The sequence below is a fragment of the Hydractinia symbiolongicarpus genome, chromosome 1 (genome assembly GCF_029227915.1).
Source record: "Hydractinia symbiolongicarpus strain clone_291-10 chromosome 1, HSymV2.1, whole genome shotgun sequence".
NCBI lineage: Eukaryota > Metazoa > Cnidaria > Hydrozoa > Anthoathecata > Hydractiniidae > Hydractinia > Hydractinia symbiolongicarpus.
In genome coordinates this window covers 32,305,482-32,445,707 of record NC_079875.1, presented here as the reverse complement: position 1 = coordinate 32,445,707, position 140,226 = coordinate 32,305,482, and the positions used below count along the sequence as shown (strand labels likewise).

The window sequence follows — 140,226 nt, the reverse complement described above, 5'->3', positions numbered from 1 at the left end:
AATTTATTCCTAAGCTGTAAAAAAATGCATAAATTATCTTTGTATCGAAATTTTGTGAACGCAAACACTTTTCCTACTCTTGTCTCCTTTTATGTTACGGTTCATTCACAAAACTTTAGTGTCTGCTGTCGGGGCTACTATGGTTAGTTGTGATCATTATAAACCAAAATTTGCAAGATTATTACTTCACTGGTTGCTACCGGCCTGATCAGAATATGCTTCATAAAAATACCAGGCTGGGATTTCAAGTTGAAAACAGTACATCAATTGTATCGAACAATAGAGAAATAGTTGACGCGTTCTAATTCGACACTCCTTTATTCCATAAGCTCTCGTTTTCAATCAAATTAAAAGTCACTGTCAAATTTCCTTAAGAAACTCTCACAAACGAAGCTCCATTGTTCGACATTCTCTTATTCGATAAGCTCTCGTTTTTGATACAAATTTAAGGTCCCGAGAAGGAGTTATTCGATTTCTACAATGCAAAAAGGTTTTTATACGGTTTTGAATTTCGAACGAATTTCAGGCTTCGAATTTTCGTACATTTGATTTCTAAAAGTTTTCAAAACAAACGGGCGAGGCGATGCAAACAGTTGATAAAAAATGGCGACTGCATCGGTGAAATAAACGTTGAAAACAAAAGCCTCGTTTATTATTTGCATTTTGCTCTCTCATTCGACATTTACCCCTTACTACACGAAGTAGAGAGACTTCCCACTACTCGATAGGCTCTCTAATTCGATTAACTCCCCTTGAATATCGAATTAGAGAGCGTTAACTGCAAGAGCAATGACAAGCCTGGTTAGAATTTTAATATTCATATAAAAAACTTGTACAGGCACAAAAGTAAACAAAAGTGGGCATGTTCATAACGATTGAATTTTATTAATTATTTTTTTGATCCGTCTTCGATGGCCTGGGGACGTGGTTGCCTAGTTTACAAAAAAAACGGCCTCTAAACTACTAAATCATTTTTGTTTTCACAATACGCAGCCCAACAACAAATATTTTTCACCAATAATTCCACAAACACAGCTTCAACAAATGTTCTTGTCGCATCAAAGAAAAAAATTCTCTTTGCATTGCGTTTCGGCCCACACTACAGAAAATCAACATGGTGCAAAAAACCAATAATTTTAAAATTTCTTTGTATCGGGTAATTGAAATTATTCGGCAGCAGTTCTTGTCTTTGCGTTAGCTGCTTTCCTATCTTATGGGTTTAAGGTTACTGTAAAGGAAAAAACTCACTTGATGAGTAGTCTAAGAAAAACCCTTATAATTTATCAATACTTTTATATTTATTTATTTTTTTTTTTTTTTTTTTGTTTCTGAATGTTTGATGAAAGACTTTTTTGATGGTGTTATTTTCGTGAGATGTTAATTTTCCAAAAAGAAAATATAATGAATTAAACACACACCTTTTTTTGAAATTATTTGTAATTATATATAATCATTCAAAAAATGCATATTATTTTCTTTCTATCGACATAATTCTCTAATCAGTAATTTATACAAAAAAATCCGGGAACCTTTTATGCATAATTTATTCAGCTTTCCAGTACCGAAAATTTCAATGAGCCAATAGAAAGCTTTCGGAAAAAGAGACCACAAACGTAAAGGCAGGTATGCAAAAATTTACCAAAATTTACCAATTTACTAAAAAAAAAATTGGTTTCCTTTACAGTAACCTTAAATTTACAAAGATTTTTGAGGGATTTGTCAAATAAGTTTTCTTCAAGTAGCATTGTGTTATTATAACGTATGTGAGGGGGGAGGGGCTGGCGGTGGGGGCGTTGTATGCCAAAAACAAAGGGGAATGATGATGCAATCTCCCCTACTAACTCGAGAGTATTTAAATTCTCTTTTGGATTTATATGAATTCATTCAAGTTATAACTGATATACATAAAATTGATTTTCATAAGGGTGTTGTGATGTAGCGTGCTCTGGTGAAAGCGTTTTCTGACCATAATTTTTCATGGCTTTGGTTGTCAGCGTTTTTCTTTGTACAATAAAAATATCCCGATTCGTAGTAAGGATTTACCCCACAAACAAAAATCAAGAAGAAATTCAGACATACTAAACAGTAAACAATATAGTATAAAATCCGCAATCGGTAAATAAATTACACATATTTTTAAATTACAAATATTTGCAAATATCCCAAAAAAAAATTCTGAAGCGTGTATACATTGTAAAATTTATTTATGCGCCTGCGCATGTGTAGCAAATTCGATATTGCCGTTATGGAGAAGTAATTGATTGGACGGTTGATTCACTTCATACAGTCCAATATTTTGTTGACTCTGTAATTTAATATACAATTTCGTTCTTGTTTCAATTACAACAAATTTAAATCTGAACCCTTCGTTAAAGTCCATTCTCGTTCGCTTGTCTTAACTCGCAACTCATTCTGGGTAATCTTCACCACGCTGTTACTAGGTATCTCAAGTGTAATGTCATAGAAAGTCAACTTTTTATATCCTCTGCGGGGGACCGATTTTGCAAGATTTCGAGGAGACGTCGGGATGTCATAAAAATTGGAATCCAGCATTTCTGTTGATTCTGCAATTTTTAGAAAAGGGGAAGAATATCGACGAAGATTTTCGTTTCCGAGTATCTCTTTTTTTTTCGTTACAATGTCTGTTCCGGAAAAACGTCGCTCTTCTCCTCTGCTCTTGAGCATCGCCTTATTAACTACAAGTTCATCCATACGCTCGTATAAATTCCCGTTTTCAGACCACGAAGAAGAGTCATCTGCGTCTGTTATTAACGAGTGAATCCTTTCTAAACGAGGCTCCCTCTCCATATTTTCGTCCTCATTAGATGATTTTGAAGCATTTGTGATGGATGATATTCCGGAATCACGATTTTTATTTCCAACACTGTGAAAATCTCTCCAGCACGAACTTTCGGATGTCCGATGCATGTTTAATCTAAAAGGTAGCGATTAAATTCCCGCCAAAAATTTTTTTTTCTGTCTGTCACGCAAAATGGCAGCTTAGCTGCGCAGGTAGCGAGACGCACGCAATGCGGTACAAAAAAGGACGGGCGAACCCGTGGGTTTTTCCACGGGCTAACGACTAGTCATTTATTAATTATTACTAAATTCTTGCGAAAATAAATGATGATGACATGGACAAACTGTGAAACCTCTCACCATGGACACTTTTCTCTGAAACAGACAAAATAACTGTCAAACTCTCATAACTAAACCTCCATGCAGCGGACACAGCGGATATTGTCTTGTCTTTTTATATTTTTAACTTAGGTTCTTGAAACAAAATAAGCTAATTTTTTAAAAAAAACCTTCATGTACTGGACACTTCTTTTTAGAGAACATTTTTGTTAGGTGTCCGCCATGAGAGGTGTACAACTCGGGTAAAAATAGAAAACGCAAATATCATTTTAGCTGTTATATTTTCGAACCCAAAAAAGGATAAAAGTATGTTCAATGTGCGGAATGTAAACAAGTAAACATGTTTTGTGAAAATGTTTACTCTCTTTGTGTAACATCATGTTCACATCAGAGGTTGTGATGACGTAATTGTCTCGCTTACCTTTCACATGACGAACAACTCCGTGTCTCATCATCGTCCAAAACGTCCAACAGTGAGGCGTAGATCTAAAAATAAAAATTGAAGAGAAAGAGAAAATAATTTTTTTGTATCGATTACCTCAACTTTGATATTACATTTACCGGTTCCTCCTCGTTTTGTTCTGTTTCTGTGATCGGAAGTATCATTCCAAACTCACTATCCAGTTGTAGTAAATGAATTAGCGAATCATACCAAAGTTTTTTTTGTGTCTCAGAATACGCACATAAATAATACTGTCTTGTTTTAGTATAGATAGCCAACACATGTGGGTATTGAGCAGGAAAAAATGGATGTTCCCGCATGTATACCGCATCATCCTTCGAGATTGCAATTGTTCCTAACAAAACAAAAATGATTACTCAGGCTGTCACCATTTCAGACAGAAAAGTACGACGCCAGAACTGAAAGGAAAAGATGTATAACTTTTTAGCTATATAACGAAAACAATGCACCAAAGCCAACTGTCGAATTAATACTAGCGAGTTAATATTGGTAAGTTAACACTTAAAAATTAGCGTAAGGTTGTTGCAAAGACAAGAAAAAAGAACTTAAAGAACTCACGCAGAGGTTTCTTCCCTTTGTCGCGGTCAGTTTTGTGCTCCCAGTACACCAAAAATAATTCTCCGCGTATATTCTGCTGACTCTTTTTGACTAAGTTATTCAACTTGTCATGGGTCAAACGCACTAACGCAAAAAAGCGCCTGTGCCACGACTTGAGTTGATCGAACTTTTCTGGAGGCGGCGATTTGACGAAGAAGTCTTCGAGTATGACACAACTGATATCATCCAACCTCATGTTGCACTGGCGTGCGTTCGACTGTGTTGTTTGTGGATGTCCACGCGTATTTATTCATGTCAGCAATAACATGATTTAACAACACTGTCATCTGATTGTGTGTCCTTCTTTCAGAATTAAAACATCTGCCACGAAGAGCTATAAATAATCTTGAACCATTACGTAAGAAAAGAAATTGGTTTCGAATACCAAATAGCCTTAGGTAAAAAAAAACTGCTTACAATAGTAAATAATCGAAGCAGGTCATAAGCAACCATATCAAAATCCATACCCTTCGTTTTACGGAACACGTGGTTGATTTGTTAGCGGTGGTGATTAACCGACGGAGAACTTACTTAAATGCGTCCCAGTTTGAGTTTTTTTTTTCTCTCTCAGCATGTTTTTATAAAAAACGGGTTGGTGATGTCAAAAATGTGTTAGAACATATTTCTGACATTGTATTAATATTGACAAAATGAAAAAATTGAAAAATTAAACAAAAAATGTTGTAACAATAATGCATATTTGACACCATAAAAAAACGCTCTCCACATGAGAGGCGATAATGCAATCAATCATTCCGCGTTTTGTTGGATCAAATATCAAGATCACGCCAACAAAAATTAACGCAAATTTATTGAAACAACAAGTATGGTGTTTTCAAATGTTTTTTTTACATCGAAATAAATAACCAATGAAACAGAACTCTCGTGTTTCATTTTTTTCCTGTTAATTTTGCGAAATGACTCACAAATCGAGAAGTGAACGCTAAACATCAATGTAACGTTTATAATTTTACTCTGCCTAAACATCGAAACATTAAAAATTAGTATCGTCAAGCCCTAAAATCAAAAGTAGACTGACTTTCGCAACCCTGAACCGCGTGGGAGGCAAATCAGTTAAAAATACTCTCTATTATCCAAAACATGTCGCGCTGTGCGAAATAATGTCAAAAGGCTAAAAACTGCGAGTTTTCACAGTACAGATAAATAATGCAGGGAGTATATAAATAAATAGATATTAATTGGATTGATATCTGAATATTTTCATAAATATTTTAGTGCCATCTTCTCACCAGCGCGTATTCAATAAATAGGGCGTTGGCAGCAGATAGATCGCGAAATATTTTGAATTTGTATTAGTATCAACTATTAAATGCAAGGCGAGTTATTTAAATATCTGCCATGTTAGAATTAAATTTGACACAGTGAAAGTTTTTTGCGTTCAAAACTTTCATTGAATCCGGTACAACAAAGACATCTTAGGTCGCTATTTCATTTCAGTGTATATTGTGTTGAAACGTCCTCTGTCATTAAATATGTAAACAACGTTAACGTTAAATACATCCAGTGATTCGATGATAAAATAAATTTCAAGATGGCAGAACTTCTTTTAACTGTTTTTTTATAAAATATTTGTGCCGCTTCGAAGAAACATGCTCCTTCCAACTCGCCTCTCCCATTATCGTCCTTCCGCCACACGTCTCACAAATGAACTTCCTTTTCGCATTCAGGTTAACACTTCGTTTTTCTACTGGCGCTACAGGGATTTCAGAGTTTGCAAGAAATGCACGAGTAATATCGACAGCTTTTTGCAGAACGTCAGCCTTCCACGTGTCCAGGTTCGTGGCGTCCAACTCGTATATGTCAGGAGTGGTTTCGCCATGTCGAGATAAGAAACGGTTTTGTATCCAAGTTCTTTGTTTTTTAGAATATTTTATAGTGACACGCTTGAGCGCACTTAAACCTTCTCTTAAATGTGCTTCTTCCTTTTCTTTATCGTCGCATGTAAAATAATCATGAAATTCTTTAAATCCTATAGCTTGAAACAACCCTTCTTGATATAACGTGCTATCTGTACCTAGCGTCTTTTTGGATTTTCTGTAGTTCTCGTAAAATTTTGTAACTTCTTCATCGAGTCCTTTAGACAGCATGCTATCAACTCGCTCTGATATTCTCTTATCCAGCTCGCCTTGGTCACAAGTTAGCCAAAAGATGAGAGCTTTGGAAAAGCGGAGCGGACCACCTGAAATTCAAGAGCGTAATAAATATTTCGAAACTGTGATTGGGCCGTACTATGTATACGTCTTACCTAACGGACTTGCACCAGGTTGCTGTCTCTGTTCTTTCAACAACTCGGAATGTTTTTTTCCAGTAGTACGAAACACTTGCAAACTTCTTGCTATTTTTCGCGTGTCATTTGGATGCAGCTCCGCAGCCCGTTCGGGATCGACAGAGATGAGTTGTTCAAACGTATCGCCGTCTATTTTTGCTCGTTTATTCGATCCTAACTCTTTTCGAGTCTGAAGCACTATGAAAAAAAATCGAAATAATATTCTAGTGTAGTGAGGCATTAAATTAAATAAACACAGAATTTAGTGCAGCGCTAACATGACTGCACTGCACTTGCAACTTTGAGGCTAAATAACATGTAAACGGGTGGTAACGCCAATTAACAATGGGACCAACCAATCCGTCTCTGATTCGACGGGTTAATAACGTCATGGAAATCCTTCAAACCTTAATATCTCCTTCATGGTATACATCGGAAAGAAAATAAATTATTTTGATCAGCGTTTCGGAACAAGTTAACAAATTTCTGATTTTTTTGTATATACACTTTGATGACATCATCAAAATGTATCTCCGTATAATTTTACCTCCCCTAATAATGCGGATTTTTCCAACTGGTCCACTGACCTGATTAGTTAATTATTTCTTCTCACACCACAGCGTCTTAAAAAAGCCTCGTAAAACAACAGTTCTTTTTTATTAAAAGACATATCTAAAACATATCTTGCACAAGTAAGGTACATTTGAAAGAAAAAAACAAAATGTTCTTAGCTCGTTCCTTTTGTGTACCCACTTACTCCCGTATCTGGGATATGGTTTGTTCTTTTACTTACTATCAGGCGAGCTGGTATCATCCATTAAGAAATTCCACAATAAAGCTTCTATGTAATAATTGGTCCCACCCACAACCACAGGAAGTTTGTGAGCACAAAACAACTGCTGGATAATATCAAGTGCAGCGCAACGAAACTCACTGACAGAGTATTCTGCAGGTGGTGTTATAACGTCAAGAAGGTGGTGTGTCACTTCAGCCCGCTCTTCTACGCTTACTTTGTTAGTGATAATCTCCAATCCCTTGTAAACTTGCATCGAGTCTGCACTAATTATCTCACCATTTAACCTCTTGGCAAGTTCAATACCAAGCTTCGATTTTCCAGTGGCAGTACTACCAAGGATAAATATGATAGGTGAAGCGAACATATTTCTCATTGTCTGCACACTCATGTTGACTTTGCTTTTTTACAGGTGTCACGTGACGCATCGATGTTTATGCACTAACATAATAAAATAAAATAAGTAACGAATATATATTGCAGAAATGTTGTCCCCTACTTCAACTTGAATATATATTGCAGAAATGTTGTCCCTACTTCAACTTGAATATATATTGCAGAAATGTTGTCTCTACTTCAACTTGAATATATATTGCAGAAATGTTGTCCCCTACTTCAACTTAAATATATATTGCAGAAATGTTGTCCCTACTTCAACTTGAATATGTACTGCAGAAATGTTGTCCCTACTTCAACTTGAATATGTACTGCAGAAATGTTGTCCCTACTTCAACTTAAATATATATTGCAGAAATGTTGTCCCTACTTCAACTTGAATATATATTGCAGAAATGTTGTCCCTACTTCAACTTGAATATATATTGCAGAAATGTTGTCCCTACTTCAACTTGAATATATATTGCAGAAATGTTGTCTCTACTTCAAATTGAATATATATTGCAGAAATGTTGTCCCTACTTCAACTTGAATATGTACTGCAGAAATGTTGTCCCTACTTCAACTTGAATATATATTGCAGAAATGTTGTCCCTACTTCAACTTGAATATATATTGCAGAAATGTTGTCCCTACTTTAACTTGAATATATATTGCAGAAATGTTGTGTCTACTTCAACTTGAATATGTACTGCAGAAATGTTGTCCCTACTTCAACTTGAATATATATTGCAGAAATGTTGTCCTCTACTTCAACTTGAATATATATTGCAGAAATGTTGTCCCCTACTTCAACTTGAATATGTACTGCAGAAATGTTGTCCCTACTTCAACTTGAATATATATTGCAGAAATGTTGTCCCTACTTCAACTTGAATATATATTGCAGAAATGTTGTCTCTACTTCAACTTAAATATATATTGCAGAAATGTTGTCTCTACTTCAACTTGAATATATATTGCAGAAATGTTGTCCTCTACTTCAACTTGAATATATATTGCAGAAATGTTGTCCTCTACTTCAACTTGAATATATATTGCAGAAATGTTGTCCCTACTTCAACTTGAATATATATTGCAGAAATGTTGTCCCTACTTCAACTTGAATATATATTGCAGAAATGTTGTCCCTACTTCAACTTGAATATATATTGCAGAAATGTTGTCCTCTACTTCAACTTGAATATGTACTGCAGAAATGTTGTCCCTACTTCAACTTGAATATATATTGCAGAAATGTTGTCCCTACTTCAACTTGAATATATATTGTAGAAATGTTGTCCCTACTTCAACTTGAATATATATTGCAGAAATGTTGTCTCTACTTCAACTTGAATATATACTGCAGAAATGTTGTCCCTACTTCAACTTGAATATATATTGCAGAAATGTTGTCCCTACTTCAACTTGAATATATATTGCAGAAATGTTGTCCCTACTTCAACTTGAATATATATTGCAGAAATGTTGTCCCTACTTCAACTTGAATATATATTGCAGAAATGTTGTCCCTACTTCAACTTGAATATATATTGCAGAAATGTTGTCCCTACTTCAACTTGAATATATATTGCAGAAATGTTGTCCCCTACTTCAACTTAAATATATATTGCAGAAATGTTGTCCCTACTTCAACTTGAATATATATTGCAGAAATGTTGTCCCCTACTTCAACTTAAATATATATTGCAGAAATGTTGTCCCTACTTCAACTTGAATATATATTGCAGAAATGTTGTCCCTACTTCAACTTGAATATATATTGCAGAAATGTTGTCCCTACTTCAACTTGAATATATATTGCAGAAATGTTGTCCCTACTTCAACTTGAATATATATTGCAGAAATGTTGTCCCTACTTCAACTTGAATATATATTGCAGAAATGTTGTCCCTACTTCAACTTGAATATGTACTGCAGAAATGTTGTCCCTACTTCAACTTGAATATATATTGCAGAAATGTTGTCCCTACTTCAACTTGAATATATATTGCAGAAATGTTGTCCTCTACTTCAACTTGAATATATATTGCAGAAATGTTGTCCCCTACTTCAACTTGAATATGTACTGCAGAAATGTTGTCCCTACTTCAACTTGAATATATATTGCAGAAATGTTGTCCCTACTTCAACTTGAATATATATTGCAGAAATGTTGTCCTCTACTTCAACTTGAATATATATTGCAGAAATGTTGTCCCTACTTCAACTTGAATATATATTGCAGAAATGTTGTCTCTACTTCAACTTGAATATATATTGCAGAAATGTTGTCCCTACTTCAACTTGAATATATATTGCAGAAATGTTGTCCCTACTTCAACTTGAATATATATTGCAGAAATGTTGTCCCTACTTCAACTTGAATATATATTGCAGAAATGTTGTCCCTACTTCAACTTGAATATATATTGCAGAAATGTTGTCTCTACTTCAACTTGAATATATATTGCAGAAATGTTGTCCCCTACTTCACTTTAAATATATATTGCAGAAATGTTGTCCCTACTTCAACTTGAATATATATTGCAGAAATGTTGTCCCCTACTTCAACTTGAATATATATTGCAGAAATGTTGTCCCTACTTCAACTTGAATATATATTGCAGAAATGTTGTCTCTACTTCAACTTGAATATATATTGCAGAAATGTTGTCTCTACTTCAACTTGAATATATATTGCAGAAATGTTGTCCCTACTTCAACTTGAATATATATTGCAGAAATGTTGTCCCTACTTCAACTTGAATATATATTGCAGAAATGTTGTCCCTACTTCAACTTGAATATATATTGCAGAAATGTTGTCTCTACTTCAACTTGAATATATATTGCAGAAATGTTGTCCCCTACTTCAACTTAAATATATATTGCAGAAATGTTGTCCCTACTTCAACTTGAATATATATTGCAGAAATGTTGTCCCTACTTCAACTTGAATATATATTGCAGAAATGTTGTCTCTACTTCAACTTGAATATATATTGCAGAAATGTTGTCCCTACTTCAACTTGAATATATATTGCAGAAATGTTGTCTCTACTTCAACTTGAATATATTTAAGACAAATGAAGCTCAGCAAGAAAGGCATCCTCATAAAAAAGGGCTCACCTGAGTATACCAATCGATACAATATATGACGAGAATAAAAACTGGAAGTAGAGGACCAAACACAATAACAGAAACCCACAAAGGAACTGGTAATAAGTCTTGGATTTTTTGTACTATGCTATCTTTCATGACACTAAAATATATTAAAGGATATCAGTTTCACATCCTTAACACTGCTTTCCAGCCAACATAATTCCAATTGTAAAGATCTCAGGTTGGGATTTCAAGTTAAAAACAATAGGTCAATTGTTCATAAAAATGGATAAAAAAAGACACATGCATCAACATTTAAGCATATATACATTTACAACAAATAAACTTTAGCCTAGAATCCAACAGCTTAGATAGATCATGTCACAAAGCATAGGCTATACAAAACAAGTGTCTTAATAAATATGACTGATCTCCACACAGTTGCACTCTGAAAGCATTCACTACTGTGGCACGAGACCCACAACCCACCACAGAAAGTCATGGACGCAGCAAATACTAGATGGCAATTTTCACATCCAGACCAGAAACTTACTCTTGAACAGATACATTAAGGATGGAAACCAGAGGATAAGGACAACAATTTTTTGATAACCTCTGCTCCAATGCACGTGGAAACAAATAAAAGAATATTACAAGCCTATGGAAAAAATAGCTCTCAAGAATTTTCAATACAGATGACTGACTCTTTATGACATTTTGCAATGAAATTTAAAGAAAGACTGTCAGTTCACAACACAGCTGAAGATACAGCCATCAGTGACCAAATAATTATTGGGAGAAACCATTGTAGGAAACATGGACAATACATTTAACTACCAGCACAAGGAGAACTTCAAGGGAACCCAGGGTATAAAATGATGTTGGACTTATATTATAGAACTTAAAAAGTTAGCTCAAAAGTCTTCTTAAATTTTTTAAAAAGTTCTTTTCATTCTCAACATATTCACATTTAAAGAAACTCAGATTTAATTATGCTGCATGAATTATGATGTCATATTTCAGTAATAGCAAATTTGGACATTTTCTTTCATCAGTAAATTCAGACCTGTTAAGCGGTGTGATTTCAAACTTTATCAATGCATAGATATTATGACGGTTAATTGATGAACATAAATTTTTTTTGCCAAAATGACACTCGTTTAATTTTTTGCTGACAAACTCGTAATTTGAGATCTGCATGTTGGCTTGCAATCAAATTTTGTGAGTAAACATATATGCTCAAGTCATTTTACACATATTTCCTCAGTGTGAAGGATATAACACCTCTGAAAAGGATCTTTCCAGAAAAGAGGGATGTTCCAAATATTTTCATGGAATATAAATATGTCATTCGAAAGGGAATTTTTTTTGCTATATATAAGTCATGAATTTTTGGTAAAAATCTTGTTTTCTTTTTCTTTAAAATACGCAGCATTTTAAAATAAATTATTAAAAATACACACTAACTGTAAATCATACACACAACAGCATGATACTTAAAAATAATAAATAATTAGGAGAAAGTAAATAATTAGGAGAAAGAAGTTTCTCTACAGAATTATTAACTTAGAAATAAAGTTGCTTTTATGTTTGAAAATGCGCTTATATAAAAAACTTCTTAGATCGTTTTTATAATTACTAAAATTTTATATAATTATAATTTTTTTAAAACTTTTCTAAAACTAAAAAAGTTTTCAATGAAAAAGTATTTTAAGTGGTTTTATATTTTTAATTGAAGGTAATTTTATTCACAACATTGTTGCATACAGCTGACCGATCTTATTAGCTCAAAACATTTTATCACACACACTTTCATTGTCGTAAAATATTTTTCTTTATTATTTGGGCTGTCGTAGATATTATACGTTACCCGAGAATGATGATGATGCAGGGTGGCCACAGAATTTGGTAAAAGAAATTCCATGACTTTTCCATGACTTTTCCCTGACTTTTCCATGACCAAAACCGTTAAGAAAAATTAAACCCCTAAATTAATCAATTATCAAACAAACCATAAATTTCATTATTTAGAGAACAACTTTGCTGAAAGTACTTTTTTCTACATGATGAAAAACAACAAACTACGAACTAACTAAAAATTCCATGTTCTCAGATTCCTCAGCTTTGTAGCAGAGTTTTTTAATATCCCTGTTCAGTGCATTGATGGATGAGATTAATCTTTTCTTATAGTTTTTAACATTGTTGATTTCGTCTGTTATTGATTTTCTTTTGTTTGATTTCTTGTCTTCGTTGACTTTTCTTTTTTGGTCTTCCAGATGTGTTCAGTATCTTTGTCTGGCAGCTTTACTACTTGAACAACAGACCATTACTCAATTGATACTCATGCAAATCCACACTGGATGATTGTAGGTGGTCATATACAACTCTTTGGCTAACAATAGATTTCTCTTGAAGATTCTCAATCAACAGTTCTTTATTGATACTAAATCCCCGTTCAACAGCAGATTGACTGTGTGATAATGTGAAGATCACTTTACAGGTAGCCCATAACGCTTTTTGATCTTTGAAATACGGCCTTAGGAATTCATCCACTCTTGATTTGCTGAAATCAAATTGCACAAACTCTTCCTTAGTAGGTGCGTCGAGCGATGATAAGAATTTCTCAAGCTCTTCTTTTGCCGTATCTGCCACAGAAGGCAACACATGATCAACCTGATGAAGCTTTTCAACCAAAGATATAAACTGACTTGTAGCTTTCTGTTGGTTCTGTACCATATTGACTGGTGATAATGAGGAGAAGCATCGAACGATAAGATACTTCAAGGGACTTCTCTCTTGTAGCTTCAATATCAGATTAGTTAGAAAAGCCACACAATCTTTTCGGAACTGATGTTTTGCCCCATCTGTTATCTCTCTTGACCGCAAGATAGCCTTTACAGCTGTGCCTGTGTTCACCATGTCAACTAGCAATCGATTCTGGACCTCCTCAACATCAATGTTAATAAGTTTACGAGGAGTATTCGCTTCAGTCATAACCTCCTTACGAATAAAAAGGTTCATGATTTCTCTAGTCATTCCCTCAAGCACATCACTCAAGAAAGGAACCATTGAATTATCTAATTGGAAAGCAACCAAGTAACATTTCAGGGTCGTTGCAACATTCTTGAGGTAAGGTAAACTTTGGGACCATAAGTTTGTCCTTATAAGCAGCCAATAAAACATCATATGATTTGCACTTTGGCCGTTTGCTTTTGCTGAGACTCCCCCAATAAGACATAACTTTGACAACATTGTCCCACAATTCAATTGCTCTTGCTGCTACGTCCTTGTCCTCAATCCATCTTGTGGCGCAAAATCTGTGAATTAAATCAAATATTACCAAATTGTTGTTGTTGTTGTTGTTGTTGAGATTAAAAGTTCGCGCACCTTCCAGTTTGTCTTGGGACCATCCATAGATAGCTGAATCATGTTTTTAAAGCATAACTCCGCCAACGAGTCCTTCAATTCAGTGACAAGATTTTTTGCGTTTGGTCGTTTTATAAATCTTGAATCTAGATACCTTGTACTGACTACATTCTCAGATTCGTTCCAAAAACGTATTTGAATGTCCATTTGGTCATCTTGGACTACACGATTTAAATATTCATCAAAAGACACAACAAAATGAGATGATGCTTTTATTGAGTTCAAAAGTTCTTGCTTGAAATAAGGAGCTAAGCCAAAGTTAATGAGATATGTGCACTTCGTTTTACCAAGTTTAAAATCTTTGGCAATGTCACTGTCGTTGAACATTACTTGGGACTTGACAACGTTCAAAGCCCAGAGGATCTCGGAGCAAAGCACGTTGCTTGATACAATGAAAGACTTGATCGTTTCCCTTGGCTCAGCTTCTTTAGGAGCTTCAAGGTAATGGCAAGGTGATCTTTACTTTCTAAGAACAAATATATTCCTGTCCCATGCTACAAGCTAGAACTATGCTAGGACTCCCTTCCTTAGAAGAAACATTGATTGAAAACGATTTTACCACACAGATTACATCAATATAAGTTATCATTGCTTGTAAACTAAGCAGTCACATGACATAATGTATAATAAAACAAATTTATAATATAATAAAACCAAAGACAACTATGTTATATTGCAACAAAGCTTGACAATGAAACTGTTCAAAAAAATGACTTTTCCATGATTTCCAGAAATTCCATGACTTGTGGCCACCCTGTGATGATGATGATAAACGGGAATCATGACACCTAACATTATGGACAGGCACAATCAACGATACTGTCATGTTCACAAATTTTTTAGCATCAACATTGCGATCTAATCTGAATTACATTAATTACATTACATGGTGATCTTATGACAATACTACCCTGAGTTGTGAATTAAATAAAAAAAACATAAGCAGTTAGGAAAATAGATCAAGAAACAAATATAAACTTATTTACAATAAAAGAATGTTGTTTGTTTAAAAAATCTCTCTAATGACAGAAACAGAAACAGAAAATACAATCTGTAAGCAATGTGATTATATAGTGGATCATAACCGTAACAGCATCTGTTGTGATGTGTGCAACACTTGGTTACATTTACGGTGCTCTAAAATTTCATTAACTACTTTGTGCAAGTGAGGCTCTGCCATACACACTGATTGACAATAAAACTCAAATCATTCAGAATGGGTTATTTATTAGAAAATGCGAAAATATGAGAAGAAATTTACTAAAATTAAAACCTTTGAATGAAATTGACCTAGGCCAAAACAAAAGTCAGGCTAATGTTCACTCTCCAAAATCAGAAGCGTTAAAAATAGAATATTCTTTTTGATAGTATTGAAACTTCATGGACGCAAATTAATTGTGGTTACTATGATTCTGATGAGTTCACAAAGCTTGGTAAACATGTATCAAAAAATAACTACTCAATCCTATACTCCAACATATCCTCCCTTACTTGTAATTTAGAAAACCTTAATACTCTTCTCAATCTAGTAATTTGATGCTATTTCACGTACAGAAACTTGGGACCAGAAATCTTGCAACAACAACTTCTCCCCGGATGGTTATCATAATTTCTTTAACCAAACAGGTAGTACAATGAAAAGTGGCAGTGGGCTTTTTGTATCAAACCACCTCTCTGTTATACCCAGAAAAGATCTTGCCTCCCATTCTTATAACAAATGAGTTTGAATGTAAGTGGGTTGAAGTAATTCACAAAACAAAACCAAATAGTGTTATTGCTTCGATCTATCAACATCTTAGCAAGAATGATACTGCTTTCTTAACTTATCTCGAAAACACCCTTAGTAAACTTAGAAAAAAAAATTCTATTTCTCACTGGAGATTTCAATTACAACCTCTTTAAATTTCAATAAAGACCTTGAAACTTCTACCTTTTTAAATAATTTGTTAAGTCATAACCCTTAGCCACATGTTAATAATACTAAACCATCATTGTTTAACATTATATACATTGATGGAATTCAGTTTTCCTCTGTGAGTGGAAATTTTACATGCAAAATCTCTGACCACCTACCTAATCTTTTAATTATGGAAGGAAAATACAAAACTAAAACTAAATCTACTAGAGCGTCAGGATATGCACAAATATATAATGCATATCCTGACGCTCAGGATATGCATTATAGGCGTCTTTGTGCCCTGAGCGTCAGGTGCATGAGACGGATGAGATACACTGAGTGTCAGACGCATTGACATGTCCTGAGTGTCAGGCACATGTTAGTTATGGTGTTTTACTCCACACCCTGAGCGTCAGGTGAATGAGAGATGTCGCGAGCGTCAGGGTCTTCATCATGCCCTGAGCGTCAAGCGCATGTCTCTTATTCACATGATGACTACACTAGAGATGCCCTGAGCCTCAGGTGCATCGACATGTCCTGAGCGTCAGGCACATGCTAGTTACTGGTGCTCTTATTCTACAATGTTTCTACAATGACTTGTATCAACACATTACTTGCCTAAACAGCTGACGAAGGAGGCCCAACACACCCATCAATTAAATTAAAGACTACCTATAGACTCTTTGTTTCTACCTCTGGACTAAAATTCGTTTGGTTGTGTTGTGCTGTGTCCCCCCGTAACAGTTGTGATGCAGTTGTCTTTGTTGCAATGGAGACATCCATGATATTTTGATTTCGATTCGATTCCATTGCACAACGGTGATAAATCGAATTGGTATCTCACATCCACCATTCATAGGCGTGTTGATGACATAAAACAAAGAAAAAATAGGTGAAGAAAATCAATATATAAGGGTGGGAGGGTGGGTAACTGTAAGCTGTATGGTACATCTGAAGAACTTGTGCAGTGTGGGCGTTGGGTTCTTATATGCAACCATTAATAATCAAGACCTGGGTGGAGGGTCTTTTTAAGAGACAAAAGAGGAGTCCTCCACCATACCTTAGTTTAAAGGAGAATTGTGGAAGTCCCATGAAATGCCACATAGTAATGGTGTCACTTTAAAAAAAAACACTCAGTCCGGTCTGTGAACGGTTGGCGCTAGGAATGACATCCAGCTGTAAAACAATGCCAGAACTCTTTATTAATGGCCGTAAGAACAGTTGATCAGACAAACTGCGTAAACGGGGCTGGAACTCTAAGGAGTGAAGGTGTCACTCAGGGTAGGACAGATGTCAGGGCTGAGCATCGTCAGACTGTTACCTAGCTATCACATCACAAGGTATAGATAACACTAGGTTGAGGATGGCTAGTGTAAATGTTGGTACTCTGAGAGGTACTGTGGACTCAGTGAGGAAGATAAAGATCAGTCACATTAAAGTTTGGAGACACTGAACTTGTCATGGTGACTTTAATGGTATTGTTGGGAAGTCATCTCAAGGTTATAGAGGTGTGCATGGAGACTATGGATTTGGGAGCAGAAATAAGGATTGCTTGAGTTTGGAATAGCAACGGACATGGTGGTTTGCAACACATCATTCAGTAAGAGACAGAGTAGGCTGATAACATATGAGTCAGGTGGCTGTAAGACACAGATAGATTACTGCCTTGTTAAAAAGTCAGACAAGAAAGTGGTGAAGGACGTGAAAGTTATATCGGGGAAAGTGTGTTTCCCAGCATAGGTTGCTGGTTTGTGATATTATCTTGAAGAGTGTTAAAGAAGCCAAGGGAAAGTACAGGCCCCATCGTAAAGTCTGGAAGCTGGAGGAAGAGATTGTAGCAAGAAATTTATTGCAAAAGTTCAGCAGTTAGCCCACAATGGTCAGTGTGATAGTGACAATGTTGAAAGTACTTAGAGTACTTTGAAGAATTGTCTTCTAGAAGCTTCTGATGATACCTGTGGGTGGACGAAAGGACCAGCTAGACATAGACAGACCTGGTGGTGGAATAATGAGGTTGACCAGTGTATAAAGGAAAAGAGGAAACTTTGGAAAGAGTGGAAGTCAGGTGGTAGTAAAAATATTTACTTAGAAGCTAAGCATTGTGCTCGTACGGCAGTGTATAAGGCAAAATCAGAAGCAGAGAGAAACAGATTTGCAGAATATATTAAGAAGGGAAGACTAGCGCAATGAGGTATTCAAGATAGCAAAGCAAATGAAGAAGACTAATCAAGATGTTGTAGGTGAGAAGTGTATCTATATAATAATACGGAGCTTCTGTCTGTGAATTTTGCGAAGTGGATAAAATTTCTTTGATAAAGTCTATAAAACATCGGCTATAAATTTGTTCTGTAAATTAGCAAACTTTGACGTTAAAGCAATATTGACGTCAAAGGAAAGTATATTAAGATTAGTGAAGCCAATGCATTGCACTTTTAAAATTAAGGCTTAATAACTTGGAAACGGGTGGAAATAACTGACGTCATCTCCTGCGTGGGTAACTAGGGACTACCTGGGACCAAGTTGGGTAAGTTTTCCAAACCTGGGTCACCAAATCCGTTTCGGAATGGATGGGTAAATGACGTCATAAAAAAACCTTTAAACCCTAATATCTCTGCATCCGTTTGTCTTAAGTACACGATCCTATACATTTTCTTGATCAGCGTTTTAAGATCTATACGATGAAGGCAATAGGTACACAAATTTCTTGAAAATAAATTTTTGGGTTTGACAGGCCACTGCTGACGTCAAAAAAATTTTTAACACCTTACAGTACAGTCCAGATGTAAGCGTACGCGTACGCTCAAGTTTCACACCTTTTTCTTGGAGGCGGTAGTTGTTTGTCTTTTGTTCTTATTAATTATCTTGCGAGTCTTGTAAGTCATTAACTTGCGCGTAATAAACAAAAGATTATTGAAGAAAAAATAGCTTATTATAACTGCGCGTAACTATTGTTAAATAGTGTTAACATAATTATTCCCAATAGCATATTGCATATGTTATCAACTCTATCAATGTGACACGAAGAGCCATTGTTTAATAATTTTATTAAAGAAAAGTTTTGCGTGGAAACTAAATAAACTAGCGAGAAGGCATTGTTGGTTGCGCAGGTTAAATAAAGCTTTTAAGCGATAGAAATTATTATATTGTAACAAAGATTGAAACTTTAATTTTGATAGCAAAGCTTTTTTAGAACGCATTTTAAAAGTTTAAAAACGAAAAACGGCGATAGAAATGTTTCTTAGATCACATTTTAAAAGTTTAAAAACGAAAAACGGCGATATAAATGTTTTTTTAGATCGCATTTTAAAAGTTTAAAAACGAAAAACGGCGATAGAAATGTTTTTTTAGATCGCATTTTAAAAGTTTAAAAACAGATAGCGGCGTTAGAAATGTTTTTTTAGATCGCATTTTAAAGTTTAAAAACGAAAACTGACGATAGAAATGTTTTTTTAGATTGCATTTTAAAAGTTTAAAAACGAAGAGCAGCGATAGAAATGATTTTTTAGAAAGTTAAAGAACGAAGAACGGCAATAGGAAAGCTTCGTTAGATAGTTTTTAAGTATTTAAAATGTTATCAACTCTATCAATGTGACATGGCGAGCCATTGTTTGATAGTTTTATAAAATAAAAGATTTGCGCGAAAACTAAATAGACAGCGAGACAATGTCTTTAACAATAAAATGTAGCGTGATACTATAAAACGTCATAAGTTATATTTTTAGATTTTTTCTTTCTTCGGTATTAAAATTAAATTTGTTTTCAAAATCTTATCGCGAAGGGAAAAGTCCCGAACGTAGGGTTTTTCCGTTTGCGTTGCTAAACGTTGCTTTTTATAAAAAAACTTTTAAAAGTTTTGCATGTTAAAAAATATGTTTTGACGATCAAGAAATATTACTAAAAGTTTTAAAAGTAGCATTAGTTTTTTTTAAATATTTAGATCATTGGATTTGTTGTTTTTTAAAAGAGCTTGTGTTTTTTAAATAAATCGAGATTAAAATCGCGTTACTATAATTAGTTTCGTTGTTAAAAAAAATAAAAATTCAATGGCCTTCGCGTTTAATTTATTCTCGCGCAGAGTATTGTTTTTAAACAATGTTTCTTGCTATGCTTTTGTTTTTAACACAAAGCAATTATTTTCGCGCAATTTGAAAGGAACTCGCTATCCTATTGTTTTTTTAATGAAAGCAATTATTTTTGCAAGTTGAGCGTACGCGTACGCCTACATCTGGACTGTACTGTATATCTCCTTAGGCTTTTGTCGAATACATATGATCCTATACATTATTGTGATCAGCGTTTTAACCTTTACACGTTATAGGCAACAAATAAACTAAACTTGGCCAATTTTTTTTGTACCTGCACTGTTGACGTCAGCAAAAAATCTAAAACAACCTATTTTTCCATTGTCCTTCTGCCTGAGTGGATTTTTCCACGGGCTTTATCGACTAGTACGTAATAATGAAGGTGTTTTGGCTAGCACAGAGGAGGGGAAAAGGGTAGCTTGGAAGAATTATTATCAGAAGTTGCTTAACACTAAGTTTGATTGGGATGAGGATAATTTGTCTGATGATGATGTTGTAGAAGGGCCAGCTATGCAGATCAAGACAGAATGGGTAGTGGAGGCTATTAGGAAATTGAAGATTGGCAAGGCTGCAGGAGTATCAGGTATTGTTGCAGAGATGGTAAAAGCATCTGGATATGGCTTGCTAATCAAATTATAAAGGATGGTGCTATTCCGAGTGAGTGGCAGTCGAGTGTAATAGTGAATTGTTTCAAGGGCAAGGGTGATGCATTAGAAAGAGGTAACTATAGAGGTTTGAAGTTGGTAATGAAAGTTATTGAAAGAGTGATTGATAAGTTACTTAGAGAAAGAATTAATATATAGATAAGATGAAATTTGGTTTCGTTCCAGGGCGTGGCACTACAGATGCAATATTTTTACTCAGACAGCTTCAGGAAAAGTACTTAGGAAAGAGAAACAATCTATATTTTGCCTTTGTATAGAGAAAGCTTTTGAAAGAGTGCCACCTAAAGTTATTTGGTGGGCTGTGAGAAAATTAGGTGTGGATGAGTGGCTAGTTACGGTGGTACAGTGTATGTACATCAATGCTAGAAGTCGTGTCAGAATTAACGATTCACTTAGTGATGAATTTAATGTAAATGTTGGTGTACATCAGGGTTCTGTACTTAGTCCTTTGTTGTTTGTTCTAGTCTTAGAAGCGCTGTCGATGGAGTTCAGAACAGGTTGTCCATGGGAGTTATTGTATGCAGATGATTTGGTTCTCATACCAGAGTCGATGGAAAAATTAGTTAAAAAGTTTGAGAAGTGGAAGAAAGGACTAGAAGGAGTTGGTAGTAACTCAATTTTTTGTCAGACCTGCAAGCATTGGGTACATAAGAAGTGCAGTAGTATTGGTGGAAAGTTAAGAGCTGACATTCAGTTTGTATGTAAGCGTTGCAAAGGTGAGATTATAGAGAATGAAGTACTTCCAGCTTCAATGATGTACAACAGTGGCTCATTAGAGATAGTTGAGAAATTCTGTTACTTAGGTGATATGTTGGGCAGTGAAGGGGGTGTTGGAAGAAGTGTTACTTGCAGGATAGGTTCTGCTTGGAAAAAGCTTGGTGAGTTACTTCCTTTGTTGACTAGCAGAGTCTTGTCAATTGAGTTTAAAAGTAGGTTGTATGAGGCCTGTGTAAGAAGTGTTACTTGGCAGGAGGTTATAAGGACAGACTTGATACAGAGGAAGTTGAGAATAGATCTAACACAGTCTAGATCAGATTGGAAGAGGGTCATTAATATACCCCAACCAACCCACGCTAGCATGGAAAACAGACGTTAACCCGAGAAAGAATGAATGAATGAAAATGGGTAGGGTCCAGTTCCTTTACAAGCAAGGGAGACTAATATCCCTGGCAACCTTGAAGATTAGGTCTATAGGTAGAAACCTCCCCCGCTGTGCCAGGCTCTACATGACATCCTCAATGAATAAGGTAAACCTAATGTATACTAACCACAATACTAAAGAACCGTACTTCTGTCACCACAATTGATATGGGCAAAACTTGCAGCTTAGCTCCATTTAAATTTGAAATAATCTATGAACACCAGTTTGGTTTCCAATCTGGAAAATCTGCTGATCTGGCTATTCTGACATATATGCTAAAACTAAAAAAAGCCTTTGAAAAAAGAAAAATATCTGGTAGTGTCAAAAATTTTGCAGAGGCTTTTGACACAGTTAATCATGAAATTCTTTTACATAAACTAGAATACTATGGAATCAGAGGCATTACCAAAAATGGATTGCCTTTTACTTGTCAAATATACAGCAAAAGGTTAAAATTGGTGATTCATTTAGTATGTGGTGTTCCACAGGATAGCATATTAGGACCAATTTTGTTTTTGCTATAGATTAATGATAAAAATCCCTCCCTTATTCTTGACTTTCATCTCTTTGCAGATGACACCAGGCATTGTGGCGCCATAGTTTTGCAGGAGACTGGGGTTCGATTCAACATGGAAAAGTGAATGTTACCATAGACCAAAGCAATGTGACAAAAATTCAGGAGATGGCACAATGTGTGGGCCGTTGGATGCTGTTGGAGTTGTCTAGTAGAGAGCAGACCCTAATTGGGTCTGCGTAGCTCAAAATGAAAATTCTCTAGTACTCCCTACAGTATCTAAGCCATGGCCCCTGGAAATAATAGACAGGGTATATCCCTCCATATTTGTGAGACTAGCCAATGGATAATACACCATTCTCCGATTTCAGCTTGTTCTGTAAAATACATATGTGCCTCGGCACTAATCTACATTTTCGTATGTAAACAAAGCGTGTTCAACAGTCGACGTACAGTCTTCGAATATAAAACATGGCTAGACGTTGTGCTTTTTCTGTATGTGGGAATGAAGATTATGCACTAGAAAGATGGAGGAGCTCACACACATGTTCCACAACTCGTGTTTTAGGAATGTGTTCGTGTGAACCACCGTTCTGGTGAGAAATATAACGCTAACTTGCTGCCTTTTTTACAGAAGTTTGAACAGTTTGATGGCGAATAGCTGTACTGTTTTATTACGTTTTTTAAGATTATTCACCTTTCCAACAGTAAAAAAAACACTTTTAAGGCTTTTAGCTGGCATAAAATAGAGCAAGTATGTAAATATATAGGTAGCGTAAAACTGGCATAAAACTAGCTATACAAAGCTAGCATAAAATTAACTACTTAGCTGTGATAAAACTACCAATTTTGCTGACATAAACTTGAGAACGAAGGAAGATTTTTAACATTTTTTATCCTCTATAACATACAAAATAACATTTTCAATTCAGGAATCCTTTTAAGCCCGGCTCTATTTAAGTACCAAGCTAGCCTAGTTTATTGCTATACTTTTGAGGTTTCTGTTCAGTTTGGAATAAGAGCTTTTTAATCCTACTGTCATGAAAACTTGTTGTACGAAATAAAATGAAATATATGAAAATATATATATGGATGTGCGACATTGTTTACCTGTACTAAGCGCTCACCGTGGATTACAATTCATATTTTAAGTTTTTCCGCAAACATTTTGAGAAAATTTGCTATGATGGACACGACATGTAAACTGTATTTTTGCAGGAAAGTTATTTTTGGAAAAATATATTAACCTAAAACTCCCTAATGCTGTGTGTGTGCTTCACCCGATTTATGATATACTGCATGCTTCTACTAAAGCGCTCCACATGAATGATGGCACAGTTTCCTATTAATCGCTCCACCAGATGTTTAATATTGGGTAATACAGTTCCTTATCCAAACTTTTCAACACCAGGTCCCCCCATCTATTTAGTAGAAAAAATTGAATTTTATTATCCACAAGAAGAATTAAATGGCTATATGTGCTGTAAATCCATAAGCATATGCACCAGTAAAGTTTTTCATATATATGCCCTGTTGGTCTAATGGCTAAGACACTCATGAAAATGAGAGATCCAGGTTCAAATCCTGGACAGGGCAACAATAACCACTTTCATTTACATATCACAAAAATGTCATGTTTAGAAAAGGCAATTATACATGTTTGTCCTGCCAAGGAATCTTTTCAAAATAAGGAACACTAAATATTTTTGCTTGAAAACCTAGGGGGGCAGTCCCACACTCTGCAATCCTTTCTATATTGTTGTATTGTACATTATTATACGTAATTTTTGAGTTGTAGGGGGAGAGTTTCTGTTGAGGTTCCTGCCCCTGCCTACCCTTCCTATGCCTTTTATCGTGCCTGCCTACTACTATGCCCTTGCCTGTGCCTCCCATGCCTTGCCTACCCCTGCCTTGCTGATTCCCATTCCTGTCTCATTGCCGTGCTTAATGCCTTTGCCTTTGCAACCTCTCCGCAACCCTTTCTATATTGATATTAAGAAGCGTAGTAAAACTATTTTTACAAAAATGACGCTGAGAAATTGATGGCATTTAGCACATCAACTTGACTTGTTAAACACATATTGCATCTTTTCATATAAATAAAGTTAATATGTTACTAAAAAACTATTTTAAAATAATTTAAAGGTCTATTTAATTAATTGTTTACCATAAGAAATAGTAACGCTTACTGTGTTCGATCACGTTAAGGGTTTGTTTACATACGAAATCCGCCATTATTAGATTACGTCATTTTAAAATTATGATCGCGCTGAAATCGGAGAATGGTGTATATGCACATCTATCTACCTTAGTATACTCTTTCTTATTCCGAATGCTTCAAACTAGCTTCTATGGTTATTTTCTACCACTCTGGGATATGGTATAGATAGCTACAGAAACAGTTTCCGTATATAAAGAAACTCTCTCTCAAAAAACATTATAGCTTTGTTTTTTTGTAAAACATAAATTGTTTCCTGCTTTGCAAGCTGGTTATTCAGAAATTATTTCTTATTTTTACACAAAAAAGTTTCTGAATATTGAAACTGTTACTCAACAAGGAAACTGTTTCCAAATCTGTACCTTATCCCAACTGTCAAAGGTGCAAGAAAATGAATTCTGGTGCTCAATGCAACCAATACAGATAATAGGGGAAATACCAGTCTCTCCAGCCCACTCTTACGCTCAAAGTTTGTGCTTTATTTCCGAATAACAGCGATTAAGCAACGAAAAGAACAGTTGTTAAGAAAAGCACTTTTCCCATGTTATTTCTCTGACACGCGCTGTTGGAATCCGCCATGTTTGACTTAACTTTCATTCTGCAAATTCTCTTATTTATTTTTAAGAATGAGTGATTGAAGCAGTTGTTGTTTTTTCCCGCTCGTGTGAAAACTACATAATCCCTAAAAATCATTTGTAACATGTTTTTGAGATAAATTGTGTCAACAATAAAAAATTGACACAAAGCCACATTGTATTGAAAAATAACATGGTAATTTGATTTCAATTGTTCCTTTAATACAAATATAGAATGTCGGTTTAAAACAATAGAACCACTATTCAAGTGGATGAAACCTATGGCATCTCGTGTATACTTAAAACAACTCATTTTAGCTCATTCAATGAGCTTCATTAATCAAATTATACATGAAAGTAACAAGTGCGCCTTTTTTTGACTGTGTGGGAAAAGTTGTCGGATGTAAAAAAGAATACTTACCTAGTTACACAGAACACTCCAGCGCAGTTAGCGTATTATCGAATGTACAGAGTTTAACAAGAAGTCGTCTCATAAAAGCGTTATTGACCTGGTTTTTAAAAAGCATATATTTAAAATCTCTCATGTAGTGTTAAAGAATTGAGACAATTTTACGAGTGACAGTCACTAAAAGAGTGACACTGTAGCCAGAACGTATTGGTACCAGAGAACCACAGAATGAATCTCATCCCAGTTTTCAGTATTTTCGCTCAATTTTGTTTATTGCACATAGAAATCATATCGACAGGGAAGGGATACGTAATTCACCATAAGAAAAATCATAAAAACTTTGTAAAAAATGTTTTTCTAAACACATGGGCTGTTGTTGTACATGGCGATGAAAAGATGGCGCAAAGAGTTGCCACAGAGAATGGTTTTGTTAATAAAGGGAGAGTACGTTTTTTCATTTTCTTATCGTACCCAACACGAAAAAGAAGTCCTGGGAACGAGGTGGTGGGGTTTTTCTCCACCACGATACTTCCGTTATACAACATTAGCCTTTCGTACAGGGGGATTTTTACGAAGCGAATTAAACGGCGAATTCGACGGCGAATTGTATCTGAGCATGCGCAGTTTTGTTTGTTATGATTTTGCATCGAAATATTCGCTTCGCTGAAAAGTAGAAACAGCTCCTACTTTTTCGCGACTAAAGGTTTCGCTGTTAGTTTTATACCAATCAGAACGCAGTTAATCAATGTAAACAATGAATTTGGTGTCTATTTTATTTTGTCGTGAAAATTAAAAAGCAAATTCAATTGGCGTGTTTTTTATCAGCTAGAGATTTCCATTTAATCACGGCGGCAGTTTATTTGTGCTTTTAACAAATGACTAATATTGACTAGGTTCTGATGACCTGCTGCGCATGCACTGCTATAAATAGAATCGTTCTTTTTGAATCACGCCAATTCTGACTTTCTTGTTTACAAGCACGTTTTTATTTCCTCACATGGCGAGCAGATGCGTATAATCAATTCCAAAAATGTCTTTGTTTTTCGCTACTTTAGCAGGGATCGTTTAAAAGCTAGTTTTAATTTCAATGATTACGCTGACTAGTGTTTTTTCACGAGCCGAGCAAGCTTAAAATGAGTCACGAAATTTGTTAATATTTAACCAGATTCTTCAATTCTTCCAGTTTTGTCAGATCAACGCTAAAACCAACCTCATCATTAGGATGTCAAAATAACCGAAAAGGCGGAAAGTCTTACAAGGTTGGCTAAAAATACACAAATATCACAATGAAAGTGTGGTTATTGTATTTCAGGTATTTTCCCTGAAAAAATATGTCAACCCCGAGGTCCCTGGTTTACGAGGTCTACTTGCCAGCATTTTAGGTCTTATTCTTGATATAATTTGTAATATATGATTTCTTATCTAGTTATTCGGAAATGTTTATGAATTTGTGCATCGTGGAATTCCAAGAAGAAGAAAGCGTGCTGCCTTTACGAAAACGATGCATCTCAACACGGACATACGGGTAAATAATTTAACGTTTTCACTAACTTCAACCATTCTGTAAAATATTAACAAACGAACGGATCGAAAACGAAAGCATTTCCAAGAAAAAGTTGCCTTTGTCAGTCTTCGGAACTAAAGGAAGTTTGAGGTATGTAACAGGGATTTGACAATGTGTGTATTTTTTTGAATTATATCTCAGGTCTTAAAGATAAAATGATAAAAAAGGTAAAACGATACGGTCTTATTTCTTGAAAGTACAAGAGGCCATAGCTAGCTAGATAGCTATATAACTAGACAATCTCTCCAGATAGATAGATAGCTAGATAGATGTGCATATTTTACATGGCTAGCCTCACAAATATCGAGGGATATACCCTGTCTATTATTTCCAGGAGGGGCCATGGCGTAGATGGAGAGTATTTAATGCTCATTTTGAGCTACGCAGACCCAGGGCCCGCGTTCTACTAGACAACTCCCCCGGCAACATACAACGGCCCACACAGTGTGCCTTCTCCCCAATTTCCCTCACATGACTTGAGTTAACCCGGGGCTATGGTAACATTCACTTTCCTATGTTGAATCGGCGTCAAGAGGAATCGAACCCCGGTCTCCCACAGAGTACAAGAGCTATAACCACTAATCTATGGTCACTAATCATATCTTCTAAATCACATCCACAAGGTGGCAGTGTTGGGTCAGTTCGGAAGTGCCAGAGCTTTAAACATACACTTCACATTAATTTAACATGATTGCTTTCATTTTTCCAGAATTTTTTATTTGGTCGTATCATTCATACAATCTTTCCATGTTTGAAGGTGACATTGATTTTTTTAACTTTGCCATGAAAAATGAAAATGATGAGACAAAAAAATAGATCCATACAAAGTACTACTTCACTAACAATATTTACACAACAATTATGCACAATGGTTCCCGTGCCCATATCATCATCATCATTCTCGGCTTAACGTCCGTTTTCCATGCTAGCATGGGTTGGACGGGGTATATTAATGAAATTAAAGCACTTAATAGCGACATAGCGATTTCGCAGAATGTTACTTCCCTTCTCTGCAAAAGAGTAAGGGAACTTGAAAAAAGATGCGGTATGTCAGAACAGTATTCCAGGCGTGAATGTTTGGAGTTAGTGGGTATTCCGGAATCTGTTTCCCATGATTTACTTGAAGATAAAGTTTTAGATATTTTCAGTTCAATTAATGTAAATATTCAAAGTGTGAACGTAGAAGCCTGTCACCGCATCAAACTAGGTTGTACGATTGTTAAATTGTCTAGGCGTAAGGATGTGCAATCCATACTTTCTAATAAAAAAAAACTTAAAGATATTGATTCAACAAAGTTTGGTTTTGATGGCGGTACCAAATTATATATAAATGAAAGTTTGTGTGGGATGTACCGTGGTCTCTGGTCGAGATGTAAAAAACTTTACAATAACGGTGATATCTCTGGCTTTTGGACTTCAAATGGAACAGTGAAGGTTAAAATTAATGAAGATGGCATCGTAAATTCAATTTTACATGATACTGATTTACAAGAATTGTTTCCAAATATTAATATTAGTGAACTTCTTGATTGATTTTTTTTTCATGTTTTATTTGTTGAGTTTCGCGCCATTTTTGTTCTCTGTTCTTTGTTTGGATAAAAAGGCGTATTTTTATTATTATTTTTTTTTCCCGCCGCCTTTTCCATATATATTTATAGTATTCTAGTATATTGTGCCTACCGAGATCATACTTTATCTTATGATCGGTGTACCGTAAATTTAGTTGTTATTATGAATCCTAAACATGGCTGTCTTTTATCGGACGTTCCAGCATATATATTTTCCAATCTAATTTGGTTTGTTTCTTATAGCCTAACATTTGTTTCATCCGATAGATAATTCTGATATCTATAGCACATTGTTGCTGTCTCATGTGGTGTATATATCGATTGAACTGAATTCCCAAGAGGGGGCGGGTTCTCTCGCCTCCCTGTTGGGTATTATACATCCCAACATCATTTCCTGTTATTAACTTTTAAACTGTTGTTTTATTTATTTATTTTAGCAACTGGCTAGTTCTGCTTTTAGTGTTTTTGAGTTTTACTGACTCTGCCTTTCCTCCTCTCGTTTGTTGTTTAGGGAAGGGGAAAGCCTATAGAGTCTGGTAAATAAACTTTTGTATATACTATAGTTTTTTGTTTTATGTCATTTTTGTTTTCTCTCTATATTTATGATAAATTATCCGTGTGGAATATGTGGGAAGTCTGTAAACTGTAATCAAAAGGCAATTCAGTGTGATATTTGTGATTTCTGGATTCATATTAAATGTAATGGTCTCAACGTCAAGGATTATGAATCTCTTCAAAATTCTACCCAGAAATGGTTTTGCTGTAAATGTAATAATGAAATTCTCCCCTTTGGGATAAAAGCTCCCCCTCTAGTCTACGACAAGTCACTTTCTTCCCTTGAAATCAAAACATTTCTTACAAAGCTTAATACTCTTAAAATCAATGACATCCCTGAAATCATGTGTGGTGTCAACTGCAAATATTATGATCCAAATGAATTCACTAACCTTCAAGTTACTTCTCATAAATTCTCCCTTTTTCATATGAATATTGCATCTCTGTCAAAACATCTTGATGAATTGAAGGTTCTATTACAACAACTTGGGCATGACTTCAGTATTATTGGTATCACTGAAACTAAATTCCAGATTAATGTCCCTCCTATTAATTGTGATCTACCTGGTTACTCCTTCACACACACGCCTACTGAAGGTGAAAAAGGTGGTGCTCTGTTGTATGTTTCTAATCACTTGCAATTTATTGAACGTCTTGATCTTGATACACTTGCATACAAAAGCAGTGAACTTGAATCTAAATTCATTGAAATTATACAGGCTAAAGATAAAAACATGATTGTAGGATGCATTTATAGACACCCCTCAATGTCTGTTGATGAGTTCAACAACCAATTTTTAATGCCCCTTCTTGAGAAAGCGTCTTCTGAAAATAAGCCAATCTTTCTCCTTGGTGATTTTAATATTGACCTTCTAATGTCCGAATCGGTTAAAGAAGTTTCTGATTATATTAATATTACCTCCCAGTTTAATTTAATGCCTCATATAATTTTGCCCACAAGAGTCACTGAATCTACCAGCACAATTATAGATAATATTTATTTTAACTCTGCCAAGTGGGATACTTTGTCTGGTAATATTATTAATTCAATATCTGATTTCCCCCAGTTCTTGGTGTTAAGAGATTTGTCTGCTGTCAATCCGGCTTATGTATCTAATGATATTTATGCTCGTAACTGGAAAAAATTCAGTCATGATGCCTTTCGCACTGAACTACAATATACGGATTGGGATGCTATACTTCAACTAAGCACAGATGATCCCAATGTATCGTTTAATAATTTTTACAACAGTTTCAACAGTCTTTTGGATAAATACGCTCCATTAAAAACGACTTGTAATAAAAAAAGTAGAAAAAAATCCAATCCTTGGATTACAAATGGTATCCTTACCTCTATTACTAAAAGAGACCTTCTTCATAAACGTTTTTTAAGAGAAAAAGATCCATATTTTAAGTCTCTCTTGTTAGAGCGTTTCAAAAAGTACCGCAATAAAATTGTAACTCTGTGTAGATTGAGCAAGAGTAATTTTTTCAATAAATATTTTAGTGATAACCAAAAAAATATTGGCAACATTTGGAAAGGTGTTAAAAATATAATTTCTGTTCGTTCTTCTGCTTCTGCTTCTCCAACCTGTATGAACATTGATAACTTACTTGTCACTGATCCAGTGACAATTGCTAGCTCTTTTAATAATTATTTTTCATCAATTGCTGACAATATAAGAATGGGCATCCCATTCACATCAAAACATTTCTCTTCCTTGTTAAAAGATTCTGTTCCTAATTCAATGTTTCTTTCACCAACTGATGATATTGAAGTTCTCCATTGTATTTCTTCCTTGGACCTTGGTAAATCTTCTGGGCCATTTAGCATTCCTGCCCAAATTTTTTCTACTGTTAAAACTGAATTATCCGTTCCACTCTCTAAACTTATAAATTTGTCTTTTACTTCAGGCATTTTTCCTTCTAATTTAAAAACTGCCAGGGTTATCCCTATTCATAAAAAAGGATCCAAATTGGAACTTACAAATTATCGACCTATATCCTTACTTTCAAACATTGATAAGATATTTGAAAAACTTATATACAAACGGGTGTATGGGTTTCTTGAAGCTAACAATGTCCTGTATAAGCAACAATTTGGTTTCAGAAAAAATTACTCAACCTGTCAATCACTAATGAATATCTCTCAAAAAATTATGGATGCTCTTGATAAAGGAAATTATGCATGTGGAGTGTTTATTGATCTCCAGAAGGCTTTTGATACTGTTGACCATGAAATTCTGCTTACAAAGCTTCATCATTATGGAATTCGAGGTAATGCTCTCTCTTTATTTAGGTCCTACTTAATAGGTCGTCAACAATTTGTGTCTTTAAATGGAGCTAGATCAGCAAATAATCTTACCAGACATGGTGTCCCTCAAGGCTCTGTTTTAGGACCACTTTTATTTTTAATTTATATAAACGACTTGAATTGTGCAATTAACTATTCTATGGTACACCACTTTGCTGATGATACAAACCTCCTGCATTTCAGTGACTCTTTGAAACAACTGGCCAAACAAATGAATTTAGACCTCAAGCTTCTATGCCATTGGCTGAATGCTAATAAGATTTCTCTTAATGCTAGCAAGACAGAATACGTTATATTTAAACATGCACATAAACCTCTTAATTATGATTTTAGGCTTCTCATCAATGGTAAAAGGCTTATGCCTAGTGATTCTATTAAATATCTTGGTGTTCTATTAGATTCTGATTTAAGCTGGAAGACTCAGATCAATAATACTGTTGCCAAGCTCAAGAGGGCTAATGGAGCTTTAGCTAAACTTCGTCATTTTGTGCCTCAAAATGTCCTTATCCTAGTCTACTATGCCATTTTTCATTCCCACCTGCAATATTGTAATCAAATTTGGGGTCAACCAAATAGTCTTGATGTTAATCGTATTGCTGTTTTACAAAATTTTGCTATCAGACTAATGACTTTTGAATCTCGAAGAGCATCCTCTAGTATCATCTATGGCAACCTGGAAATCCTCAAATTCAATGATATTGTCCAGTGTCAGAACATTCTGTTCTTGCATAAGCTCTTTCATGATAAAATGCCTGCTACTATCCAGAATACTTTTGCGGTTGACTTCAACCATGCCCAGAGCACTCGTGCAGAAAAGGCTGGCTTGATCAATCTTCCTACTGTCAATACCGTTTGTTTTAGTAAAAATTCTATTAGATTTAACACCATTAAATCCTGGAATAAGATACAGACATCAATGACTAAAAAATTTGTTTCCATAGATTACTTTGGTCTAAAAAGTGATCTAAAGAAGTATTTTATTGCCTCTTATTAATTTGTAACAAATTTTCCCTTTGTTCTCACACGGTTAATTTATCTGGTGATTATATATGTTCGTGCCGTCTTGTGTGTCCTGTGACGTCTATTGTACTCGTCCAAGGGTGGCCTTATCCTCGTCTTAGCTTCTGCTATTAGGTAAGGTCTCCCTTCAAAAATAGTTTGTTTGTTTTTTCTCTTCATATTAAAATTTATTTAATTATTTGAACTGTACAGCTATTTTTGATTAATAAAATTATCTTATCTTATCTTATCTTACCCAATTATCCTCCTCCATTCTTTCCAAGTGCCCCAGCCAATTCAATCTTCTTATCTGGATAACATCTTTAATTCTACGGAGACTTAGCCTGCTTCTTAGCTCATCTGAACTCTTTCTGTCTCTCAGACTGGCATTACACATCCACCTAACCATTCTCATATCATTCCTTTCTAAACGGTCAAGATCTTCCTGCTTCACTGCCAATGTCTCACTACCGTACAACATAACACTTCTTACACAGGCCTCATACAACCTACCTTTTACCTCAATTGACAGGACTCTGCTAGTCAATAAAGGAAGTAACTCTCTAAACTTTTTCCAAGCAGAACCTATCCTGCAAGTAACACTTCTTCCAACACCCCCTTCACTGCCCAACATATCACCTAAGTAACAGAAGTTCTTAACTATCTCTAACGAGCCACTGTTGTACATCATTAAAGCTAGAAATACTTCATTCTCTATAATCTCACCTTTGCAACGCTTGCATACAAACTGTATGCCAGCTCTTAACCTTCCACTAATACTACTGCACTTCTTATGTACCCAATGCTTGCAAGTCTGACAAAAAATTGAGTTACTACCAACCCCTTTCCTGCAAACTCCACAAGGCCACTTTCCAACTACAAGGTCACACTTGGCTGCAATGCTACTTATCATGACTTTAGACTTTGCCGTGTTTACCTTCAGCCCTTTCTCTTCTAGTCCTTTCTTCCACTTCTCAAACTTTTAAACTAATTCTTCCATCGACTCTGCTATGAGAACCAAATCATCTGCATACAATAACTCCCATGGACAACCTGTTCTGAACTCCATCGACAGCGCTTCTAAGACTAGAATAAACAACAAAGGACTAAGTACAGAACCCTGATGTACACCAACATTCACATTAAATTCATCACTAAGTGAATCGTTAATCCTGACACGACTTCTAGCATTGCTGTACATTGACTGAACCATCGTAACTAGCCACTCATCCACACCTAATTTTCTCATAGCCCACCAAATAACTTTACGTGGCACTCTATCAAAAGCTTTCTCTAAATCTACAAAGGCAAAATGGAGATTCTTTCTCTTTCCTAAATACTTTTCCTGAAGCTGTCTGAGTAAAAATATTGCATCTGTAGTGCCACGCCCTGGAACCAAACCAAATTGCATCTTATATCAATTCTTTCTCTAAGTAACTTATCAATCACTCTTTCAATAACTTTCATTACTTGATCAACCAACTTCAAACCTCTATAGTTACCCCTTTCTAATGCATCACCCTTGCCCTTGAAACAATTCACTATTACACTCGACTGCCACTCACTCGGAATAGCACCATCCTTTATAATCTGGTTAGCAAGACTTGTAATAAGCTCAACTCCAATATATCCAGATGCTTTTACCATCTCTGCAACAATACCTGATACTCCTGCAGCCTTGCCAATCTTCAATTTCCTAATAGCCTCCACTACCCATTCTGTCTTGATCTGCATAGCTGGCCCTTCTACGACATCATCATCAGACAAATTATCCTCGTCCCAATCAAACTCAGTGTTAAGCAACCTCTGATAATGATTCTTCCAAGCTACCCTTTTCTCCTCCTCTGTGCTAGCCAAAACACCTTCATCATTACGTATACACTTCTCACCTACAATATCTTGATTAGTCTTCTTCATTTGCTTTGCTATCTTGAATACCTCATTGCGCTGGTCTTCCCTTCTTAACACATCTGCAAATCTGTTTCTCTCTGCTTCTGATTTTGCCTTATACACTGCTGTACGAGGGCGACGCTTAGCTTCTAAGTAAATATTTTTACTACCACCTGACTTCCACTCTTTCCAAAGTTTCCTCTTTTCCTTTATACACTGGTCAACCTCATTATTCCACCACCAGGTCTGTCTATGTCTAGCTGGTCCTTTCGTTCACCCACAGGTATCATCAGAAGCTTCTAGAAGACAATTCTTCAAAGTAGTCCAAGTACTTTCAACATTGTCACTATCACATTGACTATTGTAGGCTAACTGCTGAACTTTTGCACTAAATTGTCTTGCTACAATCTCTTCCTTCAGCTTCCAGACTTTTCGACGGGGCCTGTACTTTCCCATAATTGGCTATATATAGGCAGTGTCAATATTGTCAACTACAAATATATATCGATAGTTTAAATAGATACCTTATTACACGAAAATAACTAGTCAACTAATTAACGTGGATTAAAAAATTTTGCATTAATTAAAACCATGTTAATTTCATTGATTTTTCCTCCATGGTTCGCTTTACAAAAAACATCTGTTAATGCTCCTTATTTTTTTTAAAAAATGAAGGAGATCTATGAACATTTTAAATCTGAAAAGGAGAAGCATCATCAAGGCGGGATGGAAGGCATCACAGGCACTTTAAAGAAGGCTTGCCAAAGAAGCCAAAATTTGATTACTTATAATCAATTGCTGTTGTTGTTGAATTTTTTTACGTTATATAATGCCGTTTAAATATTTGTTTTTTTTTTTAAATGTGCTTTAATTACCACACACTTAATACCGGAATTTATAACTTTATAAATTCACGTTAATTTCATGTGTCATAATTAATTAAGTTGACTACTTATTTTCGTGTAATAAGGTATACTACAAATATTTCATAGTTAAATTTAACGGCAATTATGAGGGCAATTACTTTAGGTGGGGAGTCTAGCTGTAAAATTTAATGCAAATATGCTACAAAAAAATTATTTCAATACTATATATAAATTGAATTTTTTCCTTTTAAGGTATTTTGGGCAACGCAACAAGAGGCAAAAACACGCAAGAAAAGAAGTATCTACTTCAACGATGAAAGATGGAAAAATCAGTGGTACTTAGTAAGTTCAAAATTCCATTCAAATAAGTTTCAGTGATAGACTAACAAGCTTTAAGCACACATAACCAGAAAAAAAATACAGGAGATTGTTTAGATGATCAAATTATAAAAATTAAACTTCAGCAGATGGAGATGAGTTGCATGAATGAATATTGCAATTGGCGTTCAAACTGGAATTTCTGCCATTTCAAGATTTTATTTGCAAATGCTTCATTTTAGACTTGTTATTGGTTTATGTATACAAATATAACTGGAAAGTCTTTCTAATCAGCTGATGCAACTGCAGAGGATAAACAAAATTGATTTAAAGTTAAACTAATAAAAGCGTCATTAATTTTTACATCACATTTAAGCATATTTTACAGACCAAATGAAATCTAAGATCTAGAACGTGTTTTGAATATAAATGCTGTTTGTCATGATTTTTATTTTACTGGAAAATTTATTTAAAAAGCCCTGAGGAGAAGAATACCTTTTAATGAAGTTCCTCTTTTTAAATTTTTCAAAAATTGAATTCTTACATTTGTTTGAATTCTTTTTAGCACCGTACAGAAGTTGGCTACAAGGAACATGACATGAATGTTCTGCCTGTCTGGGAAAAAGGTTTGACGGGGAAAGGAATTGTGATATCAGTATTGGATGATGGTATGTGAACTTGTTTAGAATTTACAAACACCTGATAAATTGTGTTGTCTTTACCGTAATCTCCCATTACAGGGTAAAACCTTCCAATGTATATAAACATTACTATCAACAGACACCTTGAATTGAGGTCAGGCCTTTTAAATATATGCCTTCACAAGAAGAGCTATGGACATTCTGTATGCACTTAGCCCTTAATGGACGACATCACGATTTTCCCTCAACTTTTTACATGGTTTTGCAGGACAAAAATACGAGTTAAAACAATGGAAAGTAACATATATATAGGATTGATGTAGTAATCAATACTTATTATTTACAATTAATTACAATTAGGAGCCTAATCTTCCTTCCCCTGTTCAACAAGCTGATCTACCCTCAAACTTGTCATTAGCAAAAATGTAGCAAATTGCTACTGATGGTCTAGGTAACACTTGTGGTAAGTTTCATATGAAATGAAAAACAACTTTAGCGGAGATGGTGTAGTGGTAGCGCATCTGACTTGTAATCATAAGGTTTCAGGTTCGAGTACCCACTCCGACGCACTTTAAATGCAGTGTTGTCAGCCCATTTAGTGCCATTTAATGACTGCTAAACGGCTTGTGTGGTAATTTAACATAGTTGCAGTTGGAGGGGAGAAAGAGCCAACCGTTAGGATGAAATCCCCAAGGACGTTAACACTTCCCGTTACTTACTTACTTACTTACTTACTTTAGCAATTACAGAGGCCACTTACAAAACAGTTATGCTAATAAGTTGGATTTATAGTTTATACCTCAGTCCATATGACCAGCCTCTTGTTTGTGCTATATATATTATAGAGTTAAGACGTGTTTATATTCATTGTAGATTCATTCGTCTATATTATATCTTTTACAGTAACTTGAATAATATGTGATTATCGTATTTCCTCTTTTAAGCACCCTGATGTTATTAAATTTTTATGTATCCAGTTGCGATGTTTATTGGAGGAAATATAAAACCGTGTGGTTGAAAGCCACTATACACAACTTAGAAAGTACCATTGATGTTTTTACAGGTTTGGAAAACACACATGATGAAATCAAAAGTAATTATGTGAGTTGCTTTTATATGTACAATCGTTAAGAAAATAAAAAATAATCCTTCGCTTCACTTGCGTATTCTATTGTTTTCTGCACACCATTTTTTAAAATAATTTTCATGTTCCAGGATAAGAAAGCTAGCTTTGATTACGTCAGTAATGACACAGATCCGTTACCAAAAGAAACATGGCGCAATGAAAACAAGTAATTGTTTTTACATTTCTTTTTGCTCTTCGTTCTGGCGGAAATAAAGTATTACTTTTTTCATAAAACTTTTTAGCCACGGAACACGTTGCGCCGCTGTTGTTGCTGCTGCAGCAAACAATTCGAAATGTATCGTTGGTGTAGCGTTTGGTGCTAGCATAGGAGGTCATCTTGCTCGTTTGAAAATGTTTCTTTTTTGAGCTGATCTTTGTTTAACAGGTTTTTTGTTGTTGTAACCTTTTGTATTCATTCAGGTATTCGCATGTTGGATGGTGAAGTCACTGATATCGTCGAAGCCCGTTCTCTACGTCACGCAAGAGATCATGTTGACATATATAGTTCATCTTGGGGACCGGACGACCAAGGTGCTACAGTTGAAGGTCCGGGACCCCTGGCTAAACAGGCGTTAAAGGAGGGTGCACAATGGGTAAGTATATGCTTGCATTAATAGAGGGAGGAGGGTATTATTTTGCATATGAATGTTTGTTCTCAGGGCCGACATGGAAAAGGCAGCATCTTTGTGTGGGCATCGGGTAATGGTGGCGCCGATGGTGACAACTGTAACTGTGATGGCTATACAAACAGTATCTACACAATATCTGTTAGTGCTACCACTTCAAACGGGACGCAGCCATGGTATTCAGAATCTTGCGCCTCCACGTTAGTCTCTGCATACAGTGGCGGAATTTCAAAATCAGACGGAAAAATTGTAAGTCTTTGTCTACACTGCCGTTCTTAGTATTTATATTTATATTGTGTTTGTTAGCAAACATGGCATAGTTTTCAAGGAGTGCGGCGGTTTTGTAAATTTAGTTCTTAATGTTTGATGTTGCCTAGGTGACAGCAGATTTGCGTAACGGATGCACGGATGAACACACAGGAACCTCTGTGTCTCCACCATTGATTGCAGGTTTTGTTGCACTGGCATTAGAAGCAAAGTAAGCAGGTGTTTTTTTGTTTATTAATTTACAGTGTGCACATACGTTTAAAGTTTACTGTTTAGCCCTAACCTGTCTTGGCGGGACGTGCAACATCTGCTCGTTGAAACATCCAGCTTAGACAAACTTAAAGGAAAGGACTTCCGCCTAAATGGTGCGAAAAAACGCTATAGCCATCATTTTGGATTCGGCGTAGTAAATGGAGCGAAGCTGATAGATTTGGCCGAAAAATGGCCAACTATAACTGAGCAAAAACAATGTCGCTGCAGGGAAAAAATACCTGCTTTTCCGTAAGTAAATGAATTAGTAATTCGAAGGGATTCAGTTAGACCACCATTTCCTCGGTTTAAAATACTTTGTTCTTATCTCAGAAATAATCGTTTCAACCAAAGTAGTCCACTCATTGCGAGAATCAACACCACAGCGTGCACAAGAGCTGATCAAAATGTGAAATATGCGGAACATGTGCAGTTGATAACAACCTTTAATCACAGTCGGAGAGGTGCTACCGAAATTCTGATTGTCTCTCCTATGCGCACCCGAAGTTGGGTGTTACAAGACCGAGAAAAAGATATCAACGCTGGTTGGTTTAACAGCTGGCCATTTTTGTCCACACATTTCTGGGGCGAAGATCCAAGAGGAATATGGGAAATTATGTTTTTTAGTAAAGGTATTATGTCGCGATTTTATTTTTAAGCAAATTGCTTATACTTCTGCAGTTGATTTCATTATTGTGCTATTATTTAGATCGTGACGAAGATGGCCAAGGCTTTCTAACTGAGCCCATCACTCTTATTATTCATGGTACGGAACACAAACCTGGTCAACACAAGAATGGTGACCCGACTACACCGCCTTACAAATGCCACGTTGAATGTAAAATGGGTTGTTCCGGTCCTGGAAATGATCAGTGTGCAAAATGTCAGCGTTATACTTATTTTGACGTCAAAACAAAGGTATGTCAATTTTATCCCGACATATAAAAAGACGTCGTACTTTGCTGTGCGTGAAAATAAACTCGTTGTTTTTTAGAAAAAACTCTGTTTGGCTTCTTGTCCAAAAACCAAATTTGCTGACAACAACACAATGGTGTGTCTAGAGTGTCACAGTTCGTGCAGAACGTGTTCCAGACACAACATATCGCACTGTACGTCATGCGCCGTGTCTCATACACTCAACAATGGACACTGTGTGCGCACGTGTCCAACAAGTAAGTGTACTTTTGTAGTAAACACTTTTTTCTGTAAATTGTGTAGTAAACGCGTTTTTCAATGAATGAAATGGTGAATCTAAACTATCGTTATTTTAACCTGTCAGGGATGTTCAAGTCGTTGGATGGAAAAGGATCGTTTGTTTGCAGTTACTGCAGTGAGGGGTGTGCGGCTTGTTATGGTACAAGTGGTAACTGCACCGCATGCGATTACAGCTCTACTTTGAACCGTGGATCGTGTTATGAGAAATGTGCAAGCAATGAATGGTTGGATGGCGACTTGTGTCGAGCTTGTCATCCGTCGTGTAGATCGTGTAATGGTGAGGGGGAGAATAAGTGTACGTCTTGTCCGAAGAAACAACTGAATGATGTCGAAGACAGGTATGTACTTTATCATTCCAAACTCTTTTCAGCACAAATCTTCGTCGACCCTAAGTATTTTTGGGGGTTAGTTTTCATCAGTCAACATGTTAAAACTTAGGGCCAACAACAATTTCGGCTGACAAATAATTTGGCCTGTTTTCAAACTTCAGTGGACAGTTTAGATCTTATTCCTTGCTTCTACTCAAAAATGAATTTTATAAAATTAACAACAAAATTTACGATATTCGCGAAAATTAACTCTCGCAAATATTTATTCCCTTATGTTCTATAGCGTCACTATGGCGTCGACTTTTATGGCGTCGATTTATATGGCGTCTCCATGGCCTCGACTTTTATGACGCTCATATGACGTCGAATTTTATGACATCCCATGGTGTCAACTTTTATGCGTCCCTATGGCGTTGACTTTATGACGTCCCTATAAACTAAACTTTTATGACGTCCCCGTGGCGTCAACGTTTATGACGTCCCATGGCGTCAACTTTTATGAGGTCCCTATGGCGTCACCATGACGTCCCTATAACCTAAACTTTTATAACGTCCCCATTGCGTCAGCCTTTATGACGACCCTATGGCGTCAACTTTTTCGGCGTCCCTATTACCTCGACTTTTATGACGTCCCTATAGCGTCGACTTTCATGGCGTCGACTTTCTGACGTCCCTATAGCGTCGACCTTTTTAATTATATATACCGGAGCAAATCATTCGTAGTGCAAATTATTTATCTCCTTAATTTTTCGTTGTACCAAATTTATGTAGCGTTATTTCTGTCACTTTATTCTTCCGCCTAATTTCTCATAGAACTTCATACTTCTATTTTGTTTTTTAGATATCTTTATAAAGGGACTCGCTGTCTGAAAGAGTGTCCACTTGGTACGTACTACGAGAACACCATCAAACAAAATTGTATGAACTGTTCTCAGAACTGCTTGCGCTGTTCAAACGATGGACGACAGTGTGACGTGTGTGATGTCAAATTTTATCGCGTGTCTTCTGGCGATGGAAAATGTGTTGAGCGATGTCCAATAGGTAAAAACAGTCAGCACGTCAGTTGTGCTACTTCTGTGTAGAAATAACAACCCTAGTTAATCTACGGTGACTTTGTTAAGAAAAAATCGCAACTTAGCAATTTTTTTGACTCAATCTATATAAAAGTGCAGAACTTTTATATAACCTTACCTACTGCACGGTGTTAATATAATCGAGTCAGACATTCTGTTAGTTTGTTTTTAAGGCTACTACACAAACAAGATTAAGCGTACTTGTGAAGCATGTGGTTTGGAGTGTGCAAATTGCGTCCCTGGCAATCCTTTGGCTTGTACCTCCTGTTTGAAAGGCTTTTATTTGAAAGACAGCGAGTGCGTGTCTGCATCTGAATGCAATACTTATTACTACGTCAACAAGACAAGTGGAAAGTGCTCACCCTGTCCACCCAAATGTTTGATTTGTAAAACTGCTGACGTCTGCAAATCCTGCTTCGTCAACTACTTCCTGACTGTAAACAAAAAATGTGTTTCGGTATGTCCGGACGGTACATTTGCACCGGACAGCAGTGACAGGTAACTTTTGATGTGCGTCTACAGTTTAAGACGTTGTTTGTTTTGTCCACGGTCACACTGACGAACCCTGCTATCGTTTTAGATGCGAGTTTTGTCACAGTGAATGCGCAAGTTGTGATGGACCATATGTTCACGACTGTACCGCGTGTCATAAGGGAATGTATCTACACAATGGTAAATGTGTGAAAGATGTCCCTATGGGTTATTATGTGGATAAAACCTTGACATGCAAACGATGCCATCACACATGTGCGGCGTGTGTTGGACCCGGACCAAAAGATTGTCGGACTTGTAAAGGTAAAATTAATAACGCATAACTAACATAATTAATGACTTACACCAAATAAGTTTTTGGTCTTATGTTACGGAGGATAGGATTCTGTTTGTACCACGTGCGTTTGTTTTTTTAGACGGATTAGACAAACGAACAAGCGGAGTGTGCGTCAATCCTTGTCCTGATCAGTATCTTTCTGAAAACAGCTGCAAGAATTGTCATCCGAGCTGTAAGTCATGCGTTGGACCCACTGCTCGAGAATGTTTGGAATGTCACAACAATGAATCACTAAACGTTGACACACGCACGTGCAACAAAGCGTGTCATCGCAAGTTTTACGCCGACGACAAAACATTTATTTGTCAGTCATGTCACAAATCATGCGCCACGTGCTCTGGTCCTGCTCATAACCAGTGCCTCACTTGTCCAGACAAATTGCATTTCCACAATAACACCTGTCTTTCGCAGTGTCCAGCCGGTTGGTACAAAACTTTCGACAGAAAGTGTGCTCCGTGCAGTACACGGTGTAAAACGTGTCTGTACGGCTATGATTTGTGCACGCATTGTAAAGCGGAGTTTGTGTGGCGTGATTTCAAGTGCTACACCGAGTGCGCTGCTCGCATGTTTCGTCATTCAAGCAACCGCTGTTATTCTTGTGATGACAGCTGCTTAACGTGTGTGGGAACCGCTCCAAATGAGTGCACGTCGTGTGAGGCAGGCATGACACTGCACAATGGAATGTGCGTGCGTGGATGTTTACCTGGTTTTTATATGAGTAATAAGAATTGTTACCCGTGCGAAGAGAATTGCTTAAGCTGTACAGGTAAAAAAAAAGTATTTCGAACTTATCTGTCATTTGACCACTTCTTCAAAATGAAGCAGGATTGGTGGATTTTAAGTTAGTTGATTACAAAAAAAATCTAAATAAATATTTTGGGCAGGAATCGTTTGTTTCTTAGTAGTGAATTTTTACATAGGCGAAATTCCAAAAGTAGAAATTAATACGTCGCATTGTAATAGAATGTTTGCCTAAATATACCCGGTATCTTTTTGAGGTTAGTGATTAAAATATGGTGACTACAAAATTAAATCAGAGAATTAACAACTTTCTGCCACATAATGTTCTCACTGTATTTAATAAAATAATAATGTATTTATTTTTTACGGTAGAAGATATTTATTTTTAGAAGGAGCCAGCAGAACGCCAGCCTGTACAGTTTGTGCGAACTATACTGTGTTACTACCAAATGGGGTCTGTGCAGAAACTTGCCCCGTCTCGACTTACCAATCACCTCTAGATAATCGATGTATTCCTTGTCAAGGGATAGGCTGCAAGCGTTGTTCTCACTCTTCCACCTGCTCTGCTTGTCTACCCTTTTATGAATTATCAAATGGCGTATGCAAGTCTACATGCGGGTTGGACATGTACCCAGATTTAAATACCAAACAGTGTCGAGAATGTCATCCGTTTTGTTTATCGTGTGATGGACCAACTAAGGCCGATTGTAAACGGTGTAGTAAAAAGGCTGTGATGGTGATTACAAAGAAAAATAAAAAACAATGTCTTCCCTCGTGCCCGCTTGGTTTTTATTCGCTCAATCAATTATGCGTACCCTGTAAGAAGTCGTGCAAGTCATGCGTGAACAAAGAGATGTGTACTTCATGTAAAAACAACACAGTGTTATACGAGAAGCGATGTCTCACTGCCTGTCCCAATGGATGGTTCCAAGGAAGCCGTCAAAACTGTGTAAAATGTTCCGACAAATACGAAAACTGTGCAGAGTGCAACGCTACACTTTGTACGGAGTGTATACCAAGTGCGTATCGTCTTCATGAGACATGCGTCACGCATTGCAACGCTTCTTATTTTCGAACGCGTAGAAAATGTCTCCCGTGTACCACAGCTTTCAGGCATTGTGCGAGTTGCAATGAAAGCGCGTGTGTCACATGTCAGGATGGATTTCACTACATCAACAACTCGTGCGCGCCAGCGTGTGGTGATTGCGCATTTAACGCGTCTTGTGTACCATGTAGAAAAAAATCCCTAAAGGTGGAGGGACCGACAGTTACCACCGTCACAGTTTTGCAGGAGATAACTCACGTAGGGAACCACAATGCTTCTAATATATCGGTGAGAGTAGTTCAGAGGTCGCGAAGAAGCATTGATGAGGATTCTGAAGTATATCCTTCATCTGCGAAATTTTTCAAATTATCGCTGGCTGTTGTAGCGATTGGTTTGGTTAGCTTAGTCGGTATTCTGTTTTGGAGAAGTAATATGTACCAAGGGAGAAGATTCTTTACAAAGTCTATCGACTCTCCCCCATTAACGTGGAAAAAGCCGGAAAAGAAATCGCTGCGGGCAAATTTTGCACTGATCAAGTAACGATTTGAGAAGATCTCCGAACTTAGAAAACTAAAAAGTAAAAGTCGACATTTTTTGTGACATCGCAATTTTAAGTTTTATGACGTATCGAAAGAATAACCTTGAAAACTATAGGATATTTTATTTTCTATATCGAATATTTTTGTAAAGCGTTTATAGGCAACTTTTTTGAAGAGGTTGTACACAATTTTTTCGTTGCTGCGCTTCTTCGCACGTTAAATAACTGATTAGGCAGGAGAAATAACGAACTTTTAGCCTGGAAAAGATTTGATGGCGGTCAAAAAATAAACTTGCGCGCAGCAAATTCGAACAAAAGTAAAGTTGCGCACAGCGAATTCGAACAAACAAAACGAAAAAACCGTTAGCTATTTCTCGCGTCCTTATTCGCCTGTTAGCATAAAAGAATTGAATTACTCTGCAGAGGGTATTAAACAGACAAACGATGTAAATTTAAAAAGGTTTTATTTTTAACTACGGTATTTTATACATCATATTATATTCGACACCTACGAAATATTTTGTCTTGTTGTGTCTCGTTTACACCAGATATTGTTCTTCGTTAAAGTGTTCGACAAGCTCGTGTATGAAAATCACTAAAATGTCGAGTGCTGTTAATTTTTTTCAATTGATACATTTATCATTTGCTAATTCGATTTTTTTGGTTGAATAGCCGCCAAAATATCTTCAGGTATCTCTTCTGTAGAAAAGAAAAAACAAGTTGTCAATACCAGGGAAATCCTCGCAAAATCTCTTCAATCTACAGCATACCCCTTAACCCTTTGACGATTGTAAACAGCAGGAGGCTCCGCCCCTACAACCCCATGTCGGGTCTATTCTCACAAATTTTGAAGTGAAGTATAATTTTTTGTTTTTTTTTTCTGTTTGTGTTTACACTTTTCAAGAGTGACGAAGATATTTTCTGTTTCCAATATTCGCAATAGCAAACAGACTTTCTTTTTCATACTCTTCGATTTTGTGTTACGAATGCACAAATTTTTGGCCGAAACAGCAAATATTTTCAGTTTACACAATCAACTATGAAATTGTGACACAAAGCCCCCTTCCTAATCCGAATATAATCTTTGATACTTAATTGTGTATTTCCAATAAAAAAGCGATTTTGATAATTAACTCTGACTGTAGGTTTATTCTGCAAACTTTACAAAAATCACTACATGCAAGTAACTTACCGTTACATGTGACCTTAACATCTGACCATATCATTCCTGATTGGCTGAAAGAATACGGCCCGAGTTGACCACCCTTGATATCGTTGTGTATGATGTATCCTGTATCTAGCAAAATGGCGCTACGTCGATAAACTTTTAATCTAGAAAAAAGTTGAGGAAATGGTACAATAAAACAACCCCAAAACTTCTTTTTCACTTTCAAATATCCGCGCAAGTCACATATCAGAAAGAAAGCCCTGGGAACGAAGTCGTATAACCGTAGTAACCACATGTCCCTCACGTTCTAACGTCATGAATCTCTAGCGTATCAGCAATCAGTTCAAAATACCTTATAAGTCCCATGCTAGGTCGATGCATTAAAAACCATTTATACGGCACTTTGTCCTCCCAACCTCGCTCCGCTTTATCCCGCCATAGTTGTGTCACCTGAGATAACAATTAAATAATTGAAGCACATGAGCGTGCAAATAAATAAGTACATAAATAAATTCATAAAAATAAGCAAACCAATAGATATACTTGATTAGTGACGTTTCCAGAATGCCAAATAGCAGCACGTAAGTCAAAACTCTGCCCAGTTGACGAATGAATGTACTAGAGAACAAAGAACGTTTTTTTAAGGGATTGAAAAACAATTTTTTAAATGTTACATGGCCGAAGATAGTCGTACCTTTAATTCGATACCAGCTTTCGCCGTGGAGAGGTATGATGGCTTGCTGCGCCAATAGCTTTGCGTTTTTTGTTTCCAAGACAGCAAGTAAAACTTTCGAACATTTTGAAAACCAAAAGCAAATCCAATGAAATCATCATCATTTCTCGTGTTCACAAAAACGCTTCCAGTAAAATCGAATCCATTGAAACTGTTCTTACCTACACACAATCATATGTTTAATAAAAAATCATCAAACAAAATAATAAAAATAGGAAAACAACGTACTTAGAATTAAAGATGGCGCCGAATTTCTCTCTTGTACTATCTCCCTACCCTGAAAAAACGATAATTGTAACCGCTAAAAAACTTTTTTTAAAAAAATAAATTAGAAAAAACTTGCGAGTTTTTACCTGATCATGTAAGGCCCACTTCGGATGTTTTTGAGCTTGTCGATCCATTGTCCCCAGTAACACAACGTCATGACGTGTGAAATCTGTTGTGGAAACATACTTGTTTTGAGGACAAGTGTCGTCATATAATTTACCGTCACCGTCTTCATCCCCTTGACAGACGTCTCCAACACCATCACCGTCAAAATCACTCTGTGCTGGGTTGGCAACTAGATGGCAGTTATCAACATTGTCTGCAACACCGTCTCCATCGTCGTCATCATCGCAAGCGTCACCTGAATTCATCCAATCATTTTTATAATAACAAAATCGCTGGAGTACATATGGTGGTGCCTGCTCTATTCCAATTAGTTGATAGAATTGATGGAACAAGTTGTGTTAAGTACTAAACCGTCTTTTAGCGTACAATTCCACTACTTATTATTTTCAAAATGTTAACCGGCCTCTGTCGATAATGAGTGTGGTATCAACCTTTTTGAATCGAGTTATATTTCTGATTTGTAAACCCTACCTTTTCCATCAGAATCTGTATCTAATTGGTCAGCGTTTGCTTCATGTGGACAGTTGTCAAATTTGTCAATGTGTCCATCCTTGTCACTGTGTCAGCAAAAACAAATAATTACATGGATGCAAAGCTACCAACACACAAAGACACGTGCACTTACTTGTCAATATCATTGTCACATTTGTCACCATATCTGTCGCCATCAATGTTTTTCTGTGAAGAAAAAACTTATTAGCTGCAATACCATTAATGTCATACCGTGTTTCTAAGACAACATTCGTGTTGATGCATGGAATATGAGCTTGCAAATACCACGTCGGCTTACCTGCTTAGGATTATATGTATCTGGACAATTGTCGCACACATCCCCCGCGCCATCTTTGTCTCGATCCATCTGGTCTGCATTTTTAACAGTTTTGCAGTTGTCAATAAAATTTAGCTCACCTGAAAGAAGAAGTAACATAGAAAACATGGCACTGATTCGCTTTCAAAACATTTCATATTGACAAACTGACCGTCTCCGTCCATGTCTCTGTCGCATACATCTCCCTTCCCATCTTGATCGTGGTCCTCTTGATCAGGATTAAAGACAAACATGCAGTTGTCACACTCGTCGCCATGCTCATCACTGTCACTGTTCGTTTGTCCTTTGTTTGCTACGTATGGACAGTTATCCTATAACACGTCAATTTGTTGTCAACAAGGCCAGTACTGGCAACTTAATATCCTACTTATTTCAGAGTATCTTTTTTTGCGTACGTAGTTTCTGCGCAATGCTCGGTGTTTAGATGAAAGATAATTTGATAAATTTTTTGTGAACGAAAATATTACTAATGTTTAAACCTGTACGCAGCTGTAAAAAAATTAGATGCGAGCTAAAATATCACGAAGATCATTCTTACCATTGCGTTATGAATACCGTCGCCGTCAATATCGACATCACAAGCGTCGCCTTCACCATCGCCATCAACGTCTTCCTGTCCACTATTTGGTACAGAGGGGCAATTATCCTAAAATACCGTATTTGGAATCACATATCAGTTCATCCTTGGCTCTCCGCCACAGAGAATTTATCTTACTTTTTTACAATGCGCATCATCACAATTTAAGTCGACGTCAGGATATCCGTCACCGTCTTGATCGTTGCCACATACATAGCCATCACCTGCTGTTGCCGCACGACACTATGGAAGAGACTTAGACATAAAATTCCACTATTTTTTCTCTTCCTGTCACTAGGTGTATTCAACTTACAGTACAGCGAGCACCATGCACTGAACGTTCGCATGTTGCATAAACAGAGCAAACATCTTTTCCTGTACACATTTCAATAGGTAAGCATTTTCCTTGTCGATTTTTTTTGAACCCCGGGTTGCAATTACCGCATTTAAAACCGCCCTAAATGAAAACAAATTCATTTAACAACATCATCATAACATCATAAAATGTTTGCAGAAGATACCACTTACGGGTGTGTTGGTACACTTGGAATGTTTATCACAAGAATGAAGATTCTCTTTGCATTCATCTATGTCTCTACATTCCTGAACAGAAATATATATGTGTAACAGATTCAATCAATCTTTGAAAGTTATCAGCTTGATGGGTTATTTTTGGTTAAAGCACACTACAGCACACTCTTTTAGGGACTGACTACGCGGATGAGTATAAACACATTTAAGCAGAAAGATTCTTTAACACGGTATGAAAAAGTTTTTGTCTGAAGATGTTGTGTACCTGTTTTTTGAGACGAGCAAACTCTCGACCAATTCCGATCACTTCCTCTCCGCGGTAGCCTTTTGGACATGCGTGGCACATATATCCGGGAAATTTATTCTCGCATCTTGATACGGACGAACAGGGTAGCTCATCACACTAAAAATTGAGAAATTCTATAATATTTATATTCATTTTTTCTTTTTGGTAATGTCGTTACATCTACCATATCAAACTCATTTCCGTGAAGAGGATGCATTGGACAAATTAATGATTGTACGGATTGTAAACGACAAAATATTTACTTCGTTAATATCTTTACAATTGACACCGTCCCCTTCTAAACCCACAGGACATTTACCACATGTAAATGTCTCGCCTGTTGACACGCAAGTTACAAACGGATAACATGGCGACGAAGAGCATGCGTTTGAAATGTTCTGATTGCTCGATGTTTGGAATACATCTAAATAGTTACAAATACAGCTGCTTAAGAGAAATTTCAAAAAAAATATTTTTCGTTTCTTTTTTTTTTGTAAATTTCAAAGTTTGGTGAGTCCTTTAACAATTTTGTTGTCTGAATCGAGATCTTAAAAAAAAATATATTTTAAGATTTTCAGCCAGCTTGGTACAGCTGAGACGTTTGAGGTTGTCTCCTGTAGGACATGAGTGTGTGGATGTTCTTATCATTTGCTTAAGGAGATATAATAAATTTGATCTGAATCGATTCAAAGAGTTTTTGGTTATTGTTACGCAAAAACATGACCAAAAAAAGGAAACGCATATCAGAAAAAATATTACTACCACAAAAAAACAAGAACTCGCAAATAGTCTAGCCTTTTCTCTTTTTTTTGATATTTATTCCACCAGCAATGTTATAGTTTTATCACAAGAATAGCTCCCTTGGATAACTTCTCTATATACGAGAAGTTTATCCCCTCCATGTACGAGGAAATATATGTATCCACTTTTAGAATCGTCTGGTATGCGACAAAAATATCCACCTCTTTATACCAACAAAACTTTTAAAACAACAAGTCGTTAGTAAAAATAAAATGTAGAACATACTGTCTCGCCTGCCTCCCAACAGTACTAATTCTTTCAAACTTTTCATTTCAAATACCTAAATTAACAGGTCAGAATTTAAACACAAATAAAGAACGGTAGGAGGAGATGAAGATTAATATTTTTTCCAACCTGATTGTCTTGGCGTGCCCGGACGTCTTTTAAGAGCGACACAATCTCTTGTAATTTCGACGATGACGGCACGTTGTTGCCATGGTTTTCCAAATGACGAAAGATGGATGAAATTTCATTTGCTGACAGAGATGACAAAATTGAGCGTGTGGTTGCTGCTAAAGAAAAAAAATCTTAATCACGTGATAGAAGAGAAAAACATCCAGTGAAACAACAAAATGTCGTACTTGCACCGGCAACCGACTTGAAGGGCAAATTCTTGAAAGGATTCTCCGCAGGCGGTGCATAGGATGGTTCGGTTGGAGGTTTGCATTTATTCTGTTGCAAATACGTTGATATATTTCTTTGAAATATTAAACGAAAGTTGGTTAAACTGCCCTGAGAATTAAAATACGACATTGTGACCAAGTGTAACAAGGTACTGGGTGCAAGCTTGCGTGTAATAAGCAGATACAGAATGCAAGTGTAATTTACAAAACAGAAAATATAAAATACAGAATTCAATCACACCATAACGTAATACCTTAAACCTGGAGAAAATTTTTCCAGCTATTTCTCGCTGTCCTAGACGTAGTTCTAAACCATCTTTTGGTCCATTTTTAATCAACACTCGAGCTTTCTTCTTATCGACCAATTTGCAGTTGACGTACAAGCTTACTAAACTCTTTTTCTTCTGTTTGTGAAAATGCAGAGTAGCAGTGTGCCATTCAACATCATCGTACTTAGCTGAAAATTAAAAAATACTTCGATAAACTGGATACGATGTACACCGCTGTTGAAACATTTCTCTTACTTGTATCTTGCAGCGTAACATATTCAACTCCAGTCTTTCCGTAGAATTGCAAACCATATTTTCCAGTTTTTCCCGACCTCATCCACAGTCCAAATAATGGTGTCGCTAAAAAAATAACGATCATGACGACTAGTCGTTAACCCGAAAAGGGGGAGTGTACTGGTTGGCCATCATTAATACTTCATGTGTCAGTGTTTCGTGTAGCGGTTCGGCTACTATTTGGTATTTGGAATGGCTATTGCTATATAGACTAGTCGGTGTATAAATCCACAAGTTCGCCCGCCCTTTTTATTCCGCCCAGCTTGGCTCGATTGCAATCAATATATTTTAAGGAACAAACTTTCGCGATTAAGTCATTTTTCGCGAGGCCTAACTCTCGCGATCTAGACCATAAACAGCGTAAATTTCATTTCGTGAAACATTCTTTATTCAAAGTAGACGTTTACTACGGATTCGCCTGTCAGCGAATTATTCACTCCGCAAGGAACGAAAGCACAAAATACGGCTATTATAGAGATTACTCGCTAACCCGTTGAAAAATTAAAGTATCACACTTTGGAGGAGCGGGAGAAGTGGTGGTCGTGCCGGAATGAAGCTGTTCTGTGCCATTTTAGATTATAAATCAAATATAGACCGATTGTTTAGAATTTTGTTGTTCTTATTAAAAAAAACCCTAAATAATTGTTGAAATCCGTGTTCTGATAATTGTGTTTCCGATAAAAATGTGGTACCTGTGCGCTTCTGTTCTAACCAGAGAATAGACCCTTTATGGTATGGTTCGGGTCTTACTTTGAACGTGATAATAAACGAATGGTGTTGTGTGAGAAGTTCGACCACTTCTTTTAGAACCTCATTAACAGCAGTTATACCGTTGGACGTTCGACCAAAATAGTAACCATTTCCCACTTTGCAGCTTGTCGTAGCTTGCACACCATTTTGACCATCTTTTAAGTTAAAAGAATCAAGAATGTCCACCTCTAAAATATGGCGAAGAAATTATTTTTAACTTATATACAATTAACATGCCGGCCTTAGGAACTTAATGTTGAGTTTCAAATTATCACGAAAAATTAAAAATTCAGTCGCACAAATTTGTACGCCATGAATTAACCTTGTTTACCTGTTATTTATCAATACAATAAAAGCGCTTTCAGCTGTTGAGAGGATTAATTTCTAGGGAGATATAATCACCAGTTTAATATAAGTCACGTGACCGATGAGTTCCTCATTAAGCATGTGAAGATATTAACATCGAACACAAAGCTGACATGCGCAGTATGATAGACAAAACGGGAGATAAAAATTTCAGAAAAAATTGATGTTATAGACGTGTTCCCTCCCTATTAATAAGATGGCAGATTTATCGGTTTTTTATCTTAATAACAAGTCTTTTAATTGGTAGATTAACAGAAACTATGGAAACTTTCCCTAGCAACGCCTTCATAGTTATGAATGAATAACAAAAATTTTAAATCGCCAGCATCATATTTATTCTCAAGCGAATCACGCAGTCGAACATTAATGCGAAGGAGCAGCCCAAACCTCCAAAGGTTAAAACCCCTGGGGTCAAGGTTGGTGGCATAACCTGATAAACTCCCATACGGAGGACTTCATTGTGACGGTGGAGAGGTCATAAATTATGGAATGATCATTTTAATTGTGGGAATTGTACGATTGACATTGAAGGGTGACAAAAACTTAGTAAAAGTGAAGTGGATAGATAAATAAAAAATATATCGCTTGTCAATCAAAATAAACAAACATACCCAAAGTGTTGACGGTTGACAAAAACAACAATAAGCCGATGCTGAGCATGTTATGACTGTAAAGCTAAAAGAATGAAATTTGAGTGGGTCATTCGAATCTCGTATTTACGACGAACATCCCATCATCCCGTGTAAAACATAACACAATCTTCTATTAAAAAACAAACCTACAATCTCTTATATTTGTCCAAACTCACACTCTTTCTCCAACTTCAGAATGATGATGAAAAAAAACTGGCCGCAATTATATGTTGTACAATAATGTAATCTTTGCAATGACAATAGGCTCAATTTAAACGCACTGTTATGGAATGATCGTTTTATCATCACAGATAAATACAAGCGAGCTTCGAATTTCTGAGTAGCATTTCATGCACGAAAGACAAATATATTTTGAAATTATTCTACAACAGTAAGCTGATTTTAAACACAAAAATAAACTCGGACATTTTTTCAAAAATCGTCGATGTGTAAATAGATTCTTATATTGCGCTTAACAAAATAATAGTTTGAAATAATAAACTAAATACCTGCTGTTATAAACGATATATTGCGAGTCAATCTTTTCACTTTCTTGAATAAGCTTCTAAAGATGGAAAAACTTCAAAACACTTTATGCTCATCAATCACTCACCGATCTCCTACGCAGATAATAAAAAATGTGTCGTGTGGTCATTGCTGATATAACTTTGTATTAGCGTTGTGAGCGCTTTGGACACGAGTTATTCTTTTTTTTCCCAAGCACCATCCACAATACTTATGATAATCCAAGTGAGAAATAAACCTTCCACGGCAACACGCAAAGTGTTTATGAGTCACAGTCCAAAAATTGATTCATTTTTTCCGCGGACTAAACACGTTTTTGAATTTTCACTACAGGAAGATATTCTTTTATATAGCACCATCTGAAAATGTACCTAACTGGGGCTACGCCAATACGTTCCATTTAGCCGATTTGCGAAATTTCAAAATCTTCACTAAGCGTTCTGATAGACGTGCGCTGTATGCGAGGGCGATAATAACGCAGCAGTATTTAACCCAGTTGTTGTGTCTTTAAAGTTTCTTGGCTTCAACGTGAAAATATTTACCAGTTTCTCAACTTACGCAAAACTGTTGTTTTAAAGAAACAGCTTAAAAAAAATTAGACAAAAGATGAAAAAGATAATATAAAGGTAGTATATTTTTAAGTCTTACATTCAATATTTTAACTTTACGTATTTATTGGGGACGACACGGGGTTCAAACTGTTAATAGAAAATAATATTGAAGAAAGGGACGACAAAATCATGAGTTAAAGAACGACTAATACTGTGCTCCGTCTTTTCGTCTTTCCAAATGAAAAGTTGATTTACACGTTCGCTTAAAATCTCTAGCCTGGTGTATATTTTATAAACGTTACAAAATTTAAGTAAACTTTTGGGTGCACACCCTACGGTCAAACTTCACTTGAAAGACCTGCTATAAGATTGTTTTGCAAGACACTCTGTGGTTAAACTTCACTTGAAATACCACTTATTGATAAACAACTTCCGAAAAATTGAGGCTTGGCACGCATGTCATATTTATTTCCATAATAATCGAGCAAACTTGCTTCAAAAATCAGTCCAGGCGAAGTTCCACTTTACAGCACGTATGATTTTTGTTTAACTTTCGACGTGTTTGGTGGCTAGCTGATCGTGTTCAACGAATGGTTCTTTTTCGCTCGCATCTAATGCCTGTTGTGGATTCAAATGGCGGTACAGGCTGTTGGTACTGTATAATTTGTCCATAAAAGACGGAGAACCGGCAGCCGAGGAGTCGGTATACACATCCAGCCCATTCATAAGCTCGTTCATATGAAATTCTCGCTTCTCTTTTAAATGCTCCAACATTATTTTTCCAGACACTTTTTGCTTTTCATTTTGCAGACGTTGCAATTTTTGTTCTAAAATAAAAATATTGAAAATAGCTGTATTTAGACTATGAAGGGTTTCCAGGCTAGTTTTTTCACAAGCTATACGAGACTTGACAAGCTTTTATTAAGAAGCGGTAAGTCTTTCGTAGAATAGTTTGGCTATTGTTAAACCACGAGTGAATAAACAGTATCTTATTGCGAGCAAATCGGCTCGCTGTACTGCCTTGAAATTCGGGACGTTTTCGCAAAAATACGCTTATTTAAGCAATCATTAAATACATGAATTGGAAAAAATTGTCACAATATATACGTATTGTTCGTTTGATCTCTAATGCCGAAAAGTATAAGAATTAAAAGTTTTAGTTCAGCAATTATGAAATAAAGATATAAAATGAAGTCAGCTTTCACTTAGCTCGGTTTATATTCCACAAAATACATATCGCAAAAAAAAAAAGGATATCATAAAAAGGAGAGAATAACAGTGTGCGGACTATAAAACTCATTAGCGCACAAATGACAAGCGCTGGTAAAAATACAGGTTTTTTGCGTATCAGGAACAGATGAAAAAAATTAAAATCAATTAAAAATTAAAAAAAAATTGCGAGTTATAATCTTACGAAAAATTTGCCAACGAAAATTGCATTATTACGATTAGTTTATTTGAGTACAGCACACTTACAAAATGCTGAGAGATGCCACTTCATACAGTCATATTTTTTTTCAAAGGGCGATAGCTTATTTTGAACTATATTCACGTTGGACAATATTATTGAATGAATGATATCTTTAAGATACTTCAAATGACCAAGGATTTCTAATGACAGTCTTTGTCTTTTGATACGGAAATTCTATCTCGGTATGGGAACAAGTTTTTAAACTATCGTTTTAAAAATCTTCGCATCAGGAGACAATCTCTAAATTCAGCAAAATAGTCCGTATTCTGTTGGAGTCTCAGTGCTAGCTATAATATGGACAAAGTTTTTGAATAATGTAAATGACTGAATCATCGCCCCTGTCAAATAAGTTCCCCAGGGTAGGAGTAATTTTTTAAAATAAGCACCCCTTGAGCTTATTTTGTCCCTTAGTTTTACCAATTATCAAAGCAACTTTTTTGTTTGCAAATCGGTCTTATCATAGACTCCTCCTCAAATATCGTTCAAATTATGTGTATTCACTTGAGAAAAATTTAATAAGCGCTCGAATGGTGGAAATTTTAAGTAAATAATCATTTTTATGTTCTGTTTTATGGTATATAAATGTATATTAATCCTTCAAATACGATATTTCTTCAAGTGTGATGTGAGTATAAACAGCAAGAAGATATATATATATATAAACAAAAGAACATAACAATCTGAGATCAAGTTTAAAAAACAGATTAACAGTGGAAGGATTAAAACCTGCTTATAAAAGGGAATATGATTTAATATATTTACATTTAATATACATTTATTTCTTGAAATGGACAACAGATGAATAGCCAAATTTCTTCTCTTGTTTGTCAGAATAATGCGCACTCATATATAGAACTTAATGAACACTAACAAATTATCCTTATATATGTAGTCTGTAGTTCATACTAGACAAAATAAAAAAATTCATAAGCAAAGAAATATGACAAGGCGTAATTCAGAAAAAAATAAGGTCTGAACGAGGATATTTTTATTTTTTATTTAAAGAGATTTTTCCAAGAATAATCTGTAAATAACATTGATTTAAGACTGGAATTGTTTAAGTAACTTTGTGCTTAGTGCTAAGTATTTAGGAGGCTAAATATCGTGACACAACAGCTGCAAAAATTGTTTTATAAACGGTCTCTGCATGGTAAAATGGTGCCTTGAGGTGTGAGAGTGGTAGAAACTAATTTCTGTACAAAATAACCCACTGCTATTTTTTATTAGAATATCAAAATGTATAATTATTCCTTATTTCTCTATTGTTTTTACCTGAAATTCAAGCCTTATATTTTTATAAAGTATATTCGTATAAAAGAAAAAGTGTGCACCATATTGAACGTCTCAGAAAATTACAGAAACAATTGCAAAGCTTAAATTATTAAATGAGTTCTTTCTTTTTTTATAAAAAACATGTGAAAGACAACACAGATATTTTTATAGTATCAAACCTTGTATTTAATTACATTTCATGTCAAAAAAAATTGTTACATGCTGTAAAATAAACAAGAAATGCTAACTAACCATTTTTCGCGTCCAAAAATTATAATGCATTCATTCTTAATTAGTTGCATAAGTTGTTACACTGGCTGATATCTGGAAACAACCCAAAGCATTAGAAGTCCGATTTTATGTACGCTTTAATTCACAATTCAAACTCAAATAAAATAAATATTATTATATCTATTCGCTGCTTAGATAATGAAGTTTAGATAATTAATCCATTTTTTGACATCACGAATGATAATTTTTAGTACGTACCAAGCTTTTTTGTGTATTCTTTTTCATCTAAGGAAAGATTTCTTTCAGTCATGTTTGCAACAAAATTATCGCTAAATCCACATGTTTTCTGACCCACAACTTGCTCACATTTAGCTGACCAAGCATCACATTGCATATTTAACTATAAAATAAATTGATTGACAGACTTAAGGTCAACCCTTTCTTAAACGTTGAACACTTTTGCAATTGGGATGGAAAAATCAATCAAACTTTCATCTTATGGGACTTGTGGGTGACAATTTAATTTTCTAATACAAGAGGTTCACTACAGTATATACCAACCTTTAAAACCTGTGAGTTATGACCTGTGTTATTGTGTTTTATATATTCAACTTAAGATTTACCATGACACTGTACTAGCATGATGGTGACTTAAAAATACGAGGGAACAAAAAAAATAAAAATAATAATAAATATTTATTTATTTATTTATTTATTTATCAATATTTATACAGGATAAAACATTTCAGATAAAATAACTGCTTTACAAATGTGTCCTGTTTAAAAAAATATTAAAAATAGCTAAAAATTAGTTAATATTTGTCCGTTTTGTCGGTTGCCGATCGGTCATAACATCACTCCCAATCATTCCCCAAGGCTCTGTTTTAGGACCACTTTTATTTTTAATTTATATAAACGACTTGAATTGTGGAATTAACTATTCTATGGTACATTACTTTGCTGATGATACAAACCTCTGGCATTTCAGTGACTCTTTGAAACAACTGGCCAAACAAATGAATTTAGACCTCAAGCTTCTCTGCCATTAGCTGAATGCTAATAAGATTTCTCTTTATGCTAGCAAGACGGAGTACATTATATTTAAACCTCTTAATTATGATTTTAGGCTTCTCATCAATGGTAATTATATATGTTCGTGCCGTCTATTCAAAAATAGTTTTTTTTTTTTTTTTCTCTCTTTATATTACCAATTTATTTAATTATTTGAACTGAACAGCTATTTTTGATTAATAAAATAATCCTATCTTATCCTATCCAACTCAGGGTGGCCGTCAAGAATGAATCCAGCAAGGCTCCGCGACAGACGTCTGTCACGGTTGCTACGTCGCGCAGGTAAGAGTGGCTCTTGTTTGTTTTGCCCTGCTTATTGGAGCTGGGTTTACGCTTAATGGAGCTAGGTTTACCTCTGCTGGAGCCGGGTGTATGACTGCTCTGTTTTGTTTGTCTTGCTGCTGTTTCTAGTACCAAGTATCGTCTAAATGAACCTGTTTGTTGTCGACATGATAAGGCTAACGTCATCCTTGTGTCGACGCACGGTGGAATTGCTGTCCTGACTCTGCAGAATTAAACCCGATTTCCCGTCATGCTTACCACGTTATAGCTGGATCTTTCGTATAGAGGCTTGTATTTCGACTGTTGTTTTTGTTTAGCAGCAAATACTTTATCGCCTGGTAGTGCTTGGTATGGACGACGTTTGACGCGGCTGTTTTGACGCTCACCTCGCTCACGCCTCTGCTTTTTGTCTTGCAGTCGAGCCTCCTTACCTTGGTTATCGGGGTATATGTTTCTTGAGAATTCTCAATGATATCCATGACGAACCAGGATATTTCCTGGTGCTAAACCGGTCGTGGGTGCGGTGTTAAGCAGACAAGAGTTCATTCAACGACTGGTCACTGTTCTGCTTCGTCTCGAATGCTACTTTCATGGATTTTCCAATGGGTCGCATGAATGTTTCTGTAGGAGTTTGTGGCTGGTATGGAAATATTTCTGTGTATGAAATACCGTTTATGTCAAGTAGGTATCAAACTCGTGGCTGTTAAATGGAGAACCGCTGTCATTTCGGTAAGTTTCAGGGTACCCGTAGTTCATGTATATGTCATTTACTGCTGACAGTACCGGCTTATCTCACGTTGATGGCACTATTTTCTCTGCAGGGAATATGGAAAAGTTATCTTGAACAACGAGAATATGTTTCTTATCAGGCATTGGATAAAAAAAATCGATGTTGACGTCTTCTCATGTGGTTTCGCTTGTTTCCAATGCAATTTTCTTTCGTTGTTTTCTTTGTGAAGAGTTGGCATCCTTGACATGTGTTGATTTTCTGAGTTACCAATTCATTTAGTTCTGGAAACCAGTAATGTGTTGTCAGTGTCCTCTTCAGTCTACTAGCTTCGGGGTGTCCACCTAGGCGCGCTTAATCGATAGCAACTTTCCAACACGACTTTGGTGGAATAATTCGTTCTTCAGGAGCAAACCTTCATCTGATTCCGTTAGATAGTCCAAGATTTTCTTTGTCTTCTTTTGGAATCTTTCCACGTTTAAGGTGCTTGCTTAGACGTGCAAGCACTTCGTCAGCTTTCGATTTTTCTATGATCTTTTTCATTGAAATTGTTTCTAAGCATGGAGAGAATTGCAATAGCCGCACGGCTTTCTCTAATTTGTTAGTTTCGTTGGAAAGGGATAGCTAGGCGTGATATGAAATCAGCGAGGTCCACGTTGCTAGCACGCCGTTAAACTTCGTAATCAATGTCCTGATGACGTAATTTAATACGATCAGTTCGAGCAGATTCTTTTCTTGTGCTGCCAAAGATACTCACCAACGGCTTGTGGCCAGTTAGTACGATAGCTATAGGCCCTCCAACGAGATAAGTTTGAAATCTCCTAAGGTCAAAATCCACTGAAAGTGCTTCGAGATCGATCTGGGCACATCTGCACTCGATTGGTGTTGTTGCTCTGCTGCCAAATGCTATTGGTTTTGCATCTTCTGGGTCCCTGTGCCAGCATTGCTGAAATACCACTCAAATGGGCATCAGTGAATAAAAATGTGTTATGATTCGGATAAAAAAAGGAAGCAATGCGTCCTTACTGAGCGAGTGTTTCTACTCTTCGAACTCATGCTGGCATTGTTTTGAATTCAGCCTCCTTTTTGGTTAACTGAAGCAAAGTAGGTACGAATTCTGCATTAGATGGCATCATGCATAGAAAAGATTTCAGGTCAACAACCTTCGTTGGATCTGGACGTATACCATCTTCTGTCACAATCATTACCCAAAATGGTACCTCTTTCTTGGCAAACAAGCACTTGTCTGGGTTGAGAGTCATGCCCAATTCTGATTACATGTTTCTCAGATATATCTGCAGATAGTGGATGCTTTGTTCCCATCACTAGACGTTTGAAGCGACAGTTAAATGTCTGTCATCGGGTGCAATCAACCTTTAAGACATATTTGCACCCTGATAGTTGTGCCTTAACGGAATAGGCATATTGGTGTCTTTTATAGCCTTATTCGGTTCGCGCATGTTAACAGTCACCCTTATTCCGCTGTCATCTTTTGGGGCTAGGTCAACGTTAGTGCTGGGCCACCGTGTTCTTCTATGATGTCGGCTTCCTCCATCTTCTTTATCATCGCATCGAATCTTCCACGCAAGTAAAACGGTATAGGGCGAGGGTTAGCTTATAACAGACTTTTTGTCCACCACTAGGAATTTGTAACTTTGGTTTTTCGCCACTCTTCTTTTGCAGCCTCAACCGTTCTCAAGAAAAGAATCTGAAAGACACAGAACGATAAATGTAAATCTCCACAAATTCTGCACACGTTAGCTAAAAATTAAATAAACCTATGATGATCTTGTTCTGCCCAATTTTGGACAAACAACGATCTTAAGACCCGCCGGCAATTCATAAGATTGGGCGGGAAGCTAAGTTATGCCATCGTCCGACGCCTTTTCAGCTTTGTTTGTGAACAGGAAGGGGTGCGAGAGTCTGTTTATTAACACATCATATTTGAGGTTTATAAGCGAAAAGCGAACTTGCCAGTGATGTCTAAAGATTGGGCCGATTCTTTGTTGACCAATATCGCACACTATCTCGAGCACTAAAATGATGTCGAATAAATGCTTTCAAGTATTTCCAATGCCAAAAAAATGCCCTGTTCTAAAATGAAAGGTCTAGATAGCGATTCTATTTTGATTTTCTATCGTTGAACAAAAATCAGAGAAAACGGAATTAAAAGGTGGCACAATGTAACCAAAGTTGGTTGAATTATGAATATAAGCCCTTTGTTAAATACGGTGCTAGTTTTAAGTAATGCCTTGATTAAATTAAGTAAATTAAGTAAAAAAATTTTTGAAAAACATACAAATTTTAAACATATTAATAGTAAAAGAGTTTCATCACAACTGAGCAAGTCCAGACGTGAGGATATTAAAATTTTTGCTGCGGGCTCTTTGTGCAGGGAATACAAAAACGGCGTGTTAACACTTACGAACCACGATTTATATTATAACATTCATAAGAATATAGCACAATTCACTTGCAGTGCAAGCGACTTTTAAAGTCATCATCAGGTAAAAATCTAAAATAATAATAAAAATCAGTTAATACAGATTAAAACAAAAGTGTCTACAACATACGTTCACTAAACTTCAAAATATATTGAAATTATATAACAATTTTATCAAAAGAGTGTGACTTTTAATCTTGTCTTTTGGATGCTCCCTTATGCAGGTAGTGAGATGCCGACTTGATTGATTACATCGTGGACAACAAATTTCATAGACCACATCACTTTTAAAAGGGATATCAACTGGTTGTTTTAGGGAAAGTAGAACAGTTTTCAACTTTGATATGGAGCTTTCAACTTTTTTAGTGTTTTCTCATATCTATCCGTATGCTTACCGCGGTACTGGATAAATATCATCATCTTTGCTTCCTCTGACTTTTCTGTTTTGTTTTCAGGAGCTTTTGGTTGCACTTAAATTTTTTTTCTAGCGTTTGTTTAAACTATCCGCAATGCTTTTCGTAGAACAGTTTGTTTTGCATTCATCTACAAATAGAAAGCCATTCAGCTGCTTAGTTTGCAATATTAAATAGGCAGATGCTGGCTTACTAGAACTAAAGCATACAAATGTGGTGGTTGCCTACTAAAAGGTTTTAGCTTATTGTATAACTTCTATAACTTCAGTACTGATTTTATTATTATATATACTATTATACGTCGGGGGCCTGTGGAAAAATCTACAGGTTCGTTTTTATACCGCATTGCGTGCTTCTTACTACTACCGGTACCACTTATCTATAATTAAAGTTAAGAAAACGAATTGGTGTTCTTAATATAATTGTCAGCACGAAACAGTAAGACTGCTAGTGTCTGTCGTTTCACTACGATAGACACCGACTTGAATATAACTTCATTTTGTAGGTTGAATATCGCACTGTGTGCTTTAGATTTAAACTAATTGGATTAGCGCGTACGACTGGTAAGCTTCTAGCCTTATCCCAAGGGCGTTTTATCAAATTCTGTAGGTTAAATACCATTTCGAAAGAATGCCGAAACGTAATGGAAAAAATAATTCCAAACCCAGAAAAAAATTCAGTGAAAAAGTTATCAGTTCAGCATCGTCCGCTGGCGAGTCAAAGGAGGGACATGATAAAGGACGGAAAAAACCTTGCGGGATCAGTAAAAAACTTTGTTGGATCGGTTTGAACAACAAAGAGGAAATAAATCTTGCTAAACGTGTAATTTAGGATTTAGCCTGACTCGTTCCAAAATTAAAGATATTGTGCAAGTATTCATTATTCTACTCGAAAAGAGGGTTAGGAAATAAATGGACACTTTTGAAGTTCTTGGCTTTGCTGTGTTGACAAACTTTTGGAAAAACTTTTGTTTTTTTCTTGGCATGTAATGTAGTTGTATCGTAATTTTGGGTATTGTTATTCAATGGTCCCTACCATTAAATATTCTTGATGTTTGGACTTAAAAGCACCATCATAGTAGCTTTGGTCAGATAGTTTTGGTCAAGTAGCTTTGGTCGAGTAGCTTTGATTAAGTAGCTTTGGTCGAGTAGCTTTGGTCGAGTAGCTTTGATCAAGTAGCTTTGATTAAGTAGCTTTGATTAAGTAGCTTTGGTGGAGTAGCTTTGGACGAGTAGCTTTGGTCAAGTGGATTCAGGTAGTGTGCTATAGTACTGGTATGCAGTATGTCGCATGTTAAATAACTATCCTGCAAATTTTGCTGAATAATAAAATAAAAATACAGGAAGATAGCCTGCTGTTGCCCTATCCTGCTAAAACAATAACTCAGCAATTTTATTTGTAGAATAAGTTTTCATGGCAGTAGTAACAGGATTTAGCATAGAAATTATTAACTAAGTACTTTGGTGTAGCTAAACTGCATTTGACAACATGTAGTTCGAAGCCAGATATAAATAAACAGCTAGCTGGATAAGCCCAAGCATAAAAAAAAAAATTTTTGTCAGGATAAGAGCTCTTATACCTAAATATATGAAAACTTTCAAAAGATAATTAGGCTAGCTAGCTAGTTTGGCAGAGCTGGACTTCGTCATGCTCCCTCAAAATCCCATTTTGCATCATATATGAAATAAATCAATTAATTAGCCAGCTCGCATAGAAGCTAGGACTTGAACGCTCTCAAATAATTTGGCAAAAATATACTTTTTAATGAAATTGGTCCCATTATAAAAAACCCATCCTCGTCCCCAAGGTTTGTAGGCTAACTTGGCGGCTGAACAATTAAACGGTTAATTTCGCCGCCTGCTTTCGATGTGAAAAACCCTGGGGACGGGGTTGATCAAAATACAATTTGTAGGAACAATGGCGTCAGTAATTTTCATAATTAATATAATTACTATTGAAAGATGCGGAATAAGTAAGAATAACCTTGTGTGGCAGTCCATCATTTCATGATACTGTGAAAAGTCTATTAAGTCACTCCAAATTTTTCTTTACTTGGACTGCCGGTAAGATTTATTAGCTTCTTTATATTTTGTCTGTTTGCCTTTCTGTCAGGGAACCACGAAGTTAAATATATAAAGGACGGGCGACCCCGTATATTTTGCACGTTTAGTTTATCTTATATATTAATTCCCTTGCGTGAGTGAAATTGTGAGTCCACAACACACAAATCACGGGTCACTTATTTACTAAAAAAATAAGTAAGCCGCCAAATAAGAAAACAGGGGTCCATTTTTCTTTTATGCTACAGCGCCGTTCTCGGTTGTTACAGTTGAAATAATTTTATTATAAACCCGTAAGCAAAAACAGCCATTGAATAAATAATCGTATTCCACCCGTATTATTCAATGCTTGTGACGTAACAATAGTTTTGACAAAACATTCGTAAACGCATGTTTTGATTTTATCCTTTCCGCCTCATTAATTTTTATCGTAATTAACTGTGATTGGTTGTTTCTTAGTGGTCCGTTTTCTGATTGGTCGATTTCCAAACACGTGAAATGGCGGGAACGTTTTTGTCGAGAAAATTCTTTTTACAAAAACATCAAAACAAAGAAATCGAAACAAAAATGAATCGCTTCGGGGACATAACGAAAACAAAACAAACACAAAACAAAATAAGTAATATTAATTATAACAATCTCTTTTGGGTATATAATAAAACATATATACAATAGGTAAACATAGGTTATTGGATTTATTAACCCTCGGTGATATTATATTCAACTCCGCCGCGCGTCGTTGAATATAAATCACCTCGGGTTAATAAATCTCAATAACCTATGTTTACCTATTGTATATCTACTTATAATTTTACCCCTGGTTTACCATGTGCGCGCCGTATCTCATGGAAACAAGTTGTTTATCAACTGAAAAAAGAAAACCGAAGCGAAGAAGGTTGTCTGCTTTTTAAGTTAATCCTGAAAAAAGTTACTTCAAACAAAGCATGCCAATGTTTACTCATCATGAGGTTAGCTTATATGTTTTTCTATATTTTACATTTTTGTGTTGTGGTGGGACCGAGGTTGTATCGCATGCAAGTATGGCTGTAATTCGAATTTAAAATGTAAAAAACAAACTGTTGTTGTCGAACGAAGTTAATAATGTTGTTGTCATAAATATTTTTTAAAACGAAGAAAAACGTACGATGATAACACATTACAAAAAGAATTGATTGGAAATGCATCAGACAATTGTAGCTATACATTTTCAATTCGTTCTCTTTGGGATGAAGCGAAATTTAGTAATCGAAATGAATTTGGGTGTATAACGATTTTTTAGCCGTTTCTTTTGGAGCTAAAATTTCCTTAAATATTAAGTTTGTTGTTGTGTCTTGAGCCGGAAATATTTTCTTTAATCACTAATTTTGTAAGAATAAATTCTGAAAAATGGGTCAGAAGTTTAGAATATCCTAAGAATACGTCCAAGCTTAATAGTTTGTTTTAAATATGAACATTTGTATGACGCACAAAATTTATTAGAAGTTTACTTTTTTTATTGTATATCAAACGAACTAAACATTTTTGTGTCCAAGCAATGGGTCGTTACATGTAGTAGAATTGCCATTAGCTAGCTATAGTAACTTATAGCATGCTTTATTTTATTAAGGCATTGTATGTTTTCAGGCCATAATAACATATTAAGAATAATGAGGATAGTATTTGTTAAAATAGCTCAGAACATCGAATTTCGAAGCCGAAACTAAAACACAATAGTCTATAAAAACTATTCTTATAATTTACATTAACCGTAAAAAGTAATTTTTCCGTTGTTGCTGTTTCTAACACTACAGGTTGTGAAATTCAGTGTTGATGTCGTTATAAAAAATCTAAACCTAAAACCTAAAGTTAAATCAATGTTTACATCTGTTACGTTACGATAGTTTGAAATTTATTAGTTTTAAAAAAATAATTGAACTGAAAAACCGACTGTAGTTTAAAGGTGAAGTCACGAAAACGATTGTTAGATTTCTGATTCGAGGGAAAGGAGATTTTAACCTTGAAATTAAAGGAGCCAAATGAAGAATTTAATTGGCAGATCCAGATGACACATCGTAGAGATTATTCAATGATCTCTACGATGAAGAACAAGTGTAATTTTTGTGTAGTTTGATGCTGTATGTAGTTTGATGCATTCTGTTCTTAAAGGACCGGATACACTTGTATAACATCACTGAAGTATACCTTATATTATCAATATAATTTCTTAAAATATGTTTAAAATTTGGTTGTTCCGGTATCGAATGCCTTTTGTTTGTGTGACAATAGATCTATTATCTGCTAGAGTTGTTGTGGCAACGATGTTATGAAATTAAATGAAAAGCCCTTGCAGGCTAAAAGATTTCAGATTCTTGTTCGTCGTGTATAATTTTGTTCCCTATACCTTTAAAGGTCGCCAGTAACCTGTTTTGTACAGAACTTCTACAGTTGAGCGTCCATGATTAGATATATATAGGCGTTTAAGGATCCTGCGGTTTCTGCTGTCTTTTCAGATACTTCTCCTACACACGAAGATGAGAAGATCGCTCTTGTGATTGCTATGACAACAGGTTATTTCATATGGTATTTGTTTAGATAAAGAATGACGTCAATTAAATGTCAATCAAACCAGAATAACAATAGAGAACAATGCATTCCTTACATACCAAATATCCTTAGCAACGGCTACTTTCGTTTTGACTTTTTCTTATGTAAACAACTTTCTGGTATGTAAAATCCTATTGTTATAAGCGTTTGATTGACAGATGGTTTTACAAGAGTCTTGTAACAAAAACTGCTTGCGTGTTGTTATTTATGTTTTATTATCATTGATGGTATTACCACGTACGCTAGAGGTCATTATAGACAGGGTTGAATCCTATCACTGTAATGGGGGGAGTTTGGGGGTGGGGGGCCCAGGGGGACACGGCGGGGATTGGTGGATTGGGGACAGAAACTCTTCTATCGTTGATTTACCGGGCATGATCTATGATTTGACGTAAAATGGTAAAGTGCTAAGGGATTTTATGGACTCTTCTATCGTTGATTTAACGGATATGATCTATGATTTGACGTAAAATGGTAAAGTGCTAAGGGATTTTGTCCTAACATCCGCATTTTCCTATCTCTACACCTTCGTGCCTAGTGCTATTTACAAATTTGCGTTGAAAAATAATAAATACTCAACTGCATAACCTGGACTGTAATAAATCTAACTGACTTACATTTTTGCTTTATGCTTTGAGAATAAAAGCCACTAAATCACCTGGCATTGTAGGGAAAACAAAAAGACCGTTTGTCAGTGGTAGAAAACAACAGAGTAAAAACACACCAAAATCCCTCGATGCAATAATGGACTTCGAATTGGAGGATATGAATATAACGGACTTCCCGTTTCAAAATGAAGTACTATAGATGCCTCCTCTAAACACACCATCTACATCATCTAAAACAACAACCTCAACAACAATGGCAACCAAAAAATAGAACCTGTTAACCCGCCATTGATAAATAATATTGGACCTGGCAACAACCTTGGCAATTCGACAACAAAACCTAAAGGTGGAAATGAGATTGAACGTTCCATTTCAATGTCGATTTCAAAGGTTTCATCAACAACCAACCTTAAAGCACAAAAAAAGTACAATAAATCCACAAACAAATACCATCATTGACATAAACTGTTTTTTTATAAGCGTAACTTTCTTTATATAAGAGCAACTTTCTTCCCCCATTACCAACTCTATTATAACAGGAAAACTTGATATACACCGTTATAAAACACAACATCACAATACATTTAATGCAAAGATACTGGGAACTAACTTGTTCCGTCATTTTAAGAGGAAGTGTAACGAACAAAGGTACCGTTAATTCTGAAACACAAAATAAAACAACGTCGTGACATGAGCTACAATATACCAACTCTCTCAAAAAGAAGAGAAATCCATATCACCATAGCAACTCATTGTACTCATGATATGAAAAAAATATTTACAATTGGTCGAATCGAACGACATTTAATAACGTTCTGTTACCACAGCCATCCAACAACATAGAGAGATAGAGCCCAAATCAACTTCTAAACGACACTTGACACCTAAACTGTTTTTCAAACCAACTAAAACTCATATTACCATAGCAACATTATGCACCACCATTGTGCCTTAAAATATCAAACAAAAAATATACTGTAGAACGGCCTGTTGACACAAATTTTCAACAAAACGTAACGCATGGACACCTTTAGCCGTGCCAACCCTGAAATTAGCCGTACTAAAATCCTAAATTGTGTTTTACTTATAAAAGAGACCTGAGTACAAAGTTGCAACCGGTCTCTTAAATTAATCATAACCCATATCGCTATGGCAACAACTAATACTCACATTGCGCTTTTTTGAAAAAGACGAACAACAGTCGACAACGACCCGTTTAAACGGCCCTTCAACTATATATGGCTGCACATGTCTTAAAATCGACCTCTTTTCACTCGAGTAGCTGTCGTAGCAAGACATACATACGCAAGATATACATACGCATCATGAATCAAAGCGATCCTTTGAATTTGTTTCAGTTGCACGACAATGAGAACGGTAAGTTAAAAAAAGAAAATTGTTCTTACTAACTGATGAGAATACTAAACAAAGGTATGGCCCACTATCACGAGGAGTTATTGATTAGTCCGTGCTAGGACGGGGCCGAAAACTCCAATGACGGTAGAAATCAACTGATGATCTCATTATTCAGTTAGTTTTATAAAAAGAACGAAACACAAATTGCCAATATCAACACTTATATATTGGTAGATAACCAGAGCAAACTACAACAACATGTTCGCTCAAACAAACTTAAACTAAACCAATTTGATTGTTCAATGTACGATGGGGAAAGCAAGAGGGAATAACACACTGATTTTCACACATAACACACTGATTTTCACACACACAACAAAACTGATTATCCCTTTTTTTTTAAAAAGAACGAAACACAAATTGCCAATATCAACACTTATATATTGGTAGATAACCAGAGCAAACTACAACAACGTGTTCGCTCGAACAAACTGAAACTAAACCAATTTGATCGTTCAATGTACGATGGGGAAAGCGAGAGGGAATAACACACTGATTTTCACACAAAGGGAAAACACGAGGCCAAAATTTCACGCAGATACAATTTACTATATACAGGTTAGAGCAGGATCGTATCATAATCGTCTATTGCGATGAATGAACATAAACAACACTGTAAACAACATAACGAGTTATCATAATGGCAACCTGCCTACAAGGCTGGCGTTACTGATATAAAAGTCATAATGGCTCTAGGGTGGTTAAAAAGTGACAGTTTCTGGGCTCCTAACATGATATAATATATAAAATGAAACAAACCGACCTGGCTACATGCAATATCTGTCCTGAAGAAATATCCGAAGGTTTCTCCTGATACCAAAGGTACATGATCCAAAATTTGCTAGAGTCATTGGATGCGCTGCCATTATAGTAATTGAAGCCAAAAGTTGGAGCTGATGATATTAGTAGGTTGCAGTGATAGATGCTATTAGCAAAATATGATGATGCCAAACCAAACTATTAGCAAAATGTGATGATGGAAACTAGTTGACTTTAGCTGCTCCCATTTTATTCTTCGCTCCGGATTATCACGTGACATGCGTAAAAACATTACGTAATTTTTGCTACCATTTTGAATTAGGGGAAAACATTCTGACTTGCACGCCAGCGAAAGGGGAGATGCCTAAGAGTTGCTGTGTTGTTTCTTGTACCAATAATGTCAACAGTCGTCCTGACTTGCAATTTTACATTCTTCCAGCTAAAAAGGCACAGAGGAAGTTGTGGCTGACAGCAATAAATCGTGTTCGAACTGATGAGCTGGGAAATCCAATCAAAGGAACTTTATGGTCACCAAAATCAAAACACCACTATGTATGCTCTGAACATTTCATTTCGGGTAAGTATAACATGTTTATACAGTACATACACAAATGTAAATGTATATAAATGAATTAAGTGTTGTTACTCTTCCTCTTTTTAGGAAAGAGAGAGTTAGCTTCAAGCCATCCTGACTATGTACCATCTGTTTTCAAAGTTTTGAGTTGTGGAAAAAAAGTTGCATCACCACATCGATCAATGAGCAGATTTAATAGAAGACTTAAAAGACTACATAAGCGTCCAGGTAGGATTCACTTGACACTTCGAATGTCTTTTCAATGTTGACAAAAGTATAAGAAACCTATTATGTTTTTTTCATAGTCATTCGAAAAAAGCTAGTCACAGACCTTGAAACAGAAAAAGCCAAGACAGAAAATATATCAACAACAAATGAAAATATTGAAAATCTTGATGATATTGAAGATCTTAATTCACCTTTGGAACTGGAAAATATGCAATCACCAGAAAGTGAGAGTACTATTTCGCTGGCCTCCCCAATTTCTGTGTCAGAGAGGGAGGAATTATATAGAGAAATGGATAATCTTCGCGCTGAGAATAGAAAACTGATAGCAAATCTTCCCGTTGATTTGAGTGTTGCTTCAATTCGAAGAAACCCGGGCAAGTGTTTGATGTTAACCGGGTTGCGTTTCGAAGTATTTGAAACATTACTCACATATTTAAGTACCGAAAGTGAAAGAAAACCCACAAGATTGAAAGCTGAAGACCAGATCCTATTAACAATTATCAAATTGAAACACAATATGAGTTTTGATATGCTATGCTACATTGTTAATATTAGTCATTCCACCGCTGTTGAATATTTTTGAACATGGGTAGATGTTATGTACAAGAAGCTCAGAGGAATGATAAGAATGTCAGACAGAGATAATATATTCAAAACAATCCCCAGTGTTTTCAAAGTAAAATTTCCAAGATTGACCTCTATAATTGATTGTTTCGAAATATTCGTCGAATCTCCAGCATCACTGTTAGCAAGAGCTCAACTGTACAGTCAGTACAAAAAACATTGTACTATCAAGGTGCTCATATCATGTACACCACTTGGTGCAATTAATTTTATTTCAAAATGTTATGGTGGGCGTGCATCAGACGTTCAAATCACACGAGAATCCGGCTTCCACTTGAGTAAATACCATATGCCTTCAGATCAGATCCTTGCAGACAGAGGTTTTACCTTGAGAGATGAATTTGCTGCCGGCAGTTCTTCTGAACTTATTGTACCATCTTCACAAAGGGAAAAAAGCAATTGGCAGCTAAGCTCGAGAAAAATAGCTTCAGTAAGAATACATATTGAACGTGTTATCGGTTTGATGCGAAATCGTTACCTTATTTTGAAAGGGACATTACCACTGAGAATTATAAAAAATATAAAGGATGAGGCGCATTCATCAACACTGGCTAATTGTGATAAAATTGTGACAGTTTGTGCTGCACTCACTAACTTGGGTGAAAGTATAGTATATAAATAAGATCGAGATTGTATATATCTATATTGCTGAAATACTTTTTGTATATCACATACATACATCATAAATCTTCATCATATTTGCATTATGTCTTTTTTTCTCTTTTTCAATTTTCTACAGTCTATACAATACCATATTTTCCGAGTAGGCAATTTTTTCAATTTTAAACATGTGGGATGGAACCATTCATCACAGCTTGGGTGCAACTTGTTTTACGGAATTCAAGAATTCACACAAGCCAACATGTGTACTTGTAGTATCAACTTCTTTTTTTGGCTTAGTAAGTTTCGCCTTGGCATCATCACTATACAAATTTATCTCAGCAACTGGAGAACCAACAATATTTCGTGTAAACACCTGGTTCCATTGACAAGGTACCTCAGTTGGAGTACTAGACGTCAATCCAATTCGAACTGCAGCCTCTAGTTGATATAGCATGGCAGCAACGTGTGAACAAGTTTCACCAAGTCTATAAATAAATTATAATTTATGATATTTAGATGCTCTCAAAAGGTCATGAAACAACCATCTTTTAAATTCAAACTTACCCTGCCATGCAGTCACAATGACCAGCCAAAACATTTCCACGAGGGGCAACAGCAATCCATGGTTTATGAGGAACTTCGGTGGTCCTATATGATGGTCTGACATCACACTTCATAATGACTGCTCCAGTAGCTTTCACATGTTTGATTGTTTGAACCCAGCCATCATGGAAAAATTTGTAAGCCTCTAAAGCTTTGTAGTTTTCCATTGCTTCGGGTGTGAAAATTCCTACAAATGGAAAGTTTCTTGTTTATAGAGTAGATAAAACTTCAAAAAGAAAAGAAATGTCATATGATTACAGTGATTCAAGATGAGTTAAATAATCTAGAACAATATGGACGTCGGAACATGGTGGATATAAGGGGCATCCCAAGATCAATATCAGAGAACACCGACAAAATTGTTCTCAACGTAGCTAACTTAATGCAAGCTAACATCAGCACCAATGATATAGAAGTCTCGCACCGTACTTCAACATCTAACGATGCAGCCATTATTGTGAAGTTTTTCGCACGAAAAAAAGAGAGGAATTTATATCGAAACGAAAAACACTTATTGACAAAACGACACGAGATATTGGATATATCGACGAAAAAAAGATTTATATAAACGAAAGCCTCACTCAGCCTAATGCAATGTTACTCAAGGACGCACGTGATAACCTGATGCCAAAAGACAACAAGTTAGTAAGCTATATATGGACTAAAAATGGGAAAATATTTGTAAGAAAGGACAATGACTCCAACACCGTGCAGATAAAGAATAAAGATACCATTTTAAAACTAAAACAGCAATATGGAAATGGACAATAACAGGTATATAATATATGTAACCATTTACAGTACAATCCCTACTGCTCTCTCTTGGACTTTCTTTTTGTTTAACTTTATTGTTGATGTAGTTCTTTTCACAACCAAACTATGATGTCAGCAAAAATTGAAAATCTTGTTTGTCATGTCTGTGATCAGCTAGTTCTGTCTGACTCTATTTTTTGTGATAGTTGTAAAACCTGGCTTCATATAAACTGTCTGAAACTCTCTAAGTTAGCATTTAAAAAATTATCTAAAAGTAACGATCCTTGGTTCTGTGAAATCTGTGTGACTAACACCCTTCCTTTTATAAAGTTAACCACAGCATCTATTAAATCCATGACATTCAACTCATGTCTAAAACTTCCATCAATGTTACCAGATGTTAACTGTAATCAATGTAATAAGATAATAAAATTTATTGAAAATAATAGTATCTACTGTAGAGCAGGTAAACATCATCTTCATTTGCAATGTGCGTTTTTGAATAAAAATAAAATTAAGCAATTAAATCTAAGTTTATGGAATTGCATGTAATGTAACCCATTTCCATATCATACACTTGATAATGAAGACTTTAACTTACAAAGCAGGTTTAACTCTACCGTAGATGATATAAACATCAATAAATATATAATTAAAATTAATAATGATTCCTTTCAATTTCTTAAAGAACTGCCTAAGCTAGATTTTCCTGTAGAAGATTACTCACATGATAAACAAACTAATGGTTCTATTGACAATTCCTGTATTATTGACTTTGGATACTACAACCTACATATATACTTGTGGCCAATCTCAAAATTCAGGTTGTGGTATGTATGTTAAAAAAGATATTAACTACATTAAAAGAGAGGATCTTTCCATCAATTGTAATGAAAATGGCTGTGAATTTGAAACACTTTTTATTGAAATTTATAACAAAAATTTTAAAAATATGATAATAGGTGTTGTTTATAGACATCCAAAAAGCAATCTTGCACTGTTTTTGGAGAAGATGGAATCCATACTGGCTATATACATGTGATAAAGAAAAAAAGGAGTTTGTAATTATGGGGGATTTTAATATCAATTTTTTGTCAGCCAAAAATGATACATTTCTCAATATTCTTTTAACTCGGTTTTATCAACCGCACATTATACAACCTACTAAATTTTCTGAGAATGATGGTCACTCACTAATAGATATTATTTTTTTCAATAGGCTCGAATATGTTTGCACAAGTGGTAACTTGCTTTCTCACATTTCTGATCATTTACCTAATTTTTTAATAATCTGCAAAAAACAGGACAGGAAAAGCAAAAATAAGGTTTACAAAAGAGACTACAAAAATTTTGATCAGAAAGCTTTTCTGGCAGATCTTACAAATTGTAATATGGTTGACTCCCTAGAAGGTACCACAGACATAAATTCTATGTATGATTTTTTTCATGACAAAATAGGTCTTCTTATCGATAAACATGCTCCATTGAAATCAATCTCTAACAAAAAAATGAAGCAAAGAAGAAAGCCATAGATTAATGATTTTATTCTAAAACTTATTGGGAAAAAACACACCCTATATAGCCATTTTATCCAAACCGGTGACAGGGAAATTCTTAAGCAATTCAGGTCCATTAGAAATGACATTAACCACAAAATACGAAAAGCAAAATACCAATACTACAAAGATTATTTTACTTCATGTAAGAATAACATAAGAAAGTTCTGGAAGGGAGTCAACCAAATTATTAATTGCAAACAGGTAAAAGATGAATCACCAAATCTTATCATCTCCAATGGGAAAACATATAATAATCCAACCGATATCGCAGAACAGCTAAATTCATACTTTGTAAATGTTGCTCCATCTCTCATTAAAAAACTTCCAAAACAAACTACAAAGAGAGATTTTACTTCTTACCTTGAAAATCAAATTGGCACAAGCTTCTATATAGCACCAGTTACCAAATGTGAAGTGGAGGATCTACTAGGGTCATTTAATGGGAAAAAAGCATCTGACATTTACAACTTTCCTATCAATGTCATTAAAGACATTAAAACTATCATTAGTGAACCACTAAGTATAATAATTAATAAGTCCTTTTCAACAGGAATCTTTCCAGATAAACTAAAACTTGCAAAAATAACACCCTTGTATAAAGGTAACTCACGCTTTGAAGCAAGAAATTATAGACCCATTTCTGTTCTACCAATTTTTGATAAATTAATTAAAAAGCTAATGTGCAAATGTCTTTTAAACTTCCTTAACATGAATAAAGTGCTCACATCTAGCCAGTATGGATTCAGAGAAAATAGTTCTACTAGTTTTGCTGTGCATGACTTATTATCAAAAGTTACCGAAGCAATGGAAAGTAAAGAATTGTCTTGTGCAATTTTTCTAGACTTTGCAAAAGCATTTGATACTGTTGATCATCAAATACTACTACAAAAACTAAAACATTATGGGATAAGAGGACCACTGAACTGGTTTTCTTCCTATTTATTTAACAGAAAACAATGTGTTTCTGTTGCAGGAGCACTATCTAACCCCAAGTTAATTAAATGTGGTGTACCTCAGGGTTCTGTCTTGGGACCATTACTTTTCTTAATATATATTGATGATATAACTAATTCATCAAAAACACTTCATTATACACTGTTTGCTGACGACAATAGCCTTTTATAAGTCAAACTGTCTATATTTTTGTGGTAGACTGGAATATGATAAAACTATAAAAATCTCTATATCTGGAGAATCTATACAACAAAAACCATTTGTAAGTTATCTTGGTCTGAGGATAGATGATAGCCTAAAATGGACCCATCAATTATCTTATGTTAACTCTAAAATCAGACAAGGCATTGGTATAAATTGTAAATTAAGATTTGTACTCCCTTTAAGGTCAATTCGTCAAATATATTTCAGTTTTATCCAATCTCATATTACTTATGGCATCACACTCTGGGCTTTAGGTAGATCATCAGTTAAAACTCAAGTTTTAAATGGAGTAAAGAAATGTATTAAATTGATGACATACAATACAAACAAAAATATTAATAACATTCTATTTGAAACTAAAATCCTCAACTTTGATGGTCTCCTGATCATGGAAACCTGCAAGATTGCATATGCTTTTTATAACAATACGTTACCTAACAACCTAAAAAAATTATTTTGTCTTAAAAACCATTATCACATTACTCGTCGTGCACATAATTTCCACATTCCACATCAAACTAAATATAAAAAAGTTTCATATTTATGCTCTTTAAATTGGAACACATATTGCACAGATCTATTAAATATAAATAATAAAAGTCTGTTTTTCAAGAAATTGAAAGACAAACTGATCAACAAATTATGGAATGCATAACCTATTTTGCAACTATCACAACAACTCTTGAGTTTAACATTGCTTGTTTTGTTCTTGTTTTTTTTGTTTGTTTGTTTTGTTTTTTGGTTTTTGCTAATTTTAATCAATCAGCTCTTTCCATTATTATAATATTTTTATTTAAAAGTAGCCCTGCGTTTGCGTCTAGTCAATTCTGAACATATTTCAGAAAAAACATCTTGTTCTTATAAGTAAGTTAATATTATATTTATATATTTTAAGCATATTAAATAATTAGTTTTGTAACTATATTTATGTGCACAACCAGAAAGCCATACATAATGGTGGTTTTTGTGTATACATTTTTTACGCCACTGTACATTATAAAAGAGAAATAACCCTCAACTTTTTTAATGTTTTGAGAATATGGTTTCACTCGCCCAAACAAATATTTTATTCTTAAGTTATTTAAAAAAGTAATGTATGTGACCACGTTGGCCTTGTGCTTACTGGTTAATATAAATTGCGAAAATCTTCAAGCCATCAAGCTTTTTGTTAATTTTTTATCAGCATGACTTTAAATTGTTGTTTGGCAGACATATTTCGTAGTTTGTTCAGCTGTCAAACATTTTAGACTTGCAATGCAAATACCTCGACAAGATTATTGCAATAAAAACTTAATTATTTTCATTGAAACGAGATAATTTTGTTTTACTTTAGATATGGTCACATTTAGTGAAACGGAACTACAACAGTGGAAAAGAAAGAGACATTGGATGACCATCATTTTTTCATTACAGTGTTTCTGTATCGGCATCGACTATAGCTCATCATTCATATCCGTCTGGCCATACCTTAAAAGCATGATCAAACCTAAAAATCCAAAATATTTTTATTTAGCCATATGTTCTTCGTACCACATTTCCGCGATAGTCATGTCTATCATTCTTGGAAAATACATCGACCAAAGAGGAAGTGTGCGCAAAACATTTATTTGCGTGAATATGTTAATGGTTATTGGAAGTATTGTTTATGTAATGCCTTTCTCCCCTTGGTTGCCAGTTTTAGGGCGGTTTATTGCCGGTGTAGGTGGTGCACTAATACCCATCACATCAGCAGAAACAGCCAAGTGTTATCCAAGTTCTGTCATAAAAAAAAAGTTTTCTTTGTTCTACAGTCTTTATAATGCTGGATTTATTATTGGTCCTGGTGTCATGTTGACATTTGAGTCCGTGAATATTTGGCTTAGTGCTTTAAATATTCGCTACGAGAATTTCTGCGGATTGTTGACAGTTGTCTTGATGAGTAGCCTCGCCGTTTTATCTTACATAGCATTATATGACGTTTCGAACATATACCGTATCAACAAGACAAGGGCTGACCAAGAAACAAAAAGAGACGTATCTTGGTGTGGTTTATGCTCTCATGTAGATGTTGGCTTTATACTGATCTTATCCTTTTTCGGGAAATACTTCTATGGCGCAGTTGAGATGTGGTTACCGTTATTGATAATAGAAGTGCGTCGTGAATCAGTAACAGAAATGAACATGATGATGATGACGTCAGGATTAATCAGCGTAATTGTGTTGATCATTTTTTCGATAATTAGAACTTCGAATTCTCAAATCTTTTATATTTCAGTGCTGGGGAATTTATCGTTTTGTGGAGTTTTGGGTGTATACCTGCTATATTACTTCTTACCGCTAAATGCATACGTAAAAATGACGGGCACGATTATTTATGGTGTAAGTTTAGCAGGGTTAGGCGTTTGTGATGGCATATTTGTTATTAATACATTAGCACTCATGTCGCCACCTAGTAAACAAGCACTTGCAGAAAGCACTCGCGTGTCATTTGGGAGAGCAGGCTTCCTATGTGCACTAATGTTATCACCGTGGCTTTTCGACTGGATGCCGTTTGTGACTTTAGTGTATATATGTATTGTTTTATGTCAAGCCATTTTTATGCTGGTGCGAATGAAAACTTTAATTTGCCCGAAACAATTAACCCATAATAGTTTGGTGTAGAGAATAAAAAAGTTAACCCTAATTATTCACATAGAGCACGTTTCAACCGCTAAAGATAATCACTCTCAGAGTTCTTGAAAAATTGTTACTTGCGAGAATAGGTGGGGGAAAAATTCTCGAAAGAATAATGTTTTGTATCCAGTGAACTTAAAGTGAGAGAATGTAAAATGGTAGAACGGGGAAACGTGTTGTTATTATTATTTTCTTCTACATTAGTTAATAAATAAATGTTTTAACTTTTAGTTTTACCATGATGATAAAAGTAGGTATTTCGATCACTTTCGTGCATTTATATTTTACTTAGGAATATTTTGATTTACATATAATACTTAATTTCCAATAAAAACTTCTGTCTATTTATATTATTTCACATGTTTATAATATTTATAAAACACGATTATTTTATGTGTATCTATAATGTTAAAAAAATTTTAAACAAGATTTTATTTACTAGCATCCTAGAAAATGAATTGTTTTGTTTTACGTCTTACTTGATCTAATGACATTGAGCTGTATCCTTGGCCTACAACATCGAAGAATACGACGAATTGTCCTTCTTGTGATAACTCTTAGGTCTAACAGTAGGAGAATATCTCGTTCAATGTGTTATGTTCGGTACAATTAAGCTGTTTTAACATTGGTTAATTACCTTAATTTAACGATTTTTCCGGAATACAAAATATAAATTAGTTTCCTTAGCTATTCTTTTCTCTTTACAAGAATGAGTTACAAGAAGTACAGCTAAAGTTTTCGAGAGTAATTATTTTTTGCGAACTTATACATATATACGAATATATAATAATTCATTTCCACACAGCTGAATTTATCCATACTGCCTTACTTCTCACAACGTTAAGAACACTGAACGATAGTTGCGAGTTAGATTCATCCATCTGTAATACATTTGTCGCTCAAATCAATACTCTCTTAACATCAACTATCGACGAGTTCTCATTATAAACAAATACAAATTCGATATTGTTAAATTGTTGCATTGACCTGGTTGAACAATACACCAACGAAATTACGTTCAACATCCAGATTACACGACCTTCTTTAAAAAATGTAAAAAATAAGGAGGCGTTGGGTTTTATTTTCATCGTGTAGGTATAAAGATGTTATTGATTCTTGTTCCCTTTATAAAGCCAAAAACTTTATTTGACCATATAAGCACTGATATACCTAAATAACCGATTTATAATGACTTTACCGGTGAGATCAGTGATCACCATATTCCGTATGTTTAAACATTAGGAAGACAATATTCGAACCAACATTCAAGTGGTTACGAAACGAAAAATTTTTTGATAAGAACAAATAGAATTTCAAAATCTTCCTTTAAACTTTCAGCTTTAATTTAATATCCTCAACCATTTAATCATGCACCGCTTTGAAAGGTTAAAATAATAGCACCCTGGATGAATGATCCACTAATCATAACAATGAGAGACCGAAACGATCTGTATCCAGGAATCCGAAGCTTAAGAAATGAATGTATTACAAAAATCTATAACGAATAAAAGTCAAGAGAAATAAATAGGAATTTTTGTTGTTCTGTATATATATGCAACGTTATTATTGTATTATTTTTTATTTCGTTGCTGAAGAATGTACATTTTACATTCAAATAAATACAAATCAATGGCTGTATGATGTCATAGGATCTTAAAAATATAATTGCTTTTAAAAATGTACTTTAATTGACGTAGATACTTGCAAACGTAAATTTGCTTTACTTAATAGACATGCAAAAAAAATATGAATAATGATAAGGAGAAAACTAATACCATCCTTGAATGACTCTTGTAAATTTGTAAGAAAGTGTTTTAATGAGAATATCGCTGTGATAACTAGTATGGTTACTTTAAGAAGTTCGAAAACAAGCAAATATAAGAAACAATGACAATGCTTTCAAATTATCTGTTGTACGCAAAAAGTTTGGCAGCAAAGATCTGTGACAGTCAACTATTAAATATTAGAAAAACGGAATTCTTTTTGCGAAATTTCCTACCTTACCTGAAGTACTTGTGTGTTTGATTTGTACCTTTAAAATTTATTAACACAGGACCTGAATTTAATAATCCTGTGTATAATAAATTTTCGAACTAAATAAATAAAAAAAATTTGTTGGCAAACAATTTCTGATATGGTTTGTACGCTTAGCATAACGTACAGTTTTCGCACAACACAGCACGTCTAATGTACCGATGCAACTTCGATCCCAGGTTCCAGTTGTCTCTTTTCGTATATCTGACATCAAGTGCAGCGTCAGCGAAAGACAAAAAGGTTCATATTGAGGTTGATATTGATGATCAGAAGGACTTTTTTATTTCCTAGGAAGATTTAACGTAGCCGAGCGTGATCAACAATTTCGGTCCGCAAAAAAAACGCACCCAGCTTTGGTCAAGTCCTCAGGGTCAGGCTTGCTAGAATTTTTAAAATGGTGCACTGACAGCGGTCACACAGTCACTACTGAGGAAGCAAGAATTCGTTAGCTAGAGAAATGCTTATTATTTTTGCAGTTTTATTGCAGTGTATGATTTCAAATGCTGAAGACTGCGGTCCTATAGGATATGACGCAAAAGATCTTTTAAGGTATATATATAATCTTAAGAGTAATAAAAACCCTAAACATCAGTAAATCAAATGGCCCAAATAGTATCCCATCAAAACTAGTCAGTCAGGGAAATCCTCTTAATTAAGCTGTATAGCTTAATTTGGAGATCTCCTAAATAAGCTGTATCATACAGCTTAATTAGGTAACATACATCTAAATTAGGAAGTAGAAAAAGTTTTTCCCTGCTTTCTCGAAAAATGTAAATTTTAGCAGAATCACCGCTGCAGCTCTTTTATCGTCAGTATGACCGCTATATTATAAAAGAAGAACAGTATTTCCACCACCCGGGTTCAAAAGATATGGACTATAAACAATGGTTCATTGTTAGCGATAGTCTATTTAAGCTGTACTGCATCCTAGTTAGGATGTCACGTTACGTAATACATCCTAATTAAGCGGATATTTTTAAAACTTCAAATTTAGCGGATCTCCGGGGTGCTACGAGACGTAAATATTGGATTTATTCAGTTGGATAGATGCTAAAACTCAGTTAAATGTGTGTTTTAGATGATCAAAGTTTTGTACATCTTAACTAAGCTGTAAAACGTCTAATTAGACTGTATCATACGTCCTAATTAAGCTGTACAGCTTAATTAAGAGAATTTTCCTGACTGCTAGTGGTCAATGTAGTCAACGAAATCTCACCTGCATTAACTAAAATAATCAACATTTCTTTTCAAACAGGCACTTATCCCGGCCTTCTTAAAACAGTTAAAGTCATTCCTGTTTTTAAAAAAAAGGCTCACCACTAGATGTAAATAATTATAGACCAATATCTTTGCTCTCTAATGTTGATAAAATTTACGAAAAAAATTGTTTACTCCCGTCTCATCTCATTTCTTGATAACCATAAATTAATCACTAATAAACAATATGGCTTCAGGAATAAACTCTCAACTAACCATGTATTAATCAGTCTAATTGAAAACATTAGAAAACAACTTGACTATGGAAATTTTTCTTGTGGATTTTTTATAGAAAAGCCTTTGCAGGCCTTGCCATGAGCAAATAACTCCCAAGCCATTAATTGCTCGCATCAGAGTGTCTACGCAAGCAATTTTGTTTGCCACATTTTTCGCTAAAAAAACGACAGTATAATCAGAATTATTGAATAGTCCTGGTCCTTTTAAATCCACAAGCAAGCCTATTCATAGCCAACCTGACCATCCTAGCTAATTCACCGACTTCCTGACTTAATTAAAAAACTATGTAGACAGAAATCTCTTTTGCCCAGCCTCTTCGTCGTTGGTAACCAGGTCTTACACGAGAAATCCAGCCATGCGGTTCTTAACTAATGCGGAGGCGAACGCCTTAGTTAAGACACATCCGGAGCATGGATGACGCAAGTCTGCAAAGCTGCACTTACAGGCGGAATAGACAATTTATCATGGATTTAATTGTAGATAATTTCTTCATTTGACGAAACAATTGGAAACCATAGCAGGTTTTTAATTTAATGGATTCTTTTCTTTGCGCCACAACTGTTATTCAAACAATTTTAAAAACAAAACCCACATGCGGTGTAATTTTTTTTCTGTATAAATTTTATGTCCTTGCGTGTACCTTTTAAAAAGAGATTTTATTTATTAGTTTTATTTAAACCATGCAGATAAAGTTTTTTTTATAATTTGAAAACAAAGCATATTTTTTCCTATTTGCTTGTGATGACCTGAAAAATAAACAGTAAATTTATGAAAACGACAGTATAATCATGCATACTATTTTGGACATGTAGAAAAGGAAGTTAAAATTGAGAGAGTCTCCATACCAGTAGACGCTCAGTCATCGTGTTTGAGGTTCACGATTAAAAACGTCCCTTACTTTTCTACTTCAAAATGAATGCGCAAGGAATATTAACCTTAATGCCCATATCGCACGTGTTTTATAAAATGGCCAAAGAACTGTTGCACGATGGGTGGAATATAATCACACCAAATATCTTTTCAGTTTCAACTTAAAAGACTAATCAATGCTTGAGAAAAAGCGTTTACACTTATCTCAAAATTTTAATATTTACACGAGCAATATAATGCTCGGTAACGAGCGAGCACTATGCGGGCGCGAGCAATTGCTCGCGACTTATGGCAAGGCCAGTTTTGATACTGTTGACCACAACATACTATTGGGTAAAATGCAACACTATGACATTGGAAGACTAGCAAACTCCTGGTTTAAATCTTACCTTACTAACTGAAGGCATTTTGTTTTATTTCTGGGAATTCTTGCGAACGGATCCGCGTCATAATACTGGTTAAACCAATCATGGGCCAGTATTCAGGTTAAGCAGCCATTATGAAATGGTGTACAAATGCCGTAATCATAATGTTTTTGTGGTGAAACCTTCATAAATACAATACTGATCTTTTTTTAGTCAAATCTTTAATAAGTTTTAGATACTGCCTAATTTTTGTCATTTTGCGACATTTTAACGTCGTTTTACTTGTAAATTCTGTTTCATTAAGGTTGCTACTGTGAAGGTTTGACCGTGAAAAGTCCACTTTGTACCCCATCAGAGATCAACAGAGGAGAACATTCCTGCTGCATAAATAGCTCTTCCGAACTATAAATTTTTCATGGGGTGCCTCTGGGATTGGTCCATGGACCACTACTCTTCTTCTGTATTAATAACCACCCAAACGGAATTTACTATAGTGATGTTTTTCGCTTTGCAGATGACACTATTATGCTTTAGTCCCAATTTAAAAACCATTAAGAACAGAGTAAATATTGATCTAAAACTTACTGGTTAAATGTCTTATCCTTTTCATAATTATCAGGAAAAAAATTAACTATGAAATCAAGTTGAAACTAGGTGGTAAACGTCTCTCACTCTCATCATCAGTCAAATATCTGGGGGTTTACTTAAATAAAAATTTAAGCTGGTTCTATCATTATAACACTTATCTGCCAAATACTCATGTAACTAGAGGATACTCCTACAAACTTCTTTCTATACCATCTATTAGGACTTTAACATATGGTACGGATTCTATTCACTATCAAGCAATAAAAAGCTGGAACTCTCCCCCAAAGCATTTCAATTCTATTGATCTTACCTCACTTAGTCTTTCTAGACTTAATTATTTACCTGTACATCATCATCATCATCATTCTCGGCTTAACGTCCGTTTTCCATGCTAGCATGGGTTGGACGGGGTATATTAATGACCCTCTTCCAATCTGATCTAGACTGTGTTAGATCTAAACTCAACTTCCTCTGTATCAAGTCTGTCCTTATAACCTCCTGCCAAGTCTTTCTCGGTCTGCCTCTGGGCTTTGCCCCAGGAACTATCAAGTCTCTACACTTTCTTACCCAATTATCCTCCTCCATTCTTTCCAAGTGCCTCAGCCAGTTCAATCTTCTTATCTGGATAACATCTTTAATTCTACGGAGACTTAGCCTGCTTCTTAGCTCATCTGAACTCTTTCTGTCTCTCAGACTGGCGTTACACATCCACCTAACCATTCTCATATCATTCCTTTCTAAACGGTCAAGATCTTCTGCCCATGTCTCACTACCGTACAACATAACACTTCTTACACAGGCCTCATACAACCTACCTTTTACCTCAATTGACAGGACTCTGCTAGTCAACAAAGGAAGTAACTCTCTGAACTTTTTCCAAGCAGAACCTATCCTGCAAGTAACACTTCTACCAATACCCCCTTCACTGCCCAACATATCACCTAAGTAACAGAAGTTCTCAACTATCTCTAACGAGCCACTGTTGTACATCATTAAAGCTGGAAATACTTCATTCTCTATAATCTCACCTTTGCAACGCTTGCATACAAACTGTATGTCAGCTCTCAACCTTCCACTAATAATACATTTCTCCAAAAAAAAATCACAACTCTTAAAAATATTTTTTTTGCATATTCCACATAAACAAAAATAGTTTTGAAACTATACCTAAAGGTGGCCTCCTTAGATAAGCTTTTGCTAGTGGTTGGTCTCCTGACTCCTATAGCTTGTATTGTATTATTTTCATTTTGCAACATACAACTTTATATACATTTATACATTTTTATATTATATATATATAGCAGCAAAAAAATACTACTACTACTAAATGCAAGTAAAATAACATCGCCAAAACGAAGGCTTCAGGCATCCCAATAAATCAATCAGCTATGATGTTAGACTTAAACTAAATGTCAAAAACTATGCTTTTTCACTTGTGTTAGGTATCTTGGGGATTATCGACTCTCACTTAAATTGGTCATTTCAAATAAAAACTTAGCTACTACACATTCCAGGAGTAATGGAGCAATTTCCAAAGTCTGTCACTATGTTCCAATAAAGATACTCCTCTCTGTATACTACTCTTTATTTTTTTCTCACGCTTCTTATTCCTCCCAAGTTTGGTGTCTAACCCATAACATCCATACTGATCAAATCTTTAAACTTCAAAAAATAGCGGTCAGACTCATCACCTTTGCTGACTTTAATCAACCCTCCAAACCTTTACTAAAGCAACTTAACCGTCTTGATTTTTTTGATACCACTAAAAACTGTAATGTAAACTCTAGTTCACCAAATCCTGAACAAAACCTCTCCACTTGACATAGACAAACCCCTTTGTTAGAACTTTTTCTTTTGGTACCAATTCTACTTTATATCAATGTATACTAGCCTGGAACTTCTTTCAATCTCTTTTCCCTATCTCTTTTCCCTGCTGGTTGTGTTTGTGATACTGCTGAGTAATCAAGTGAGACAATCAAAGTAAGTCATTATTGTTACTTAACAAATGGTAGCAGAGGAATAATAGCTTCAAGAAAAGATTACAAGGCCCCGCCAACGTTAAGTGAGGACATTTCATATGAAAACTGGAAAAAGGAGATAAAAATTTAGCAAATCTTTACAAATGTTAATAAAAAGAAACAGGCTGCTGCTATTTTTCTTACACTTAAAGGTAAAGCTAGAGATGTAGTTCTTGAAATGAACATTGAGACTCTTAATACAGAGATCTACTAAACAAATGAAATTGCCAGCCAGAATTGCAGATTCTAATATCAATATTGTAACAGATGTTGTAAAAGCAGATTTGCCACTACTTTTTAGTAAAGATGCCATGAAGAAAGCAGGCACAAAGATTGATTTTTCAAAGGACAGGATAGAAGCAAAAGGTGTTTCTCACATCTTCAGGACACTATTGTATCCCTTTAGGCAAAAGAAAATTTGAATTTGATGATATTTCATGTGTGGACCTAATGGACCTAAAAGAGTGAACAAATGGCAATACAAAAACATGGTTCTTTCATTTAATTGATACTTTTACGAAGTATAGTGCTGCTACTGTCATACATAGCAAATGAAAAGAAGTGATTGTCAAGAAGATATTTGAAATCTGGATAGGAACATTTGGCTGTGCAGGAAAGTTCATGGTTGACAATAGAGGGGAGTTCGATAACAGTGAATTCGATAACAGTGAATTCATTGAGTTCTGTGAAAAATTTAACATTACAGGGTTGTAACCACTGCTGCAGAGAGTCCATGAAGAAACGGAATAGTTGAAAGGCATAATGCTATCATTGGAGAGACTGTTCGAAAAATTATGAATGATCAAAACTGTGAGTTAGAAGTGGCTTTAAGTTGGGCAATTAGTGCAAAGAACTCACTTGCGAATTACAATGGCTACAGTCCAAACCAATTACTTTTTGGCAAAAACCCCAATAACCATGCATATTGACAGACAAGACCCTTCTTCACTATCAATATCTAAAATCAAATCACTCTGCAAAAATTGCCTTCTCAATCCTGACTAGCATTCATCGTAACATTCCTAACTAACTTTTTTTGCAATGATTGTACTCTAAACAGATAAAAAACCTAGTTACAGTGTGTATAGTTAATCTTCTTAAAGAAAGCAAACAAAAATTTATATTTATTTATTTATAATGGAAAATTCTAATGATATAAATAAAATATCACCGTGCATATAACAAAACATCACAAGTTGACAAACTCTGTCCCTCCATCTTAACATAAAAGAAACAGAGAAAATCGAACGCAAAAACAGATATACACAAGTCTACATATACCAACCGTCAATCCTCCGTTCAAGGTGCTGCCATGCAAGTGCTATGGTTGACCTAGCTGAAGAGTACCTCGCCTCAACGCTATCGCAACAATTAAGTAGCGTAAACAGAGTCAATCAGGAAAGGGTCTAAAAAAGAAACCTGAATAAGTAGACCAATACACACATACATAAATGTGAGGGGAGTGATAGCAGTACATTTTATTTGAGAAGCACCATACAGGTAATGTTACTATCAAAGAAAAGATTAAAGGTGATGATAAAGCGCACAAGTTCTTTGAGAACCTAGTTAAAGGGACCCATGCGCTGTAGAAATAAAAATAAAAGAGTAAAGATAAAAGAGTTGAGAAATATCATAACAGGCTGATGCTGTAACGATTAGTAAGCATAAAGAAAGTAAAGAATAATTTAAGTCGGAATTTAGAGAGAAGTTACCTCATAATAACAAAAATAATAAAACTATCCGTAATCAAAGGTCACTTCATGCTCATTCAGTCAATGTGGAACAAAAGAATTCAATTTAATTTGCCATAATGCTTCACGACGGCGAAGGCTATCCACACTATGGGCCTGATCTATTATAATGTATTCCCAGTTGTGGATACAATGATGGCCTGGTTGGTTAAAGTGAGCGTGAAAGGACTCTTGAGGTACTGTCTTTTTTGAATTGTAATTCCTGTAGCAAGATTTATGGTTGTTAAAATGGAGACAGAACTTGGTACTTGCACTTCCAACATACTCCTTCTTGCAACCTCGACATTGTACCAAATACTCCATAGTGGAATTACAGTTCAAACTCTTTAGATGTTATAATTTTTATCGCCGCTTTGAAAGCTTTGACAATTCTTAACATAGTTGCAGGCACCGCAACGGCTCCCCTTACACCTCTTACTACCGCTCTCCTCAACTTTATTCTGCTGTAACTTAGCTCTTACAAGAAAATCTTTTAAGCCTTTCCCTTGCTTAAATCCCACAATTGGAGCTTTGGGAAAGGCCTTGCGATGTTCTTTATCTGGTGACAGTAGCAGGGTGTATATTGCGTAAAATAAATTTTAATTTAGAAAGCGCTGGATGATAAGTTATATTAAACGTAATGCTGGGGTTTTTTTGACAGAAGATTTTCTATCCAATTTCTTTGAAACATTTGAACATGTTCTATTTGTCAGTTTTCAATAAAATTTTCAGGATAATGTTTTCTCATGTATATCTTTTAATTTTTACAATAAAATAGGTACCTCAAAAAAATTTGCCAACAGGGTGATTATGCGCCTTTAATAATACCTGGGTCATTCTGGCCAATATCACCAAGGGTCTGGAGTAAGGGTCTTTGAAATTGTTTCAAATTTACACTATTTGATCACTTCTATAAGTTAAGCACATTTGAAAAGTTTCACCTTGATATCTTTTTTCCATCAGTTGTTACGGCTAGCTATAACTGTTTTAGCAAGAGCGGAAAATTCCTGATAAAGAAGGTGAAGAAGATATAGATGTAAGCGAAGGTGATTCTGATGCTGACCCCAAACCTCCTATGCAGCAGGAGCAGCCAACACCAGCTAAAAAGGCAAAGAAAGTCGTCACCAGAAAGAAAAAGGGTCTTCCCTCACAACCTTCTGACGATTGGTTTTTACTGGGGGATGATGATGATGATTATAGAACACAATACTTCCGGTTTATACCAAGTAAAACTCCAGGAGTTCAAGGTAACTTTGAAGAGAAAAACACTCCAATTGACTACTTTTTTGAATTATTTCCTCTTAAAGTCCAAATAAACTTAGTTGATATGATCAATGAATTTGCTGATGCTAAAGTTATAGCTAATAACCCAGCCAAAAAGACTTCTATCTATGGCAAGTGAAAGCCAATTAATCGGTACGAGCTAATCAAATTTCTCGTTGTTGTCATTGCGATGGGATTAGACAAGAAACCGTCAATCAAAGATTACTGGTCAATGAATTCCTCGATGTATACACCATGGTTCCACCATTTATTTGCTAGAGTCAGAGTTGAATCTATAATGCACACAATTGCTCATGTTTCCCCAGCCATGGCACAAACCAAAGCCACAATTGAACCATTTATAAATAAAATTGTCAAAAACTTTCAAACGTCATACTATCCTTATCAAGATGTTTCTATCGACGAAATGGTAATCGAATGGAAAGGACAATCACAATACAAAATGTATAACCCTATGTCACCAGAAAATCTTTTGGTTTATGTTGTGCTACTACTGGCTATGCATACCATATCTTACCAAATTTTGGTGCCAAAACTGACTATGCCGCTATGTCAGAGAAAATTTTTGAATATTTATTACGTCCACTTGGCCCTGGACATCATATATTTGCTGATAGATATTATACTACGAAAGTCCTAGTTGAGTGTCTGACTGCTAAAAACTTTTATTACACAGGGACTGTTCAAGTAAATCGGAAAGGTTTTCCGGAAGACATAAAACAAAACAAAAAGGAAAATAAATTTGCTCGTATGAAGCATAAATTCTGGAGAAGTGAAACATCTGGATTATTGCATGTCATGTTGAAGGACAAGAAGGCTAAGAAACCAGTAGTTGTTGTTTCTTCACACGGAGAGTCTGGAATGACAACAGTAGAGCCAATAAAAACAAACCAATAAAATTGTTGAGAACCTCACCATAATAACTGGTTACAATCGATCCATAAACGAATGTGACAGATTGGATCAGTTTGTATCCTATTAATCAAATCTTCACAGAAAGACAGTAAAATGGTGGGAAAGAATGTTCTTCTGGACATTAGAAGTCGTTCAAGTAAATGCATTCATTTTGCATGCACTATCTCACGAGAAAAAAACTTTGTTGAAATTGTTCAAGCTTCAGATGGTTGACTAGCTTGTTGAGTTTTCGCATGGACTGAAGGGAGATGACCACCATGAACACAAAGTAGGAAGACGTCGAGTATCTAATACAGTACAGTATAGTTTGTAGCACTTCTGCAAACTGTAAAAGAACACGTTTTATCTGTACTGGATGCACAGATAAACCCTACCTCCATCCCAGAGAATGTTTTTCATCCTATCACTCTAGGTAAATGGTATATTATGCTTATATTATTTACGTATTTGATTCCTGTGGGAAAATATTATTGATATTGTGACATAAATAAACAGCTATATACATGTTGTGTAATTTTTTATTTTATCAGCTCAAATTTGAATGTTGAACGGGTGTTGGAAAACTTAATTTTAGAAAAAACTTTTATATAAAATGAATTTATTTTAATGCCTATCACATAATAATACGTTACTACTGCCATTTCTCAAGACAGGCACAAAAAACTTTTTCATATTGTTTTTCTTTGCAAACATCTCCAAATTATCATAAAAAAATCTACAAACATCAAAACAAAAATCTATTCATGGCATATTTCTTTCAATTATGTTTAACTTCAAAAGCTATTTTTCTCTTCTTGTAGACAATTTATTCTTCTTTCTAATGGTGTATTGCATTAATTCTGAAACATAATACTTCTTTAGTTATGGAAATTTTTAATATACCCAATAAAAATTTGATATCGTAAAAAAATTAATTCTGGCCAGAGCGGTTCTTAATTCTGTAGCAAATGAGCTGCATCTTAATTCCATGATCAAAAGATGCCTCACCTGAAAATAATGTTTTCAGTTGAGGCACGGTTTATTTAGCCACAGCCTAGGATTTTGTAATACAAAACGTATTTTATTTATATATATATATAAAAATAAACCGTTGTTGACAGCTTGTTTTTGCTTTAATATTTATAACATGTACTAGAGCTTAGATGAGCTTGTAACAGGTACTGAGGATGAGTTGACTTGTTTTGCTACTTTCCCCACGAAAATGTTGTGGGTTTTTTGTGGGCTAAAAAGTCTGCAAAAGTGTAGAAAACATACAGGAATAGCCACATAGACAGAGTTTTTGTTGTGTACAGTTTAAATCAGCAAACGTTTTTGATTCAGAATTAGCAGCGTTATCATCATGACCATGTGACTAAACACACATAGCTAAACACACCTGATCGAAATTGTAGGATGTGCTTGGCGCTTAGCCTAGTATCTGGACTTAAATTCATGCAACCTTTTCTAAGAGGCTCATGGAGTTTTTTGATATGAGAATGAAATGTGTATGTGACACAAAAAACAAACACAAAGTGATATCAAAAGGCAAGAAGGAGAAACAAGTATGTATGTTATCGGCATTATCAAAAGAACGCTACAATTTCTTGCGTTTGCAATTTTTTGCAGATGCAGTCCTCCATTATACTGTTTTTCATTGGCATTTCCCCATTTCATGACGGCAAAAAAATGTTGACGTGAATTTTTTTATGATACGCCTCAGCAATCCACAATTTCACGTTGGCAAAAACTTTATTTTTAAAGCCATCTTGTTCACATTTATACTACTGTAATTCTATTTAGGGTAAGTAAGTAAAATGCTCAGCAACCACTTTTTATTAATTCTTGCATGCTTTTTTATCTTCTATACAAGGCAATTGAAGGTTTCTATAGATTGCGAAGGAAAAATTTGCCTTGGCAAAATCTTGCTGACATAAACTTGTTTTCTTTCCAAATGACCTTGGCTTTCACCTCTGCATTTGCCATGTGCCAATGTGAATTAGATCACCTCAGATTAGTTACAAGTTCAAAATGTTTCGCTCATGTTACAAAATTATATTACTCAATTTTAAATTTAAGAGAAATTTAAGAGAAAAAGTAACTTCCACGAGAATTATTTACATTTTTCACTTAGTTGTGTTAATTTGCTGCAAGTTTATGCTTAATTTTTTAGACATTATTGATAAACTTTTTTGATAAAATATTCGAATGTAGGTGCTACACCCAAGGTGCTACATTTTTTTTCGTTTACTATGCATAATGGTGTAGTTTCTGGGCAGTTAGATCATTTACCGTAATTATTCTGTATAAAACATGTTGGCCTCTCAAAAATAGATAATGTTTTCTATTGTCTATAAAAGGATATAGATTTAATATTTGCAGCATATAAGGGTTGCAGAAACCACTTCGAAAGCATTAAAAAATCTCTTAACCCTCTTAACCCTATTCGGTCCAGGGGGGGGGCGAATTCCGCCCCTCCCTGACGGTTTTTTTTTAATAACTCCTGATTGCTTTCTTATATGGCTATGATACTTACTGAGTTTCAACATTTATCTATTAGACACCTGCATGCTAAATTTTTAGGTCCCATACCTTTCAGAGGCTTTGATATTGGCCATTACTCGAAACTACCCCTAAAATCTCTATGAAATCCTTATAATGGGGAAAATATAATAACTCCTGTTAGGATTATCCTTATAACTTGAAACTTGCAACACAACTTTGTTTCATCAAGAAGAATCATTTTGAATAATTTTGACACGTGACTAATCCGATTTCCCGATTTTGTCGGATTTTACCCGAAAATCGGAAAAAAACGGATTTTCGGGCAATTTTTGGCAATTTTTTATCCGATCCATGTAAAAACCGGAAGATATGTTAAAAAATTTTTATTTAGCTTTCAGAAACTTCAAACAGAATCTAAAAATTCGCTCTAGAACAAAAGTAATAATATTTTAAGCAGATAGTGGCATTTTTAACAATTTTCAAGCTTCTGATGACGTCATAGAAAATGTGCTGACGCAAGCAAAAAGTTATTGCCGCCATTTTGTTCCTTTTATGACGTACTATAAGTGTGCCAAGTTTGATTCAATTTGAACAATCCTATGAAAAGTTATTGAGGGGGGGCGGAACCGCCCCCCCCCCCCCCCCCCCCCCCCCCCCCGGTCATAGTATGTTCTAAAAACCCCGGACCGGATAGGGTTAAAACGGTGCTGTTTTACTCGTGCCAGACGTCTTGTTTTTTTTACCACTCTGTAACTTAGGATTTGGTTTGATTAACACAGAGGAGGTTTTTTAAAAACTTATAACAACCATTGTTTATATTTTACCACTGTATATTTCTTTTTGACAACAATGTATAACAATGTATATATTCCTTTTAGTCCCAGCTATTGGTATTTCGACCTTCCGCCAAAAGACTGCCCACCTATTCCTGAACCAGATTTAATCTTTCTTAACTCAACAGACGCAAATAATTCAACGTGTCGCATATACTTTAATTTATGTCAGTCGATGTATTTTCAGTGTGCTGGTTCGGTGTGTGTCAACTATCTGAACACTGAAGATTATATAAACTTTCTAGGTGAAACAGTATCACATCCATTTCATGAAAGTAAGTGTTGGTTTTTTTAGTGTTCACTATTTATTTTCTTTATGTATGCTACATATGCTACATAAAGCTCCACCAGGTTTTCTTAATACTAAACGTATCAAGGTCGTTGGATGCGGCCCAGTGTTGATATTTATTTGATGTGTGTTTGTAATGGCAATGTATGCAAATATAAAATCTGTAATACTGTTTCTTGAAATCTGTAACGTCTTAAAACCTTCTCAGACATGAAAGAAAAATTTGTGCTTTCATCGTTGTTGTTTTTTTGTGAAGTATGGATAATGTAAATGGCATCAGTATTCTATTTATTTATTTAAGAATACTGAATGAGAATGTGAGGTATAAATAACGTTAAATTTTTTCACTTTAGATCATGATGCGAAGGGTTTTAGAGCACAGTACCCTGGGCAATATTTACAATGCAAAAATGGTAGAAAGAAAGTAACAACCACTTTTGTTTTCACGTGTGACAAAAGTAAGGTCTGGAAGCGAAATGTCAGGAAGCAGCATGGTGGCTCTGAGGCTCCCAAGCCAGATTTAGTGCTGTTTAACAACAATACTTGTGAAGTGGGTTGTGTCTGTAATTGTCAAATGTCTAATGATTTTCTTACGCTTTCTGTCCTGTAACCGAACAACGATCCCCATAGTTGTATTTATATAAATCTTTCTGTCTTATCTTAGTACACAGTGAGTTTCAACTACTCTGGTGCATGTTTGAAACTATCGCCAGACGATTCACGAACAAAAAATATCAGCACTGGTTCTTTTATACTCATCCTGTAAGTTTTTCACTGACTGTTTATTTTTTGTCAAAAGTTTTTAGATGATCAAGCGCTTTCTTAATGTTGTGTGTGTGTGTATTTTCAGATTTTTTCCTGCGGTTGTATTGTATTTCTTGCTGGGAATTCTCATCAATCGTGTGCGTGGTCACACAGGAAAAGATATGATTCCACAGAGAGAATTTTGGAGTGATCTACCAGAGTTAATCATGGTAAGTGTGTCCACATTAACGTTCTTATTTCGAAGCAATACGCGATTCTTATAAAATGCAATGGTATCCTAATTCAAAAACTGCGTTTTTTTTGTCATTATATATTCGATTGATTTGTTTTTCACCAGTCGTTTCTATTCCGAGGAATGATTTTGATCAAAATGCATGAAAACTGAGTTTTAACCCTATTCACGTACTACCCCTGTATATTCTGAACCACTACTTCAGAGATACTCTACATATATCAAACCCATCACAAACTAACAAAAATGGCAGCCTCATTTTTATGTCTGACCACGTGGCAATGGTGACATCAGCAAAAATACGAAAAATGGCAATAAATTTATTGTGTCAATGCGCCCTTTTTAGGGAGGTGTTTAGTGTCCAAATTGTGTCAATTAACTTCTAAAGATAATGGATATTCAGATTTTATGACTTTTAAGTTGTTTCCAGGCTTCTTGTTACCATTATGGGGCGCAAAAATGAACAAATTTCTATTTGAGTTTATTAAGGTCACCTCAAAGAAGAATGAAAAAATAATATGTATGTATCACAATATGTATACCCACACATACCCACTTTATGTTTCTAAATATTTAGAGCTTAGAAATATCGAAAAAAAGCAGAAATAAAAATGGCGGTATTTTACGCTATGGGGTATTTTACGCCCTTGTAACTTAATATTGACCTCGGGCGTAAAAGGGCACAAGAGCAAAATAAAAAAAAAATATATTATATATATATTATATAAGCGGTATTTAGTGGTTAAGTAATCAGAATCGTGTTCATTGTAATCAAAATAAAAGGCATGTTAAGTTATTTTCTTTTATCATAAAGTGCGTTCGGTTACGTGCTGGTGGCGCAATTGTGATTTTTTTCTGACTGAAAATCAGTAAATTTGAAACATATCAATTTTGATCTAAGGATAACTAATACGAACAGTAAACAATGTTTGCCCTAACAAGCACTTTGGCGAAAAATAATATCTTCAATAATGGCGAAAAGTAATTCAAAAAGTCTTGTCTATGTTCAATATTAAATTTCCAAAATGAATAAGGTCTTGGAAGAAAAAAGTTTGGATTGTTTAGACTTTATATTTCACAGAAACTGATCGGTATCTGCAAATTTCTTGACTGTCTCGTGCGTTTTCCGATGACATCGTTATTATGGTGACATCGCTACAGGAACATGACACGGACTGTCGTTTTATTTTTTATTGTAGGACGGATTTGCATTTACTATGGCAACAGTCACGTGTCATTCGGAAGATCGCAGTAAAAACGAATATACTTCTGTGGATTGAAAGAGTGAGCTCTAGTGACGTCATCGTTCAACATTGTGTGGTCAGTGAAAGTTGTATGAAGGAACATGTGAATTTACAACTAACATTTCATGCTGAGATGGTTTCTTTTGTTTTTAGTTGTTGTTTTATAAAATTATTTTTTATACACTTCTTGAGGCTAGCAGCAACTCGCAGCGATTCGCAAAACATTTCTATTTTGTTTGTAAAAATACTATTTTAATATAATCCATTTGACATCTTGCTTCGTATTTGATTTGTGGAAGAGAAATTATTTTCGAAGAAATTATATAACGACGTTTTTGTATTTTTTTTTTTAATGTCGAATTAACCTTTAGTTTTCAGTTTTAGAATTTTTTAGGTTGTTTTTACTATTTTTTATAAAGTTTGGTGACTTTAATGTCCGAAATTTTTAATGATCCGCGAAATTCGTTGAAATTGTTTAAAATTTATTCCCTGATAATGAAAAATTTCGAGTTTTTTTTAAATTTGCTAAATAAAGTAGTCGTATAAAACATACAGAACCACTCGCTAGAAAACATGCGCAATAAAATTAAGTTACACGCATGATTTCAGTTTTCATGATCTCACGTATTTAGTTACCAATCCTTTTGATCTTAGTCGCCTAACTTTCCTATCGGATTAAACATTCCTGGTAAGGAAGTGTAATTTGGTCGATCACACTCCAGGACTGCGGCGAGAAGACTTCAATGAAGCGAATAATTATGAAAAAAATATGAAGCCTCGAAATGGGAAATGGTGACGAGACAAGTAGGTTTTGGTAACATTGAGAAACATCCGAAATAAAGTTTTTAAAATCAGTTGTTTAGTAGTTTACCCTCGGACTTTGGTTTTTCATGCTTATTGTGGCTGCAACAATCTTCCAGTAAAATGGCAACTGCTTCATCATCCCAAGTAATCGAAAATATTCACGAGCAACTTATATGCGCTATATGTTTGGATAGGTTCACGGAACCGAAGTTTTTAGCATGTCTGCATACGTTCTGCTGTCAATGCTTACACAAGATTACCAATCAACAACCACGTGATAACGTCACGTGTCCGACATGTCGTGAAGAAACTAAGATTCCCGAGGACGGCTTGGATAAGTTGAAAACAAACTTCTTTGTTAACAGTATGCTAGATCTTGTCCAACTAAAAATTGAAGAAATTAAAAAAGAGAAAAAGAAAGGAGAGAAGTGTGAACAGTGTCAAGAACATGATAACGCCATATCAAGGTTTGTTCAATATCTCCTTTGATGCGACGCGACTTTAAGCAATAGCTCTTTTGAACGTGTTGCGCAAAAATACTCTCTGCAAACTCACCCACATGTCTTGTTTTTAAACAGAACATTTAAAATTTAGGTGAGGTTGGATGCGTTTGGTGCTTACATTTTTTTCAGCCTTGTGCATGGAAAAACTAGGCTGATAACTTTCTTTATGTTTCTAATTTTTTGCGAAATCTCAGCCTGAATGTTCTTATAAACTTTTGTTAACTAGTATAAATAAAAGTGCGTTTGTGAATTATTGTTGGGTAGAATCTTGGGAATTTAGACCTCTTGCAAAAAAATAATTATTTGAGGAAAATTTATTTAAAAATAATTTTCTAAGAAAACAGTTTCTGCTAAGAGTACTGATGAGCCGTGAGACGTGGATACATCTCATCAGTAAGAAACAGATGCAGTCTGTTATTTTATTTGCGCTTTTTTCAGTTTGCGTAAAGTGTTAACATTATACCATTTTTTAGATGCATAGAGTGTGACTTAGTGTTATGTGGAAGCTGCATAGCTGATCACAAACGAGGACGCACTACCCTTGACCATCGCATCATATCAATGGAAGAAGAAGAATACAGCGATCGACAATCCCTCGATAAATACACGCTCACATTTTGTCGATATCACACCCGTAACGTGATTAAGTATTTCTGCAACACATGCGACGAAGCAGTGTGTCGCGTCTGTACGATATTAGAACATCGCGAACATCAGTTTGTCTACCCCAAAGAGGCTATGCCACAACAGAAACCTATAATAGAAGAACTTCTGGTGCAAACAAAGAAACACATTCCTGTTCTTAAATCGACTATTCGAAATATAACATCTATGCAGGGAACATTAAAAGACTGTCGCGCATCGATAGTCAGTGAAATTAACGCCAAAACACAAGCACGTATAGACGCGTTATTACTGTCAAAAGATAAACTTATTGGCGATTTAGATCGCGTATATACAGCTAAGCAAAAGACACTCAGTTTACAATCGGATGGCGTTGAATTAGAATTAGGGAAGATAACTGGCTGCTGTAGTTTTGCAGATAATGTCTTAAAGTTTGGAAACGAGGTTGAAATTTTACAAATCAAATCGAGGCTACAAGAACTAAATAAACTTTCTATTAAATTGGACCCAGAAGAAGATGATTCTATTCAATACATTGCAGACGTTGACCCTGCACTCAACACTATTGATTGTCTAGGTAAAATCTCTTCAAGTCAAACATTTGCGTCGCTTTCTTACGCTGAAGGTGACGGCTTAGAAACACCCAGGGTTGGAATCGAAACAAGCATAGTGGTACACGCTCAAAACAGACATGGGAAAAAATGCACAGGTAGTGATCGCGTCGAAGCGACTTTGGTTCTCCCAGATGAAACCAGAAAAGTGATGACGGCGGAAGATAACGGTAAGATTACACGTCAAACGCGTCGAACTCCCGACAGAATACTGGCGACAAAACTGAGAGCTAAACCTAAACCCCCACGTGACTCTAAAATTGTGAAAAGAGTAGGATTTAAATGAGCATGTTTATATGATGGCGTTGTAAGTCCCTCTTTCGGACTAAACAACGCAACTCTTTTTTTTAAAGTGAGTTCAACCAAGGATAGTCGTGCTTTTTATTCCGAAATAGGGACAGTTTTGGCTGTAAGTTTAATTTAAAAAATAGAAAGATAAAAATTATATGCAAGATTTTTTCAAACAAAAAACAGACACAAGTAAAACAATTCAAACACGCCTTTAAAAGTATGTCTTTTAGCCAATCACAGCGACGCTTCCTTGGTTGAACTCACCATAGACCACGTGCAAATTAAATCGAATATCATCTATTTTAGACGACGGTACATACACCATAAGTTTTGTACCTGATGTCAGCGGAAAACACTTGCTTCAAATCACAATGCAAGAAAAGCCGATACGTGGTAGCCCGTTCAAAATCGTCGTCATAAATAGGCGAGAGTACAACGAAGTCGGTACAAGCTTGTTCAAGTTTGGACAATATGGTTCGAAACGTCGAGAATTCAAGTCTCCGTTTGGTGTGGCAAGCGACTTGGAAGGATTTATTTACGTTGCTGATAGTTACAACCATCGAGTGCAAACTTTCGGACCGAGAGGAGAGTTTGTTCACATGTTTGGTTCCCATGGAGACAGAAAAGGGGAGTTTAACTGTCCGACAGACGTTGCTGTGTCGCCAAATAATAGACTCGTTGTTTGCGACAACGGAAATAATCGCGTCCAGGTTTTTGGTAGAAATGGAAATTTTATAGCGAAGTTTGGAAGAGAAGGAGCGAAGAACGGTCATTTTAAATCACCATGGGGCATAACAGTTTCTACTATTTCTCGGGAAATAATTGTCGCAGACACAGACAACCATCGAATCCAAATCTTCACCGCTGAAGGTAAGTTTGTCATGAAGTTTGGATCGCACGGTGACCGAGCTGGTCAGTTCAATTCTCCTTGCTACGTTGCTGTGAATCCAGAGAACGAACATGTCTTGGTGTCTGACTCTAAAAATCATCGGATACAAATCTTTGATCGGAGAGGGAAGTTTATCCAGTTGTTTGGAGTACAAGGTCAACAAGACGGGCAGTTCAACCACCCTCGTGGACTCTCTATGGATATCGCCAACAATGTTATTGTTTCAGACATGGGAAACCATCGACTACAAATACTGACGTACAGTGGCAAGATGGTCAAATGTATTGGTTCGGAAGGGAATGGTGACGGACAGTTGTCTTTTCCAGAGAGTGTGGCAGTTACACCAAATGGTTACATCATAGTGTCAGATTTGAGCAATAATCGCATTCAAGTGTTTTAAAATTATCCAGCTTGAGAAATTGTAAATAGATGATTTAGTTTTAAATATATTTTCATATCATATATGTCTAGTTTGTTTGATTTATGATGTCGAGTTTCAAATTAGATTTTTCGACGAACAAAACATTCAAAATAAGAATCGTGGAGGAAAAAACATCCTTTTTTAGCTAATTTAAAACAAGTTCGTATCCATACGTTGTGTCATAAATTTAAAGGTGGATCGCTAGGTTTCATTTTCCAACATTCTGATTTTGTACAATACCCCATCATAATTTTATTTCTTTCCCTCCACTAACATCAAACGCGTTATAGAAATGTCGTTCTGTATGAAGGTTTCTTATGCGGCTTTCTGTTAACGTGATATGCGTCGTCCCTGATACTAAGCAGGCTGCTAAGGTCCTCGTCAGCTTTTTAAGGAACAGGGGCATAAAATCTTGCTTCAGTGTCAAAAAAACCGGCACTTCAATGTGGATATTATATACGTATGGGTCACCCTCGTTCCCAGGGATTTATGTCATTCGGATATGAGAGAAGACAAAAATCGAGGGTGTGTTTCGTGTTTCAAATCTCTGTGATAGGTATTGTTTTAGAGTGACGGGTACAAAAATGATTAGCAAAGTATATGTGGTGGATAGGGTACTCCATTTATACATTGTAATTGAGAACACGTTAGTTTGTTTTCTATTTTGCAAAATATCGAACTACACTATTTATCTTACTCTTTGCAAGTAAAAATATATGCTGCGTTTTTACTCAAGCTTTGCGGTGACAAAATGACCAAAACCGGTTTGGTCAGTTCCTGAAAGAGCACTGTGGCTCCACCCTCTTTCCCAGTGTTTTTTGCCTTTGTGATGCAACCCCTGGGAACGAGAGTATGCTGTGGCCTATTCAAACGGCCTCTGGATAGCCTCATCATCAGGGCATCTTGTATCCTTTCTGACCCTGGGACGGCGATACGAACATGGCCCTGGAAGAGGCTGGTCCGATATGAAACCTGATTGGCGTGGATATGAAACATAATTATTGCGTCATACAAAATATTTTGGCGAGGCGGCGAGTCTGTGACGAACAGGAAGCGTATTAAAATGGTGGAGGAGTATCATGTTTTCGAAATGAACATTTTAATATAAAGCATTACTAAGCAATGAGAGTATAAAATAAGACATCATAAAGTAATACTGCTTGCATGACAATATTTCAATAGCTGGGAATGTTTAATAAAACTAGAAAAGTAGCTAGCTTGCACACTATACTTAGCAAACTATCAAGATAAGAACAAAAGAAAGAAACTCAACTTGTTTCCAAGTGGCCAGGTTTAATTTGCAGCTTTTTGCAAAGAATGACGTTGCATAAAATTATTAGCTGAAGGAGATCTTGCCGCCCATATCCTTTATAGACAAAATAATTTTGCACAAAATATCGAAAATGTTTTTTTTTACAAAATATATGTAGCATTACGTTTTAAAATATATCAGGTTGTTATTAGTGGGTATGTTTTATTACCTTATTCACCTATATGTATACACACCATCCAGATAAACTATCTGAGTTCATCACTACCATATGCCGCACGTAGTGTGTAGTGGGTTCGTCTGCGGCTCCCAGTTCTGGGGACCGCGGATGGAATCCCGCTCACTGCATGGCAGTATGTTAGTGATGAACAAAGTAGTTCTTCTTCAATTTGACTTACACGCATTATACTCGCCCGTCATGATCAGAGGTCTGATCGGGGTGAAGCATTCTCTGTTGAGAATGAAATACGGATGTGCTATGACAAATATTCACCTATACAGTATAATGCTTTTCATAAACTTTTTGGATTATTTATGTTTTAAACAAAAAAAATGTTGTTGTTATAGATCTCTGTGCGCAATAAAAGGTGAGCTTGCTAAGTAAAAAATAAAAAAGCTGTAAGGCATTTTATAAACATTATGTCATTAGGAAAAGAAAAAGCAGAATTTATAAGTAATTGGTGGCTTTTTGGAAATGTTGAGGCCACAAAATGTAAAAGCAAAAAAGACTTTTAAAGTAAAATACTTTTTTGAAGCCTTTTTCACACAATATAACTGCAGTGAGTCCACCATATACGAATTCAGTTTCAGTTAACTATTGTTTAAATAAACTTTGTGCAAAAAAAAAAAAATAAAAAAGCAACTTTGAGATTCGTAAAATCCTGGTCCTCATATAAAAGCAATAATGCAGACAAAGATATGAACTTACAGTAAACGAGAATTCTAAATTTAAGCTAAAATGAATAAAAAATGTAAATGTTAATATGAAGTTAAATTTCTGCCTAGCTACTTTAAGTCAGGCACCTAGAATGATACGACCAGTTGAAAATTATGTAGCCGTATTTGCACCTTAGAGAACCAACGAAGTGGTATGGTCAGGTGGGTAAATCATTTACTAATTTCCAAGTTACCAGCTAAGTTTTGCAACGCAGTGCTTGCTGGTCAACCAATTCAGAAAAATACACATAACTAAAGTGCTTGAATTTCTTTAAGTAAACAGCGGCCTAAATAACATGATTGTATATGTATGCATTTAGAAAACAATCAAGGGCAATATTCGAGCAGTTTGTGTGTTGCGGATGGGAAAATCAAAAGAAACTCGCCGCACGTATCTGTGACGTAAACCGCCGAGCTTGCTTTAGCTCTGCAAGGTTATGTATAAAACTTTGATTAATTTAGACAAATTTCATTAAATATTACACACAGAAAAGCTGTGTATTGGAGGATTACGTGATGGAGCCTCCTCCAGGGCCATGTTCGTATCGCGGTCCCAGGGTCAGAAAAGTTACAAGATGCCCTGGGGGAGGAGGTTGGTCTCTGGAGACTAAAGAATCCCTGACGTTGTATTGTCTGTTATGGCACCCCATAGTACAACTGTTTTTGCGAATTCAGCACCTTTTTTATGTCGTCAATTTTATGAAGAATCTGAAATCACTATGGCGGAATCATTGCATCAATCTTCTATTCCAGCTGGCTTATTTTAGTTCTCCATTTTCTATGTGCTTATACTATAGTGCCAATGTTCTAGGACTTGATATAGCCACATTCTTACAGTGTAAGAATGTGGCTATAGTGTAACACAGTGTAATACAGTGTAACATGACTCTTAAGTGGATTATTCCACCTCATCGGTCCTCCACCTATTGCAGAAACTATTCATCTTCGCCATATTGTGTTATTGCTATCTCTTCTTTTATTCAAATTCATTAAATATTTGAGACATTTGGTAATAAAGTTTTAAAATTGGCGCAAATGTGTTTCGTTAAATCGTTATATATATATATTCTTGGTTTTTTTTTATTTTTTGTTTGATTTTCAGTTTATCCTAACTCAAATGTATATAGTAAACAGTAGCTTTAGTTTATTGACATTTGCATTGTGATGGCAAAATATGTGAATTTGTGCATTAACAGGTGTATACAAAATGACTTCTCTCAGTGAAAGACCGTTGCGATGGGGCATTATTGGAAGTGGCTCTGTATAGCACTATCAACATTACCCCAATCTGAGCATGCTATAGTGCATGTTGGTGCACGAAGTATTGATAAAGCGAGAACATTTGCATCAAGATTTAGCATTGAAAACTTTAGTGACAGTTACAAATGTGTGGTGGAGGATGGAAATGTAGATATTGTGTACATTGGAACTATAAACACTACTCACAAAGAGTTGAGTTTGCTTGCTCTAAGTCATGGAAAGGCTGTACTATGTGAAAAACCATCTGTTTTGAACAGTACTGAACTGGAAGAAGTTTTGAATTGTGCAAAAATCAACAAAGTATTTTACATGGAGGTAAGCTTATTTGTTTTAATGTTTAAAAAAAAGTAAAGTTAAAGTTAAATGATGTTAATTTTTTAAAAAGGCAGTATGGACGAGATGTCTACCGCTTCATCGGCAAGTGCTTACCAAACTTAATAATGGGGATTACGGTGATTTAAATGTTATGCTGGGTACATTTGGTTTCCCCTTGTTTGACCGACAACGTATCTATGATCCAAATTTGGGAGGAAGTATTTTATTAGACATAGGATTGTACCTGCTTACTATGGCTGATATGATGTTTGGTGAGCACAAGTTGAAAGAAATACATGCTTGTGGCCATGTTGAAAAAACTGGAGTTGATCGATCAGCAAGTGTAACTTTAACATTTGAAGGAAATAAGATAGCACAGTTACTTGCAAGTGGTGGTAAGGATATTCTGGATTACATTTTTTACTGTTTTCTTTGAATATAAAAGACAAAATCAAAAAATATATATTTGGGGGAAGAAAAATGGTTTATTTGCGTTGGTTACGTGTACTGATTATATGTAGTCCTTTTTAATGCATGTGGACACATATTTACATATATACATATTCGGTGTACCATATTTAGGCTAAATTTAGTGATTAACAAAAACCAAGTTTATATAATGTATAGACAATTTGCGATGTCATTTTGCTAATCACTGTACACAGTCAACTTTATGATTGAATTGCACATTAATCAGTCTTTTCTTATTTTAAGTATATTTTCTCTTCACAAATTTTAAGTTATGCGTTAGGGATTTTTTGGTTGTTTTCAGCTTTTGTTAATTTAGATTATATCTTGGCTTAGATTGGAGAAGAACTAACTAAAAATATATAAATAGTGACATCAACATTACTATACCAACTTGCACTAATCTGGAAAAACCTGCAACATCTTTGAAATACTTTCTTTTTGCTTTGACACGTGACAATTTTACTTTCAAACGACATATTTTTTTAATAATATTTAAAACCAAAAAAATCAGCATTTCAAAAAGGTTAATGAATTTTTTCTACTTCTTTATTTTTAAAGGGACATCGAAGAAGGGAAGGTTTAAAAAGACACCCTATCCAATATCAGCCAAAATTGGCCTTTTTATTTTTTGTTTACTGACAGACCTTTCTTGAACCCAAAAAATAAAAATATTAAAACAACTCAAATAATAATGTTTGTTTTTAAAGAAAATAGTTAAACATTTAGTTACAAAAAGTGCTACCCTACTCTTTGTTTGTATATGACCATATTTTATGCGCAGAAACGTTTGAACATAGCAAAGTCTGCATTTCACGAACATAAACGTTTGTTTGTGCATTTAAATCACCAAAAGTTAACCATAAAAACTTTATCTTCCTTTGTGTACAGCTTTCTCTATCTAAAACAGACTCCCTGTTGTCTCTTTCTACTTCAAGAGAAACAAAAAAAATCTTTTTCAAATCAATGGTCCTAAATCACAGTTTGTGCACTTAAGAATTCTTCAGAAGAGAAGTAAAACTGACTTCATTTTATTCTTGATGTACGATGGTTATGCTAACATAATTCTAGATAGGAATGAAACCATTTGCTTATTTATTAGTATGCAATGTTGAATCTGAAAACAAACAATAAACAATAAATACAACAGTTCAATGTTCATTACTCTCTATCTCCCCCCAGTCATTAGGAGATGTGCAGTATATAATGACGATTAAATGTATTAGTTCATAACATAGTCCTCGAAACGAGATGGTTGCTGACGTTCTCTTGTAGATCGACGAACCGGGGACGGATAAGGCGGTGACGAGGAGGCGGTCGGTACATCCAAACGGTTGTCAGCAGCTGGCTGGTCAGGACCAAAGTATGTGTCACTATCATGCGATGCTTGTGGAGGCGGAGTGTTGTCGGTCGGATTTGAGAGGGGTGGTGTAGATCCCTGTGGCAAGTCTTGAGTGGAGCGGCTGTCATCGATGGGTTGTTCCACAGGTTTAGAGGTGATTGGCGGCCTAGAGGCTGGTGGGATTGATCGCCAGGCGTTCATAAGTTAGTCCAATGGTAAGTTTGGCCGAACAGGTGTGAATTTCCGAAGGAATTTACGGTTACGTAGTGTCACCTGTCTTGATCCATCAATTCGAACCACATATTGGTCATGCGGGCGAACTTCGATAATCGAGCCGGTTTTGTCCCATCGAAGAGGATGGAGACCAGTCTGATTTTGGATTCGCACCTGATCTCCCACACAAAGTGGGTTCAACTGCTTAGAATACAGAGACAGTCTCTCAGCGATGGCCATATGACGACGCCTTAGTGCCTTTTCGCGATCTTCAAGGACACTCACCCACGTAGGGTGGGGGAGGTATTTACCTGGCAAGATGGGTACGAAATCCTTGATGGGTCGTCCAAACAAACATATTGCAGGTGATAACTTGGTGGTTTGATTTGGCGTGTTTCTATATTGTAGCATGGCTTTTTGAAATGCGTCTGTGTCAAGGTTCCCATCAGAACAAACATTATCCGTTAGCATACGTTTTACTGTTTTCACACCAACTTCAGCTCGACAATTGCTGTGTGGATACGCAACTGATGATATTCGGTGGTGGACACCCCAGTTACGCAGGAAAGTGGACGTGGAGGATGCACACAGCTCAGGTCCACCGTCTGAGGAGAATTCGTCCGGTATACCATAGGTTACAAATGTTCGGCGGAGGCAGTCGATTAATCCTTTCGCACCATTTCTAGCCTCCTCAACAATCGGCCAATTGGAGTATCGATCAATGCAGACAAGATAGTTGTGGCCGGCATAATGAAAGAAGTCGCCACAGATTTGCTGAAACGGATAATCAGGATATTGCAGAGGCTTCGGCGGAGCTGATGGTTGCGATGGAGCAATACGGTCGCAGCTTTGACATCCCTGACGTAACTTTACGATATCTGCAGATAGACCTGGCCAGAAGATGGAAGATTCGGCCCTCAAGTTCATCGATGTGACACCATGGTGTGCGGCATGAAGGCTGGATAGTATGTTAGGCCGTAGGCATGGAGGTATGATGACCCTGTCCTTGTAAAGTGCGACTCCATCAACAGTGGACAATTGATCGCGATATTGATGATATACCTGCAATTTCTGGGGCCACTCCGTCTGGTGTTCAGGTAAGCCAGACTCAATGGTATGAACTAGATCTCGCATTTCGACGTTGGCTGTAGTTGCTTGACGAACATCCTCCCAGGTTGTGGATTTAAGGGAATTCAATGCCGATGAAGCAGCTATAAACGAAATGTCGTCAGGTAATACCAGTTGTTCCGGAGACGGGTCGCCAGATGGATGGCGCGGCAGAGCATCTGGAACTCGATTCTTCAGGCCAGGAATATGTTGCATGGTGAAACGATACCTCAGTGTGCGTTCTTTAAGATTCCGCAATCGGTTGTTAGGTATGTCTTCCAGGGATCTGTTTGTAAAGAGTCCGAGCAACGGCTTATGATCGACTGCAATGATTAGGTCCTTGCAACCCAAAACAAAATGTCGACACTTGTCCAACGCATGTGCAACGGCTAATGCCTCACCTTCAATTGGTGCATAACGGGACTCAGCTGGGTGAGTGAACCGACTGCCAACTAACACAACCTTCCAACCACTACGACAACAGAAGAGAGATTTCCCTTCACATAGGCAATGTTTTTGGAGCAGCCAAAAACCAACTCCGTTCTTTGACCAGTCTGTTGTCGTAGTGGTTGGAAGGTTGTGTTAGTTGGCAGTCGGTTCACTCACCCAGCTGAGTCCCGTTATGCACCAATTGAAGGTGAGGCATTAGCATTATGAGTTTAAGATGTTCATTACTCTCTAAATTCCTAATTTTTTTTACTTCCCTTGACTTGTGTTTTTCTTACCTGGAAAGAAAGAAAAATATCCTGAAAATATTTGGAAAGTATGTGGAGAAATAAATTTTAGTGGCCAGCGGTTGTATATGTACGACTATAAACGAGACGCAAAAAGCCTCTCTCCTCCCCCAAATAGTCATGTTAAAGAAGTCACCCAATGTCTTGTTGTATCAGAGTTCAACTGTTTCTTAGATGATGGAAATGGAAAAATCTGAAGTTTACTGGCCTCAACTCAGTAAAATGTAACATACAAGATAAAGTTTTACGAAACTTTATTTTTATGCTGTATTTTTTAGATCACACTCTGCCGAATGACTGTGTGTTACTTTGCAGTAAAGCAAATGTGAGAATCATCAAACCATTTTGGTCGTCTGAGAAATACATTGAGGAGTATGTAAACGGAGAAACGAAGGAACACGATTTTCCACATCCTGTTGCCGCTATGGAAACTAATTTTGTAAATTCAACTGGTTTAAGGTGCGCCAAATATTTTTGGTTAAAGAGAAGTTTAACCTTATTATCTATACGAGGTTTTCGTTCCTTGTAGCTAAAGTTCTCTGAAGGCTCTGTATATAGTGATTGCAACACTTGGTATATTGCAACTTCAATCCAACATGTAACAGATTTAAAATGAAATCATGCTATCCAAATTTTCTATAACTCTCTTTAAATTGGTTAAATTCCAGTTGTGATTCAACCTATACACTCTTCTCTTTTTTAAAAGTCTGACGAGCTGTTCTTATTTTTGGAGGTGTTTTTACCCGAAATTATGTCTCCTCATTTTTTTTCTAAAGTTTAAGAGTCAAGGAAGAATTTTTTTTGCTAATGGAAGCTTTATAATTGTGTTCACAAACAATCGAGCGTTCTTATTTTATGATCATTTCAGTTTTATAAGCAAAGATTTGAACTTGAGGTTGTTCTTTTTTTTTTGTTCTTATTTCGCGGCAAAATCAGAGGCTTGTGTTCTTTTAAAGTTATTCTCATAAAAAAGGTTAGACAAAAAAAACAAATTAAACAACTTTTAGAAATAGCACTCCAACGTAAAAGCTTAGCACAATTCTAGAATTTCAATATTGATAATGTATTTTCTTGTTTTTTTCAGTGAATTTGCTTTTTTATAGCTGATTAGTCTCTGTGAGAAGACAAATTTCATAAATGGGTTTGCAAAAAACCTTGTGAAGATCTAATAGCAAAAAAATCTTCGTGACGTTAATTTTAACGTTGTAATTTAGACAATGTTTCAAGATTAACTTATCAACTTTTTCTATTTTTTATTTCTTGTTACTTTTTGAGAAATTCAAATAGAATTAACATTACGGTTATATCGTAAAAGTATTTCAACTGCTTCATCATCAAATTACTTCTGTATTTTAGTTACGAGGCTGCACATGTGAGGGAATGCTTGGTTAATGGTCTGTTGGAAAGCCCACTTATCCCTCACGATACTACCAGACGCATTATGGGATACTTGGACCAATTGAGACGTCAATTGACGAAAAATTTGTAAACACGATAAAAAGGAACGAACGTTCCAATGATATATACGCTGTTATTTTTTTACTTTTGTATTTAATTTTTGTAGCTGGATAATTGTAAATGTTAGAAATTTGATGTTATATAGTTTTATAGAAGCTGAAAATTAAGATCTATAAATTATTATTATAGAATTATATTTCTTGTTTTAACAAACATTTACTAACTTTCATTTAGATTAAATTGATAAAAATATGGACAGGTTAACCACGGCACAGTTTCTCTACACATCCAGTGCAAAGGCGTCACTTTTCGATATCGTGTCTGAGGAGTCGTTAAAGTCATCGCTTAAACCCGCTTGGGAATACTTTTGTAAAGTACTGCGTACAAAGTGGCCACAAGTCACGTCAAAAGTGCTTAGGTATCCTGATGAATTATTTTACGTGTTCCTTTTTGTGCTTGAAGAATACAACTTGCGCAAAAAGTCGGCCTCCATCACGGAGAGTTTTTACGAGTTGACAAGAGAAAGTACGGCAGCTAAATCATCGGTGTGGTTGAGAAAAGCAAAATGGATATCATTAGCCGCCATTGTGTTGCTACCATATTTAACAGGGAAGTTAGATAAATTTTATGAACGCGTGAAAGCGCGAATTTTAGCCAGTGAAAACGATGTGACGTCATTGGAGATATGGATTTACAACGTATATCCTATCCTATTGACTGGTGCAAAGTGGATACGCATTGTAAATTACATTTTATATTTATTCAATTTCACGAGTTACGCCTCTCCTCTGCTTTACTTCACTCGCATCCAATTAAAATACGCTAAATCGAACAATCCACCAATCGATGACAAGGAGAACAAAAGTTATCGGCTGGTTAATTATTTAACAGACAGTATGGCTTCCATCGCCTCCAGAATGACTCCGCTTCTCTTCTACTCGTTACAATTTGTAGATGCCTTCTATCAACAAGATACTTCACTTCAATCGTCCGCACTGTCTGTAACTGAACCTCCCAGTATGCCCAAGGTGGAATTATTTGTGTGTATTTAAATTTTATTTTTGAATTAGGTTTCTGTCATAGTGCGTTTTGTATTTCACATGTTAACTTCGTTTATTCATGTCACAACTGAAAAGCATGATACTTGTAGTTTTTAAAAATGGTATCAGACACCGAGCGAATTTACTCCAATTAGTAACACTTGCTCGATGGAATTCTCCCTCTTAAGAAAAATTTTTAATATGAACCTACCTTCATTGAGCAAAAAAGGGGGGAGGTTCATGCGATATAAAAAAAATTTAAAAGAAACTTAGTTCAATTTAGATCGAGACTTTATTTTTGTTCACTTATAGGTTTTGTCAACAGACAGCAAGCTTCCTCCATCGAAACAACAATGTCCTCTCTGTCGATGTCTTCACGTCAACCCAACCACAACTTCAGTATCTGGTTTTGTTTTCTGCTATGCTTGTATACACAAGTACATCGACAAGTTTGGCTGTTGTCCAATCACTTATCGCTCATGTGACGTCACAGATTTAATACAGCTACATCCGTGATACAGAGAGTGATTGGTGTTCCTTAGAAGAGAGATATTTCTCTGTAGCTGAATCCCAGAAAAGATCGTTCGTTCCATATGAAACTGGTGTAAAACGATATGCTCGCTCGAGATAGTTCGCTCTACCAGGGAGTTTGATCATGTACAATTTTATAAAGTGGATTACTTTTAGATGTTATGTCTTAATGAACTTAAACGAACTATTGCACGAAACAAAAGAACACACATTTTCACATTTTGCGTGAATATATTCAACGAAACAAATTTTATTTTACAATACATTATTGTATTTTACAATACATTAGCAGGATCTCCTAAGACCTTTGCACATTGTAAGTCACACTTCGGGTCAATTGAACCAAAACTGCTGTGTCCAAACCCCTTCACACCTTTGTAATATACATCACTTCCATTCATACAATGATCCAGAGTTCCTGACTTAATGAGAATCCATCTTGCCATAGCTGTCGCCACTTTGAACGCTGACCGCAACTTCTCCCAAAACGTTCCGCCATAAGTTACTGCGTATTTCGATTCTTCTTTTAATTTACACATGGTCAGCATGTTAGCTTTAAAGGCGTTGTCGCACTGGCTTCTCGTCCAATTAAACTTTTTTCCCTAATGATAAAACTTGATGAAAATATAAAATAGAGAGGATCTAATAGAAAAGAGAAAAATTTCAGTTGTTTTGTCGTGACATACCAATTTTTCCCGCAATTTTATTTTGATACAAAAATCTTTTTGTTTTTTGCGCTAATAATAATTATTCTGATTGGAAACCACTAATTTTAATTAATTGGAAACTGTTAAAAATAAAAAAAGTTGAGCTGGGCCTCGGAAACGTTGTGCTAAAGTACCTAAGAAAAAGTAACAAAAAAACCCGGTAAAAATCCGATAAAATATCACGGGAGAAAAACTGTACTTACACATCGGTAGCAAATATCGTGTCTCTCACAAGCGGGGAGAAACACGTCTTTATAAGGGAAGGGAAATCCCAGAGGAATACTACAGCCATTTGTAAGTTGAGTGATACATGGTTTGAAGTCGACAGCTTCTACCCTGTACAGGTTCAGTACATATATCATAATGGCACTGCACAACATACCCGCCATCTTTACAGACTAAAACACTGTTAAAATATAGGCGAGAGGTTTTTGTAGTTTATAAAATCGCGTTTGAAAAAGTATTCCATGCTTTATTTTAATGACAAAATCCAATGTTAAATTTTCTAATTATCTGACCAATTTATTTGCGCAAATAATTTAAAAATGGCGCTTCTTTGTGACTGATTGAGTGATTGTCGAATATTATCATCAATTTTTGCACAATAGTTTTCATCTGTGCATGCCACATCTTATATAGGTAAACAGACAATCGAGCAATCTAACTGCTTAAAGGAAAACTAACAACCGATAACAAGCTGTGCATAAAATGGTTATAATGTATGTATTTTTTTTTACATTTGTGAGCTTTGGTTCTTGAGATATTTTTGGTCAAAGTTGTACCACGGTTACAGCATGTAACCGTGGTACAACAGTATCGATGTGGCCTTTCTGTTCGGTAAATTACTCACTTGTGTTACGCAATTCCGCGGGGATATTACCAAACGGATTTTAAATAAAATAGTCGTTAGCCCGTGGTAAATCCACGGGTTCGCCCGTCCTTTTTATACCGCATTGCGTGCTTCTCGCTGTTGCGCAGCTCAGCTACCATTTTGCGTGACAGACAGACAGATATAGATTATAATATAGATGAAGCGAGGGAATGCTTAAAGGTCTCCTGTGGTTGTCAGTATCACTTGAAATTACGTCTATTCGAATTTATTATGAAATTCTTCTGATGTTATTTTTTGTATTAAAACATCTTGAAAGACGATATGTGCAATTTTCTAGTTTCGAAAACAGCAATTCAAAAGAAGTGTACTGAAAGTGATTTTTTGCAAAGCAAATCAAATCAAAAACAGCTTTTTCTCTCTTTCCCTGTTTTCGCATGTCAAATTCTCATAAATTATTTTTCTACAAGGTTGTTTTTCTACTACAATTTAGCTCGAACGTCGCAAGAAATATAAATCACTCTGAGAGAAGACGAAGAAATGGGTGAAACTTCATTCATCGTCTTAGAAATCCTGCTGAGCTATGTTCGCCGTCTGACGTCACAAATCTGCAAACTATGTACTAACAAAGTTGGCTTTTGTTCTATAACGGCGCCGACCTTTAATGTAGTTATCGATTTTAGGGGAAAAAAATTTGGACACAAAACAATGAAAAAATATAAAAAATTTTATGCCATGCTGTTTCGTGTAAGAATATTTTAGTTATAAAAGAATCATATTTGTAGCTTTTTTCGTTAGTTCTTCTTCAAAAGACATTCCAGGTCTAGCGATGAACGCTAAAATGTCATGGCCACGTTTCGTGCTTACATTTAAACGCAAACAAAAAACGAAGCAAGGAAAAAATTAGCGCAACAAAAAAACCACAAATATAAATTTTTATGTTCATCGAAGATTGAATCAACAGTCAATTTATCAAGGAATGAACTAGTGCAAAATTTTTTTGTTGCGTTGTTTTGAATTTCACATGTCTGAATTAATTTGTTCCCGAGAAAAATAATACTGTTCAACTCAAAACTTAACACTGACTATTTGGACTTATCAATCTGCAAAAACTTCTGTGTCCATTATAACTCCCCTAGTTTTGCACCATTTGGGTAGTATTTGACTCATATAATAAATCAAATAGTTATTTTAAAACCTAGCTAAATCCACTAAAAGCGAATTTCATCAATTTACACATTTCTGCTAAATTTGCCAATCCGACGAGTGGCCCTGATTTTTACAATTATTGAGGATTTTTCAAAATGTTAAATCATTTATACTATTAAGCAGAAAATCAAAATAGAATGGCAAAATATTGCCCAGGTATTGCATTTTTCCCAATTTTAAACTGACAATGACGTCACACAGAAATTGCTGGCGTCAGCAAGAAATTAATTATGTTATTGAATTCCCTTTGTCTCATCTGCAAGTCAGAACTGTGTCAGATGTTAAAATACTTTCGAAATTCTCGTGTGCAAACGGCGGTCAATTCGTCCGTTTTCACAAGCTTCGCATAAATTAAAAAAAAAAAAATAATAATAAAAAAAATAAATAAAAAAATAATGTTCTCTGTAGCGGGGGAGATAGCCTTTCGTTATAGAATGTGTTCTAAGCATGGAAGCATTTGTGTTTCTTTCTTTTTCTTCTTTTCTCATTTGGGTAAAATCAAGTTTTTGATTTTAAAACCGACAGAAAGCAAATGACAAGCAGTATTTTGTTCAAATTATATTTCTTGGGTCGCCTAACAATTTCGAACATTTTAAATTACACAAATTAGGATCCCCAGTTCCGAAGTTGTTATGTCCAAACCCCTTCACACCTTTGTAATATACATCACTTCCATTTATACAATGATCCAGAGTTCCTGACTTGATGAGAATCCATCTTGCCATAGCTGTCGCCACTTTGAACGCTGACCGCAACTTCTCCCAAAACGTTCCACCATAGGTTACTGCGTATTTCGATTCTTCTTTTAATTTACACATGGTCAGCATGTTAGCTTTGAAGGCATTGTCGCACTGGCCTCTCGTCCAATTAAATTGTTTGCCCTGTATTTGCAATGAAACTTGTTAAAATCTTCGTGTAATATATTTACAAAGAAGAAAGCAAGAAAAGTAAAAACTTACACATTGATAACAAATGTCATGGCGTTCACAAGCGGGTAAAAACACGTCCTTGTATGGAAAAGGAAAATTTAGAGGTACGCTACATCCGTTCGTCATTTGAGTAATGCACGGCTTGAAGTCGACATCATCAGCCGTCACCTGGACATGTATTCTTGCTACAAGTATGACAAAGACTAATAATACAGCCATATTTGTTCGTTGCGTTGCTTCAAGTGGGTGAAACACATGCTAAAAATTATATATATATTGACGTGGAGACGGGGGTAAAACAACATTTAAAACATACGACGGGGTTAAATGTACATTTTAATTATGTTATGCCAACAATCCAATGTTTTTTTTAAATACATAAATTGTTAAAATAAATTAATTTTTTTATTTATTTGTTTAAATCGTCCTGCAAAGTGAACATCCGCCATTTATGCAGTTTTACTGTTCAACATTTGTACACAATAAACACCTGCTTACTATTACAGTTTGTAAAGAACTCTCGTGTCGTCAGTAATTTTACCATCTTGAAACCTCCGACATGTTTGCAGACAAAGGTTTGTACGATGAAGCGTTGCCATTAGGTACAGAAAGTAAATGTAGTTACTTGACAAAGACTCTTTTTCAGAAGCTATCTTTCCAGAAAGTAACAGAAGCGAAAAGCTGTTTTATTCTCGTTTTGGGTGAATAAATTGCGTTTCGATATCATTTACCCAACAAGCATCATGTATTTCGCAGTTCATTTCTGCGAAATGTTTCCCATTTACTTATTTTCACAAAATTATGCCCAAAATTTGTAAGGTTTGTAGGGAATAAAATCTTGCTGAAAAATGTTTTTTGGACACGAAGTTTGGAATTATACAGGACAGAATTTTAGCCGAAAATTTCCAGTTACATTATGTTGGTGGTCGCAGCCAGCTATTTTTTAAATTTTTATAAAATAAGAACAAAACTTAACTTAAAAGAAAAAAATGGACAAATTCCAGTAAATCACTGAATTTTGGTGAAATTTTTTTGTTCCACTTGTAATTTTGATGTATTTATTCATAAATTGGGTCTAATCTCATTGACGGGTAAATATTCGTTGAAAATATATTATACCTTAAAATATATTACGTTTCACAAACTGCATGTTACAACAATACTTTACGTTAAAAAAACAATAATGCAGAACATATTTTTCCATGAAAATATGTTCTGCAAGAAATCACGATATTGGACGTTTTTTGTGATGTATGTAAAGAAAATCACTTAAAGGCTTCGTGGTTTTAATGCAAATAAAAAAGCAGGCTATCAACTCCTTTCACTGTCTATTGCAATCATGTTTATATGGCTCGAAGTTTGCCAACGCATTTTTTGGCTTGACCAACCAACTTTGATAGTTGGCTTTAAAAATAGAGCTAAAAAGCAAAATAAACTGGAAATTAAAATAAAAAGTTCTTTATTTTTGTAACCTTTTCCTAGCATTTTTAGGAGTAGTAGCCAACCTGGTTAAGCGTGAATAAAAATGTAACACATGAAAAAACATATTAAAATCATATTAACGCCTTTTAAAAGGCAAACAGCATCACTTGACAGAGCTGTAGACTTGCAAGCAGCTTAATCATTAAAAATATAGAATATACTGGTGGGCTTACGAAGCGATGTATAGTCAGATAAACACATATAAAAGGGTATGTGTACTAAATCGGTAGCCATTATGGCGTCAGCTGTTGTAGTTTAGCTCTATCTCTTGCTAAGGTATCCTTTAAATTTGCAGTTTGATATCAAATTATGCGAACATGTGGGAATGTGTGGGAAAAAAATGTTTAGTCATCATAATTTCTTCTGTTTATGACGTGGTCGTGATTGTGAGCAATTACTTTGTAACATTAATTGCTTCGTATACTTCCTTTAACTTCAAAGTTAACGAGTGTAGTGGGAAGATGTTGTGTTGAACTTGGATAGCAAGAAATGAAACAAGTAGTTGGATTACAGAAATGAAGGAAGCGAATTTACTTGCGCCAGTATTAACAATTTTCATCATTGCTGGGATATTACTGTATTTAGTCCACAGAGAATGGAATTGTTGCCACAAACGCGTATGTATTTTTCATGTTATTTACGGCCTTGCTTTCTAAAACGAAAGTTTAAAAAATAAGAAACAAAATTACTTAAACAAGAAAATTAAGGATTATTTTAACATTGTGACTTTTATATGTTAACTTTTGTCTGTTTTCATTTAGCCGGCAAAAGATAATGTAGTTCGGGATGACACAGACATCTCATCAGTGGAGATTGACGTTGAAACGGAGAACAATGTGGATGACTATTCGAGCAAAAAAGTAGGATTTACGAACGCGTCGTACGTCACATCCGATATGGACACTGGTCTTCGTGAAAGTTTTATTAGTGTGGTTGTGGAAGATATGGGCCATTACATGTTGTGTGAGTCAGATGACATAGTTGGAAATAACGCGACGTAACAAAAGTGCTATTAGTTACTAAATCATTCCGAAAACGCTTTGGTAATTTCATTGTTTACAAAGTCAATGAATAAATTATTGTTATGTCCATTGACATTTCTTTATTTCCTGGGAAGAAGTTGGAAGAACAACAAGATGAATTAAAATGAAAACGATGTACAATTCTTGTAAATATTTAAATGCAGATATGCTTCAGTTAATAATACTAAATCTAGAAATTGATATATACAAACTTTAGTCTTGGAGGAAAGTATGAAATAAATTACGGTTATTATGAAATTTAATGTCCTCATTAACTCAAGTTGTTGTAGCACGGATAGAGGAAGGTCATAAGTTAAGACCATCCTTTGATCACCGTTTTTGGAAAACAAGCTCATTTCAGGCAGGTGATTTACTTTATTGAGGAAAAAACTAGGAGAAATGTTGGCAAATAAAACTTGTAATATAAAACAACTCCTCAGAATTAAAAGTAAAAATGTACAATTTAAATTTGTCGGAAATAAATATACCCACGTGACGATGCACGAGTTTTCGACGAAAAGCTTCGAATGTTATTTGTACATTTTAGATGTTCTTATTTTTAATAAAATTTAAAATTTAACTATGACAAACAAAAAAATTTAAACTCCTCAAAAATGTCGCATTAATTATTTTCCTCGTAGCTACATAAAATTTTCGATTTGCGCCTGTTAAAAAACCAACTTATGTACACCAAAAAAAATCGTTTCCCACAATCGATTTCAAAACTTTTTTTCTGTTTTCGAAATTTCTGGCATTAACAGACGTTTCGTTTGACTTCTCCAACTTACTAATATATATAACGGCTTTAAATAATCAGCAAAAATGTTGTTTATTTATTTACTTTCTATCGTGCTAGCTGCATTGTTCTTTCGAAAATTATAACTTCTCTTCGAAACGCTTTTTGCCTCTCACAGTGAAGTGGTTATTTCATTTTGACAAGTTTAAGCGATATAGCCCTTCAGATTCTGAATGTTAATTTATTATACTAAACGTTAGCCCGTGGAAAATCCACGGGTTCGCCCGTCCTTTTTATACCGCATTGCGTGCTTCTCGCTATTGCGCAGCTAAGCTACCATTTTGCGTGACAGACAGACAGACGCATACGGGCATTATAATATAGATTTCATTTCTTGCGTCTTTTCAAACCTTTGCACTTGATAATTTTTAAGGACGGTTCCAAAAAAAAAAACATCTGTGAAAAACTTCAATTTTAACCTATAATGAATTGTTTTACAGCCATGCTTTTTTCTTGCTTTCTTTCTATCTCTTTTGTTTCATTTATTGGTTTGAATAATTCTTTAAAGGCGTTCTTACGTGTTTGAGAATTTAATAGAACGGCGACGAAACTCAACCAAGCCTAACGGTAAACCTCCAAATGCCACACCTTGTGTTGCTGTTTTTTACGCTTTATCAGCTTCCTTTTATGACAAAATATGCTCAAATGATGTAAAATGTTACTTGCTTGCTTCTGCAGAAAAAAAAACTTGCAATAAGTTTATGTAGTTATGTTGTGCAATGACACATTTGAAATAATGTTGACATTTCTACTGCTTTTTGTTTGCTCTCTATCTACCTTTCAATGTCATGGTGAGTTCCTTATAAATTGTTGGTGCAGATTTGTACGCTTAAACAGAAGGTGAATGAAGATGTATTTCAAGAAATATTGATAAATATTAGAGAAAAGGAGATGGTGAATTGTATGTTAGAAATTATACATTTTTTTTGTAGGAATGTTGGATGAATGTTTTTTGCCCAAACAGCTGATGCAATGCAAAAAATCAAATCCCTGGAGATATGTGTATAATTTGCAATTAAAAAAATGCGACAAACTTCGTAAAGGAATATGCAGTGGAAACGCAAATAGATTTAAAACTATAAAAGAATGTCAAGAATCCTGTATCGGTAAGTTAAATGACTTTCTCAATTCTCAATTCAGCATTCTGGTTTAAAGTTTCAAATACGAGTTGAACATAACATGCTGCAAGCTATCAAGATATCTCCTTTGCTCATACTGCATTTGAAACTAATCATTTGATAAAATCGTCTCACCGCTCGCTTTTCGTTCGTCGCTTGGATTAATTTTTTCAATTTGCTGTTGTCCTTAGTGTTGGTTTCGGTCGCCGTATGTTTCGTTCTGTAATTTATTGCACTAGCATGTGTTCTTGTCTTCTTAGTGACAGAGGAAGATTGTCGTTTGAAAAAAGATGAAGGAAATGGAAATTGTAGCGAGAGTGGAGATTGCAAAAAGATGTTTTATTTCTACAACTATGACCAAAGGTTCTGTGAAGCATTTTTATATACTGGTTCAGGTGGAAACTCAAATAAATTTCCCACTTTTGAGGATTGCGTGCACATGTGCGCACCACGTGAGTATTTTTTCATTTATTTGAACAACAATTCGGCCTCAAAGCTTACGTTTTTTTTCATCCAAACAGAATTACTCCGAGATGAACTTCATTTATGCGGAACTTGTCGCATAACTCTGGCGTATAAAACTTCACCCAATTTTTTGTTCGCGTTATTTTAAATGTAAATGTGGTAAAAATTACATCTTATTTATTTAGATATCACGACTGACGATCCAATTCGTGATTATCAATTACAATCAATATCTGAACACACACCGGATGAAAAATATAACATGACGGAACTTAAGGAAGAAGAAATTACAACGACGCCTGCTACTACTCCTTCAAAACAAGACGACCACCATTCGGACCACCATTCGGACCACGATGACGACCATTCAGATCACGACGACCACCATATAGATCATCATGACGACAAAGATGACAATGTTTTAACGTTAACTGTGGATCCTGAAGAATTAGCTCTGCTCAAGTATATTAGAAAATCACTTAAAATTCACCGCAAGAAAATGAGGGAGGCTTACGATGAGATTGATGAAAAAGTCATGCCGAAAACATCTCCAACGACAACTCCCATCACAGTCACCCCTACACTGCCCTCAGACGCTTCACCGACAGACGGGATGAGCGACGACATTGATGACGACATGAATGACGACTCAACAGATTACTCAGATGCTGGCACACCATTTGAAGATGAAACAAAATAAGTTTGAAGTAAAAACCTATTGAGACAATTTTTGACTGCTTGTTCATTTACTACTACTGTATTGTTGTTATTAAAGTTCTTGTCTCGTCGGCTTAGCTGCGTATTATTTCAATAATAATTTGGTGCGCCACCAAAAAAAAGGAAAGAAAAAATATGCGCTTGTTATATAACCTGCGAGGTCTATGATATGGTTTGCAGTTTTTTAAGATGGGAAGTAAGAAATCAGATTCATGTTAGTTCGAAATAAAATATATATCCACTGCGAACGGAATGACACATTTCAATCACGTGTCATCGTGTTCTTAAAAAGTAAAATCAATAAGTGATACGGATGTAAGTATAATACAACCTCGTCTCCAGGTTGTTTTTACATTACAATCATACATAAAGTGAAATCAATAAGTGATACGGATGTAACTATAGTACAACCTCGTCTCCAGGTTGATTTTCCAATACAATTATATCGTCGTGTTGAAAAAGTCATTTAAAGTGTGTATCAACCTTACAAGATAGATAGAGAAAGTTAAGTGGTACAATTTTTTATTAATGTGCACAGAGTGTTAAATATTCATGACCTAACTGCACATTTTCTTTCTCGATTCATATGTTTGTGATTCATTCAGCAACATAGCAGGTGACTTGAATTGAACTGTTCAAATCACTGAACCAACACCTGTGATCAAACGTTTGAAGAAATATAAAGACATTAAAACAGATGAACACATTAGAACTGCTTTCACGAGAGGAAGAAATATTTAATTTTTGTTTTTGAATGATGAGAGCAGCCCGTGTGTTTAAGTGTGGCCGCACTTCTCTGCAGAGATCGAAAGAAACACGCAATTCATACAAGACAACTAAATTGAAACATGAGCTTAAGAAACTGGAAAGAAACGATGTTATATTTGTCTTAGATGAGCAGAAAGGTGACAGTTTCTTGATTTTTTCATCTCCCAATTTTTACTTTTCACTTTCTTTGTTCCATTTTTTTTTTGTTTTTACAGCAATACACAAATCATCTATTTCAACAAAAAGAACTCACCAAAAAATTTCGTCCACGTTTTACCATAAAAATATTCAGCTGTAATGCATAATATAATACAATACTTTTATAATACATTTGTAAGTACACAGAAATGTAGAAAATTTTTTTATTTAATCAAAAGCATAATTTTGACGCAACAAAAATATTCTAATATATACGAAAAAGATGAAGTTTTTTCGCCTTATATAATAATTTTTTTGGTTAATCGCCAACTTTGAAAAAGTTTTACGAATTTGGCAGGATACCCACTAAATGATGTTACGGAAACACGAATATCAAATGCGATATATTTTTATCCACTGTTGCGACGGGTAAATATAAAGGACGGGCGACTCCGTGGGTTTTTCCACGGGCAACGACTAGTCTATATTATAATACCCGTATACGTCTTTCCGTCTGTCTGTCTGTCACGCAAAATGGTAGCTTAGCTGCGCAGGTAGCGAGACGCACACAATGCGGTATAAAAAGGACGGGCGAAACCGTGGAGCACATATAACAAGATCTTTTCTATGAAACTTAGGTCCCTTAGTCAGAAGTTGAAGTTAGATAACAACAACATACGGGTTGCAAAAAAGTTACTCTGTTTAGATTTCAAAAGTTTCTTATCACCAAAAGCTTAAATGAAATCGTTAAAATGTAAGGAGATTAGTAATGGATCGATGTTCAAATTCAATTTTACTTAAAATATATTATAATACATAACGGTATCGAAAACTCGTTTGTTAATCAAAACGGCAGTGACGAAATGCAGTTTTTCGTGAGAATTCTGCAGAAAGATGCATTGGAACTCGAATTTGATCGTTAAGATTAACGATGCAAGTAAAAAATCAATCGAATACTTAAACAACAGTGACTCTAACCTATATAATAACACTGTGTCTATCTGTAAAAGGCAAAGGATTATATTTTTCACAATTTTCTTTATAAGCGTCTATAATACACCCCCCATAAAAATGTTCTGTATTTTAGAAAAATGTTTCTTTTACAATTTTAGTTGGCTAGAACAAATTCTGTGATAAAATAAAGTGATTTTATTTGTTGTGAAATTTTTGTATTTGATTTTAACTGGTGCTTTGTTATTGTACGGGTGCCTTTTTATTGTACGGGTGCCTTGTTATTGTACGGGTGCCTTGTTATTGTACGGGTGCCTTGTTATTGTACGGGTGCCTTGTTATTGTACGGGTGCCTTGTTATTGTACGGGTGAATGTTGTTATTATTGTTGTCCATTTTGTTCAAAACTTTTGTTCGTGTCTTTTAAATGAAATTTGACAACAAATTATTTTGTGATAAGAAGCACACTAAATTAAGTAGATTCTTCCACGGGTTTGAATAACAAGTTGAGTATTTATGCTTTTAGGTAACGCCGCTCGAAAAGTGTTGGAACTTCATGGACGGCAATATCTGCAGATCAGAGTAAACCGTGCTGACAAAACCAGTGGTAACCAGATAACATTAAAAATCTGCTTCAACGTACACGAAGATATCTACAAATATCAGAAGTTGCTGCTCGGCGCGATACACTTTTGTGACGAGGCCATTCTTTTCCATTCCCTTGAAAAACATTTTAAATCAATTCAAACAATTCTATCTGACGCCATGTTTTCCAACAAACCAATAAGATATGAGCCTCTTGGTCGCCATTTTGAAATGAGCAAAGAGATGACAGTACACCATGTTGAAAACGTCACGGAGTCTTTGAAACAACAGCTCGAGAAAGAAGGAGGTTACGTCATTGACTTGCTTCGATTTAGCAACTGTCAGTTGATGGAGACACATATGCACGCCATGGAACATTTATTGATGCATGTCGCAAGATTGGATTTAACTGGCAACGATGCAATGTCGCCAAAAGCTCTTCAAGTTCTTTCACATGACCTCTTAAAAGCAAAGACGGGGCTCAAGTCGTTAAATTTGAGCTCTTGTAATTTAACGGATGCTCATTTTGTACCGATGCAGCCATCTTTACACGTTGTAGAAGCCGTAGATCTCAGCTACAATGAGGATTTGTCGCCACTAGCCATGAAAATGATCACGGGCTCCACGCAATTCGCTGATGCTAACATGATGACACATAATTTATCATGTTTAATTTTAAACGGTTGCAACTTAAGTGATGAACACATCAAACAGTTGTATCGCTGCGTCAGTAGGTTGCATACATTAGATTTGTCTGGTAACACCAAACTAACATGTGTTGCCATGAAGGTGCTAGCAGATGCAATCACCGAATCAAAAGTAAACAAGCTAAAGGTTTTGAAATTAGAGAATTGTGGGATACTACAACCTCATATTGAAAATTTAATGCATTGCATTTATTTACTTCAACACCTTGATCTTAGCTGGAACGTGTTTTCTTCGTCATGCGTCCAGTTAATAGCTGCTTCAATACTAGTTGATAAAGATCGAAAAATAGAGAGTTTAAACTTGACTGGCTGTGAGCTAGCAGATGATCATTTGTCGCACGTCGTCGACTGCATGACGGCTTTGCAGACACTACATATCGGATACAACAGAGACGTCAGTTCACATTCTGTGCAATTAATTTCTGAAAAAATGGCCAGTATTCAAAAGAATTCATTAAAGACGTTAACATTAGCCGGTGTGAAGATTAAAGAAGATGATATATCAAAACTTTTTAACTGTGCAAAACAAGGTTTACAGAACATGGACTTGACGCATTGCCAACTCAACAATACACACATTGCAAACATGGCAGAGAATATCTCGTGTTTTACGCAACTGTACCTTTGTAACAATCCTGATCTAACAGACGTCTCTGCTAAAGTCATATCAGACGCTATAACAAACAACATTGAAAACGGAAGCCATTTAAAGGTGCTTAGTTTTAAGAAGTGCCAGCTTAAAGATGGATTTATTGAATGCTTGGCACCCTGTTTAAAGCATCTTGAAGTTCTGGACATCAGCTATAACCCAACGCTAACACCCTCTGCAATGAAGATCATCTCAGAAAGTCTTTCCCCTCCTTCACATCTTGCAGAGTTAAACATTTCAGCATCAGGCTTCAAAGACTCTCATTTTGTGAATTTAAACGGTTGTTATGTGCGACTTGAAAAGCTGGATATAAGTGCTAATAATTTGACTTACATCACTTTGCTAGCCATTAAAAACGATATAGCCCAGTGCTCTCCACCTCAGCTGAAACTGAAAGAACTGAAAATGTATCAAGCATTTTGCTTGCGTGATTATCATTATCGAAAATTTGAGAATGAACTGAAACCTTACCACGTTAAAGTAGAGAGTATATAACTGGCATTGCTAATTCTGTGCAATGACTCTCTTGGCCTCTAAAATAGTAATCGAGACATTATACCTCGCTTCTCCAGGGTGTATGTAAATCATATTATTTTGTGAAAACACAAATGTACCATATATTTGTTTATAGGTAAGTGCGGGGAAAAAGTCGCGGTAAAATTGAATTCAATTTGAAATATGGAGCTATGCAAACACGACATCTGCTTGCTCTGGAGGGCAACAAAAACATTAAACTTGTTTACAACAGAATTTTTTTTATAAAAACCTAGTTTATAAGGACAATGAGATTTCACTAAAAATTAAGAGCATATAGAGAATGCACTCATCCTAAATGCTTCCATAAGTTTATAAACAAAATAGTGTGAGTTTGTGATTCTTAAGAAGTGAAGAATCAGTTGTGTTCAAATGTTTTATTCCCTTCTTTTTATGCTTTTGGCTACAATTAGATAACCGTTACTTCCAATCCCACAAATCATCATCGCCATTCGTAAATAGGCCAATGTTAAAGTTCTCCCGGTTTTTGATCGCATAAATTAACGTATGACGCGTTTGCACAATCTGGTCATATATTGACCAAAATTTACTCAACGATACCAGGCTATTTTTTGTCGTCTTCTCTCATATCAAATAGACAAAAAGCCCTGGGGACGAGGGCGTTCAGAGAGTGTGTCTGTATGTCTGCAACAGACAAAGTGGATGTGTTCATTTTCGTTTGATGTAGCCGAAAAACTTATGGCTTAAAAGTTAGATTTGCTGACGTTACGGCACGACGTCAATATCACTACTTTAAAATTAATGAAGCCATTACAGTGGGTGTTTTCTTAAAGAACTAGTCGATAAGGCCCGTGGAAAAATCCACTTAGGCAAAAGGCCAATGAAAAAATAGGTTGCTGTAGATGTTTTGCTGACGTCAATGCATATACGAAAAAAAATGTTCTTAAAATCTTACACCAAATGTTGAATGTCAAATCGCATTAAATTCTCCACACAAATCTTTCACAAAATGAAAAGAATAGCTTGTAAGGTGCAAAATCTAGTTGACAAAAAGTTACAACAACGACACTCACAACATCAACACTCACAACAGCCACAAAACCTACAGTTTCAAAAAGGAGGACTACAAGAGTTAGCACAAATCAACAAAAATAAATTCTTCACACATTTTAAATATTGTCTTACACAAAATATAAAAATCAACCAGTTAAAAACACAAAATTTTTCTTTTTTAGTATGATGATCCGTACTACCCTTTACCAACAATTCTGAACCTAAATGTCAAAAAATCAATAAGCAGAGAATAAACTTGAATTAAAAAAGATCATTATTTTCATTAAATTGTATACGGTTCGTAAACAAAAGTGTACACAAAATGTAAAAATATTCGGTTTTTGAGAAACACATCTAAATCAACAAAAATAAGTTTATTCAGCATGTCGTATATTGCCATTACCCATCACCTTCCACAAAAAGCTTATGAAACACATCAAAATTTAAAAAAATCAGTCATTTCAGTGCATCCAGTCCTCACGTTTAGATTACAAAATATAAAAAACAAAAACAGTTTCAGTCGGAACATTAAGTATTTTTTTATCATCAGCAAACATTTATCCCTCCAAAATTTTGTAAAATACTTAAGAAAAACAAAAACGTAAAATCATGGAATTTTCTTCCACCAAAAATTACATCACATACATTTAGTACATACAGTTAGTTCTCCCATGACCGTTGAATTATTTTTCAATATTGCACAATTTTTAGCCATGATACCCAGCATAATTTTACTTACCACCAGGAAGTCGGAATAGTTAAGGTGGTAAAGATACGCTGATTGATTTCAAAGGATTTCTTTGCGGTTCTATTGTTTTTTGCTCACGTGATCAATATCAAGAAATGCTTTCGTTTAAGCGTGAATAGCCTCACTCACCCTAACAAATATAATGAATTCTTGTATTATTTAGGATGGTAAGATGTGACCACGCCGACTTTGGGCTCATTGGTTGATTTTAATTTGGGGTTTGCTATGAGATGGATTTGAATTTTAGGAATTTGCTCTGACATTTGAAATTATTAACAGAAGAAAAAAAATTGAGCTCCGAATTTTGATTTTATTCTCAATAACAAAGTTTAAAGAACAAAAAGCGAAACTTGCACTAACGAAATTGAAACAAACAAGTTTTCCCGAGTGGAGTGCATTTGTAAAAAAAATTTGTAAACAACAATGGTAATCAACGATGCTGAAGAATTCTTCATAACTAGTCGATCCTTCCTCTTTATACTGCATTGCGTGCGTCTCTCTATCTGGTATTATTGTGCGTGACATATATACGGGTATTATAATATAGATTATATTAATCAGATTCAAACTTCTTTGCATGCAGTTATGGTGTGAAAGCTAAATTGAAAAAAAAATTGCCGATGGCAAAATCACAATGTTACAGCAAGATTTCTAAGAAATGAGTTTCTCATGCGTGTGTGTATTCAATTTAGATATTGCCTTAACAAACAAGGCTCTTTCAATCTATATTCTTACAGCGTTAGTTTATACGCTCAATACCTATATCTATATCTCCTCCGAAATAATTCTTGACCTAGCATTTTCTTTTTTTCCAGAATTTAAATATTCTGATTCTTCCATATTTAGGTTTTTTAAATAGCTGAGGAAATAGTTTACCGTCTATCAGGAGCTTTAGCAACTTTACACTTCTTTGCGACGATTTTGCGGGAGTGTTTTGGGCGCGCCTTCGAAAGAATTCCTTTAAAAGAATCACAGCACGGAGAATGTCAATTACATAATTCCCGGATGTCAAAACAAAAACAGGAAGGAAAATTGTTTTTGTCTAATAATATTATAAACTTTCGCAATGACGTACAACTTTTTACTTAAAATTTTTTTTTGACAGGTTTTTAGATTTTAAATGTTTTTTTAAATTTCTATTCTTACAGATAGATTTAATCGCATCTAAAATATCATGTTGTGGGTGGTGTGTTTAAAAAATAACACAGTCTGCAAGATATTTTTCTCTTCCAATCAACCAAATTTAATGGAATCGAGGTTGCTTTCCTAAGCAAATAAAAAAAGTAAGGCAGAAAAATAAAATATAAACAACTAAACAAATCCTGAACAGCTTGTTTATTCACGAACAACAAAATAACTTTAAAATTTATTTTCACAGTTATCAAATACCATCTTTATTTCCAACGTTAGCTGAGCTTTTTTTATTTTCACAAGTAGATATTTAATTCTTAAATCAACTTACTGTATCACCTGATCTGTCGGCGATGAATTGCTGGCACTGAGAAAGTCAATAAATACTTTACTAACAATATTCTACCCTCTCTGTAAAAATGGTGAGAAAAACATCACACAAGCTGAGATAAGTTCAAATTGGTCTGTTTATATAAAAGCAGTATTTTGTAAGTGCCTAGCTAGCTATTGCATTTTTGAACGTTTTTCGTGGTAAGGTTGTTCGTATAGTGTGGAGGGTTTTTTTTTGTACTTTTTTATGTCGTTGCTATACTGAATTTTTATCTCTGCTTATTTTTTTTTGTTTCTTTATTTTATATTTTATTGTCACGTTTTGAACTTTTAATGTTTGCTAGTGTTTTGACCTGTTTCATAACAAAGCATACTGCTATTATACTTTGCCGGCTCTTTTCTCTTTCCATTTATCTTCACAATGACAACCACACTACGTGAAGGAGAATTATTTGTTGAAACATCATATGACCATGTAATTAAAGCTCGCTAATTAATCATTAGCATTAATTACATCCTGATTTTAATTGTAGCAGAATATTTTAATGCTTCTCTGTTTGACAAATCAAGATATTTACTCTGTTCGTGAGACGGTGACAGTCATGAATACATCAACAAACTTGTCTCGTTCAACTCAATTTTTAAATAAACGAGGTAACGTTTTTACTTTTTTTTATAGATGTGACTTTTATTCATCCTGCAATCTTTCAACAGGTACAGTAAAAAAATTTTAACCTTATTTTGTCCAAAAGGGGGGTCCACCTTGTCCCTTAAGAATTTAAATAACAAATTTTGCTAATTGGCTTACCTAAAAATTGACTGATTATTCTTACATTAGACGATCTGCAAGATACTGGCCATTATTCGAAACTACCCCTCAACTTTTAAACTGCCAAAATACTTGATCAATGAAAAGTCTTATAATTTTTTATTATGACTAACTACTCACTTCGTCATAATATGTTTGAACCAAAAAGGATTAAATTCTTTAACTTTTCTCAAAGTACTAAGTGCTAATTGATGGTCGTGCAAACATATTACTATCTGTCTCCTGGGACATCCGTAACTTTAACACTACCTTTGATCTTCTTCCTGCTTAAAAAACGGTGACTTCCTAAAAAGTTTTTTTATAAACTTGATTTGAAATGGTGTTCATGCAAAAAGTAGATATTTTTTTACGTCTAATGATAATGTAGAGCGCATGCATGCTAAAAAGACATTTTTGTAATTATAACATGTATATAATTGACGTCAGGTTGGGTTACGTCATTTTCATTTTTAGGCAGCTGTCAGTTCTTTTTTTAATGATGCTATCTTTAGTTATATCACCTGTAAATGTGTATCATGCAGTCAGAGCATGTGCTTTCTTCCGACAACAAACAACTGTGGTTTTAACAAACCGTTATCAAAAGTATCGCCTGTGTTTATTTCTTTAGCAGACCGCCTCGGTTTCACAATGAGTATGAAAAGATTGAAGGGAAAGTTTCGGCTGAGCAGTTCATCGTCTGTTACATCACAAGTGTCCATAGTAAGTCCGCTGTTTATACAAAAAGGGAATCCAAAAAACAAACAAATATGATAACATCTCCAATCTATTTTGATCGTTCAATGTGTTCGAACTTTTTTGTTATAAATATACGTCACATGACATTCATTAATTAATCTAATTTGCATGTACTGCCGAACGAATTTTTGAACACATTCTTTTCTGCTGTGGTAATTGAAGTTTTGTGTTTAAAAGAATCAATTTCTTTTTTTTTTTGCGACTATATTTTAACACTTTTTTCGTTCAAATGTTTTTCGTGTGAACTGAGGGTTGAGAATCTAGTGGTAGACGTTTTGTTTGTGTGGAAGTGATCACAACGTTCTTAAATGTTTTTGCTGTTTTTATCAACAGAGTTAAAAGTGTTTTCTTTTTAATTCTTTGTGAAAAAACAACAAAAGTGATGTCATTGTCGTCAAATCACTGTGATTATAATAAGTTCTGCTTAAAATGTCTAATGAAGCCAACTCGCTCGTCAGAAAGATTGATAGCCATAAGTTCTTTCGTTTATTTGTCCATTACCACCGCTAATGATGTTGGCATAGTTATAAATGATTTCAATTTTCTTTTCTTTGTCTGGTATCGGATGTTTAATATTAAAATAATTCCATCTGAAGAACACTTCACTCTCATTGTGACAGGTTAAAAAGGGTGAATGCTTATGAAAAGAAAAAGTTTTTTAATATTGTACTGAAGCAAGTTTTTTACAACATCGTCGACGCGAAAAGAATGTTTTTTTACTAGCTTTATGATGTGTTTATATTATTTCTGATCAAATTTTATGACATGTTTTCACGGTGCATAGTACTTAGCAGATAATTAATTCGATTAAATATATCGCTTCGCAACAAACTTTTAACTTAGAACAAAATTGGAAAGCTGCTCTTGTTTGTCGAGATAATTGCTTCTTGAATTGTAATGGGAGTGTTGCACTTGAAAACGAAATTATGTTGTTGTCACAGAAAAGTTTTTTTATTGTTGTTACATTTCAGTTGAAAAATCAAAACATGTTTTAACATTAAAATCTTGTGTATGTAGTCTGATAAAAAAATGTTACAACGCGGAATACTGCGTCTGTCTAAACGCAAAAAGAAAAATGAATATATTTCAGATGAAAATGTATCCATCCAGGTAGGTAAGGCTAAGGACAGAGCATTTCTGTGGAAATGAAATTTACATTACATATGCCAACTACTCTAATTTATCTTCAGGATGAATGGTCAAAATACGATGAGAGACTGTTGGACTGTGTTGCCCGTGAGGATATACCAAAATTAAAGTGAGCACTATAACAATACCTATGTATTCTGCATTATTTCTTTTATTCTGATGTTGTTTGCTTGTTTCAGGGAGACGCTCAAAAAGAAAGGAGTTTCTCCTATTAAACTTAGTCGAGATGGTCAAACAGCGTAAGTTTTACCACTTCACTTCATACTCATGAAGAATGTCCAGCCAAGCCAAATGACCATTACTCCTTAAAACAACGAAGGTTGCAATAAAAAATAGGAACACTTCTGGAAAACAATATTTTTAAATTCTTTTCTATGATGTATTTGCATACGTATTGTTCTATGTCTATTATAGCATGCACAAAGCTGTTAAGAAAAGTATGATCGCAGCTATTGAGTGTATGTTGATGGAACAGCCAGATCTATCCACAACAGATATTCAAGGTAACATTTCAATTCGTGGATGGTGTACATGACATCGCTGCAGATATAATACAATTGCTCTCATGTGGGAAATTTGTATTTCTTCTTTAGGACGCACAGTGTATCATATTGCAGCCATAAATGGAGACACTATCGTGTTAAAAAAATTACTCGACTTTAGTCGATGGAATTTAGAGATTAAAGACGCATGCGACATGACGGCGCTTCATTACGCTGTGCGCAGCGGCGAGACTGCGTGCGTGAAGCTGCTTATCGATAACAACTGTCCTGCAAATGCACAGGATGGTGAAGGGAGGACATCGTTATTAATGTCACTTCTAGAAGGACATGACAAAATCGCAGTGACGCTTATCCTTCATGGAGTAGATGTCAATATTTGTGACAATAAAAACAGGTGGGCTGTCCTGAATTTTAGCATGAATTTTATTTTCATGCTAATTTATACTCTATAATCAATGTTACTGTGTCGTGTAGGTCTTGTCTCATGATTGCCTGTGCACAAGGAATGTGCCAAGTAGCCGCTCTGCTCCTTTCGAAAGGCGCCGAGACTGAAGTGCAAGACAAGACAGGGAAAACAGGTAGGTCATAGAATTTGTGCTGCACCTTCCGCTGAATTTTCAACTTTAAAACTTAAAATCAAAAAACGTTTTAGTGTTACAAATTGCACAGGAGGCTGGACAGACAGACATAGTTAATATTTTGCAGAATGGACGTGACGAGTTAGAAATTAGTGGTGATTCTGGTATGGTGAATACCGAAGGTGAGATGATTGTCTTTCTTAAAAGTTTGTTTTGAAAGTTCTGAAAGTTATCTCTTTCTTGACTTTCTCATTCGATAGATGTAGAAGACAACATTGAAAAAGATGAACACGAAGAAAATGTGAGTATCCGAGTTAAAAAATAATATGATATGTCCAAACTAAAATCTAACTTCAATAAAATTATATTTTAGGACGACATTGCACCCATCGAGAAAAGAATGACCAGGGTAGGCTTGAGTTTTAACAAAAGAAGTGAATCTGCTGGTTAGATATTTGTATTTAAAATTTTGTACGTGCGTTTTTTTAGAACTCGTCATCTAGTTCGACCAAACGAAATTCCGTGGTAAGTACGCTACGTATGAAGTATATGCAGCGCTTGCATTGATATGTTCATCATCATAGATAAATAATCAGTGTCGACACATTCTACTTTAGTTGCGACACGACGATAATAGTCTGACGACGTCTATAATAGAGTCTTTAATGGTGAGTGGTGAATCTTTTTACGGCGACGTCCATAATTTCACAGCAATATGTAACAGTTGCGGCTTTTTAGGGCTTCGATGTAGGTAGTGATACGATAAGTGAAGTGAGTGCCACCGAGGATCAGCTTCACATGAAGGTATACTTATCATTGTTAGATGCGATATTCAACAGGGTTAATACGACCATTTCGTCAACAGCTTTACTAATATTTTTAAGATTGAAGATGAGCGAAAGGGACTGGAAATAAAGTTAAGCAAGCAGAATAGGAGAGTAGAAGAGCTAGAATTAGAGGTACACTTTACATTCCAATTCAGTGAGATGTTAAAATTATTGTGTTTTTCTTTTACTTTACATTCTCGTTTAGATGACATCAGTAAGAAATAAATTAAAATGGGAAACAGAACTGCGATTCGCTGCGGAGGTAAAAACATTTAAGAGAATTAAATGACTCGAAAGACTCAAACTTTCTTATAATTTTGTGTAATCAGAACTTCGTCGCACCGTTTGGTCTGTTGTGTATTTCCCAAACAGAAATTCTTAATTTCTTTTTGATTTAGAAAGAAGTATTGGAGTTGAAATCACAAATCGAATTGTTGCAAGTAAGTATTTGTACGTTCAAAAACACACTAACAATGACCTCTTGATTCAACAAATCTTGTTTGGTTGGTACTTTAACTGTGTGAAGACTCGCATAGCTGAATATTTAACTTTTTTTCCAGGAGAGTAGAACCAGAAGTTCACATAACGACGAATTGAAAGTAACTTTTGGTAGCGACGAATATTTATCTGGTAAGGTACTTAAGTTATAACGCCCTCGTTATTGTCACCGCCCCTTGCTATCAACGCCCTCGTGTCTGTCACCACCCCTTACTTAAAATGTCGTCTGCGTTATGCATGAAAAAAAAAGATAGACTGGTGACATAAGAAAACAACAGCCCTGTCATGACATTTAGTGTATGTAGCTAGCTAGCTAAGCACAAAAGGTTTTATAATAAACACTGCGTAGCTCGTAGCAAGTAGTGGAAACCTAGATGTGTTGATATGAGATAGCTTCAGCTATGTATTTCAGCTTCGTGTTTTGTTTAAATTTGGATATGGCTAGCTAAACTTTTTGAAAGTAAATTTTGCAAGAATATTTTTTTTGAAAGGACTTTTTTTTAGCAACTTTGTGAAATATTTGCAAACTATGTTTCTTTATTTCTTAGCGAAATTTTTCCCGAGAATGTGCCATCTGGATAAAGTGTCTCTGACAAAATCTATATTTTTCAGTTCTCGTATTCTAAATATTAGCAAATAGGAAAGCGTGTTACACAAACCCAACACATTTTATCTAGACCAACTAATTGCTCTTAACATTTTCAAAAATCGTTGGGTCCCCGAAAAAAGCTTAAGTAAGGATATTTTCTTGACTCAAACCGGTCTAAAAACATGTCATATTTCAATTTTCACTAAAGTAACACGTTTTGTTTTGTGAAACTGGTTTTACTCATTGCTCAATGTTTCTTGAAAAATCATTCATTTAGGTTAAATGATTCTTAAATGTTTCTTAAGTTATTTCCATTTTAAGCCTCGTGTTTCTTAAACTCATGTTTCTTAAAAAAAGAATTTTATTTTTAACGAAAAGTATGATTTGGAACCGGACTCTCTCAGCTTTCCCCTATTTGTTGCTTGTACTCACATGTTTCTTATTAATGTATCCTAATGAAACAAGCTTTGGAGAGAAGCTAAAAATTAATTTTTTAACACTTAGGCTGGATGTTTTTTAAGGTCAAGTTGATGCAAAGATAAGAGCAGGTTAATATTTCGCACCTCGGACGAAAATACTCCAAAACGACATAGCATAAAGGGATAGCATTAAGCATAGCATAGCGCTAAGGGATTAAATTTCATAAGTAAAGGAATGCAAATTTCATGATTTAATAAAAATAATATATGTATTAGTTCTTGCAAAGATTAATCACCTCAAGACACCCTAATTTTTTTACATACCAGAATGTGCGTGTATGTTCAAAAATCAGAAAACTTTTGTAAACTATCTGGAACCTTTTGTGATCATCAGTTTTTTCTAAAATTTTACCTCCTAGATAACCATGCAGCAACGCCTCGTCAATGATATATAACTTTTTCGTCTGTACCATAAACTACATACACTGGAACATAAAATGTTTAGCTGCTAAAGTTCCGCCATATTATTCGTCAAATAAATTAACATATTAAATATGACGCGTTCGCATAATCTGGCCATATATTGGCCAGAAACGCTCAACGATACCAGGGTATTTTTCTTCGTCTTCTCTCTTATCAAAAATGACATAATCCTGGGGAAGAGGGTAATCAACGTCCTCAATCAACTTGAATGAAATTGTTTATATTTAATTTGTGGATCGTTTAAAATATTTAGGGGATAATACTGTAAAAGATAATGGTGGAGATGCTAATCACGACGATGATAGAGATGCTGATGACATTGATAATGGAAATTTTGATCAGAAGGATGGAGAAATTAAGAATGAGCAACCAGAGGAAGAAGAGACTTACTCAGATTGTGAAAGCTATGGACAACAGGGTGCCCATAGCGACAGTGACGAAAGTGTTAGTAAGGAAACCGGCTACCGTAAGAAAAGCTTAGGTTAGTGAATTTTTGAAGCCACCTTTTATTTGTGATGTCAACCTGGTTAGGTATTGACAACAAAAGTGTTACCTTAGGTACAGCGAAGCAACATATTGATATGCTCGAAGAACACATTTTAAGTTTAGAAGAAGACCTACTTAACAAAGACAACGAAATATGTGGACTGGAAACTAAATTAAAGGTTGGTTGTCTTATTCTCAGCACTTCAAGTCATGTGCAGCTAGTTTCAAACTCCATATTTCATTTCTAGAATACGAAAGAATTAGTTGATTTGAATAACAATACCACGGTCTCTCTTGAAGTGTATAACCAGTTAAGGGTAAGATTACACCGTACCGCTTTTCCCCTGTGCTTATGTGCGTGTATTTTTTAAACGGTTGTGTAATCTAGGCTGATAACAAGAGCGAGAGAAACTCATTCAAGGAAGAAATAAAAACATTAGAAAATAAAATATCGAAACTTGAGGAAGCGGTAAGTGTTGTAACATCTGCGTCAAATAGTTTAGTTTGTCTGTTACGATTCAAAGGCTGAATCATGTCAGTTAAGAGGTAACAGTCAGTTGAAAAATAAATCAGGTCGTATATCTTTAAATTTAGGACCGTCAAATGAAAGAAAAGAAAGTTGTTTTGGAAACAAGGTTACAGTCAGAAGAAAATATGTCGAAAGAGCTCAATGAAAAAATGCTGATCATGCAAAATGAAATGAACAATTTGAAGAAGGAACTTGAGGTTTTTTTTATATACTTTTTCACCTAGTTCGTTAACTTTCTGTTAGAAGAATTTATTAGTTAAATACTTTGAACGCGCTTTCAACAGTTACATCCGCCATTTTGTGAAAACTCTCAAATTTAAAAAGTTTCAAGGAAACAATGCTTTTGATTTCAGGAATGTCAAATTTCGTACGAACAAACGATCGAATGTTATCGTGCCAACATGGTAGCACTACATCAGGTAGGTTCGAACTGCTTTTTTTCACGGAAAGGAAATTATATTATATTATCGTATGGATAGAGCTTCAGACAAATTCCGAAATTTTAATTTATTTATTTTTCTATACTTTAGGATTCTCTTGATGCAACATTAAAAGAAGTGCTTGTGAGAATAGTAAGACTTCGATCTGGCTAAATCATCTGCGGTAGAGAATTATAGAAAACCTCTACGAGAGAGGGTGAAGTATTACTTAGACAAAGAATGGCGCCATCAAATGATGTATGTTCAATATCACAGAATGAGAACTGTCGTATGCGCGTGCGCACACGACAGGCCTGCTTTCGACCTGCAATTAGCGCCACAGAGCTCCCTCATATCTTAAAAGTTGTTAATAACCGTTATTAAAAATACAAAAATAAACTGTGATTCTTTACAAACTAAATATCACGATAATTTATTATAATTTATGAAGAGGGGTAGATTTTTTTTGTGTTTTTATAGAAATGTACAAAGCTTTATATATCATTTTGTTTTACAATTACTTTTCCTTCTCTTGTGAATATTTTTTCTTGGCAGCCTTAGCAAAGAATATTATATGAAATTTTTCGAAAAGACAGAGTGGTCAACAATTTAAAATAAAGAATTCAGTGTTTTGAATCAACATTTGTTTGTGACACGGGCCCAGTGACAATCTCAGATACTGTTAGAAGTTTAATTTATCAAGAAACGTATACCAGTAAATTAAAAAAAATAAATAAATTGAAAGCTACGTGGGGGTTAGGTTTCTACTTTAACGAAATGCGTTTTTGTTCAGTAAACTTGAGAGTCGACACACATGTACAGTAGAAACGAAGTAGGGAGATCTATACACAGTTGATGACAAACGTGCTTCCTTTCTCTACACCTTTTTACCGTTTGATACGTGGCCAGACTCTGAAAACTATTATTTTTAGGCAAAGTGGCCATAGGAGACTACTTGATGAGAAACGCAACATGCATACGACACATGCCACTTTTACTTAATTTTTAATCAAGTCGTGTGATTTTATTATTCATATTTAGGTCCCCAAAAGTCCGAAAAATTTACCAAACTAAAAGTTAAGTGTTGCAAATGTCTCGAATTAATGCATCTACACGTACCAATTTTTTACCTACTAAGTATCCATATTATGGCGAAACATGCAACCTCGTTCCCAAAGCTTTTTGTTTCTCATCGGCGTCCAATATGCAAAAACGAGACAACAGGTCTTGGGATCGAGGATGGGGAACATGGTCATCCAAAACAGTATTATTATCAAATGCATGTATTCATGTATTGAAAACGGCGCATTCGCACGGCTATGAAATCGCGGAACAGTCGAATCGCTGGGTAGGTATGTTTTATAAATGTAAAAATCGTAAAAATATTGTTTTAAATTTATTTTAAAATTTAAATCAAATTATGAAAATTATTCGAAATACTTAAGGCCAGTCTTTTTAGGTGTTTTATCACCCGCAGCACCAACACTCGTCGTACATTGGTAAACTTATTAGTGAGAAAAAACCATTTCTGAAACACTCTGTACCATGTCCAAAATTTAATTGGATGACGTCATTCCGGTATGACGTATTTTGCATTCCAATCACGTCTGCTCATATAGGACCTGCTCTACTTAAAAATTATAAATGCTACAGGGTCCTCAAATGATAAGAAACGTTTCGTAATAAAATTTACATCATGTATCCGGCGTTTAGTGGTGCGGGTAGACATTTGACGGTAACCCGCGCATTTGACGGGTCTTTTTCTTTAACTGACGGGAATTTTTCCGACATTGTAAAATATAACGTCAATACCTTTACGAAGCCGTCATTACCGATATGCAGAAAATAAAAAAGGCTTTTAACTTTGTAATGGCTGCATTTTTTGGCTGTGATTTTCAGAGTAGCAATATTTTTTTTATTTTTAAGAACATACATAATTAAAATTCTCCCGAATGTTATAAAGCTGTTAAATAGCAATTTTCAGATCTTTAAATTTAAGAAATGTATTTTCACCTAGTGCAGAAAAACAGAGTATGAAGAATACTTTTCAAAGTAACGGTTATTAAAACTTTGTCCTACAAGGAAGCATGTAGTATTGACTAAGTTACCGGAAATAAATTTACAGGAGAAACCTTAAAGTTAACAAAAAACGAAAAATGAGAAAACCATAGAAGAAGCATGGACAAAGAAAATAAAGACGGTGATACATATCTGAGAACAAGGGCAACATATACTAAAGTGAGATCCTGCTTTGAGTCTAAACAGGACAATCTATCAAGAAAAAAAACAGGTATATATTATTAGTCATAGAATCCGCAAAAATTAAGCTCCCACAGAATTTATGCACTCTGCAAAATTCTAAATTTGAGCACATAAAATGCGATTACAACATGATTCACAAATTGAGATTACAACACAAAATTAAATCTCCCCTAAAAATTTCTTTTGTTGTCGAAACAATAAACAGGCATCTGAATTGTAAAAACTAGCACTGCCTCCGAATTAGAAAATTTGCAAACAAACATGTACGAACTTACATTATACAAATTCCCAAAAGAAAAAGACATTCACCAGATCCATTTGAATTGGCATTCGATAAAGCAGACCTATTGAATGAAGTAAAATCATTCGCAGATGGCTCTCCAGTAAGTAAAAATGTGTAAATGCATATATATGTTTAAAAAAGTTGATGTATATATTGTCTTTTTTAATGTAATTATATAATTCAAATAATAATTCAAATTCGATTAAATGTTATACATACTGTATACCAGTCCGTTTGCGTTATAACAGTTGCGTCACATACTGTATACACATTTTTTAAATTACTTGAACGTCCAACTCGTTTATTTTTTTGATTTTCCATTTTAGCTCAACTTATCGACATTGGCACGGTAATACAACATTCCAAATGGCAACATGGTAGTTCGTGAATTTCTTAAAACATCTGGTGTACTTTATTTTTCTTTATCACGAAATTTAATTCTCGAAGATCTGAAATATATATAGCTTATATATTTCAATCGCAAAATCGCAAGCATTATTTCCAAAAGTTGTGCACAAATCTTTTTTGCCACTTTATAAAAAAACAAAAAAAACAACAAACATGTAACTAGATATATATTTATACCTAGCTATGGTCATAATATCAAGCACCAAGGCAAATTCGTTGTAGTGAAATTTTATGTATATATATCGACGCAAGTTTTTAAATTTCCCAGGATTTTAATTCACCAAAAATAAACTCACATTAAAGCCACACAGTGAGTGTAAGGTTAGAGTTCGGGAAAAGGTTTATAAGGAAATATATGGAAACAAAACAGTTTCTGTTTACAAACTTTTCCGGTACAAAAATCATAGTTTCTAAATATGAAAACCGACTTCGGTTAGTCCAAATTTGGTCACCAGCAATTCCTCTCTTCCTGTAAATAGCCTATAGCTATAAATTTTTAGCTCATAATAGCTTGCTGTTTTGTTGTTTTTATGACTGGCCAACTCTGTAATCTTACCTTGAGCTGTCATTCCAGGAATTGCTTGACCCGAAAGTAGATAGTATTTAGCTAGCTAGACTAGACTAGAGCTGGTAAGCTGGTTTTGGCGTCAAACTTTTAGCTAGCTATGCAACTAAAATCTGAAGATTTATAAAACACCCGAAGGTTTAGCTATATGGCTGGCAGAAGTAGTTTTTTCTATGTTGTACAACTTTTTCCATATTTTAGTTCTAAATATGGCATACTACTAAACTAAAACTCACAGATTCTTTTCTAATTATGTTAAATTCAACCTGCTCCAACCAAACCAAGATTGCCGTTTCCTCGTGTCGGACAAGGCTGCAATCTTGTTCTGGCGACATGACAGCTTAATCACAAAAACGCGGGAGCTCCTGAAAAACAAAACTCTAGTAGACGATAAATTGCGTTTTTTTTGTCAAACACCAACAACACGGAAAAAACGGCCAAACCAATTCACTGCTTCGTAAACGGACAAGAACGACAAGAAAACTACCTCATATAACTTTTTCCCACCTCATAAAAACACTAGACGTTTATTTGACTTGATTATCCAGTTTATTTTTTAAGAGATCAATTTCATAACCAACCAACCACGTTCCAAGGGCCCCTCTACTTTTATGATAATTGTCCCGTCAGAGATCATCTTTGAACATGAAGATAGTGGTACCCAGGTCTAGCCTTCATTCTTTGACCGTGTCACTCAGAACTTCTGCACCCTTGTACCTTACCATGATACTATATTATTTAATATTTCAGGTGTCCACGTGCTAAAAAATTAGTCTAATTGATTATAATTGGCTTAATTATTACACACTTTTTAAAACATTATTTTGCTGTCCGCGTTAATTGATACCCGTATATTTAAGGGCACATTCATTGCGTTCATTAAATCAGCATGGCGAACAAAGTTCCCGGATAATTTACAGAATGATTTTACTTAACGAAATAAAGTTGTGTTATGAATTTTAAGTTCTTAGTTCTTATATTAAAGACTTTGAGAGGAGGGACCTAAACACTCGGCATGTAAGTGTCTAATTAATACATATAAAAAAACTTTTAATTATAAAAAAACTACCATGATGTTGATGTAGACGAAGAAAAAATAGCGTTTTTAACATTTTTTTTCTTTCTCAAAAACCAAAATTTATAAATTTACAACTACGATAAAACTAACATTACAAAATTGTGCTTAAAACAGATAAGAATTTGCATGACTCCTTTGATATGTTTACTAGATAGATTCCATCAATGTCTTGTCTCGGCTAAATGTGAATCGACATTTTTAGAATTGATAATTAATTGATAATAAACTAACATCATGTAATAATTAAAATCACTTTATTATTGTCAAAAAAACAAAAATTTGATGCTATTTCGTTAATTTGTGCGTTTTAATAAATCCACTATCGGTCATCTTTGTCGGTTGGGTTTCTTTTTATTGATATTTGTTTAGAAGTTTGAATATCAATCGTATATCCCAATGTGAAGAACTCTGCCATAATGTTCTTTCCCTTATCAGCTAAGTTTAAAAGGGTGTTCAAAATCTTTGTTATTCCAGCTATAAAAATAATAAGAAATAGTTACTCTCAAATTTTAATTTCAACAACAAACCTTAAATAAAGATTCAAATAAATAAAACTACACTACGCCATATTAGCATTATGATGTTGGACGATACGACTAGACGTGATTAATCCAATGTTAAGATTTTCGGGAAATTTGTAAAAACCGGAACATATGTTAAATAGATTTTATTTAGCTGTCCAAAAATTTAAGCTGAATGTCAAAATTTGTTCTAGAACTAAAGTCATTGAATTTTAAGAAGATTTTTCAAATTTCAAGGTCCCGATGACGTCAGAGAAAAACTGCAGCCATGAGCCAAAAATTGCTGCTGCTATTTTATTAATGTCATGATGTTATTAAGGGCGACGGAAGTAATTCAGTTTATACAGTTACAAAATAAAAATAACATTTCAACAAAATTTATGCCTAACCAACCCTACTTTATTTGGAGTGATTAAATCCAA

At 35.2% G+C, this 140,226-nt stretch overlaps 18 protein-coding genes across 26 annotated transcripts in view; 12 read left to right on the top strand and 6 right to left on the bottom strand.

The window, feature by feature from the left end:
* Positions 1-5,244, bottom strand: part of LOC130650073 (uncharacterized) — a 16,082-nt gene extending 10,838 nt beyond the window's left edge. The window contains exons 1-4 of the transcript XR_008983510.1: positions 4,160-5,244; positions 3,700-3,935; positions 3,560-3,624; positions 1-2,935 (exon numbers count right to left, since the gene is read on the bottom strand). The exon at positions 1-2,935 is cut by the window's left edge and continues 133 nt beyond it. The gene's annotated coding sequence lies outside the window, so the exon portion shown is untranslated. The remainder of the gene's footprint in view (positions 2,936-3,559; positions 3,625-3,699; positions 3,936-4,159) is intronic.
* Positions 5,245-5,397: 153 nt separating this feature from the next.
* Positions 5,398-10,943, bottom strand: LOC130650114 (tRNA dimethylallyltransferase-like). Its single transcript, XM_057456033.1, has 4 exons — positions 10,786-10,943; positions 7,279-7,719; positions 6,465-6,683; positions 5,398-6,398 (listed from the first exon to the last, which is right to left on the bottom strand). Exons 2-4 carry the CDS (start codon positions 7,667-7,669, stop codon positions 5,746-5,748), a joined length of 1,263 nt encoding a protein of 420 aa, XP_057312016.1. The 5' UTR covers positions 7,670-7,719; positions 10,786-10,943; the 3' UTR covers positions 5,398-5,745.
* Positions 10,944-25,552: 14,609 nt separating this feature from the next.
* Positions 25,553-44,954, top strand: LOC130649814 (proprotein convertase subtilisin/kexin type 5-like). Its single transcript, XM_057456011.1, has 20 exons — positions 25,553-26,129; positions 27,112-27,210; positions 35,694-35,783; positions 36,325-36,427; positions 37,464-37,501; positions 37,616-37,692; positions 37,769-37,857; positions 37,947-38,119; positions 38,186-38,401; positions 38,530-38,630; positions 38,696-38,920; positions 39,002-39,300; positions 39,378-39,586; positions 39,663-39,840; positions 39,948-40,221; positions 41,054-41,253; positions 41,459-41,783; positions 41,866-42,080; positions 42,194-42,880; positions 43,245-44,954. Exons 1-20 carry the CDS (start codon positions 25,914-25,916, stop codon positions 44,438-44,440), a joined length of 5,010 nt encoding a protein of 1,669 aa, XP_057311994.1. The 5' UTR covers positions 25,553-25,913; the 3' UTR covers positions 44,441-44,954.
* Positions 44,886-59,878, bottom strand: LOC130649830 (cartilage oligomeric matrix protein-like). 4 transcript variants are annotated; one of them, XM_057456015.1, is made up of 27 exons: positions 58,165-59,878; positions 56,999-57,140; positions 53,200-54,593; positions 52,670-52,733; positions 51,635-51,880; positions 50,904-51,008; positions 50,634-50,836; positions 50,338-50,488; positions 50,111-50,265; positions 49,982-50,036; positions 49,219-49,379; positions 48,935-49,072; positions 48,667-48,741; positions 48,452-48,595; positions 48,277-48,381; positions 48,100-48,207; positions 47,713-47,872; positions 47,523-47,641; positions 47,358-47,410; positions 47,204-47,289; positions 46,693-46,967; positions 46,568-46,616; positions 46,301-46,500; positions 46,150-46,224; positions 45,959-46,056; positions 45,631-45,770; positions 44,886-45,137 (listed from the first exon to the last, which is right to left on the bottom strand). In XM_057456015.1, the coding sequence occupies exons 4-27, from the start codon at positions 52,716-52,718 to the stop codon at positions 45,085-45,087; spliced, it is 3,003 nt and encodes a 1,000-aa protein (XP_057311998.1). In that variant the 5' UTR covers positions 52,719-52,733; positions 53,200-54,593; positions 56,999-57,140; positions 58,165-59,878; the 3' UTR covers positions 44,886-45,084. The 4 variants fall into 4 exon arrangements, with proteins under 4 accessions (XP_057311998.1, XP_057311995.1, XP_057311996.1 ...); XM_057456012.1 differs by having other exon boundaries at positions 50,111-50,268; positions 58,165-59,875; XM_057456013.1 differs by lacking the exons at positions 53,200-54,593; positions 56,999-57,140; positions 58,165-59,878 and adding an exon at positions 52,841-52,893 and having other exon boundaries at positions 50,111-50,268.
* A 3,780-nt stretch (positions 59,879-63,658) lies between these two features.
* Positions 63,659-78,285, top strand: LOC130649893 (uncharacterized). Of its 3 annotated transcripts, none has more exons than XM_057456019.1 (2): positions 63,659-63,739; positions 76,538-78,285. In XM_057456019.1, exon 2 carries the CDS (start codon positions 76,540-76,542, stop codon positions 77,842-77,844), a length of 1,305 nt encoding a protein of 434 aa, XP_057312002.1. In that variant the 5' UTR covers positions 63,659-63,739; positions 76,538-76,539; the 3' UTR covers positions 77,845-78,285. The 3 variants fall into 3 exon arrangements, with proteins under 3 accessions (XP_057312002.1, XP_057312000.1, XP_057312001.1); XM_057456017.1 differs by lacking the exon at positions 63,659-63,739 and adding an exon at positions 64,032-64,704; XM_057456018.1 differs by lacking the exon at positions 63,659-63,739 and adding an exon at positions 71,378-72,508.
* LOC130649945 (uncharacterized) lies at positions 69,407-71,232 on the top strand. The gene is made up of 3 exons (XM_057456022.1): positions 69,407-69,679; positions 69,764-69,904; positions 69,982-71,232. Exons 1-3 carry the CDS (start codon positions 69,463-69,465, stop codon positions 70,485-70,487), a joined length of 864 nt encoding a protein of 287 aa, XP_057312005.1. The 5' UTR covers positions 69,407-69,462; the 3' UTR covers positions 70,488-71,232.
* LOC130630355 (uncharacterized) lies at positions 70,533-71,150 on the top strand. The gene has a single exon (XM_057443832.1). It carries the CDS (start codon positions 70,533-70,535, stop codon positions 71,148-71,150), a length of 618 nt encoding a protein of 205 aa, XP_057299815.1.
* A 1,980-nt stretch (positions 78,286-80,265) lies between the features above and the next one.
* Positions 80,266-95,957, top strand: LOC130649961 (uncharacterized). Its single transcript, XM_057456023.1, has 6 exons — positions 80,266-80,439; positions 92,514-92,743; positions 93,111-93,307; positions 93,422-93,519; positions 93,608-93,731; positions 94,954-95,957. The coding sequence occupies exons 1-6, from the start codon at positions 80,348-80,350 to the stop codon at positions 95,032-95,034; spliced, it is 822 nt and encodes a 273-aa protein (XP_057312006.1). The 5' UTR covers positions 80,266-80,347; the 3' UTR covers positions 95,035-95,957.
* On the top strand, positions 95,913-99,184 carry LOC130649876 (E3 ubiquitin-protein ligase TRIM71-like). The gene is made up of 3 exons (XM_057456016.1): positions 95,913-96,269; positions 96,779-97,710; positions 98,138-99,184. The coding sequence occupies exons 1-3, from the start codon at positions 95,923-95,925 to the stop codon at positions 99,118-99,120; spliced, it is 2,262 nt and encodes a 753-aa protein (XP_057311999.1). The 5' UTR covers positions 95,913-95,922; the 3' UTR covers positions 99,121-99,184.
* A 3,399-nt stretch (positions 99,185-102,583) lies between these two features.
* Positions 102,584-104,524, top strand: LOC130630338 (trans-1,2-dihydrobenzene-1,2-diol dehydrogenase-like). The gene is made up of 5 exons (XM_057443808.1): positions 102,584-102,922; positions 102,993-103,317; positions 103,952-103,970; positions 104,120-104,217; positions 104,493-104,524. The coding sequence occupies exons 1-5, from the start codon at positions 102,584-102,586 to the stop codon at positions 104,522-104,524; spliced, it is 813 nt and encodes a 270-aa protein (XP_057299791.1).
* Positions 104,525-104,936: 412 nt separating this feature from the next.
* On the bottom strand, positions 104,937-106,704 carry LOC130630332 (uncharacterized protein K02A2.6-like). The gene is made up of 2 exons (XM_057443796.1): positions 106,659-106,704; positions 104,937-106,606 (listed from the first exon to the last, which is right to left on the bottom strand). Exons 1-2 carry the CDS (start codon positions 106,702-106,704, stop codon positions 104,937-104,939), a joined length of 1,716 nt encoding a protein of 571 aa, XP_057299779.1.
* A 1,596-nt stretch (positions 106,705-108,300) lies between these two features.
* LOC130649929 (putative peroxisome assembly protein 12) lies at positions 108,301-110,078 on the top strand. The gene is made up of 2 exons (XM_057456021.1): positions 108,301-109,272; positions 109,597-110,078. The coding sequence occupies exons 1-2, from the start codon at positions 108,496-108,498 to the stop codon at positions 109,798-109,800; spliced, it is 981 nt and encodes a 326-aa protein (XP_057312004.1). The 5' UTR covers positions 108,301-108,495; the 3' UTR covers positions 109,801-110,078.
* On the bottom strand, positions 110,027-110,947 carry LOC130649977 (conodipine-P1-like). The gene is made up of 2 exons (XM_057456024.1): positions 110,726-110,947; positions 110,027-110,417 (listed from the first exon to the last, which is right to left on the bottom strand). The coding sequence occupies exons 1-2, from the start codon at positions 110,909-110,911 to the stop codon at positions 110,091-110,093; spliced, it is 513 nt and encodes a 170-aa protein (XP_057312007.1). The 5' UTR covers positions 110,912-110,947; the 3' UTR covers positions 110,027-110,090.
* A 2,158-nt stretch (positions 110,948-113,105) lies between these two features.
* LOC130642091 (conodipine-P1-like) lies at positions 113,106-113,735 on the bottom strand. The gene is made up of 2 exons (XM_057449204.1): positions 113,520-113,735; positions 113,106-113,441 (listed from the first exon to the last, which is right to left on the bottom strand). The coding sequence occupies exons 1-2, from the start codon at positions 113,706-113,708 to the stop codon at positions 113,112-113,114; spliced, it is 519 nt and encodes a 172-aa protein (XP_057305187.1). The 5' UTR covers positions 113,709-113,735; the 3' UTR covers positions 113,106-113,111.
* A 1,307-nt stretch (positions 113,736-115,042) lies between these two features.
* On the top strand, positions 115,043-116,365 carry LOC130642001 (uncharacterized). Its single transcript, XM_057449090.1, has 2 exons — positions 115,043-115,588; positions 115,733-116,365. Exons 1-2 carry the CDS (start codon positions 115,487-115,489, stop codon positions 115,970-115,972), a joined length of 342 nt encoding a protein of 113 aa, XP_057305073.1. The 5' UTR covers positions 115,043-115,486; the 3' UTR covers positions 115,973-116,365.
* A 1,338-nt stretch (positions 116,366-117,703) lies between these two features.
* Positions 117,704-119,166, top strand: LOC130649798 (papilin-like). Its single transcript, XM_057456010.1, has 3 exons — positions 117,704-117,895; positions 118,168-118,359; positions 118,558-119,166. Exons 1-3 carry the CDS (start codon positions 117,724-117,726, stop codon positions 119,070-119,072), a joined length of 879 nt encoding a protein of 292 aa, XP_057311993.1. The 5' UTR covers positions 117,704-117,723; the 3' UTR covers positions 119,073-119,166.
* Positions 119,167-119,407: 241 nt separating this feature from the next.
* On the top strand, positions 119,408-123,704 carry LOC130649782 (uncharacterized). Its single transcript, XM_057456009.1, has 2 exons — positions 119,408-119,994; positions 121,472-123,704. The coding sequence occupies exons 1-2, from the start codon at positions 119,844-119,846 to the stop codon at positions 123,379-123,381; spliced, it is 2,061 nt and encodes a 686-aa protein (XP_057311992.1). The 5' UTR covers positions 119,408-119,843; the 3' UTR covers positions 123,382-123,704.
* Positions 123,705-126,707: 3,003 nt separating this feature from the next.
* LOC130649735 (ankycorbin-like) lies at positions 126,708-135,218 on the top strand. 4 transcript variants are annotated; one of them, XM_057456007.1, is made up of 25 exons: positions 126,708-126,801; positions 127,323-127,357; positions 128,080-128,171; positions 129,398-129,465; positions 129,536-129,595; positions 129,771-129,859; positions 129,950-130,253; positions 130,334-130,437; positions 130,512-130,619; positions 130,698-130,738; positions 130,811-130,846; positions 130,927-130,962; positions 131,055-131,105; positions 131,176-131,241; positions 131,322-131,396; positions 131,470-131,526; positions 131,663-131,704; positions 131,825-131,894; positions 133,507-133,734; positions 133,812-133,918; positions 133,988-134,056; positions 134,128-134,208; positions 134,334-134,465; positions 134,622-134,687; positions 134,799-135,218. In XM_057456007.1, exons 3-25 carry the CDS (start codon positions 128,100-128,102, stop codon positions 134,859-134,861), a joined length of 2,025 nt encoding a protein of 674 aa, XP_057311990.1. In that variant the 5' UTR covers positions 126,708-126,801; positions 127,323-127,357; positions 128,080-128,099; the 3' UTR covers positions 134,862-135,218. The 4 variants fall into 4 exon arrangements, with proteins under 4 accessions (XP_057311990.1, XP_057311988.1, XP_057311989.1 ...); XM_057456005.1 differs by lacking the exons at positions 126,708-126,801; positions 127,323-127,357 and adding an exon at positions 126,823-127,297; XM_057456006.1 differs by lacking the exons at positions 126,708-126,801; positions 127,323-127,357; positions 128,080-128,171 and adding an exon at positions 129,111-129,317.
* The last annotated feature ends 5,008 nt before the right edge of the window (positions 135,219-140,226 follow it).

What these genes read in the sequence shown, in the direction of transcription:
- LOC130650114 (XM_057456033.1), bottom strand. Translation starts at nt 7,669, where the DNA reads ATGAGTGTGCAGACAATGAGAAATATGTTCGCTTCACCTATCATATTT. An exon ending in TGATACCAGCTCGCCTGATA is followed by an intron (nt 6,684 to 7,278) that starts GTAAGTAAAAGA and finishes TTTTTTTCATAG; the next exon opens with TGCTTCAGACTCGAAAAGAG. An exon ending in ACCTGGTGCAAGTCCGTTAG is followed by an intron (nt 6,399 to 6,464) that starts GTAAGACGTATA and finishes CTTGAATTTCAG; the next exon opens with GTGGTCCGCTCCGCTTTTCC.
- LOC130649814 (XM_057456011.1), top strand. Translation starts at nt 25,914, where the DNA reads ATGAATCTCATCCCAGTTTTCAGTATTTTCGCTCAATTTTGTTTATTG. An exon ending in CAAAATCAGACGGAAAAATT is followed by an intron (nt 38,402 to 38,529) that starts GTAAGTCTTTGT and finishes GATGTTGCCTAG; the next exon opens with GTGACAGCAGATTTGCGTAA. An exon ending in GCACCGGACAGCAGTGACAG is followed by an intron (nt 41,784 to 41,865) that starts GTAACTTTTGAT and finishes CTATCGTTTTAG; the next exon opens with ATGCGAGTTTTGTCACAGTG.
- LOC130649830 (XM_057456012.1), bottom strand. Translation starts at nt 52,718, where the DNA reads ATGCTCAGCATCGGCTTATTGTTGTTTTTGTCAACCGTCAACACTTTG. An exon ending in ATACATATAATCCTAAGCAG is followed by an intron (nt 47,411 to 47,522) that starts GTAAGCCGACGT and finishes TTTTCTTCACAG; the next exon opens with AAAAACATTGATGGCGACAG. An exon ending in AAGCTGGTATCGAATTAAAG is followed by an intron (nt 46,225 to 46,300) that starts GTACGACTATCT and finishes TTTGTTCTCTAG; the next exon opens with TACATTCATTCGTCAACTGG.
- LOC130649945 (XM_057456022.1), top strand. Translation starts at nt 69,463, where the DNA reads ATGCCTAAGAGTTGCTGTGTTGTTTCTTGTACCAATAATGTCAACAGT. An exon ending in CTCTGAACATTTCATTTCGG is followed by an intron (nt 69,680 to 69,763) that starts GTAAGTATAACA and finishes TCCTCTTTTTAG; the next exon opens with GAAAGAGAGAGTTAGCTTCA. An exon ending in AAGACTACATAAGCGTCCAG is followed by an intron (nt 69,905 to 69,981) that starts GTAGGATTCACT and finishes TTTTTTTCATAG; the next exon opens with TCATTCGAAAAAAGCTAGTC.
- LOC130630355 (XM_057443832.1), top strand. Translation starts at nt 70,533, where the DNA reads ATGTCAGACAGAGATAATATATTCAAAACAATCCCCAGTGTTTTCAAA.
- LOC130649893 (XM_057456019.1), top strand. Translation starts at nt 76,540, where the DNA reads ATGGTCACATTTAGTGAAACGGAACTACAACAGTGGAAAAGAAAGAGA.
- LOC130649961 (XM_057456023.1), top strand. Translation starts at nt 80,348, where the DNA reads ATGCTTATTATTTTTGCAGTTTTATTGCAGTGTATGATTTCAAATGCT. An exon ending in ATCACATCCATTTCATGAAA is followed by an intron (nt 92,744 to 93,110) that starts GTAAGTGTTGGT and finishes TTTTCACTTTAG; the next exon opens with ATCATGATGCGAAGGGTTTT. An exon ending in ATCTACCAGAGTTAATCATG is followed by an intron (nt 93,732 to 94,953) that starts GTAAGTGTGTCC and finishes TTTTTATTGTAG; the next exon opens with GACGGATTTGCATTTACTAT.
- LOC130649876 (XM_057456016.1), top strand. Translation starts at nt 95,923, where the DNA reads ATGGCAACTGCTTCATCATCCCAAGTAATCGAAAATATTCACGAGCAA. An exon ending in CATGATAACGCCATATCAAG is followed by an intron (nt 96,270 to 96,778) that starts GTTTGTTCAATA and finishes ACCATTTTTTAG; the next exon opens with ATGCATAGAGTGTGACTTAG. An exon ending in GATGACGGCGGAAGATAACG is followed by an intron (nt 97,711 to 98,137) that starts GTAAGATTACAC and finishes CATCTATTTTAG; the next exon opens with ACGACGGTACATACACCATA.
- LOC130630338 (XM_057443808.1), top strand. Translation starts at nt 102,584, where the DNA reads ATGGGGCATTATTGGAAGTGGCTCTGTATAGCACTATCAACATTACCC. An exon ending in ACAAAGTATTTTACATGGAG is followed by an intron (nt 102,923 to 102,992) that starts GTAAGCTTATTT and finishes TTTTTTAAAAAG; the next exon opens with GCAGTATGGACGAGATGTCT. An exon ending in TGCATTTCACGAACATAAAC is followed by an intron (nt 104,218 to 104,492) that starts GTTTGTTTGTGC and finishes CTTATTTATTAG; the next exon opens with TATGCAATGTTGAATCTGAA.
- LOC130630332 (XM_057443796.1), bottom strand. Translation starts at nt 106,704, where the DNA reads ATGCTAATGCCTCACCTTCAATTGGTGCATAACGGGACTCAGCTGG. An exon ending in GCATAACGGGACTCAGCTGG is followed by an intron (nt 106,607 to 106,658) that starts GTGAGTGAACCG and finishes CTACGACAACAG; the next exon opens with ACTGGTCAAAGAACGGAGTT.
- LOC130649929 (XM_057456021.1), top strand. Translation starts at nt 108,496, where the DNA reads ATGGACAGGTTAACCACGGCACAGTTTCTCTACACATCCAGTGCAAAG. An exon ending in AACCTCCCAGTATGCCCAAG is followed by an intron (nt 109,273 to 109,596) that starts GTGGAATTATTT and finishes GTTCACTTATAG; the next exon opens with GTTTTGTCAACAGACAGCAA.
- LOC130649977 (XM_057456024.1), bottom strand. Translation starts at nt 110,911, where the DNA reads ATGGCGGGTATGTTGTGCAGTGCCATTATGATATATGTACTGAACCTG. An exon ending in ACGATATTTGCTACCGATGT is followed by an intron (nt 110,418 to 110,725) that starts GTAAGTACAGTT and finishes TTTTATCATTAG; the next exon opens with GGAAAAAAGTTTAATTGGAC.
- LOC130642091 (XM_057449204.1), bottom strand. Translation starts at nt 113,708, where the DNA reads ATGGCTGTATTATTAGTCTTTGTCATACTTGTAGCAAGAATACATGTC. An exon ending in ATGACATTTGTTATCAATGT is followed by an intron (nt 113,442 to 113,519) that starts GTAAGTTTTTAC and finishes TTGCAAATACAG; the next exon opens with GGCAAACAATTTAATTGGAC.
- LOC130642001 (XM_057449090.1), top strand. Translation starts at nt 115,487, where the DNA reads ATGAAGGAAGCGAATTTACTTGCGCCAGTATTAACAATTTTCATCATT. An exon ending in GGAATTGTTGCCACAAACGC is followed by an intron (nt 115,589 to 115,732) that starts GTATGTATTTTT and finishes GTTTTCATTTAG; the next exon opens with CCGGCAAAAGATAATGTAGT.
- LOC130649798 (XM_057456010.1), top strand. Translation starts at nt 117,724, where the DNA reads ATGTTGGATGAATGTTTTTTGCCCAAACAGCTGATGCAATGCAAAAAA. An exon ending in ATGTCAAGAATCCTGTATCG is followed by an intron (nt 117,896 to 118,167) that starts GTAAGTTAAATG and finishes TTGTCTTCTTAG; the next exon opens with TGACAGAGGAAGATTGTCGT. An exon ending in CGTGCACATGTGCGCACCAC is followed by an intron (nt 118,360 to 118,557) that starts GTGAGTATTTTT and finishes TTATTTATTTAG; the next exon opens with ATATCACGACTGACGATCCA.
- LOC130649782 (XM_057456009.1), top strand. Translation starts at nt 119,844, where the DNA reads ATGATGAGAGCAGCCCGTGTGTTTAAGTGTGGCCGCACTTCTCTGCAG. An exon ending in TGTCTTAGATGAGCAGAAAG is followed by an intron (nt 119,995 to 121,471) that starts GTGACAGTTTCT and finishes TTATGCTTTTAG; the next exon opens with GTAACGCCGCTCGAAAAGTG.
- LOC130649735 (XM_057456005.1), top strand. Translation starts at nt 127,189, where the DNA reads ATGCTTCTCTGTTTGACAAATCAAGATATTTACTCTGTTCGTGAGACG. An exon ending in AGTCGAGATGGTCAAACAGC is followed by an intron (nt 129,596 to 129,770) that starts GTAAGTTTTACC and finishes TGTCTATTATAG; the next exon opens with CATGCACAAAGCTGTTAAGA. An exon ending in TATCGAAACTTGAGGAAGCG is followed by an intron (nt 134,209 to 134,333) that starts GTAAGTGTTGTA and finishes CTTTAAATTTAG; the next exon opens with GACCGTCAAATGAAAGAAAA.